This window comes from Glandiceps talaboti, chromosome 1 (genome assembly GCF_964340395.1).
Source record: "Glandiceps talaboti chromosome 1, keGlaTala1.1, whole genome shotgun sequence".
In the NCBI taxonomy this organism is placed as follows: Eukaryota; Metazoa; Hemichordata; class Enteropneusta; family Spengelidae; genus Glandiceps; species Glandiceps talaboti.
In genome coordinates this window covers 23410175-23540868 of record NC_135549.1, presented here as the reverse complement: position 1 = coordinate 23540868, position 130694 = coordinate 23410175, and the positions used below count along the sequence as shown (strand labels likewise).

Here is a 130694-nt window from a genome sequence, read left to right as displayed (position 1 = left end):
AGTTTCAACTGGTGATTGCGACAATGACTTTGATTGCATCAATGGATACTGTTCACATGACAAACACTGTATATGCTGGTATGGTTATGAAGGTACACTGTGTGATAAGAAAACTTCAGGGTGCTCCACTGATAGTGACTGTAATTACCATGGTACATGTAGTAGTTGGAGTTCTGTTTGCATATGTGACTCTGATTATGAGGGAGAGCATTGTGAAACGAATAGTAAGTACTCATTACAATTCTCTCTTTATATTTGCATGCATACATGATCAAGGTTCTCTGAAATCAGTTTGACAAAGAGTCAACAACTTATAAAAAATTAGAGTACTTGTAAGCACCAAATTGCATTTAAGAATCAGAATTATTACGAAATCAATAATAAAGAGTAAGGATTGAATTCAATGAAATTTACAATCACCATCCACTACAAAAACTCACGTTAAAAGATAAAGGTCCCAGTAACTTGACTATTCTCAGCACAGTTGAATAGTGTTTCGGTTCAGTAGTGTAGCAGTGGTGAACATTCAGTCTGCCTCTGTGCGAGTGTTGGTTTACAACAAGTAGAATTGAAAAGCAGCCTCTGGACAGCTTTATTGCCATCGTGATATTCGGATTAATTGTTGCAATTTGTGTTTAGTTGTTAATAGCATGTCAAAATGAAATAATTTTAAATAACTTTCTTTTCCTACAATGTGATTGTCTATATTATACATATAACTGTAAAATTGATTACTGGGTAATGGGCGTCAGACGATAACATAATGCTAGTTGAGTCTAACCCCTCAGACATTGTAAAGGTATACACAGTTACAATTAGAACAAGTTAACTAAAGGGCAGTACAAACAAGTATCAGTCCAACTACAGTGATATGGTACAACAAGCTTTTCAGTACGGAAGGACTTGAGTATGGCATAACTCGATTAGGAAAAAGAGGACAAGTCCACATCTGGTTAATTGAATCCTGAAATTTCGACTTTGCACAGTCTTTTCGAGGGCTAAGAGACAAAAAAGTATGAAACAAAGAATAAGAATACAGAAATTGAACAAAAAGTTAAAATGAATTCAATAAAACTGTAAAAATGTGTAAAAATAAAAGAGGAAAAAACTGAAACGGTAAGAGACTAGAATAGTAAAATGGCCTACCCAGAGGACAGTGTGAAATATGTGTAATATTTTTAGATTTTGGTAAAATTGAAGAAGCAAGCATGGAAAAAACATTAAATAGTATTTTATGTCAAAATAATGTATTCTTACCTTACTCAGAAGCTGATTGTGAAAATTATTGGGATTGCCAAAATGGTGGAATGTGTGAATTCGGTAGCTGTTCATGCACTTCAGGTTATTCAGGCACACATTGTGAAGATAGCCCAGATTGTACATGGAGTTACGACTGCAATAATGGTTACTGTAACACAGGAGGAACGTGTGTGTGTGATTATGGTTATTCAGGAACACATTGTCTGACTAATGGTAAGCATGGTACCTTTAATATGATGTATTTGTAGTTGGGAGTATGTCTTAAAAATAGAAGACTTGTACTGACATATGTAAAAGTTCGTTTTTCATTAATTCAATTAATCTGACCATTCAGATTTTAATAATGCCACACAATTTTACATGTATTATTATATCTTGGCAGATGACTCTGATGACTACACGTATTCCAGCAGTTCAAGTGCCCAGTATATCATTGTTGCCGCCGTAGTTGTAATAGCTATGTTTATAGCAATTTGCATTTGTCGATTTCGAATGCACAGCAGTCATTCAGCTTCAACCATTACACACTCGTCAGCAACCTCTACAGTTATTACAAGTGGTGCCCGTCCTCCTACCAGTGATGCGAACAGACAGGGTAAGTATATACTGTACATGTCGTTCCTGCCTTGTATTAATTACATTTAAGGCCTATGTTAAGTTAATTAAGACAATATTTAAAGTAGTGCCAAAGATATTGAAAAAGTTGGCCCTGAACAAACAATAAATGTTCTTATCTAATCTCTATGGTTCCACCAATCAGCTAACACAAATGTGACTTTAATTAAAAGTTATCAAATAATATGTCCATGGTATAAAAGTACAATAAACTATTGTCAATGGAATAAGAGAGGACAACTTTTGTCAATTGCCTATTGTTGTATCTTTAGGACTTACTTTTATGTCGTTTTGATTCTCAGTATAGATCTTGAGTATGTACTTAATAAAGTGTGTTCTTCCCAAACTATTAACACCAATGTGGGAATGAATGTACATGGACCATGGGCTTATACTTACAATGAAAATTTCTACTCACAGTCAATATTTACTGTATAAACAATTATTCAACAACTTTGATATATAGAGACTGCATTGAAGTGTCTACACCAAATCCAAGCTTTCTTTGAGACCTCAACAGTTGACCATGACCTTCGGGATCAAAAACAAGCTTTTCCGTGCATATTGAAGACACTGTGGCATTTGATGTTTATGTGCACGTAAAATGTGGAACAGGGAAAATTGATGCACACACGTGTGTATTTCATACATTGACCCCCTGAAGTAAATTTTGTGAGTTGTGTCATATATGAAGACTTTTTATCCTTAAATTTCCTTTTCTTCCTCACAGGATATCAATACAGACCATCATGGTACCAACCATTTGAGCAGCAGGGGAGAAATGTGCGTGTCCCTCCACCAACATCTGAAACTCCAATAGCAATGCGAACGATTGTGCCTTCTCCTGTAGGTCAAACTGTACCAACAGCTCCACCAAACTTGCCAAATGACAATCCACCAGCATATGATGTTGTAGAACCAACAAATGAACAATCAGGTCTTCCACCACCACCAAGTTATGAGGCAGCACTTCTGATATCTGATGGTGCTGCAACAGGTGAACCATCTGCGCCTCCACTGCCATTACCTGGTGATAGCAGTTAAACTGGATATTATCGGATTTTAAGTGTTCTCCTCAGACAAAAGATGCACATGCACAGAGCCCCAAGTTATGTATGGCCATACACTCTGTTGATGGAGGAATTGGAAAGTCACTTCCAATGCGCTGTTCCAATGCGCATGACAGCAATTCTTCAAATGGCATCATTTTATATAACACCATACTGTTTGAATTCTATACTGCATGTATAGTGTGAAAAGCACCAAAAAAGGATACTATTGTTTCAAAAGTAACTAAAACAAAAATGTTTATATTCAGATTTAGATAAAATACATCTATTGGTTTCCACATTTATATGTAAATATAATAATGAGAGCTTGACGTTACATACACATACAAAAGTTATAAACATATAGTAAACAACAAGGTGCACATACATCAAATAATTACAGGCACATCCCAGGCGGAGGTATGGCTCATGTTTATGCATTTGTCCGTCGATCTGTGGTCGGCCATATATGAGATACCCACAACTCAATTTCAATCAAACTTTTGATAAAGGTCAATCACTATAGAATAAATACTTAATTTTGTGACTTTGACTGGCCTTTATATCATAAAGGTGGCTCTATTTGTCTTACAAATACATGTTCTGTCACTTATCTCCAAACAATTCAATATATACTGACACCATCTATTCCGACATTATTGAGAGGTTGACTTTTTTCCATATTTTATCTTTCTATTGTCTATTCTTGTTTATTGTAGTCAACAATGTTTAAGTACAAACATGGCTTCCATTTGGTCACATTTACATACATGTATGTCGCAAAACGAAATCGAGAATATATGTCCCATATGACATGCCATCTTTGTGTGAGGTTTGAAAGAAATCAGATATTGCAAGTCTGAGACATATGTTACGGACGGACAGACGCACACATGAATCCCATTGCGATAGTCCCCCAAAAAGTATATTAATAAATTGTGCAACAATTTCGACAGTTTTATACCTAGAGACATGTACATTTACATGCATTGTTAGAGGCAAGCTTATATTCAGACCTTTGCTTTTGACCTGACTTTCATTTGAAATTTGGCAAATGACCATGTAAACACTTTGTTCATAGGGTCACTAATTCAATGTCTTCAACGGTATTATCAGAGTAACATTTGTGATACGTCACTGCCTGCCCAAGACCTTGTCTTTTATATTCATACATGGTCAATCAGCAATTTACTGTACAAATTTGACATTTTCCATTTATATGTACATTTCAAGTCTATACGTCCATACTTTAGAGAGATGAGTTTTCTGTGTTAAACTGACCTTTTGACTATGTGCACATTTAGTTGATGTTAGCTTTCTCCTGTAATGTATTAGGGTAAATTGGCATCACTTACTTTTGTTTAGACATCACTATGTATTATCCCATGAACCTATGAATTGTAGGACCAGATCTTAAACACCAATTATTACCACATTAGTGTTGGGGGCTATGTGTTCAAATACAACAGACTTGTAAATATTATAAATTGTATACAAACAATAAACCAGTCTTATTTATAAAAGTTATGGGTTTTTTATAATTGTATTTTTATAATTTATGATATTTAAAAACACATACCTCAGGAACTGTGCTTAGATGATGATTCTCTGCTTAAATCATTGTTTAACTAAACATGTACTTCAACTTATTTGTTCACCAAAGCCTATGTCGTGCTTTAGCCATTCAGCGCTACTGACCAGAACATTGCTCTGGAAATCAATTCTATAGAAAGTTGATTGATTGATTGATTGATTGATTGATTGATTGATTGATTGATTGATTGATTGATTGATTGATTGATTGATTGATTATTGGATAGCAAGGTGATTTCAGAATTTGTATCACCAAAATCTATTGTACAATGTATTGTAGTGATAATTCAACACTGACTCTCTTTCACTGCCCTCTATCAGTACGATATATACATCATCAGACTGCAAATTCCACCGTGTTTAAAAAAGAAATTATCTCGTACATTTACAAATAACAAGTTTCATTTCAAAACCAAATGGGACAGAAAGTGGTTATGTTACTGTCATTTTGTACCTAATTTGACATTCCAACATTGAGGGGAAAGCTGATAGCGTTTCTTAACCGTACGAGTTCTTTTTAATTTGGGTACTCAAAAATTATTTTCTGGATAACTTGCCATGCCATGTAATGATCAATCATGATAGGCTAATGAGCACCTTAACATTTAAATTTCAGAGAACACATGTTTAATGGAAACTGATATATAAGTAGATATTATGGCCAATATGAGTGACCTAAGGGGCCTTGTTACTTTGGGTCATTGGATGATTAGTGACAAACCCTTTGGTCACAAGTATAATCTGGCTGAATGAAAAAATAATATTGAGGATGATATAATTATACCTCGTTAAACATGATGAAAAATCAGGAATAATAATGGCAATTCGGAATCTTTTGACTCATATTTCAAGCACCACCGAACAAGTGACGTAGCAGAGAATGACCCGGGTTTATATTTTGTGTTCAAAGACAATATCTTATGGCTTGTGTGCTTCGTATAATTAGATGTAATTCCCCCAACATATTTCTTTGTTCAGCCAAGGAAAATATGAGTGACCTAAGGAGCCTTTGTCACAACGCGTCACGAGATGAGTACTGAAAACCCTTAGATCACGATATTTTTTTCTGGCTGAATGAAGAAAAATATGAGAGAATAGCGTAATTATACCAGTGCCAGTAATATCAAAGAAATCTAGGGGGAGTAATGACAGTTTTGAAAGTTTTGAACACAGCAGAACCAGTGACGTAGACACGTAATGTCGTGACACAGAACGACCAGAGTATATATTCCATATTTTTTTGTTCTAAATGGCTTGTGCATGGTACAATGGATGTTATGAGAATCTGTAGAATAGAAAATTGTTATACCGATTTGAACAATTGTTACAGTGGAATACATGATGATAAAATCAGATTTGTCTTACATGTATATGTCACATTTGTGCCAAGTTTCAATATATATATATATATATATATATATATATATATATATATATATATATATATATATATATATATATATATATATATTCCATTTGTAAAAAGTGACCCTCCCCGTTGTCCCATTTTGTAAAACATGACCTTCCTCATGACAATTGCATATACTGAACGTTAATCAATCTTCCCATTATATGTATACATACAAAGTAAATGATTTTGACTCTGTATAGAACGCAATATTTGTACAGATAAAGTGACAAACAGTAAAAGACTGTCTAGTTACATTTCTCTTATAAATCATACCCAATCTATTTAATATCTAAAACGTGCTTTTCATGTTGTGCATACTCTGCCTGATTTGGTCACTTGTAAAAGTTCCCTGATATCACTGTCATCATCATCATCATCACCTTCACCTTCAGTATTGCCATTATCAGTGTCACTCTCATCTGACTCACTGTCACTACTTGAGTCAGTACATGTATGATTTAATTTGGCAACGACGAGGGAGAATTCCAATGTGCTGTACAGATTTGAAAGGCTGTACATGTATTTCTTCAATAAAAGAGTGATAAGCTAAGTTTGGCACCGGTTACTGCAGGGTTACTCTAAATGTTAATCATATGTAGATATTCTAACAACAACATTCGTAGACAGTTTGAGTGATAAGGTGAGATGGTAGACTCAATAAAATGCATCGTTTTATAAACAATTTGCTTACAATATATGTATTTGCACTTTGATATGTAAAGTACTCGTAAAAATAAATGTTGAGTGCTCATCTCACTCACTTTTACATCTCAAAACACACAAAACAAATTGACAATAATTGAATATTCAATTTGGTCACAAAACTACCCGTACGGATTGTAAAATGTGACCCCCCCCCCTCCCCTCTGATTCATCCGGGCCCCCCCCTGTAAATACTGAAGGCTCTCTTATGCAAAACCAGCACGTACGTATAGCATGGAATTTTCCTACAAGTACAAGACATAATTATGATTGTATGATCATCTCAACGAACATTAATATGAATATATAGTCAAGGAGTTCTTCGTGACACGAATGTCAGTATCTTACACACAGTCACTTGTGAGCTAATATTCTATTCCATGATGATAATATTCTATTCTAGGATGATAATAATACAAAATAATGACGTTATTAGGTATTTACGAATATTCAAAAAATACCCGTCACCGGTGGATAGCTAATTTTAGATGCAATCACCGGTGACGGCATTGTTTGAATATCAGTATTAATTTGTAAATACCTAATAACTTTGTATTATGATCATCTTAGAATAGAATACTGTCATCCTAGAATATGATGTTATCATCCCTGAAGAGAAGAGAATGTTATATTCAAAGAATAGAATATTGTCATCCTGGAATAGAATATTAGCTCACAAGTGACTGTGATCATGCAGGCTACCATATAGCCATTGATACTGTATAACGAACCATTATAACGGGGTGATACGGAAACGTCTCTGAGTTCTCGTAGCGCATACTTCTGGAGAGGGACGGACATATGTCCGAGTTCTAGGGCGCATATTTCTAAAATCTAAAATCGAGAGTTAGCGTGATGGTATACTCCACGCCAGGCAACGAGATAATATGACACCGTGACCCATGGCCTGAACTCATCAATATAAACCACATGAACCAGTCATCACAAGGTTCCTTCGATTCAGGTACGTCTTACAATTCGCGTATATCCGTTACATGTATATGTAAATAATTGATATTTGCTGTACGTTTTTCCATACATTGCAGTTTTATCGAAGGAGCTATGCTAATGAGGATTAACGTTCCCTAATAGTATATTTGGAGAGTTACGGAGGAAAATGGGTCACGACCTTTCACTCGGGTTTATTTTTCAGTTTACACTAAGAATGTGTAAAGTTTGGCCTTGAGAAACCAATGTTCAAGGTGTACCTGTTTTACATCACAAAATAATCGAAGGCGATCCAGTCTGTAGTCTGTCGACACGTTGAGCGTCCTTTCGTGATTGTAATATGCACACATGGATAATTAAAATGAAAACCATGCAGTCCAGGGGCCGTTCTGGGTGTTTTGCTTGTGAACAGCAGACGTACATGACATTGCACTTTGGCGCACGAAATGCGCATATCGCCTGTTCATTCATTGAAATATATAAAGTCTACGTCGCAATGAATCATATAAACCGCAGACACGGTAAAGACGACCTACGCGTACGTGTAAAGGTCAATAGTTGGATTTCAGTCGACAATGCGTGTTTTATCTTGGCCTACATTAAATTTTAAATACAACCGCTGTGTGACTTACATTGCAATTGTAAACCCTAGTGTCATGAATGCGTATACCAAATGATAGACTTTTATATATGTTTGCTGACATGTTGTCGGTGATATACTACAGTGGGCGTTCATCTATAACTCGACTGTAACCCTGATCATGCTGACGACATATTGTTGACATGAATTGTGGATTATTGTTGAAATTTTTCAGTCATTTAATTAGTACAGCAGTAGATAGTTTTATCTCACTTCAAATTCTGTCAAAAGAATATTTGATTTTTTAAAATTTCTATTCATGAATTACTTACTCAGAATTTCATATTGGTTTGGAGGTTTTATTTTGATGTCACCGTGTGTGGATTTCTGCAAAATTTTATGAAAATATGGAACATTGTACAGGATTAGTAGCACAGCTGACTGTCTTTCGATTGAATGCTGGACTATGAATTCATGCTGATAGGATGGTTTGACAATGCAGTCATTCACCTTCATACATAATAGTTGGTTGATGGGGTTAAAGGTCACCATTGTAACCCTACAGGCTTTCTACTATCAGAGCATAACGAAGCAAACTCTAGATCTTCTGCGTGTTATAAAACTAACTTATCAAACACCACAACATCATAACTTATATACTGTTGACAAGCATTAGATGATAATTTCACTTTTAGTGTTTGCAATTGCACTGAAATATATTTGTAGCTTATGGGACGATCGCACTATGTCACACAAGCTCAATATTAAAATGAACTTCATTCATTTAAGTAGTGGGTCTGATTGAATTGCTGAACTTCATTTCTCTTTAACCAAATTTCGAAACCGTGTCGATATCGCACTTGTGAACGTGTGTGTAGAGACTAGAGAGAGTGGGTTTGAGCTAAATGAACTACAGTTTCAATGCCCACTGTTGGAGGGGGACACAGGGGTTAAACTGTATAATTGCACATATGAAAATCTCTGTGTAACATTGGGGAGGGGAGCTACAAAAACCGTAGCGTTCATTTTGGGGGAGTTGAAATGTTTTCAGGTAATGTTTGATTTAGCCCAGAGACATGACTATCTGGCTTGAAAACATCATCAGCCAGCTCATAGATTCTACAAAAATGTACAGTCTATACTGTTAAGCCAGTATATGTCAAATCAGATAGCTAAGTCTTAGCACTAATTTTGATTGAATATTACAATTAAGACTGGTAATTAAGCCTTAGGTTTACTATAATAGGCTCAAACTAAATCTAGTGTTCTTCAATGTGATATATTTAACACAAGTGGGGGATAGTAGTTCCTCTGTCGTGTGATTGTAATCACCCTGTGATCAAGATAGTGTAAACATTGGAAGTTCTGAAACAGGCAAGTTCATGGAACTCTATCAATAAAAAAACTCCACAGACGCCTCCCTACTGAGACTGTAATCTAACCAAAATCCATTCAAAGCTGATCACTGTTATATCAACATATTGCAACAGGTACAATAGTTTTCACTTGTATTTATCTTCATGATCTTAGTTAGCCGAAGGCTCAATTACCAGTGTGAGAGTAATATAAAATGTTCCACATAGCTACAACACATGTCTCTCCTCTTCTTCTCCAGGTCGAAATTTGTAATTATTTCATTTGAAGCAGATCAAGCAATGAAATGCAAAGTGTACTTATAACTCAGCTGTTTGCATCCAGTATTTTCCTCAGTATTATAACTGGATCAGGTAAGTTTTAATAGCTAATGATCGATATAGATCATATGTCAATTAACCAAATATTTGGGGGGGGGGGGTTCTGAATCACTGTCATGTCCATTCAGAAGGTGACTTTCTTACAGCTTTTATCGAAAAGAAGCTTGCCCAAGCTATTGCTCAAACTATCAAGATCAGTGAGCCTACATGATCACAGGGTTTTACTTTGAGATAGACACCATAGAGATAACACACAAACATCACTTACACAGTGTCAACTCTTATATAAACAGTAACAGCATGCATTGGGGTAAATTAAGTCAATAAAGAATCCTAGTATGTATTATAAAATACATAGTTATCCACGTATATATTGCATTATCAAGATGTGTAGAAAAAAAAAACCTATTTATTTCATCCATTGGGCCATTTCTGTAACATGATAAAGAGAAGAACGCTGAATTCGTGTCTACATTTCATTTACACGTTACAAAATTGGCAATTTGGCTTAAGGGTGAAATGTTACGATAATAAAAGAACATTGCACATGCAGTATACAGTGTACTTGTAAAGTTGAACTAATAATGAATAACCTAAAGTGTCATTTATTGCATACGAAAGTGTAGGGTAGGATATCATTACGTAATTAATTATGTACCAGAGATTACTTACACCATTGCGCCCACATAGTATACTAGGTGTATTTGCACTGCTGTGCAATACCAACAATATGATTACCTACATGCAAATGATATGCAAATGTGGGTACAATCATGAATTGTACATAAAAACATGCAATTGCACAGTGTCATTTTTCTGCAAATTTGTTATTTCCGATAAATACATGTAATAATAAACAACCCCATTATTCAACGTCAATTCCAGTATGGGTATTCAGGGGTATTTACTCTAATCCTTACAGTGTTTTCTGCTACACTAGACCTTTTCAAAAGTATGCCAACAGGGAACACTGCAATCACATGTGCAAATACCCAGAGTATGCCAAACTTGAACTTATCTATCACGGGGTTCTGTCATATTATCGAACTTTTTGAATGTCTAGCTTAAGATGTACAATGTAATATACTGGAAATTTGAACAATGTTTACATCTTTCATGTGCACATTTTGACTCCCTAAGTTGGCAGAAATTCATACAAAATGTGGGTTTTTTTAAAATCTTATTTAAACTTGCTCTTTTATCTACTTGAATGAATTTGCATTCCTGTTATAACAAAAATAGCAGTGTCATTAATTTCTTTATATTTTCCAATTCCATATCAAATGCCTTCAAACTACAAAGTTTCATAAAAGGATTTTGTAGAGATTCTGAAGTTCACTTTTTCCCCTTGCCTGGTTATGTCATTGCACATGAAGTATACAATGTACTTGATGTAAATATGTTGTCATGACAACCTGAACACATATCTACTTATACTTGTGATTCTTCAACTTTAATGCAAAAAATATCAAAGCTAATTTTAATCAGTTTTTGACATTTTATTCCATGTTTTACAATATGAGTTGAGTTTTGAAGCCCTCTTTACATAAATTGTTGTCATAGGAAAAAGTGTGATGACCCCCTGTTTTCAACCCAATATTACAAAGTATTTTTGTGAATTTTAGTGAAAAAAAGTTGCACATTGTAGTATTTCTCCTTAAAATCATTTCTAGTGAGCATGTCTAAATCACTCATAGGGGACAGACTCCCACCATTGGGTCTATATTAAAGGAAATTGTGAGTGAAAAACCAGGCTGTGCAATGTCATTACATTCCACCAAATACAAGGTCTTCGCATGTTGTACAGGGTGAGATATGCGAAAGTGGGTCAAAGGTCATCCCAAAATTTGGGAAAAATTTGGTCCCATAGTTACCCACATTCCACCAATTATCAGGACTGCATATGTTGTACAGGCTGAGATATGCGAAAGTAGGTCAAAGGTCATCCCAAAATTGGGAAATAAATTTGGTCCCATAGTTACCCACATTCCACCAAATACCAGGTCTACAGATGTTGTACATGCTGAGATATGCGAAAGTAGGTCAAAGGTCATCCCAAAATTTGGGAAATAAATTTTGTCCCATGGTAGAGCATTTCAACCAAAAACTGCATCCCCAGCCCTATTAGATTTCCTAGAATTAGATATGCACATAATAAATTACATTCTAAGATCAAGGTTAACCCTTAAATTTGGGAAAGACATTTTGTCCTATACTGATCCATATCCAGCAAGACCCACTTCTCTCACCCTATAGTGAGCCTGTAAAATAATTAGACAAGCTAATAATTAATTAGGGTGTGTGGTCTCTGGGAAAAACACAAAAAAGATCTTCTCAAAGACGACAAGGCCAATCGGCCTTAAATTTGGCATGTGGCATCTTGGCTACATGGTCCACAAAATTTCTTAACAGATTTCTGATTGATTACTTATTATGCAAATGAGATGCATTTGAATATTGAATCCAAGATGGCCGCCAGACCATGTGACCGACTGTCTTTGTTTTCTAATAAATCAATACCATTTTTGTGTTTTAACTATGTCCCACATTCCAAATCATTTGGTGCAAGCATGTTCGATTGGCAGGTACTTTTAGTAGGCGGAAAAATAATAATAAAAAAAAAGAACAAAAACAATAGGGTGTCGATTTCACAGGGTCTTGAAACCCTAACAAAAGCAATAGGGTGTCGAGACCACAGGGTCTCGAAAACCCTAAAAACAGAACAAAAACAATAGGCTGTCGAGACCCCTGTGGCTGTGGTCTCAAAACCCTAACAATAGAGAACAGCCACTGTGTTAGGTATGTTTGTTTGTTATCTTTATCGTGTCAGCATATCTCACTGATATAGTATGCATGATGCCTAATTATTATCAAGAACTTTTGTTATTAAGAGAACATTGACACAACTGGGCCTAGCAACCATGACTACGCCCTTAATCACAGTCAAATGATGAATTATTCTGCAAAGATAACAACAGGAGTAGATAAATGGATAAACATTAAACAATGTATGCAAACATGCCTAGCAACAAAACACGCCAATAACAACAGCCAAATGATGGCGTATATTGCAAAGATAAAAACAGGGATGGGTAGGCAAGTGAGTTGATATTTTTTTTAATGTAAGCAAATATACTTAGCAACATGGCAATGCCCATAGCAACAGCCAAATAATATTGTAGACTGCAAAGATAAGAACAGCAAGTAATAGACAAGTGAATAAATATTCTTCATAAAAGACACAGCGCCTCCTATCTCCCCCCTCCCCCAATACTTTACTTCTTGGCTAAATGGAGACATGGTTTGAGAAATTGGTGGCAACAAATATATGCCATTCAATAAAAATTACATGAGCACCATAAATAATGCTCGTGTACATTTGTTTTCTTCACATTACTTGTATACATGATTTAAAAAGAAATTGGCAATATGTAAATACTACAATGTGTCTGTGATAGGCAGGACTTGGCTTGATTTTGATAATTGACCTTGAAGGTCAAGGTCAAGGTCTCCATATATAGATTGCATATGACAATATGGGGGGAAACACTTAAATGGAGTCTCTGTGCTTTACAGTTTGGGAGTTATGCAGGAAATATTGATTTATAACAATAAATATGGCCACCATGCAGTCACATTTTCATATATCAAAAAACAAATTGATATGCATATGTCCTATATAACCTGTCATCTTTGTGTCTGGTTTAAATGAATTCTGATATTGTACGTCCGTATTACAGACGTATGATGCATTACAGATGGATGAACAGACAGACGTAGCCCATTGTAGTAGCTTAAACTTCCCTTGGGGAGGGGGAGCTAAAAATGTATGCACATATGCCAAGCAACATGATCACACCCATAGCACCAAACAGCTAATTGATGATGTATATTGCAAAGATACCAGTAGGTATTATTGGATGAGTGGATACACATAAAAAAGTGAATGCACAAATGCTTAGCAACAAGGCCATTCCCACAGCATTAGCCAAATCATGGCATATATGGCAAAGGTTACAACAGGACTGGATAGGCAAATGGGTATCCATTTAGCAAATGCTACTAGCCCATGCTCACAGCAACAGTGAAATGATAATGTATATTGCAAAAATTGACATATCGTTACCCACCAACTAAGATACTGTTAATACCAACATTAAATGATGGTGTATAACTAAGTGTATCGGTAACAATAGGTCTATATCAGCGAGTGGATCAAACTTTCTTTTTCAAACAAAACATAAACCGTACAATTGTGCTATAATGCCATTGGCGCGATTTTGTATATGTAGTTCCAGGATTTTATCACAGGTACTGACAATTGAGTCAATACATATCTTTTCTGAGTACAACATGCTGTCTTGTGTGCACCAATTTCTTTCAGTTTCAACTGGTGATTGCGACAGTGACTTCGATTGTTACAATGGATACTGTTCACCTGGCAACACCTGTATATGCTGGTATGGTTATGAAGGTAGACTATGTGACAAGGAATCAGGGTGCTCCACTAATAGTGACTGTAATAACCGTGGTACATGCAATTGGAGATCTGTTTGCAATTGTAACTCTGATTATGAAGGAGAGTATTGTGAGACTAAAAGTAAGTACTCATTACAATTCTCTCCCAATATTTGCATGCATAATTACAATGTGCACATGATCCAGTTTCTGTCAAAAATCACCCTTACCAAAATTTGGAATCAACTTATCAAAAACTAGAATACTTGCAAGCATTAAAATTGCATATTAAGAATCAGAATTATTAAGAATCGACGTCATTTATTAAGAGAAAGGATTGAAATCAGTGAGACTTGCAATCACCAGTCATTACAAAAACTAGAGACTCAAATCATAAAGGAATCAATATTCACCTTCCTCTACATCGGTCCCAGCAACTTGTCTATTCTCAGCACAGCTGAATAGTATTTCGGTTCAGTAGTTAGAAAGCTTTTGCAAACAGATGTGTCCTGATGTCCTTCTTGAATTTTTCGACAATTGGTGAAGAACTAAGTTCAAGTGGTATACTGTTCCATACGACTGGCGCTGCTCACGAGAATGCACGCTCATCGTATGACGTTGTAAATACAACGGATATATGAAGTAGACTTTTGTTATTTGAGCAAAGTGAACGAGTTGCAGGTTTACTGTTAATCAAGTCAGTGATGTAACTAGGAGTATTGTTATTGAGTGCCTTGGAGGTGATCAGTAGTACTTTGTATTGAATCCTGTACTGGACAGGAAACCAGTGAAGAGCAGAAAGAACTGGTGTGATGTGATCTGTTTTCCTTGTTTGTGACACAATCCTAGCTGCTGTATTTTGGGCATGTTGACAAACTTCCTTTGTAAGATACTTGCATATGCGGCCTACTGATTGGAGGTCAAAAAGTACTGTTCTACATGTCAAATAGCTAGCTGTGCTTCTTGAGATTATAACGGTCATCAAATGTTACACAAATGTTACATGGTGAATCCACTAACTGCACAGAGCACGATTCAATAACATAATGGTAGTTGAGTCTAACCCCTCAGACATTTGTAAAGTTACAAAGTTACAACAGGTGCAACCAACGAGTCATTTTTTTAAAAATTATCACGGAAAGTTGAAACATAGCTATTAACACATTTCACATAATTTTACGTTTGAATCAAGATTAAAGGGGAAAGTGAAAGCTGTTCGTGTCTGCCCTCCCACTGTGATTTGCCTACCCACTGCCCCCCCCCCGCAGTATTCGCCAATGTATCCCCTCTCTCCGCTACCCTCTGCCAGACATATGGCCTATGTCCACTATCGTTGAAGCCCTTAATTTGGATGCTATTTGACGTACTCACAACAAAACAATTTCACCTTCTAATATATACGTATTGACAATTGTCAGTTGACATATTAGATTGTGCTGCAATCTCCTGGCTGCCTCGCCAGGTTCGATGACACACGTGGTCAAAAACTAATTATTGCATTACACTATTAATTTACATCTTGTGAATATTGTAAAAATAAAATAATAAAATTTGTTCACTACCTTCCTGAAAAAATATCGAAAACTGCCCGCTTTGCCCACTGCTTCCCCTTTCGCCATATCTTACAGCTTAAATATATGTTGCCCATTGAAATACCGGGCCATTTTCCCCCTCCCTCTGGCCAAGCTTGGAAAAAGCCCGCCCACAGAAACATCGTGTACGAACAGTTTTTTCATGAACAGCTTCGTTGGCTGCACCTGTTACAATTAGAACAATATAACTAAAGGGCAGTACAAACAAGTATCATTCTAACTACAGTGATATGGTACAACAAAGCACAGAAGGACTTGACTATGGCATGACTTGATTGGAAGAAGAGGACAAGTCAAAGTCTGGTTAATTGAATTCTGGCATTTCGACTGTGCACAAACAGTCTTTTTCAAGGGCTAAAAGACGAAAACATATGAAGCAAGACACGAGAACAGTAAAAATGCCCTACCCAGAGGGCAGTGTGAAATATGTGTACAGTTAAAGAAGTCAGCCTGGAAAAAAACATTCAATAGTATTTTGTCAATTTAAAGTATTCTTAACACATTTCTTACCCAGAACCTGCTTGTGAATATACTTTTCATTGCCAAAATGGTGGAGTATGTGAATCTGATGGAACCTGCTCATGTCCTTCAAGGTATTCAGGCACACATTGTGAAGATAGAAGTTCAGATTGTACATTGATTTATGACTGCAATAATGGTTACTGTAGCTCACAAGGAACCTGTGTGTGCGATTATGGTTATTCTGGAACACATTGTCAGATTAACGGTAAGTCCTTTAATATGATGTATTTATAGTTAGGAGACTTTTACTGGTTCATTTTTGGTACATGTAAAAGTTCATTTTTCATTAATTCAATCAACCTGACCATTCAGATTTTAATAATGACATACAATTTATACATGTATCATCATATCTTGGCAGGGGAATCTGATGACAACGCGGATTCCAGCAGTTCAAATGACCATTATATCATTGTTGCAGCTATAGTGGCGGTATGTATTGTTGCAGCAATTTGCATTTGTAGATTTCGAATGCACAGCAGTCATTCAGCTTCAACCATTACACACTCATCAGCAACTTCTGCAGTTAGTGGTGCTCTTCCTCCTACCAGTGATGCAAGCAGACAGGGTAAGTATATATTGTACATATAGTTCTTGCCTTGTATTGTTTGCATTTAAGGCCTATGTTAAATTAAGATTAGATTTAAATTAGTGCCAAAGCTATTTAAAAAGTTGGCCCTGAAAAAACAAGAAATTATTGTATATATCAGATAACACAAATGTGACATTAAAATTGCGAAATAATATCTGCACGAAAATAAAAGTGAACAACTATTGACAATGGAATAAAAGGGAACGACTATTGTCAATTGCCATTTTTTATAACTTTAGAACTTACTTTTTACGTCGTTTGATTCAGTATGCACTTAATATAGCCCTTCCGAAACGTATTATACTCAAAGCATACTTTAAGTATATGAAAGGTATACTTATTTGCAGCTAATAAGTATAATAAAAGTATTTTTTGAAATATACGTAAAGAGTATTTGAAATATACTTACACACATGAAGAAATATACTTTAAGTGCATGGATTTTTGGAACGACAAATATACACTTAACATGTACTTGCAAATAAGTATGATAAAAGTATACTTACACAGGTATAAATATATACTTTAAGTATATTTGACAAAAGTGATAAAAGTACACCTAAATATACTTTAAATGCACTTGAATAATAGTTGTAAAGTAATAAATTAAATTATAGTAATGAAATTACATGAAACTACTAAATTTCTTGTATCTCACATATATTTGATGAGGTGTATTCATAATTGTATGGGGAAATCAAGCAAAGTCAACCCGACTAAATGCCCGACTGGCCCTTGCAACCATGACCACACCCTTAGCAACAGTGAAATTATTATGTTTATGACAAAGATAACAATAGGGGTGGGTAGGTAAGTGAATAAATATTCAACAAATGTATGCAATATGCCTAGGAGCAGACCACGACATAGTAATGGCTAAATGGTGGTTTATATTGCAAAGATGAAATCTGAAAAGGGTGGGCAAATTAATAAAGATTCCAAAATGTATGCAAATATACATAGCAACAAGACCGTGCCCACAGCAACAGCCAACTACAGTTTACAGTTGTGCCAATGGCGTTTTTTTTAATATGGACACATAAAATATAGAACAAGTGCAATTTATACACACACGTGTGTATTTCATGCATTAGACACACAGAAGTAAAGTTTTTCATGAGTGTGTTTTACATGAAGACTTGTTATCATTTAATTTCATTTGCTTTCTCACAGAATATCAATACAGACCATCATGGTACCAACCATTTGATCAGCAGGAGAGAAATGTGCGAGTCCCTCCACCAACATCTGAAGCTCCAATAGCAATGCAAACGATTGCGACTTCTCCTGCAGGTCAAACAGCACCAACAGCCCCACCAAACCTGTCAAATGATTATCCACCGACATATGGTGCTGTGGCACCAACAAATGAACAATCAGGTCTTCCACCACCACCAAGTTATGAGGCAGCGCTTCTGATATCTGATAGTGCTGCAACAAGTGAACCATCTGCACCTCCATTGCCATTACCTGGTGATAGCAGTTAAACTTGATATTAACAGAACGCATGTTGAGTGTTCTCCTCGGATAAAAGTAACAGTGGCACATGCACAGAGCCCCAAGTTATGTATGGCCATACACTCTGTTGATGGAGGAATTGGAAAGTCACTTTCTAACAGCTGTTCCAATACACGTGACAGCAATTCTCCAAATGGCATCATTTTAACATGACACTGTTTGAATTCTATATTACGTGTATAGTGTGAAAAGCACCAAAGTAGGATGGCGTATCGATACAGTTGTTTCAAAAGTACCCAAAACAAAAATGTTTATATTCAGATTTAGATAAAGTACATCTATTGGCTTCCACATTTATATGTACTATAACAATGACAGCATTTTTAAGTTATAAACAAATGTTTGTTTTATTTCCTTAGCACAACTGAACCGAGGTACCGTAGTGTTATAGGCATTGTAAAGTATCTACCTGTCTCTCTCTCTCCCGCTCTTTCGTTCTTTCCCTCCCTCCCTCGCTCTCTCTCTCTGTGTAAAAGAACTTAAAGTAAAAAACCATTAAACTGTTTACTTTGGTATAAGGTGGGCCATTGTTCAGAGCAAAGTGATCCCATCACAGGTGTGTGATGTGGGTAAAAGAAATGTGATTTTGAGTCAAAGCCTCAGAAAAATATTAAAATTGGCAACTTTCAAACATTATACAAAATATGGGGATATACATGCATTCAAAGAGGGCGCCAAACCTCTACACAATGATTAAGAGTCAAAAGTCTGCATGAGTCAAAAAAGGCTACAATGGTACATGTATATACCCATCCTATGTGAGGAATCCCCCATCCTACCCACTATGGTTGTTGTACAGGACATAACAATCTTTTGTATTGTAAATTCATTTCGAAGTTAAAAATGTATTAAGAATGACTTGTAGCTTACTTTGATCAAACAATATAATGGCATTTAAAGTTTTTTCTGATTTTAATACCTTGCATTCCAATTGTTCATGTAAATGTCTACGTACAACAGAATTTTGTTTAAGTGCCCATAGTGTCAGGCTATGTTTATGGACAGCAGAACCAGAAGGCAGGCAGGTGCTTGAATTGGACAACTGCTGTGCCTGACTATGCCATATTGTGGCTAGAGAAAAGAGACAAGATTTCACCGTTTGGACACTAGGAGTGCTGTTTGCAAGCCATTTGATGGCATGAAGTGACGGCCAGCTTAGTGGAGTATTGCAAACAACATAAAGACAGCAGACATCACGTTACAACTCACTCTCAATATTGTTCCCATAATATTACTTTATTAGTGAGTGCCAGTAATCACAACATGCCTAACCACTGTTGGACTGCTCTTTTAAAAGTACACAGAGTTCTTCCACACATACTTCATTCACTGCTTCATGCAACCAGTGACCATGACAGAAATGTTAGCCTGTAGCCTTCTTGTGCTAAATATTGTATGTTCTGTACTTTGTTGTAAAATGTAAGGACTATTTAAAGCATGGAGATTGTAGCAACTTACACAAATGGACCGGTCAGTTTCTCAGCCTGGGGGGGGGGCAGTGGATTCTTAAATCGGCCCGATGAAAAGTCACTGACACCCCCCCCCCCATCTGTAAAACTAAAAACAGGTTGACCCCCCCTATCACTTAATTCTAAAACATTTTGATCCCCCACCCACCCCCATATATATATATATATATATATATATATATATATATATATATATATATATATATATATATATATATATATATATATATATACATATATATATATATATATATACATATATATATATATATATATATATATATATATATATATATATATATATATATATATATATATATATATATATATATAATATTCACACAACAGGTATTTTTTTTATCGTGGCGCAGTGGGGACTGCTTGACTGTCTTGCAACTACTTTATAAGATCCTGGGTTAGCACTATCATAATTATAATTATTGACTACACAGGGTAAATATATTCAAAAAGGAGTTCAATAGCATCTTGACAGTGAAAGGTAGGGAGAAAGCTTGAGAAGGGAATATGTACCTCTCTTATGGGGGGGGGTCCTAGAGGGTCTCCCCTTAGAAGCCCTGGAGGTTTATTACCCTGAAAAGTAAATTTTGAGACTATTCAGAACCTTTCAGGCAATAATTTCCAAGCTTTACAAGACAGCACCATCATGTAAAAAGCAGCTACATAGGGTTGAAACACTTTTGAAATATACTTTGATAGCATCTTGACAGTAAGAGGGGAAGAGCTTGAGACTGGGATATGTCCACCTCATGTGGAGGGTCCGTGGGGGGTCTCCCTCTAGAAGCCCTGGAGGTTTATTACTCTGAAAAGTCAATTTTGAGACTATTCGGACCCTTTCAGACAATAATTTCCAAGCTTTACAAGACAGTACCAACATGTATAAAGCAGCTGCATAGGGTTGAAACACTTTTGAAATATACTTTGATAGCATCTTGACAGTAAGAGGGGAAGAGCTTGAGACTGGGATATGTCCACCTCATGTGGGGGTCCGAGGGGGTCTCCATCTAGAAGCCCTGGAGGATTTTTACTTTTAAAGTCAATATTTAGGCTACTCAGACGCTTTCAAGCAATAACTTAATCCACGTTTTACAAGGCAGCACCATCAAGTCTCAGAAACTATTCTTTATAACTTACATAGGGTTGAAATATGTTCTTTAAAGAGTTAAATGACATCATTATATACATGTAGTAAAGGTCAGCACATCTAATGGTAGTATCATTGGTAGGGGAGATTTGGAGTTTAAGGCAGTTTTTGACTATCTTGACGAACATTTCACATCTTTAAAAGACAATATCATCTCAAATTAGAATAGGGTGAAAGTATAAGAAAAGTTTAAATCCATTATGACAGTAAAAAGGTTGTTGGTGCATCTGAATGTGGGTTGAATGTATGAGTGACCTCTGACGGGGTGAGGGAATCCTTGAGGTTTTCCCCCTGGCAGATCTGCAGTTTTTTGCTTCTGTTAAGGCAATATTTAAGTTATTCATAGCCTTTGAGGTAATATTTCCAAGCTTCGAAATGCTAACGTAAACGTAAGTTTGAAATGAGTTTCCCATGTCACATAAAAATGGGCCCGTAACATTGGTATAGGGGCATTAATATTGCATGTATAGTGAAGTCACCGGTATGTTAGAGAACTTTAGGTGGTCATACCTGGTGTATAATAGAAACTGGAATCTGATGAGATGTGGTGATTTGTAGTGTCAATAACATGTAGTGTCCAAAATAGAAAGTGTATTTAAGTTCATACTGACGAGTAGAACAATTTAGATTAACTTCTTTTATAAACTATCTATGAAGATTACATTACAAAACCTTCAAGTTCACTTTTGTCCCAAAGTGCAATATAAATGACGCATTGATTGTGAAAAAGCCAAGCATTTACATGACATGTTCTGTAACTAGTGTGGTAGCTAGGTAAGACACGTATATGTATATGTATAGTTATGTTTGAACTAATAAGTAATATTAAAGAATTCATGTAAGAAACAGGGACAAGAACAAATATTTACATGTACCACATTTCAGACAAGGCTATATGCCATTTTAGAAAAGATTTTTCTTCCATCACCATCCAAAACATAATGACCCCCTATCCACAATTTTCAACACGGCATGACCCCCACTGCCAATTTCAAAAACAGGCTTACACCCCCCCCCCCCTGGCCGAAGAAACTGATCGGTCCATTATATACAGAGCTTGTGCAATATGTACTTAGCAACAAGATTCAGAATTGTACTGTTTCCTTTGTGAGTTTTAGATTGATATTTTACACCCTGTGAACATTTGAATGTCTGGAAGGACATCTACATATATGTAGTCCTCTTCCAATGAATGTGTTTTGGCCAAGGGTAGGCGTAGACCTGAAATAAGCATTATTCGAAATCCATATTTTTTAAATTCCAGTATATTTTTACTAATATACCCGGTATAGCATTTTAAAATTACAATATTGGTGAATTTTCATACTTGCACTTTCATTATAAGTACACAAATTCATATATTCTGCTACTGTCATGATATTGTGATGCATTGTTTGTAGAAATATGTGAGATTATACGTTTTGTGGAAAAGTTTACCATTCTATCCCTTCCATTGAAATCACAAATCTGCTATTGTTCATATATAGCACTAAACATAATATATACAGGATCAAGGAAGTAAGAATCAAACTCATGTTAGGGAATGAGCAGCATTTACGGCAGTGGGACCTGGGGAGAAACTGGGGGTCACAAAAAAAATTGGGGGATGCGAAGGGGGTGGGACATACAAATTCTGATGGTCTGAAAAGGGGTTCCACGAAATATATTGCTCATGGTTTGAACCTCAGGAGCAGTCCTTTGTACATTTACAAAATTTCTTGCAGTGATGAGGAGGGTGACTGCCATGAGAATGTGTATGTGGATGCCTTATTCTCTCTCTCTCTCTCTCTCTCTCTCTCTCTCTCTCTCTCTCTCTCTCTCTCTCTCTCTCTCTCTCTCTCTCTCTCTCGTGTTAAACAAGGGAGCCTGAGGATAAAATGGAGGGGGAGGGGGCACAAAAGGGCATGATTCTTTTTTGAAAGTGAGGGGGCTACACAAATAATTTTGATCAAAAATATTTTCACCCCAGACCCCCCCCCCCCTCCCCGTAATCCTGCTCGTTATCTTATGTCTTACTTCTCGTTGCCAACTAACAATGAAGTGAAATGCGTTGTATATATTTGTGTCCATGGATTTTAGCAACTTTTAACACTGAATATAATAGATCTACAGTATATTCTGTAGTCTTGTTGATGTCTTTCATGACTGAATGATTTTGTCTGTTCTTTTTCAGTTGAAATGATTGTAGCATTATTTTTTAGAAATTTTTAGAAATTTTTATATCGATCCAGATTTTGCACTGAAAAATAATGGTGCTACAATTTGAACCGTACAAACTCAATTCCGATCTGCATTGCACAAGTTTGGTGGATTACTTCTGCTATATTGCACCTCACCTACCAAAGAGTCAAACATTGGGCATACCTTGATACAAAATACTTATTGTTCAATTTTGGAATGGATACAACTCCGTTATCTTGCTGAAAACAAGTAAGATCTCAGCGTTGTACATGTATCAAAATGTATCGATGCATCATGTTTTTTGCCTGGATTTGGTATACATTGGAAAATTGAGCGTGGTAGCAGTGAATACAGTGATACACTCTAGCAGTACTGTTTCTTATTCAAACATATACAGTGACTTATAAAAGGAGAGTTTAGTTGCGAAGAAGACAGTGAGACTGATATATTTGTATACAAGATCAGGACAAACCTAGAAGGGCAATAACATGGAAACCAATTTATTTCAACGTTTGAAGTAATATTGATTGTTTGTTTGTTTGTTTGTTTTCTTCTCCGTTTACGTTAAATTTACCAGTCGATACCTTTGTTTTTGTACGTGATTTACTTAGCATATTTGCTGTAATTTTACATGAAGGTGTATTTAAAGAATCGGATATTGCATGTCTCAGAAATGATGTCTTACGGACGGATGGACGTAATAACGGGGGGGGGGGGTGGTAAATAGACGTCAAGTCTTTCCACAGATTAAACACGACTGCACATTGGAAAAGGTGGGTCCAGGTTGGTGATGGTGTGCCAATTTAGTGACACCACTAAGCAATTACATGGACTGAAACTAGTCATTCGTTAATATTAAGGTTGTTAAGGTAGAGGGAGAAAATGCATTGACTAAACTTTGTTGTTGGTCGCAATAATTTTCAGACATAAGGTATGTTTAGTTGATGTACATATTCTAAACCTACAGCTAAAACAGGAAGCGTTCTCCAGAATACTATACAAAACAGACATTTAATTATCAAGCTGATCATTTTATGGTCATTTAATTTTGTTCAGTGCATACCTTTTGGTCCAGGACTTACTAAAAAGGAATGCCACTCCAGGAAATAAATGTATTTTAATAAACCTTGGAGTCATTTCATTATTTCATCAAGGTGACGTCACATAATTTTCGCTTGGTGGCCAAAAAACATCAAATTGAAACTGTTTTCACCTAAATTGTTCTTTAAGTGAAAAACCATTGCATTATGAGTATTCGCAGACATGAGTATTTGTAAGATGCACATCGAGTATTCATGACTCCTGAGAGCTTACATCTTCAGTTAAATACTCTATGAATATTCAGTGTGCTACAATGAATAAAGGAAATTAGTTCTTAGGAGTCATGAATAACAATTTGTGTGTAAAAGAGTTTCAATTAATTTGCCTTATGTGGTGTATGTCACTTATTTTCATACATGCATCAGTTGCCTTATGTGTGTCATATATTTCCATACATGGATAAATTTTCCTTATGTTAGTGTAATTTTCTTCATACATGCATCATTTGGCCTGTGTGTCATTTAGTTTCATACGTGCATCATTTACTCCCATCATTTTCCTTATGTGTGCGTCATTTATTTTGATACATGCATCATTCGCCTTATGTGTCAATTATTTTCATACAAGCATCATTTGAATATTCTTATCTGATGAATATTTTTATCATGTGTACAAAATCGGTGGTATATAAATTTCTCAAAATATCTGATAGCGCGTACATTTCACCTTACTGTGTGTCATTTATTTTCATGTGTACGTCATTATATGTACGTCACTTTCATAGTGCGTCGTTTGCTTTATGCATCATTTATATTCAACGTGCGTCGTTTGTTTTGTGTGTGTCATTTACTTTCATACGTGCACCATTTACCTTTATGTGTGCAATTTATTTATACGTGCAACGTTTGCCTTGTGTGTGTGACATTTATTTTTCTGATGCACCATTTAACTTTATGCGTGTATCATTTATTGTCATGCGTATGTCGTTTGCCACTATGCGTGTATAAAGTACGTACTCATGCATGTGCCATTTACCTTTGTATGTCACTTACCATAGCACGAGGTGTAAATCAAATATTTTACATTCGGCGCCTCGTAGTTTGCGCATAATTTATCAGATAAAAACAGAACCGTAAATCATAGATAAAGTCTATCTAACATCTAAGCCATTAACTCATAAAATACAGAAAAGGGTCATGTTTAAGAGACTGTGGTCATATGATAAAGGCTATGGACAACAGTTGAAGCTAAATAAATATTTTGATAACATGATGTCACGAGCGAGACGTGTTATGATTTGTACATGTACTTCAAATCATATCATACGCTTTTTAAACTAATGATCATGCTGGGTAATCGTCAATTTACAATTTTAAATTAATGTCATTTTTCATTTTGGAAATTGTAACATTAAGCTTTATATATTGAACAAAAAGTGTTACAACATGAAATGTACGTTTCATTTGTTTTGCAAACTGGATGGTCATTTTCGTTTTTTGATCTTTTTCATACTTGTGTACATTGTCGTTAATTTAGTGACTCAGAGTTACTTACGCAAATATTTTAAAACATAAAAACGAAGGTTAGTCTAGTAGGCTACTCTTTCAACATAAGGCGTGCGGCTTGCCTCTACATCGCGTTTGAAATTCAACACATTGTGTCTTGTGACCCCTTTTTTCCGATATCGAACGCTCTTCGATGGCACTCACAACTTGAAGTATTGAGTAAAACAAGATGTAAGGCTTTTAATGGTTAATTCGGTATTCAAGACAACGTCTTAAATCAATTCCAAATCAACACGCAACATTCTGTTCAAACTGTTTGATAAAACCTTAGAGCTTTATATAAACTACATTTAGACTAGGTTCCAATAATGGACAGGTTTTCCTCAGTGTGTGTTTTGTATGCAGCCGACAGATTGAGTAAATTATTTGCCAATCAAGACTACAACATGTGTCATAGTCGGGGTCACAATTAGGAATATTATAGCTGCGCCTGCTCAAGCATAGCCTCACCCGGACACAAATTTATTGGTGATAGTGCACAGTATGATAATGGTTTTATGTAACGTTCAATTGCACTGTGATTGCGTAAATGTCATGATCAATACGGCCTACTCTTCTGCAAAGGTCACGTGGTAAAGATAGTTTCTTCGTTAGCAGATATGTCTTCCTCAAACTTTCCATTGATTCAGTATATATAACAAAATAGTTCCAGTTCCAGCAGACAGAGTATCGTATCTTTCTTTGTGCAAGGTTAAGGTTGTCGATTTGCATTGTGGGTGATTGTCATATTTTATGATATGAGGTGATTAATAACGAACAGTTTTAATTTCAAGTCAATTGCTCTCCATTAAATACAATGGCATTCACCAGGCTAAAGCATAGAATACATAATTTGAATTAACATCCAGAAAAAACAAGTCTTCGTGGAAGGCACATGTCACCTCCTCAAATGTGATTAAATGGAGATATGATTTAAAAGAAATTGGTGGCAACAAATAAATACTAGTGTTATGATAGTGCAGGGCATTGCTGAATTTCAGTAATTGAACCTGAAGATCCAGGTCTAGCTTAAGGGTCATATGTCAAATGTATAAAAAAAAGAAAGTTTAAACTTGGTAATATAGGGGTAGAAACTTTATTGACTTACGTTAGCACGTGTAAAACAATTATTTTACATTCACCGCCTCTTACTCAGACCCTTACCTAGTACACGTTGTCTGCTAATCCTGCACCTGGTGTGAGCAATTACTTGGCATATTGCCTACCGTACAAGTACGAGGACGAAGTTGCCGAGTGTACGACGACTGTGGGCACACACACACACACACACACACACACACACACACACACATACACACACAGGAGTGCTAAATATATGATTTGTCAGCAATGCCGAAGCCCATTCCTGAAGGTATCTTTTGGAAAAACACTTTAGGGGTGTATTGAATTCAATACCTAATGGTATAATCCAAAGTCATGAACTAGATCTGCAGCTAGATGTATAAACTGAATGCCTTCAGATTCCAATGTGGGCAATTCCTGTAGAGTTTTATTCCTACCCGCATTGTCGGATTGAAAAATTCTGACTCATTAATTGGCAAATTAATTATACCAAACTATATTACCAAACTTTATAGGATACATGCGCTTTGTTATCAGAAATAAGTGCACCAAATTAAATTATATGAAATATGAAGTTTGCATTCTAAAGATATTGTCAAAAACCATTCATTATGCAAATCATTAATTACAATTAAAAACAACGTACGTTAGCAAACTACATAAACAAATTCTATAGGGCACGTGCACTTTATTATGGTTGATGTACGTAAGAAGTGGAATATGAAGCATTGAAGAGTGAAAACATGGTTTCATTTAATATGAACTACCTTTTTTTTAAAAATAAACTGAAAACAAAAGTCGTCAATTATGCAAATGACTTATTATTTATATAATATTGATCACAACCTACTCGGCTCTGAAAATGTGCATAATTAAGATGACAGACAGACAGACAGACAGACAGACAGACAGACAGACAGACAGACAGACAGACAGACAAACGAACATAACCTCCCCTTACGGAAGTTAAAAATGGATCCTTTATAAATAAGCATACACACTAGGTAGAATGTTTTGAAATTAGAATTGCACAGTTATAATTTTTGTCACGATCAATTAAAGTTGTTAAGAGATTTAAAGCCTTCGACCACAGATCCATCGATCTATGGTCACCAATTAACCGTTAATGTTAACACATCTAACCAGACGTAGAATACTAATATCTAATCTAGCCACAAAATTTATATGGTTTTATGACGTAATAGGTGCTTGTAACTCACAAATAAACGTGTCAGCGCCGACACATTTATATAACCGATCTACCACCATCTGTCGCAATTTATCTAAAGACTTTATAATTCAGGATATGACATACAAACGACATATCGAGCTCCATAGCATGTAATCAATTGTTCCCAGTGGTCACATTACTTTTTGGGCCATAACGCGTTTTCACTGAGAGATACAGTCTCATCCTTAATTTCAATTTTATCATACTTGGTTTGCATTTATCACCATAGCAATGCACTTCAAAATGCCAATACGTCATTTGTATATTTTGTTTATTTGTTGTTATTTATTATTTATAGTCTTTTTCGCACGATCACCTGCTAATCTTGTGTGTTCTGCCCCTAATGGTTTTAGATTGAAGTAGTTATGTACAGTGTTTGGTAATTTTCTGTATGTACGGTAAATACGGAGAGAGGCTTCACGCGTACTGAATTTTATTACCCTTAATAACTCCATTTCAATTATGTTCGATCGTTACAAATTGTTATGTTGCTATTTTACTCCACGACGTGTTTGCCAACACAGTACCTCTTATGTACGTATCGAGACCGTGTTTAAATCGAATGAGGATACATAAAAAATAGAAATACACTGTGTATGCATATCAAAAGCAGTTGTAATTGCTGAGCCATTATAAAATATCACATTTCGTTCTTAGACTGCGTGATGTCTATGCTGTAGCTGCGGTTAAGCTATAACGATTGTATCACCCATTGGATGACAAATGCTACTTTCAATTTTCGTGATGGAGTTGGGGAATTTCACTTCCAAAGATGATGGGACAATCTGATAATCTCCTAGGAGAAGAAAAGAAAAAGAAAATCGCATGATCAGCAACTAATTCATATTTCAGCTGGTTACGAATTAAGCCGATTGCTTCGGTGTCATATTGCCGCATTCGAGTATGGCGAATACTATAACTTCATAAATGCGGCCAGCCATCGACTGTATCTCAGTTTCGGTCGAATGGAAGTACATCACTCCCCATTAACCTTACAGAGTACTCTTCATTTTATTATGCCTGATGGACTTTCCGAAGGCTTCCGTCTCACCAATATCAGCGTCTCGGATAAACCCTAATAAAGTGCAGCTAAAAGGGCACAACTTTTATGGGTTCATATAATCCATAAAACAATTCGCCCTTTCAACCCATTGATTTTTATGATAACTTGAAAATATATCATGCATTACCTTGTTCTTATTTCTGTAAATATCTTTACCTTGTGTGACATTTATATAAAGTACTGGCCAGGGTGATATTCAATTGCCTTATTTATAACTACTATATAATGCAGTACGCTACGGCTATAGATAGACAATATGAATACTCAAAATAGTAGCTAAGGGCCAAATAAACCCCCCGACCGACCCTAATTTAAGCCGCCGACCCTAAACATTTTTTATTCAAAAAAAGGTAAAATGGTGAGAATTTACGTCTATTTCCGTACAAATTTTCTTGCCAAAGTACGTTTACCTACGAAGAGCGCCACCGAGGACGCTGTTCTTGAACCAGCTGAAATCGCCACAGGAAATTCTTTAAGAGTACACTAGTGGCCAAACATTGACGAACACAAATTTATTGGGTTCAGAAATTTCTTCGGGAAAGAGATAAATTGTTACAGTAGTTAAGAGAAAATGTAGACGTCATTATGTATGTTAAAAGTTATATATAGTCGTTAAGAAGTTAGGGGGAGGGTCACTATTTTAGTACACAGAAAAGGGGAGGGTCAGTGATTTTTGTTCAAGGTCTTTAGGCTGTTATGGGAGGGTCACTTTTTCAGTACACAGTACAGAGGAAGGGGGGGGGGTCAGGATCAGTAATTTTGCCATGTACTAAATGACCATTCCTTAATCAGATAAATTTTAATGCTAAGCTATTGTTTTTGATGCTTGCACTTCAAAAGACGGGTAGAAAAAATAAAATAAACATATCCGTACATAGTACAACTAATATTGATATGTACTACAATGAATTTCACACAACCGTGGCCGTGTAGCTTTTCTGTTTGATACAACCATGCAGAAACCAATAAGAAACTGGATTTGCTACACTTTAAGATAGCAAGATTGAATGAGTACAGCTTCTTGCTACATTTTGCCTTAGTGAAATGAACTACACATGCCACATACAGACATCATATGAACACGGCAAAGGACATTTCATCGAATGTTTGATACTAAGAAAACCATTGTCGCCTGAATGTCTGCAATACATTTAACTGGTTTATTTCATTTAGACTAAATGTAGCAAGAAATAGACTAAATGTAGCAAAAAAATGCTATCTTGCTATTGAAGTGCGGCATATGTAGTTTCTTGTGGGGGGGGGGGATAACATCAAGCAGAAAAACTGCACGGTATTGTAAAATTCACTGTAAGTGCCCAAAGACTCAGTAATAATACTGATGACGCAACGGGCACAGCTACTAATTCATCCTATTAGACAACTGTAATGTGATTAATGTATATCAAACAAGTTGGGGTTTAAAGTAACTAGATTAAATTATCTATAAAAAGCAGAGTGGCATGTCAGAATTTCAGAGTATGTTGACCATTAAAAGATACGAAATAAGCGTGACTGGATTTCTCAATGGTATCTCCCAGCTCTCTATATAGCTTTATGTGGACATGTGCGGATCTACGAACTCTTGAATATTCCAGATGTGTTTGAATTTCAAGGACTCACGCTTCCTCTCCAGGCATATGAGTATCATTTTTGAAACCAAGCAAGCAAAGATAGCTTTTGTTGGAAATTTTGACGAATTCTAAAAGGATTAGCGATATAAACGTGGTTATCTTAACAGTAAACTATTATATGAATATGGAGATTTTTATTCATATTTTAAACCCAATAGAATTCGAACGTATGGCTAATTTTAAAACATTTCAATTGAGTCATTCTATTACTAAGCTGGGATTTATATTTGAAGTATTTTAAGCAAGGATAAGAAATGTGTTGTTTTGATTACCACATTTCAAGGATTCTCTCTGTGTGACAACGATTAGTACTACAAAGGTTAAACAAACGTGACGTACTTCAATTTCCCTGATGTTGAAATCGTGCATGTGGTAACTTTGTAACCCGGATATACGGCCTTTCGCATCACCTGAGATCGACGCATGCGCACACATAGTCTCAATTTGTAGCAATTCTGGCATGTTCTTGATGGTTTATGACCGTTTAACATTATTTCTACAATCGCTGGGACACACAAACGACTAAGCAGATTCTGAAAATGGTTTGTGGTTTCGCCAAATTATGAATAAATCGCGACTGATCGAGAAAAGAACTGTTCCGCTCCTATGAACTCCGTCGCGATTATCACACCGTCTTCAAGACATATCGAAGACATTCAAAGAAGGTGAAATAGGGATTCGATTACAGGATATCAACCTTTTCCTCCTCAGTATTATTTTGCCCGGGAAAGTCATATTATTGAAGGTAAGACATGTTTCATCTTCTTGATTCTGACCGACTGATGTTTTCCTTAATACAGTGATGATGATGATGATGATGATGATGATGATGATGATGATGATGATGATGATGAGGAGGAGGAGGAGGAGGAGGAGGAGGAGGAGGCGGAGGAGGAGGAGGAGGGTTACCACGACGACGACGACGATGATGATGATGATCGTCATCATCTTCATGATGATGACGATGATGATCATGATCATGATCATGCTCATGATAACGATGATGTTGTTGTTGTTGATGATGATGATGATGATCATCATCATCATCATGATGATGATGATGATGATGATGGTGATGGTGATTATGATAATGATGATGATGATGGGGGTGTGGATGGCAAGAGTAGTCAGGGAGGTGCCGACTGCTCTTCTTTTGAGGGTAATATATCATTTGTCGTGTATATATGTACGTCATCTATTTGCGTTGGCGAATTTTACGTAAAGAAGTAACTTAAGAAATCTTAGAAAATTGTGTAGATCACACACGAGTGCTATGGCCATTCGTGGGAACGAAAACAACCACTGCAATGTCGGTTATTTGAAGGTCGTCTATGTACTTTTAATCTCTTACCTCATTTCTCCTAACTTACTCTGATTATTAGACTCGTGATTTTATGGTCTTATTTTTTTTTTAAATAGAGTGATTTTCCAGAATCAAAATATCATATTTCTTACTTATTATACCGTTTAGTCTGATCAACTCTAATATAAATTATTCGGAGACAATTCAAGAAATAATTCGTGTAATTGTCCACCTGGGTGTTTTCACGAAACATTAATCAATAAAATTAATCAACCCACGAAAACGACATAAATTATATGTTCACTGTTTATGAATATATATGAATATCATTTGGCATCACCAGTTACGGTGCTACTGATAGAAATCAATATATGCAGAAAGCCTCAAGACGTATTTTCAGTTTCCATTATACGCATTAAGAGGTGTCGTCTGCGCAAGGTCTGGACTCCTTCATTCATTACCTATACATGTACATGTGTGCTAGTGGTTGCCAGGGCAACTCACAACTAAGCCGTATAGCATCATTTCGAGCTGAATATATTCAGATTACAAGAATCAATTTTCTGATACTTTAATTTTGTTTTCGTGGCCGCTGCCGTCTGAATATGATTTTGTGTTGGGTATTCACTGCTGTTTTCTGCCAAACTGGCTTAATTAAGTAAATGGAGTATGGGTTCTTGGTGAATGAATGAATGAATGAATGAATGAATGAATGAATGAATGAATGAATGAATGAATGAATGAATGAATGAATGAATGAATGAATGAATGAATGAAGTTGCGTCGCATCGTATTCATGGAATATCAGTATCGCGGTGATGGTGTGCACAGGAATTAAACATGCCTAGACATATACATTACATACATCATCATTTACATTGTATTTCTCTACAGGCATATGTCATCCTGGCCATTTGCGTCTGTTCTCCTGGTATGCGGTTTGCCGATTATTTTATGCCATAGTAAGTGTTACACGTTACACTTTAATTCATTCCTCGTATAGAGTCCGTTCAAGATTATTTATTCAACATATTTCATAGAAAATGTTAACACAAGCGCCAGGTATTTTAAGTTTATCAAGGACGACGGTCACATAAATCAGAGTTTACGTCGGAAAGTGTCAACACAATACTACCCAGCTGTGATAGTGACACGGTGATTAAAATTAATTGAGGAGTCAGTCTGAATTTTACAAATATATCAGAGACGACATTGACGTTGAAAAGAGTCGCTAGAGGTACTTGCTTATAAATTGATTGGCTGTCAAAGCCATCAAAAATCCAATTCTGTATCCATATATCAAAAAACTAGTGTACTGTGAACGAGGTTGCAGATTCTGTACTGATAGACTTTACCCAATAAAATGTAAAGATAGATAATAGTCATAACGTCTTCTAGATAATCATTGACTGGAAAGTTAATCTTAACGGAACAAATATTACTTGTCACATATCAGGTGATTACAAAGTGAAACAAATATTGGTTTTACGCTATGATTGTACGAGCAGCTATGACTGATGTGTTTCTTCAAACTGTTTAGAAAAGCTCTGCAGATAGTAACTCTTGTTAGCATCCACCCAGGTTGATTGACACAAGCACTGACCTACCAGTAACCAGAAGAAAAAAAATAAGTCTATACGTCAGCACAGGAAAATTGTGGGGATATGATAAAATGGAACTTTGAGGTTTAGATATCTCCTGGTAGTGATGTTTGATTTAACAAGTAGTGTAGTCAACGGATTGACCCCGAAATAGGAGGTTTGAGAGGTGTACTGCTGAGAAACTCTTTGTATATACATGCATGATGAGTGGCATGGTCTAAATGCCATATGACGGGTTCCGCAGGTTGTCTAGACATCAATCAGACTTCACCGTACGACTGTTTACTCATATGAAGCCAACTCTGTTATTTTACTCGCCGGAGCCGTCTTCAATATTGACGTGAATTTAACAACTATTTGCTTGCCCTCTTGTACAACTGACGCACCTTAAGAGATCTCTGTTATTTGGCATCTAACCTATTTGACCCAATACAGAAATATCGGTGGGTTTTGCTGCATAACCTGTGTCAGTAAAGGTTGATATCGTATATGATATGTCTAGTCTGACAGCCTTTCAATAACACATTACGATGACTAACTTAAACCGTCATAAATTGTCGGCTGCAAAATACAGGATTTTCTTCTATGCAAAGACTATGACCACAATACTGATTTTGTCAGTTATAATAACAAACATCTCTCCTCGTTACCCTCTAAACGTGACTTGATTGTAGATGTCTGGGGTACATATAAAGTATATTTAGCTTTCCGTGATTTATTGTCGCTATATTCTCATTTATTAATGACTTAAGGGCCCTCATTTGTCTAAGCCCCCAAGTAAATAAGCGTTCATGATGCCACTAGTGACGTTTTACACGTCGACACACACACAACGACGTCAGTAATACGTATTGACCGAGATTTTGTTTTGACGTATATAGATGAACCCAGTCAGGTTTTACTAGCCTCGAGTCGCGTCGATAAGTTGAAGTAAATCAGACAATCAAATTGTATGTCTGCACAAGCTTTATTTAAAATTCAGTGCACATTTGGACACAGTAATTGCTTCACGTCTCTGCAGAATCACAACGAAAAATACGTGGCTATCAACGCAATATACGGATTGAATATCGTTTTGTGTAGTGGGTGAACTAGATACAAATCAGAACTGTGAATATTCGATTTATTAGTACCCTGCCATGCTATCGTAACATGCCTTTGTAACGATTATATATATATATATATATATATATATATATATATATATATATATATATATATATATATATATATAACTCGGTGAGTATCCATCTGCTAAGATAGTACTCTATACCACAGTGGCAGAACGCAATCTAAGCCCCCAAGTAAATATTGTTATTTATTTAGCAATATATATATATATATATATATATATATATATATATATATATATATATATATATATATATATATATATATATATATATATATATATATATATATATAATCGTTACATAAGCGTGTTACGGTAGCATTGCAGGGTACTATTATATCGAATATACATAGTTTTGATTTGTATCTATATATATATATATATATATATATATATATATATATATATATATATATATATATATATATATATATATATACTTGATGATTCTCTGTTAACATGTAAAAGGCTAATCAGAATTTTTGGAAAACATTTCTTTTGTGTGCAACATTTGTTTATTGTAGAAGCCATCTAAGTTTACGATGTCATTGTGAAAAAATTGTTCAATGAATGATTTATTTTTGCTCAGTTTTATTAAACACTTACGATATAGTAAATTTAAATCATTTATCGTATTAAACTAAAATCATGCCATATATCAACAATTTTTCAGAAATATTTCTTGCATATAGTAGCCATTGAGGTTCTATTTCACACCCACTCAACCCTAACGGTCTACCTATATCTATTCATATTGTAACAGTTATTCTGATTTCACTATGAGTTGTACGTGAGCTACACTCATCTGTCTATAAATGATTAATTTGAAATGTCTGAGTCCTACACACTTAAGCTACCCCCTGACTTGATTATATTTCTACAACCCCCATCCATATTCAAGGTTTTTGTTGTTGCGTGTGTGTAAAAGATCACGTCTCAGCCACTTCAGTCTCTATCCAACAATGACGACATTTTCCATGGTATTGATTGCCATAAATACATAGCTAATAATTGAAAGAGATATCTTATGGTGTAGACATCTTGTGCATGCACGAAGCCTGTTTAAGATTTCAAAAAAACTTGAAGGTGAGAGAAGTTTCCTGTTAGACAGACGGGCTTTCTTTGAAAAGACACATTCGTCTTTTGTAAAGGGTAATAGCCTCCAGACAATGTGTATGTAAGATAAACATCATTGTTTTGTCCATGAGAAAACACAGAGATTGGTCTTTTGTAGCAGACGACATTCCAAGATAAATGACAAGCCAAAATTCGATATCTCGTGGAATGTTTACACGTCATTCATTCGATGTCACGTTTTTACATCTACAGGAGACGTTCCAGCTTGGTTTGGCCGGGATTGTAAGTCCAAATATGACTGTCTCTACCAGGGGTCCTGTCATTTTGGAATGTGTGCCTGTTATAAAGGTTATGCTGGGAGACACTGTCAGTATGCATTCAATATCAAGAAAACGAAAGGTAGCTATTATTATACAAAAGAGTCCTTACTTCACACCGATAGATTTGATATTGCGCATGCACTTTATAATCAAACGAGATATCAAATTCAGCGGGACTAGCCGCAAGGTTTTGTGATAACAACACAACACAACACAACACAACACAACACAACACAACACACAATCATTGCTTCCAAAGAGTCTGTTCTGTATTTTGTTAATGAATAGATGTAAACAGTAGCAGTACTACTACTATTACACTAGACTGTAGTATGGTAGACTTGGTGGATTGTGCATTTTTAAGTGGCCATATGGAAGATGACTCGGTATTTTTGGATTTTTTAATTTATAAAACATGGCTTCCTACTTGACATATCAATGTGAAACAACATATGTCAAGTCCTTGATTGTAACCCAATACATTGCAAACAAATTAATAAATGTGTAAAATGTTTTGTTATTGTAGTACATACAATGAAACCTTTTACGTATTTTTAAGCTTTTTGCAATGTGTTGAGTTATAAAAACATACTTGGTCAATGTTGTTTCACATTGATTCTTCAAGTAGGAAGCCATGATAAAAAATTTTTATAAATTGAAAATCTAAAATAAGTACCCTTTAAACTTTCCAAATATCTAACTTTACACTTAACATACAGACCAGACAGTGAAACACTTCCACAGTGAATGATCAATCTCTCCTATCTTTATTGTGTTAACCTTAACATCAAAATTTGTAGTCAGTCTGACAGAACTTGGTACCTCATCTCATCGAAACTACAAACTCACCCTGTAACAGCAGCATTCTAAGATTAATTGACAAAGGGAAAGTTCATGGAAATGTATGTTGATATAGTAAATTCAATGATATGCAAAGGCTCGTAAAAATATGGACCAGATTTCCTTTCAGCAGTGCAAAGTATTGTTCCATTCAATCAAATTCTATAGTTTCTAAAATAGTATGCAAATTAGGGTATTTAGTATGCAGAGAGTAGTTTTTGAGATAAATATCATACCGAATAATGTTAAAATGATAATTTGAATAATGCAAAGTAACACATACAATTTTACCAACTGTGTCATATGTCGCTTCACCAAGAACATATTTTCCAAATATTGCTTTAATAAATCAAACATTTCTCACAACATGAAGATAACACAACACATTTTAATCAGTTTGCTTTAAAGATAGCTTTCGACATAACCATGTATGTACCATCTTTCAATTCATTTGAATAACTGTGATTGAGAGAAAATGACTTCGCATGCACATGAATGGTCAGATAGACAGACAGACAGACAGACAGACAGACAGACAGACAGACAGACAGACAGACAGACAGACAGGACTAAGACAACGCTAAGACATTAGCAGGACGTACGTAGTGTAAAAACTAAGCTTGACTAGTCATGACAAAAATCTATTTTTATACGCTGTTACGATTGTTAAATTCATATATTAACCTTTAATACACTCGCATACATACAAGTAAAGCCAAATGATACTGTCGGCCATAATTTACGATGTACGGCTTCAGTTAGGTGTTTAGTCACATGCTCAATTTTCAAGCGTCTGGCCAGCTTGTGAGTGAATGTACATATGTGAACTGTTAGGTCATTTCTTTAACCAAACTGACTAAATGAAGTACTAAAGCATACATTACCGTGCTTATCAAACTGTTTCTCTCTGTCAACAATGTCTTCTTTTTTACATTATGTTTCCAATAATAACAGTTTGATATGATGTAGTATAAAAAGGTGTGTGTTAACATGAATTCGTTTTCTGATGACTGTGAAGGAGGTCTTTTTTTCCAACAAACTAGTGTATGCATTCTTACCCACTAACTTTATGCTATTGATCAACAGCGTCGACAACTACTCCGAAGGTACCCATTTCTTCTACATTATTTACAGCATTTACAGAGAACACAACACTGTATAGTAACTTCACCACTAACTTTACTGGTAACTTCACGAGCAATTCTACCGAAAATGTTACAGATGCCCTAACAACAGCAAAGACTAGAGGTAATTATTTTGTCCATGCAATCAACATTAACTGCATATGACTTGATCTCGCCAATGGTACACGAACCTTTCGTGTTTTAGTGAGTGTGTAGAGTTGGATGTTTGTACGACAAGACACTGATATATTAATTTAACAGAGGTACAATACCCTAAGTAATGTTATATGTGATGTTATGTCATGTCACGTCATGTCATGTCAATGATGTCATTTCATGTCATGCCATGTCGTGTTGTGTTTTGTTATGTTATGTTATGTTATGCTTTGTTGTTGCTATATCTTTCCAAATGTTCTGAGTTGCCTGATCGACTCAGCATGACCTAAGGGTAGTTACGTCACGTAGTATATATACCAGATCAAACTGGTTTTGAATACAAAGTAAGGACGTCTAACAGATAAATGACATGTATGTGTGTATATTATATTCCCAGGTGCATCCATCCTTACCTTAGCGAGAACATCTGATGCATTGTATCTCTTCCATCATTTGTTGTTTCGAACCTGTGCTAAAATATTTTGGGCACTCAATATAAATTATATCAGTCTATTCCAAGGTGTTTAATTTGAGAAGTAGACACAAATTTTAGAAACAGTTTTATTTTACGAGTACTATTTTCAAATGTAGATGCAATCAACATCAGCAATGTAATGATTGTTTTCTTCAATTTGACCTCTAACCCCTCATGTGTTGGAGGTTAACTAACAAAAGCCCTAATACGTCGGTGTTACAATCGTATGAAATCCACTGTGACCTTCGAAGACTACTTCTGACAGCTGGTAATCTTGTAAAGGAAATGTGATACTTAGATTCGTCTATAAATCTTCCGATATAGGAAGTGTAATAACTAGTATACAGAAGAAAGCTTTCGATCCATATTCTGCTGCTCCTTTCAGGGTTGAAACTAGTTCATGAAGTGGAAGATTTACATTATTACATTTCATACTGTACGGAAACAATTTTAACTGCTAGCCGTGTTCTTTGATACTAGTTAGTTTACATCCTCAATTTTAAATGTCAAGGCTGTTTTGGTCTTGATCTTGATATCTGTACAAATTGGCAAATGTTGCTCGCATCACCAACGCTGTGTACTTTATGTCGACTCCAAAATTTAGACGTTAGCAACTAAATGTATGTTCTTTCGGCGCAACAAAATATTAACAAATACCAAAAAACCACAAGAAAAGTCACAAAATTGCATTTACAGCACATTGGTTTATATCGTATGTTATGTAAACTACCATAGTATTTGGAAATCTTCCCTTATTTCTGATAAATTGTTCTCTTTTATTGTCACTATAATTTAATGATATAAGACACATCTAGTAAAGCATTCGATAGTGTATATTTGTCATACTCAAAGTTGTTTGAACGTTTATTTCATCTATACCATCAAACATGAGATGAGAAGCAAGGAAAGGTTAGTTCGTGTGATATGAAAACAGTACTACATTTAGGTTCGATAGACATATTAGATAACCTTTTAGGCCTGTTGTATCCAATGACAGTATTATATATCATTTTAAAGACATTCCGTGGGCGTTTTCAAACTCCCACACTCACTCCTAAACAAATATAATGCGACAAACTGCGTTTTTAATGTCACAGTGGAACTCGACATTTATAAATTCTTATTTATCATACAGCACACATTCTTCCTGTCAAGGCAAAAAACACAAATCTATGTATTTTAATTTCTATGTTTATTATTTGCATATGAAGAATTCGGGAAATTAGTTCGATAGCAAATAGATTCCTTAAATGGGTTGTGAATTTAATTATTTGAATTTCAGAAAGGGTGAACGTTTAAACTTATATTGCTACATGGCTAGTAACAACGGCGTCTATATACAGGTGTTCGCATGTTGACTTAGCGTGTGAAGACAAAGATTAACTATATGCCAGTACAATACGAATTACGTATATGAAGCAAACATGATTACTTTGTATTGGCATTTCTATGCAGCCTATCTAAATGGTTGATGAATAGCTGGCCAGTTAGCCTTATACCATGACGTTGTGAAATCTATTCGCGTGCATTTGTCACAGTGATGAGACTATAAAACCTAACGCCTCCATAAATACACAAAATATAACAAAAGCTTTCTCTCTCTCACTAGATTCTCTTGTCTGACATACATTCTCAACCGAAGAGAAGTTGCATTTTGTAATGACACTATTTTTTTAAAGATATCAAATGATTGTATGCTGATGAATTGATAATGAATTGACAAATCTGTTTTTCGATCAATTCTTCATTATTCCTATTCTGGTGTGGTTGAAGTTTACTTGATCATGAAATCAATTAAGGTGTAATATATTTCTCAAAAAGTAAAAATACACGTAAGTGTAGTTGAACATAAACAGCCGACAAGGCGACATTTAGAGAAAAACTTGCCGTAGCCTAAATATCATGAACGCCCTAAGTTTGGCCTAATGGCCAAACTCAATTCCGGGGCCACGTGAGACTGCTGGTGCTCAATAATAGGATACGCATAATTATGAGTGTCCTGAAACGTGACACAAAGGAGACTACAACCCCCCCCCCCGGGGGGGGGGGTACTCCCACCTATTGGGTATACGTATACGTGCCGCCCTTTGGGGTAGGGTTTTTCGCTCTTTGGTCTAACATGGGTACTGTCTTTTGAGAGCTAATGAGTCTAAAATGGGGTCCACATTTCACAATTTGTTTATTTTGTTAGGTCTAAAATGGGGTCCTGGAAGGATCTTCGACGAGTTCAGGATTCCCCCCTTCTAATTCACTGGTTAAGATAGTATGCACACCCCCATGAAACGCTTGGTTCTAGATATCGCCCCATAATGCATTATTACGTTAACTGCGCATGCGCGAATGTTGAACGGTCTAAAACGGGGTATTGGTTTTGGGTCTAAAATGGGGTCTGGGGTTGACAGCATTGGCCACACACCCCTACCAGATCTGGCCAGTGGTACCCCCCCCTCCCGGGACTACAACTTGAATCACGTCCCAAGATAGACCATGGAGAGTCTCTCTAACGTCTATGTCTAGACTTACGAGACAGTATATGTTGTCTTTACACCTTGGTGAACGATCGCAACAAAAGATACTAGTGATTGGCGACATGTACAAACTGCGTCATGTCAGAACTCCAGGGTGCGGAGTCAAATATGTTCTGTATCACAAATTCAAACACAGTCATTGGAAATTCATTACAACGGTATACATATATCGTCGACAACTGCTTAGAAATATATAGTAGGAAGGGAACCGCCATGATATAGCGTGTATATGTGTGCCACAAGAGTGAATTCTTTGATTTACTGAGATACTTGCCGTAGATATAAAAACCACTTTAGAAAGCGAACTTCAAACAAAGAATTTGCATACAAGAAAATGAACCATGGCCTACAAGCAGTGGTTATATTAGATTTTCAATCAGGGCAACCCTCTTGTATGAATTTTGATACATTTAGTCTATTCGTTGACTGGACGTGACTTGAAATAACAACTACATATCGAAGCTTTTCTATGCCAATTCCTTAAATACCTTCAACGGTCTAGAAGTGAAGACGTTTGAGTAATCTAAGGACCACATCGTCGCTTTCACAACGATACAATTTTGCTTATGAATTAGGTGAAATATAGGTACGTACTGGGATAATATATATAATAATTATATATATATATATATATATATATATATATATATATATATATATATATATATATTGATAAATGGATGGATTGGTTGGTTGGTTGGTTGGTTGGTTGGTTGGTTGGTTGGGGGTTAAATTATTATAACATAACAGATAGTCGTTTGATCACATAACGTTTCCCTTTCTTGAATAGGTCTCTAAAAACTAGCTTTACCGACCGATCACTTGTAATTATCTTAATTACAGATACAAGGCCGCGTCAAAAAGTTACTAAGACAACTGGCATTGTACATGGCGAAGACTCGTTTGAAAATACCGCCAACACCTATAGATTCCGAACTGTTATGGTAGCTGTTGTTGTCGTTATCATCTTGTCCATATGTACAAGTTGTATACGATTCGCCATGAGAAACCGACGTCGGAATCGTCAAAATCGTGAACAGACTCATGAACACCCACTGGTACAACTCAAACCCAAACCTGAACGTGAGTACTTTTAGATGTTATTCACATTGGAGAAATATTAGGGTTTTTGTTCTTCGTCCAGTCAAGGAAAATACGAGTGACCCAAGGGGGCTTTGTCACTACTCGTCTAGCGACTCGTAGTGTTAACCGTTAGGTAAAGAGTATTTTCCGGCTGAATAAAGAAAAATATTGGAGAATAGCATAATTATACCAGCGCTAGTAATATCAAAGAAAAAACGGGGAAAGTAATAGTAAATTTGAACGTTTTGTCTCGTATTTCGAACACAGCAGAACCAGTGATATAGACACGCGTTGTCGTGACTTACAGGCGCGTTGTCGTGATGTAACGACCAGAGTATATATTCCATATTTTTATGCTCATGCATGGTATAAATGTCATGCATTAATTGTTTCATCAATTATTTATATACATTCGCTCTATATAGCATAACCTAAGCTGTAATATATAATATTGGATTTTCTGAATGACGGAACCCTTCAAGGTGGTTATTTCGTATTTCCATCTACATCGCTTTTGCTATTTTAATAGTGCTATACGCAAAAACACTTTACTGAATAGTTAGCCTCGTGATACAATGGTAAGCAATGGTTCATTGTTGAAATCCCCTTGCGTTTTGGACACATCGTCTCATTACTGATACCGTAATTTTCAACTTTTATGTCAAGGAACATACTACTCTATTTTAATGAGGTGTACGTCTCGTTTCATGTTTCATGATATCAGATACACACAGTGTGATGACAGTGTTCTCTCGGCCAGACCATAGCAGCATTTATTTGGGGGGAGGGGGTGGCAATAAACTGAAATGTCAAAGTGTGCTGCTGTAACATCACATGGAGTCACATTCAGTAATCTATAGTTGTTAACGTTCAAAGGTCACTGCGCATGTCTAGATGAAGTGTTTTATGTCTGCTGACAAACACGTTACTTCACATCGCGATCATAACAAGCGACGATCATTGCGTAGAACTTGGCTTATTTGCATGAAGAAACTCTTTCACAATTGATCATTTTTACATTGTACTTGCCTATGTTGGAGATTTTGTCATACATACATGCAGACAGACAGACAGACAGACAAACAGACAGACATGCATACATACATACATACATACATACATACATACATACATACATACATACATACATATATACATACACCATACATACACAGACAGACAGACAGACAGACAGACAGACAGACAGACAGACAGACGTAAGGTATATGTATATATGTATGTATGATGGATGGATGGATGGATGGATGTATGTACGTGTGTATGTATGTATGTATGTATGTATGTATGTATGTATGTATGTATGTATGTATGTGTACGTATGTACGTACGTACGTACATACATACATACATACATACATACATACATACATACATACATACATACATACATACATACACATATACCTTATACGAAAGCAAAGAAATTTTCACACAGCTTTACTCTCATTTCATCCCAGAAACAAAACAAACTAACGAACGAAGGAACGAACTAGTATTTAACAAACTAACTAACCAACTAAATAGGTTATGTCCAGACACGCACTGGTAATAGCAGGTTCAGTAGTAGCGCAAGCAGGTTCAGTAGTAGTGTAAGCAGCAGTATACGTAGTAGTCGCGTGGTGGTGGTGTTACATTAAAGTTGTTGACGTGATGATGGTTATGGTAGTAGTGGTGGTGATTGTTGGCTGGTTGGTTCGTTAGTTGGTTAATTAGGGTGACTGTGTTAATTCATATTGTACAATCACATTTGCCCAGGATGCGTTCACCATTTGCCCCATCAGACTATATATAAATTATCGTACATAGCTATTACAATGTCTCCTCCACATCCTGACGCGAGTCTATAGGGACCCGTCCTCGATTTCGTGGGATAAACCAAATGTAATTTGCTATGTTTGCTATAGTTTGGAGCCAATTTGACGGAATAATGTAACTTTTACAACACAGACAGACATTGTTATTGATTCATGAAAGCTGTATAGCTTATTGGGTAAATTAAAACCATTTACTATTTCAATTACTGTTATAAAAACACTCTAATGATTTCAACATGATTGTTTCTTTCAAATAGCCAATGGGGATAATAAAATGTATACACTGTTTCCCTGGCTTTAAATCGATTATGTGCAGTTCTCTTAAAATTTCATCTGAGAGGAAATCAATACATGTGCATGTAAGCTAAACCGGACGAGGTAAATATTGATATTTCCTGATATTCTTGCAACATTGAACGTGTCTGTCTTGACTCGGATGTAATTTAACCTGACACATATACTGTTTGCAATGGTTATTAATATCCTATATTGCCTGCGTGCTATATCCTTCTAATATAATAACAAATGCAAATTTGGCATAAACGTGATTTAACATCTCTATTGTAAACTTGAATATATATTTTTGTGAGAGATACTGGCAGGAAAGTGAAAGTTGAAACTCTTCTTGATACTTTGCTCATGCAATTCATTCTCAATTCAAATCAAGAAGAAACAATTTAGGGTTTCTGTACAAATGTTTGAAATAGCAACTGAACTTTTATCAGAATTAAGCAATTTTAGAATCCAATATGGTTTCCTTGAACACAAGATGGTGAACCTTACAATTTCTTAAATTGTTTCAAAAAAAGACCAGAAGCAAGCTTCCATATGAGAAGGTTTCGAGAGATTTTAAAAACTTTGATTGTAGGTGCAATTTGTCCCCGATGAGGTGCATTCTACTTTAAATTCGTATATTTTTTTGTACCCAACAAAAGAAAATGATAACAATTCTATAAATACAAAAGAAAAAGTTAAATCCAAATATCAATTTTCAAACGCAACATTGCGCATGCGTTTTATTTCTTTAGATTTTACTAGAATTTGACATTTAAAAAATGTCGATGACTACAAGAACCCTTCTCCTAGCAGCAGACATGATCGAATAACACTTTGCCCGTGCATGATTTGCATACTTGCCTGGCGCCTGATTGGTCATACAACAAACTGTGTAAATTACACTGATCGGTTGAAGAGCAAATTGTGTAACCTTACTCTAGTCTATACAATCATGTAGGCAGTTAGAAACATTGTGAATAATGTGTCGGACTCGATAACGAAAGAGTCCGTTGACGTAAGGGATTGATGTATTCCAGTATTCCTTTTCATATGTTATGGACATGTTTGTATACGTGTATTTAGTGGCTTGAATCTACTAAATTCTGGTCAACATATATTTGCAGTATCCCAGTGAACATAAATCGATATATCGACTTTTGAGTGTCACTTGGCCACTGGTTTGCTCCCGGGCTCCTCTTGTATCTCCCGGGAAGTAATTAGCAGGGCCGGCTACAACTGTATTTTAGTCTCAATTTCTGACACACTAGACGGTGTGTGATTGTAGCGGCTGTGCAATTAGACAGTATATGCACGAACCTTGGGCATGAACCTCGTGCTCTAGATCTGCCTGCTGATTGAAATTGTGCGAGTAACTAAGCTCTTAGCAACACATCGAATATGTAGTGACGTAAGTGTCCGTTTTCAGCTTGCAGTACATTTGTGGAGTAAAACTGATTCAATGAGAACACAGGCTATCGTAAACACTTCTTGAAGGACACTTAGAATGTCTTGTTGAAACCTTACATAACCTTGATAATTCCAATTACATCTCCGGAGTGACAAAGATAAACACTCATCCTTCACTCTACATCTTATATCGAATACCGTACTTTGTTTGGAATAATCGTACTCGACAGAGTACGTGTATTTGCGAAGACGATTTCAAGTCAAAGAAAAAATAAATTGCATTTGGTTAGGTATCAAATATTCATAATCCAAACACGCCAAACGAGGCAATATAAATGATATATGATACGCCTTCGTAGAAACCCTTTTAGTAGTGTTACGATTCAGTTCTTGGGAAAGGTTATTCCCGAAACGTCGGCTATTTTCTACTCTATTGGACCAATGACATTTTATCTTAACAAGTTTTTTTTCTATTTGATAATCAAATATAGTGCTACATCATTCACATGACGTTATTCTGACATCATAATCTGTCAATATCACTAAATATGTCTCTTGGAAGTTATCAAGCCATATGTTGATGATTATCATATTAATGGCAATTATTTAATACAAGGTAAAATCCCTTTTGTGCCATCTATATGTAATCTTTGCTGCCCCTCTAGGCATAATTAATTATTCACAATACTACACAGCTTGTACATAGCGTATATCATGCAAATTTGACATCAGCATTGTGAGGTTTTTTAAGGTTTCAGATCTTTATACCTTTCACAAGGAGTGGTATTCCGTGGGAAAATTGTGGTTTTATATTGCAATATCTCACTAGGACAGGGATAATTAGTGTGAATTCAATGTTTGCGTAGATTGCGCTTGCACTGATAGCTTTGTGGCCGTAATAATTCAATTGATAAAAAATTACAGTGATTATGCCCGAAACGTTTCTAGGTTACGGTCATTGCTTAAATCTATCTGAACATTTCTACCTTTAAATTCGGTTCTGCAACTTTAATGTTCATGACATTGACCGAGCTGACAAAGTGTACAAGTCTTATGACTGTAAATCTCGTAGTTCCACGATCTTGTAATAAGTTGAATGACAGGGCTTTTGCCGTCTAGCTCTGTGGTTCGAGACGGTGGAATTCCTTTCCAGAAGATTTGAAATGTTTCGACGAACTGGATCAATTTAAAAGAAGACGTACCTTGTTAAATTGTCTTACAACTTGTAACAGTTCATTGTACCCTTATATGTGTTTTATTTTGGAAATTGTTTTAATTTACTAATTTTTTTCTTATGGTGTGTATTAATTGGTGTTTGTTTGGTATATTTTTTTAAGTATGCGCTTTTCAATAAGCGCAATAGTTATGAAATAAATGTTAAATGTATCTGTATATGTTGATGTCTGTTACGTCACGTGTTTGTATTATCACCTTTCATTGCCAATTGCAAAACTGTATATTTCTTCCTCCTTTATTGATATGCTTGCGGAAGTCACGAATCAGTTATTACTAGGAGTAGTGTCAAAACCTCTCATAATATCATGACTATATTGCAGTATATTCTAAACCGATTTACCACGCGTAAGATTATCGCTTTTTTTGTAATTACATATGAAACATTATAATAGTGCCTGCAAACGTAGAATGGGATTAACGATTACATTATACAGTTCAGATCATTAGATTGTCAAACTCAAATATTCTCATTAATTTCTTATTCAGTGTTTCATTTCCAAATGAGCTCATGTCTCTCTGTAGATATTCAAGCTAAATTTTGGGTCTATCGTTAGCCGGAAGATTTTTAGCTAAATATCCCGATCTGAAGGCGTAAACAGCCATATACGGCCTGGGACATTTTCATTTCATACATGCAAGTGAACGTTTTACTAGTACATAATTGGAAATGTGTACATTTATTTTTATAATGTGGTTTTCATCTGGTTGAATTGCAAAACCATGTGACTTATAAACAGAATGCAAGTTTATTTCTTCTCATGTAGTTATTACCCATAAAAAAGGTAATGTAATCTTCACTTTCCCAGTACTCCGTTTCGTCATCTGATGTTCCTATTTCTTATTCATTGTAAGTAGTCCTCAGAAATTAGTGAAGTCGTACTGGCGGCATAGCAGCAGTGGGAAGTTAACATAAAATATATAGAGTTTTTAAGAACAAAATATTTTGCATTTAAACACGCGATGTTATTGACTGGATATTCCCTTTGAATGCGTCCAAATCTACACTGACTCTGATGTGGTTAGGCAGAGTGTTCCATAGCCTGATGGTGTTTGGAAAGAAGGATTTCTGATGAAACGCTAGTCAAGCATGAGGTACCATGTAGCTATGTTTTGTTGTCCTGGATGGTGACCTTATCGTTCCTGTCTGAACAAAGGCACTTTCATGCACATGTCGAGACAAGCAATAAACCAACATTTAACACAGAGAGACCGCCTAAAGTTAGTTATCACCAAATACAATCACGTTTGATTAGCTGCGGGGAAAATGTTCTCCCAACCGCGTGATTTCAACGTCATTATTTCAGATGAACATTTCATGGGTATGTGCGTCCAGGTTACATGTAGTGTATGGGTCAATGCTTTCAGTCATACCTATTATCTGTTGTATCGTTGAAGCGTCGACACACACACACACACACACACACACACACACACACACACACACACACACACACACACACACACACACATACATACATACATACATACATACATACAAACCCACAAACACACACATACATACATACATACATACATACATACATACATACATACATACCCACGCATGCACACGTGCGCACACACACACGTATTTACGTATACGTACGTACGTACGTGATGTTACGAATACTATTGTGGCATCTTGATTCAATTCAGTAAAATATGGCGACTAACATATTCCTTCGATAACTGTACGTAACACATGAATGCGTACATACTTGATGCATAATGTGTCATCATCGGGTATTGCCATCGATCAGTCAAACAGTCGCTGTAAGAAATTGTTACCCTTCATTGCTTCTATTAAATAATATACGGGATGTACATTAATCTTCTCTTTGACATAGCATAGGTGATATCACCAGCTACACACATATACTCACATTGTAAATTTCTTACAAACACGTCAAAACTGACATATACACATGACAACAATATCTGAGTAATGGCAATTGAGATCACAAGGATATCTGGTCAATGAGCACAGATGTTGTAGGTCAGGCGTGAATATCTCAAATCTGTGACGTCATTGTCAGCTCCATCGACGTCTTATTAGCACTTACACACAAAACTCAAGAAAAGGGGAAAAATAAAACTTGGAGAATTACGCAGACATTGTTAGAAACCACAAATAAATAAATTATTGTGGTAGCCACAGACAAATACAATAGTCGGGGGTAGTGTGGGTAAACATCCGTTTGTTAAGACGTGTAGGTTGTAGTTTTTTGTTTACTGATGTCTATCACAACCATCAGCGATGCATTTTCTTCACAACATTGTTGAGTTTTAGTCAAAATGTTGACTACACTCTTCATAGCCTGAATGCTAAACCATTCTCACTATGACGTCACAAAATGGCGTGGTCTAAGTGGGACCGGAAATACCCGAAAAAGCTCTCGAAGTAAATATCCGACGGGAACTGACTTTAAAAAAAAGGTCATTCGTCGCCACATTTGTTTCTTGAGTATTGCTAATAATGTAAGTCATCCACTCCATGGCATGATTTTAGAAAAATGATGAACATGAAATTTGTTTCTTTTGATTTCAGTAAAATAGCACATTAATGTATATATCTTATATATTACTATTAATATTAATACCTTGTTACCTTACATAATATCTTTGTTATGAAGGAACTGTGACATCTCAACATAAAATTATAGTACTCGAAAATCCATTACTTTGAAAGTGTTTTAATAGATAATTGATATGGTCTGTCTCTCTATCACTTGGACATAAATGTTGTCAATGCCAATTGACCAAATTTGTTATTGACAACATTTTACAGTAATTTGCATAAATTAAACAACTGCCATGTGACATTATTTTCAACTTTGAGGCTACCTAATTAGCCTGGCCATTCCCCTGAATAAATATAAGGTCCTGAATGTAATGAGGTCATCTCATCCCTAATTTATATTATGGCTAACCCCCTCCCCCATACCACCCACCCAGCCCCGCCACCCACCTGACTGATAAACGTTACTGGGCTTCCGCGTTCACACGTCGACTGTGTTGCAGTCATTCACTCGGGTTATCACTTCATACAAAAGGACAGTTGTGTTTCGTAAAATATTTAAACAAAAGGTTTTTTTTTTGAATTTCCCAGTGACTTAAGAAAGTCTATTTTTCGTACTCGTCTTACATGACATATTGATGTGTATTGGAAAATCATGATGGAAAAGGTTTGAAGTTGTAGTATTGTTCTGTGAAAACTTAATTGTAGTTGAATTTTTTATTTCTCCTTCTATCATTTACAAGTAGAACAGGTAAAATGTATATGTTGTTATAAACGTCAATAATTTCACAGTCTGTGAATGAGGTCGATGGATTATCGAGTAAGGGCAGCGTACAAAATCCGATGATACTCATTAAAACAATTGAAGCTGCAAATTCGAATCTATAGAGCCTATCAGATGTATGCGAGAATGGGCCTCGTAATCAGAACTGTTGTAACCTGTCCACATCACTACCTGTGATTTTACTTCGCTTCCCTTCTGACTGACCACATAGGCCTGTAATGCTGTCAGCTAAACCTATTACTTCAATGGCCATTATCAGCATGCATGTTTATGTATATGTATGTATGTATGTATGTATGTATGTATGTATGTATGTATGTATGTATGTATGTATGTGTGTACTTAATATTAGAATATATGTAAATTATGTGTTCACCTGTCAAATGTATTCAAGATGTTCATCTGAATAATGGCTACCTACTGACGTCATTTGAATTCAAATAACGATATTTACAAATAAAAGGAAATATTCATCATGTGCATATCATTATTTGATATTCGAATACTGTATGTCCATGATAAGTATATCCATGATCGTAAAAACTTAACATATTCGAGTACTGTATATATGTATTATCAGACAAGAAAAAGAGCATGATATTTATATTGGAGTTCATTATACTGTGAATAAGTTATATCAGTTGGCCATTATATGTCATTAAATTGCCCTATTTACAGCTCTATGTTAAGAAGTGCGTTGAACCCAGGACTGAGTGAATAATGGCATATCATATTCATTTGGATAAAAGCTGAGTAGACGAACTTCCAGACACTTTATGCATGTAATATGTATGAAGTAGTCAGTCGGAGTTTTAATGTCTTCGGGTGTTTTGTACAACAAGCCATCTGTACTTTATTAGATTACTCGGAGAAAATTGAAAGAAATAGTATCTTGCAATTCGTTGATGCCATCCGTTATCAGTGCTAGTCTGTTGAATTTTAATGAGCTGTATGCAAATGTACAGAACCGTGTAATCACATTTCATCGCTAATCCTCAAAGCTAACCAGTTTGTATTTGTTTCCTAGGTTTTAATGTATTGCGAGGTTTCGTTTATCATTTGCTCGTTGTTTTGCAAAACGTAAAACACACACACACACACACACACACACACACACTCATATATATACTAGTAGCAATTTTTATCATCGAATAAAAACAGAATTTTCCACCCACAGTATTGCCATAATGTTTTGCTACATGGAATGCAAACAACCTCGATGTCTCTCAATGGTAACTTATCTCAGATATATCCACCATTCCAATCTAGCTAGTGCACATTTCTAATACCGAATTTGTGAAATCTTAGCCGTAAATTGATAATTACATCACTATAATCTTCAGCTATGTATAGAGCTAAAGTTCAGAAGACATTAAACAATTAGATGACGAAGAATGACATCATAACATTAGAATACATGTTGGCAGTATTTTTTTTATTGTGACTGGTGGGCTGGTCAGTTTTATATTAAATAAATAATCTATTCCTAGTATATTTATGATACCTTCTAACAAAGAAACATAGATTTCATTATTTCTATTGATACCAAAAATTACAGTGAGCGCACATGGTTGTACACCGGAGCTACTTTCTCGACGAAGACTCTGTTGCCACTACAAGAAATATTCATGTCTATCTTTTTGCTGTATTTGTGGGGTTTTTTCCACGGAGGCTACTAATGATACGTTCATACGTTGATATGAATTGTTTCCATTGACATGGTATATACTTACTAGACAGTTTAGTTCTTTTAGTAGTCCAACGATGTAAGTTATTTCAATTGAAAGATTTGTTCACACTTGGTAACTACACGTAAGCCCAGCCAAAGTCTTTTTTTTGAATGGGGAAGTCGATAACATCGTTATCATTTTGATGAGTTTGTGTCAATTTGGGTTTTGCTTTATTGGATCAACCCTTTTAATATCGTATTATTTAGTGTCAAATTTGTATATTTGGCATACAATATTTCAGTCTAAAAAAATAATATCGTTCATGTTAAAGAACGACATGAGTTGTGCGAGAGGGCGCTGTGTAGTCTTCGATTTCTTCTCGTGGAACCCGACGTGTAGTAAATGTACAAGTCAAACATGTGAAGTATTAATCCTGACATAACCGCTATTAATTGGAGAATAAGGTCTGTTTTATGCACTGTACTGTAGCAGATCTGCTGTGCAATAATTACTTATAATAACATTAGTGTCCCATGCTCCGTGTGCTAAACGACTATATTGTATCGTTTATCTAGATTTTGAATACAGACCTACTTGGTATAAACCGTTTGACCATCAACACATTCCCGATGCCTTTGAAGCGTACAGGTGTTCTGGTCATGGAACGGACTCAGATATCAAGGAACACTTCTATGACGAATTAGAGCTGACTCTCACACCGCCCGAGGAACGACCCGTACCCGGACCGTCGACGTCGTCTTTTCACATGAAGGGCGCCACATCGCTGAGACACAGTCCGATCGAGAATGGTGCCATAGGGGGCGTTGTTTATGATAGCTACGTTCTGTCTGACGTTCACAAGATCCCCATTTCACCGGAGGAGTCTGTCAAAAATGTCATCACGTCACAGCGCGACCTCAGAAGAATGAGCCCGTCTGTTTCTTCAATTCGGAACGACTCTCGGAAAAGTGTGTCGTGCTCTGATTTGTCAGATGATTCCGACAGTGACGATTCGAGTCCTTAATACCCACACCAATCGCTGCTACTATGCGACATTTTCCTTATTTGAATAGTGAATCGATGTTAATGTTGCCCGTTTAAATTGCTAGTTTTGCAATAATTTAAGATGTGATTGCTCTAGAGTTTGCACGTAGCTAAGAAAGTGAACAATAACAGTTTAAGAAGTCACTTCGTTTACAGAACAAAGCTTATTAGTTATTTGCTGATTCATATTATACTGTAACAGTAATTCGTTTAACTAGACATAATTCAAAGGCATTTATGCTAGCTGTAGTTTCCTGTGTAAAAGATGCAATATATTATATTTTCCGTTGGAATAGACATATATATTATAGTTTCCATTTCCGTATCCATGGAAATGTGATTTTTTTTCTCCATTTATGATCTGAAGAAACGTGATAGTGTTGCAAGGCTTAGAATTATACGGGAAGTGACCCAATGGTTCTATCACAGCACTCCAGCACTCACATTCTCATACTTTCGTAACGGGGTTGACTCAAGAGTCGGAAATTACTCGCGACTGAGAAGTGATTTCAGCTTGCCAGAATCACCTACCCGAGTGATTGCTGGATGTTTTAATTCACATTTTTTATATCATTTGAATAAAATGGCGTTTACGCAAAGACTTAAACAATAGAAAATCATGCCATACAATCACGTCATCTTTAAAGTTGTTGACAATATTATGTTTGTAAATCATAGGATTTTCAGCTGACATCCTGTTTGCCCAGTATCGCAATCGCAAGTCTATTCTGTGACCTATGGTCTATAATGCCAAAATGTAGAATTTATTCCCAAAATTCCGAAATACCATACTTTTGGATCGTAACAATAGTTCCACTATATAAAGATAACTGCAACCCGTGTTTTGATTGGTTGAATATAAAGTAAAGTCAACCCATGTTAGGCATGGCCCATAGACCAGCGAGAATACCCCTGATATTGCAATACGATCGTTAATATAGCTTTTGTAGAATTACTATTCCAATGCCATATGACCAGTGCGGGTGGGGGTGGGGGTGGGGGAGGGGAGGTAATTGTAGTCATTATCATATGGTCCGCTTCATGGAATGACCAACTGACTGTATGTATTCAAGAAACAATAATTTGTATCAAGTTGTGACAAAATGTCAAAACTGATTGAATTTACAATTAGTGGAGTCCGTCAATTGCTGATTGATAGTACTAACTGACGTATTCTAGCCTTGTTATGATGTTAGTGTGATTTTAGTGTGACCGGAGTTCTGGATATTTTGTGATGTTATAAGTCAATGTACCTTAACAAATTAATCTGGAATGAAACAGGAAAACGACACAATTGTACGTGTTTCACACACCATGATGACGGTGTGATGCCTAAAGATATGTATGTATTGACGCTGAGGCTACGCAGGGAGTTTGGTGAGCTTCAACGTTGGCGGCGTCAGATACGAAATGTAATAAATATGGTATAGTCACAGTGACGTCAGGATTAGTATTATTAACAGAGTACAAATTGGTCTGTCATTTTCTGGGAAAGAAATGGAGAAATGTCATGTCATGTTTTTGTTCGCCATGTTGTAATGTCCTCTTGTGTTAGGATGCACTCCGTTCAAGTGTCTATCCTAGTCATGTGCCGTGAACGTGTACCTTTAGATCACGTGCCGTTTAAGTGTACCCTTAGATCACGTGCCATGTATGTGCACCTTTACTTCACGTGCCGTGTATGTGTACATTTAGATCACGTGTCATGTAGGTGTACGTTTAGATCACGTGGCAGAAGTGAACCATACATTAGTTTAGTTAAACTCAAAAAGAAAAAAAAAGGAGGAACATTTAAAAATAATTCTACGTTGAATGTCCAACGTGTGAACATTGTATTATACTGATGTCATTGTCTTCCAAATAACAGTGTTTTGAAAATGATATGGATGCCTTGATATGTGTAACGTACGGGTGCACGCGTATTTTTATCATGTTTTCAATGTAGAAATCTTTGACGTCAATATTTTTGTACAGAGAATTCTTGTATTGGCAATGTCATCAAAAGTGTACAATAAAGTATTTTGTCGTCAATTTATATGCGCCTGAGTCATTCCTACATTTTCATACAAAATGTACATCATTGAAAAATGCAACTTTCAAGTGTGTATACAGTCAGTCTCTCTCTCTCTCTCTCTCTCTCTCTCTCTCTCTCTCTCTCTCTCTCTCTCTCTCTCTCTCTCTCTCTCTCTCTCTCTCTCTCTCTCTCTCTCTCTCGCTTTTTTTTGTGAGAACGGAGAGGAAACAGCAGTAAACCGTCGAAAAACATTATCCAGTAGCAAATGCCAGTATCCGGACTAAACAAACTACGGTCGTCCGTGGCTCAACAGAAAGTGACCTGGCCCTGCAAGAATTTAGCAAAGTCAAAACGCTCCCTAATCTCGCTGAATGTTCACCGAATAAGCTTAGTGTTTAGATCGTAGTCGAGTGGGTCAATGTCAGGCATTTCTACAGAGCGAGCTCAGAATCGACGCCCACCACGTGCACCGACAACGACCATATTTTCCGTGAGAGAGAAAACACACTGTGCCAGCATGCCCTAACTTGATTGGCCAATCCCGGTTACATGACCATTGCGTAATAACTGAGCAACCATTTGGGTTATCCCAAATGACATAACCTCAATACTAGTCAGTTTTACAGTCAGATAGTTAGCCTGCAGTCAGCACAGTAGGGAGTCATACAAAGCAAACAAAGATAAGCAGTCGTTTGGTTTTGAATGCCTCATTTGCATACAAGTCAGTGTTTTTTTCAAACTCTAATAACATTTCACGGTGAATTTACAGAAACGTAATTTTTTCACAAGATTGTCAAGGACATTCAGAGGGTTCCATTGATGTATTTTTTGTGTGATATTACAATAAAGTAACTGGGTTCTTGTCGATTCAAAAAATCCTGTATGGTTACACCACCATGATCTCCAAACAATGTATTACTTTTTAGTGTTTCCATGTACTCCACTATTTCAAACTACCCATATAGTTAGAGGAACACTTCAACTACATTACCTATGAATGTCAATCCATTTAAGTTTGCGTGAGGGCCAAGTCCAACCTTTTTAGGTAGCAGTGCAGAGAGGTCACACTGTATCAATGAGTTTTCAGTGGTGGTGGGTGTTACGTAACAGCCACATTGGGGTCATCTCTGGTCATTTACTAAGGATTCTATTCTACTGCACACTTTTCTTACAGCTGATACTACATCTACAGTCAATATCATTTGTCCATGGTCGAGTTGTAGTTTCCCTTTTTTATATTATACAATTTCAACAGTTTTATCAACAATCTGTATAGGAATCAGGAGGGGTAAATGAGAAACTCACACTTAGTCAGTGTTGTGCATGTTTTTCTTCAATCCTTTACACAGTAATATATCATGGGACAAATGTTTGCGCATACTTCCACTTCACATAGTATAGCTGTATTTTGTTCTGTTTGACATAATATTTAACTTAAAAGGGGACTACTAAAGTGACCATAATAGGTGAGAATGGGGTTTGTAACAAGGATTTTGAAAGTATCAAAAAGTGTGTAATGGTACAATGATTAATAGTTGTTTCTCCATCGTTTAATTTCATGTCATTTATTGAGTTACAATCTTGAACTTGGTATGTTTTTACACGTTATTTTGACTTTTTCCAAACATTTCATTCCAAGCTGAGCTAAAGTAAAAAGACATGCAACTCCAAAGCAGAATGCATACACAAGTATATCACATAAGGAAATACACATGTTTTACTTATAAACACTTGTTTATTTTTTAAATATATATTTTTAAAATCAATATTTACATATTATATAATCTCTAACTGCTCTTCATCACTATCTATGTTCATTTCTTCCAACACATTCTCTGGCCAATCCAATGAGAATGGGGTTTGTAACAAGGATTTTGAAAGTATCAAAATCTGAGAAAATGTCTGAGTATATATTTCCTTGTGGCCAATCTTGAAAACTTTAATAATCTTACGATTTGCTTTACCCATCTTCGTGATTGGTACAATAGTACCATTGAAATAGAAAAACTTGCCATGTTTCACTATAAAAAAACATAAACATATTACAAGTTACACACAAGGTTGAAATTTTGTTTTGAGAAATAATACTATTAAACTGCAACCACTTGTAATTGTATCAGAACAATGGCAAATAGCAAACCCATATTAATAATCATATAACTTCTACCTTCTTTAATGCATTTTTTGTTGTTTGTAATGTTAAACTTTGTATGGTTTTGTTTTATTTGGATTTTGTTATGTATGTGATCGAGTGTATCACCCCAAAAAAGTTTTAAAATAAATGAAATAATCACAATTAAATAATAATATATAATAATGATGATGATAATAGACCTCAGCATTTCAGTCATTAATACACAATACAATAGCTCCCTTATTCTAATATACACAAGTACATTTAAACCCACTTTCACTTGAATTTTTCATTTACACTTACGTATAATCGCAACCTATAAAGTATTAGTTAGGTTTACATGTACAGCCTGGAATGTCAAAGTTACACGACATGAACAGCAACTGTTGGATATCCAATGTACATGCTTCTCTTTTTCTAAAACAAAACTACAATAGTTACAAATGTCCTAATACGAACAGCAAGAAAGAAATGTTTGAACATTGACCACTGCATTGAGTTTTCAAATAATTATGTACATTGGAGCTAATACATCCATGGTACAACGTAACACTGGATTTTACCGTGTGCTTTCGAGTCATGCCAGGCTTTGAAAACCAGAACACCATTCGTTTCGTACTGATACAAAAAATCCACACCGATCACAGTTATTGTTACTCCACTTATAAATGCAATCTCACTTTTACCCGTCACTTACCAGTTTCACGGGAAGAGCTGTGTAATTTTCGGTTGACCCGTCCGTCTGCCTTTCAAGATCGCTCGGACTGACTGGTTCCCGCAATAATAACGCATGGCCATGACAACCTCGTTCATGTAGTATTTTAAATAAAGCTTATAATTACAACCGTAACGCATTTGATTACACAAATATATATTAAGTAGACTATTTTTGTAAAAGTGTTCATCAAAGAGTATTTCTTTGGTACGATTTCTTTCACTAACCCTTTAACCTCGACAACAGATATAAACTTGTAATTTCCACAGTTGGAACGAGTCAGCGTATGACGTCATAAAATAACAAGGTTGACCTAGTTAACGCGTCCGCTTCTTGTGCTACGCTTGTGACGGAGGGTCGATTGCGCCGTCGATTTTCTCCGTTGTTTCGAGCCGCCACTACAGGAGACTTTACAGTTCTGTTTTTGAAGACATGTAAAAATGGAATTTGAACTTTTTTATCGTATTTTTTGTGCGTGAACCATAGGTCCTTCATCCGAACTCGTGATAGCAGAATCACATTTTCTAAAGACTGTTACGGTAAAACTTCGTAAAAAATTCGACACATGAAGACGGTACTATTGTAAATATATTGTGAAAGTTTCGAGCTGGTATCTCTCTTAGAAATATCGAAAATGCTCTTTTGAAATCTTTGAGTTTAGCGTGAGTGAGCGTTCACTGTGGCGGTTAATTTCAAATTAATTCGTTTGATCTTGCCGGCCATTTCCGCAGGCTAGCGATCCGACTGTTATGGGGCTTTAAATTTGCGAAATGTCATTTTTTGAAAACGACAAAAACAAACTTCTTTTTCACTAGGCTCTTTTGACTCTTAGCCAACTTTAAATCAATGCTATGTTGTTTTGCTTTCTTTAATTTCTGAATAAAGCCTAAGGTTGGATTTTGGTGAGCTCAGAAATCGTCACGATTGTCTGAGTACACGCAGTGCAATATCAGGGATATTAATTACACATGCCTGAGTGAATAGACATCGAACAGCAGCAAATTGAAATAAATAATGTAAAATGATACCACTGTAATATATAGGCTCCATGCATTTCAGAGCTTAAACACTGTTCTCCCAATGGAACCTGTTGCAAGATTACGTACATAGAAAAACAAACAAAAAAGGACAAACTAGGACAAACAACATGTAAACTGAATGCCTACCGTTAGGGCAAAGTCTTCAGATATTCGTTCCTACACGCAATAAATTGTTGCGATTAGGTATGTTTGCAGTATACACCAAATTTTAGTGAATTTGGAGAGTGCATTTGTAATAACATAACCTAATTACTGAAAATCATTAATCATGCAAATGAATCATTACAACTAAAGAAGATCTGCACTTTATTATGGTTTATGTATGTAGCAAAATATATTGAATTTGAAACGTGCATTCTCAAGACTTAGCCTAATTACTCACAATCATTAATTATGCAAACGAGTCATTAAAACTAAAAGCTGCATTATCAAACTGTCTATTATACATGAATTCTGTTATCATAAATGCACGTACCAAATTATATTAAATTTGAAGAGTACATTCTTAAGATGTGGCCTAATTACTGAAAATCATTAATTATGCACATGACTCATTAAAACTAATTGCTACATCAGTACGCTTTATGAGATATGTGCATCTTCGTATCATGAATGTACGTACCAAATTACATGCAACTTGAAACTTGCACTCTTCATGTATAGCCAGCCGAATTACTGAAAATCATTAAGTATGCAAATGGGTCATTAAAACTAATAGCTACATCACAAGTTTTTCAGGATTTGTACCTTTCTTGTGTTTGAAGTATGAGCCAAATTATATTGAATTTGGAGTGTGCATGTTACTGAAAATCATTAATTATGCAAATGAGTCATTGAAACTACAAGCTATGTTATCAAAATTATATGACACATGCACTTTGTTATCATAAATGTATGTACCAAATTTTATTGAATTTGAAGCGTTGATTCTTAAGATATAGCCTAATTACCGAAAAACATTAATTATGTAAATAGTCCATTAATATTCATGTCATGTTTACCTAAACCAAATCAGTCCTAGTCATTACAGTAAAGAATGTGTATCAAATTTCTTTTTAATTGAGCTACCCATTTCTCAGAAAACGTTGACAGACACACACACACACACACACACACACACACACACACACACACACACATACACACACACACACACACATACAGACTTTTTCATCCCAATATATAACCTTCCTTACGGAAGGTCCAAATTACACAGGCAGGGTATACTTTAAAACGATATCCAATTACATTACCAGACTACATTCTTAAGATCTCTTTAAAATTCTATAGGGCCGTATTCATATCCACCTGTTGGTCCCATTCACTGACTATGTGACTGTGGCAAGTGTCCAAGCATTATGGATTGTCCGACCTAGTTTGTTCATCGTATAGTTTCTCATCAGTGAAAAAAAAAAGTTTGTACATGTGTCATGTCGTTTGACGACGTCTAATATGTTGTGTATATAAGCACAAATACATCCAATACATCTGTCCTGACGTCATACTAATGGCAGTTTACTAGCAATATTTAGGGCTGTTAACATCGTCGTTATTTTACTCTAGTACATGAATAAGGGTGTATCGCCAACGTAATCAAACCCTACCCCTTTCTAGACTGTAAGTAACAGCAAATAATATTGTTACCCCATAGGTCACACATGAACATTTGAAACCCCAGGCCCTATGGTATGATCTTTGTTCTGAAATTTCCGAGAATGATTCATTCATAATGGGGGAGGCAGGTACACTACAAACATTATCTCCGTTTTTGCATAAAATGATGGAGATACAGTTTATAAAATAAAATCCATAGTTTTTTGTTCTAGACAGGTCGTTTTGTAAGGAATTATTATACGTAAATATGGAGCCCTCGTTGCATAAACATGCGTATCTATACAAATAGTCCAAAATGCCCTCCTTCCAAGCATAGATAAACCATACTCCATTTCTTGAAACACATTAATTCGAAAAGAGTAACGTCGACGTCATTAACATTTTTATACGATATATTCCCATGGCGTCACAAAGATGGTAGCTATACCCTCCCCCATCCGAGTGGTATCGGCGACTGTAACTTCCAGATCAGTGTTACACATCATCGCATTTTCTTTGTGCTTTAACTTTTCAGTCGTCTGAAATATATACTTCCCTGTATTGTTCAAAACAGCAACAACAAATGATCAATGTTGGTTATTTGAAAGACTGGTAAGGGTATAAAAGACAGACTATTTTGTGACACCTGCAGTCAGGCTGACAAACCGGTAAAGTGACCTCCTGCTGGCTACGAATAATTTGGTTTATTTCAGTACTTGGAAAGGTGAGTTGAATTTTATTATCAACTACAATATACTTTTGGGGTAGGAAATTGCTTATCCCACGTTTAGTTCGCTGTCGCACTAATGGCAAATGTCGTAACTATAGAGATATTTGCATCAGCAGACCTAACATTAACACAATCAATATGAAAGTTCACGGACTTGTTCATGGATTTGTTCTTGACCGTCACAATAGAATAATTCATTACTAGTTTCCAGAGGCACGTCAATGCAGCACTGCCATGTCACGTCACATCACAAACCCCTTCACAAATATACTCGAAGAGAAAATACGTTACAGTCACCAACGTATAACAAATTACCGTGCTGGTTGGTCATAGAGAACTGAAATTATTGGTCAAAGCAATGTTACGGTCACTGTCGTTATATAAACAAACGTTACCAAAAAGAACGTTAGAAAAGGTCGAATCCTCTACGAATAACTTGCTGTAGATAAATCATATATCATATCTTTACTGGTAGGTCTCCGGGTTTTTTTTTCACTAAATGTGCAAACATACAAACGAAACATGTTTGCCTCGAAAATGGTTGTTCAGTTGCGTTTGAACTGTTCAACGTTATGCTACAGGTGAGTCAGTTCCATTCACGAATTCAGCGTTGCTCTCAAAGTTTATTGTGATGATTTTGTCTTTTTACAAAAAGACATACTTTCATAACAACTTTAGGTTCCATAATTTGCGATCACCGTATTTCATTCCGACTCCGTAATGCATGATTTGTTTACGGTTCGTTTGTTGCATAGCAACATGACCATGACGCTGTTACTAACAACAACACAGGCAACATTACTCTTTACACAGTTAGAGTACTGTCGTTGTACCTTCCACACAATAAAAGCAAAAGTTCAGTATTAATATATATATGACATGTAGTACCTTATTTCTAAGAATCATCTTCCGATCGAGATTTTGGCGAAGAACACATCGTTCATATTGTGTATGCTTACGGTTTGTTTACGGTTCGTTTGTTGCACAGCAACGTGACTATGACGCTGTTACTAACAACAACAACACAGGCAACATTGCTCCTTAAAAACAAATATTTTGGATTAGAAGATAGTATTATGCTCAAGCTCAGACTTTGTTACTGTGTAATTACAATCACAGGATCACAGCCAACCTAAAACTTGGATTGTAATGAGAAGTTTATGTTGTTTTGTGTTTGTTAGGCTGATCTTGTATTTTCATTTATCATGTTAATTGCTAAGTACGCCTGCACAATATTTGCTATAGGTAGGCCTACCATATTAGTACATTTAAAGTCATGCTTATTGACGTCCCATTGACGTTTATTGCGACAGTGAAAACTAAGTGTCACACGTCAGTAACTTATCGAGATAAAGTTAGCCATAAAGTTCTTTCTGTAATGTTATCTCATGAACAACCTGTAGATTGATAGTACCTTGATAGTAAGTTCTTTATGGTACTAAAAAGGACATACAAAGGTGACACAAACAGTACGAACAGTCGCATCTTGGATATCGTATGATGCATGCACCCCAGTAAAGACCATATTTGCCGATTTAACCCACACATGTGTATATTTTCGACATATAACATTAGTATGTAACATATACAGCATCTTACTAACTACTAGTAACCATTTGCAAGCAAAAGCGTAGTTCCAGAGGCACCGTATGGCTGTAAGTTTAGGGTTGTTGACAGCCATTTATAGAGGTCATGGTTGTGTGGAGATAAAACAAAATGTATTTACCTAAGGGTTGGGACACAATTGGTATATCAAAGGATCATGGTAGCTGTCGCATGAAGTTGCAAATGAAAAAGCTCACTTTTCTTGCTTAGTCAATTTAAAACACTAATTATATTTGCACATCGATTTGTTTTTTCAATTAAAAAATCCAAAGTTTTTTATTATTTTTTTCTAAGAAATGCTAAAATTGTTTCAAAGGCTAAATATCCAATGACGAGTACATTTTCAAAACTCAAAAAAAATATTTAAAATTTTTTAAAAAATTGCGATAAGTACACAGACGTCGAGAAACTTGACGAAAGCTCGTGATATATAAGACTTGCTACGAGCTTACCTTACTGTAAGCAGGGATGAACAAATCCACTGGTCCGACATCCGAAACCATGTACCAGCAGCAACGTTAACGATTTGTTGCCCTTGTCTGGTCTGTCGGGCCAAAACCTTATTTACTGTAAATAACCATGATGATGTTAAACAAGTTTGAACAACAAGAACTGGAAATGAGCAAACAAGAAATACGATCGCAGTGAAGATGAAACTATCGTGTACGGCTATGTATGACCTTTCTAAAGCCGTCACAAGTTATGAAATATAATCAGGTGACTTTTGACGTCAACATAGCATAATTGCTCAATTGAATAGGAGATGTGACCACGCTGTTTGAATACTGAGGTGAACTTTGACAGTTGAAAGTGCATTGATTGCGTGAATATACTAGTGGTATCGATTAGTGCAGTATCGGCCCATGTAAAGTTGTAAGTAAACAATGGCCAATTTGAAATTTAAAAAAAACAACTGTTTTTGTCTTCCTAAATATTTCATTGGCGAAAATGTCCTCCATAATAGACTACATGCAGCATAATTTTCTGGCCTAATGTCGTATCTTTCAAAGTAGATGCCGAAAAGATGTCACATTGAAAGTTAAAAAAATGGATGGTGCTTTCTCAAATAAGCAACACAACAAAATAATCAATTTCTTTACCCAACTCCCAAAACTGTTATGGCCTCGTTTATGTCGGAACCCAAGGTGAACTCAGTGAATTCTCCTTGTCATTATCATGATAATGGAAATTGAAGTTTGGATTTTGATGTCGAAGGTACAGCTCTGTTTACAAATTCAAGGCCATTCTTTCCATAGCAAATCGTCGCTTCAAAATGAATTGCGGACTAACGCTAATGTCAGTGTGCAATGAGATAATTATATCAAACAACATTTTAACCAAAGACAACGTCGAACACAATTATTGAAAGAAACATCTTCAAATAGTGGCTCTTAAACTGGTACCTAGTTTAATAGTTTTTCAGGGCCACCAAATATTCCAAAAAGAGATCTGCCGTTTTATCAGCATGAAATGTTTTAATATAAGGAACACATCTAGTGCAAGATATGGGGTTGAATTGGTTTTATTTTTTCTCTCCGCTACGTAGCGAAGGGTAGCGAAGGTAGCGAGATTCAAAACTTACTCTTTTACATTCAGACACATTTTAGGAATCTACATTATACATCAGACTGTATTACCGTCATGTTTTTTGCACAAAATAAATGGTGTACATCGTGTTACCCGTGTTTTATTTTCTATATAAAGGAACAAGATGTAAATGAGATCGAGCGCATCTTGGGAGTCACGAGTCAATACATGCAGCATAGCAGGCAACCTCACGTTGAACGTCTTTTTCCGTCTTTTTTTTTTTTGAGTTTCACTCGAACAAGATGTAAATGAGATCGAGCGCATCTTCGGATTCACGAGTCACTACATGCAGCATAGCAGGCAACCTCACGTTGAACGACTTTTTCCGTCTTTTTTTTGAGTTTCACTCGCTGACATTATAATTGCGACTTGCTATCGTCAAATGAAGGAGACTTTCAAGACTACTGTTACTCACAGAAAATGCGAAAAAAAATTACTTTGCTGCAAAATGTGACAATTTTTAAATGGACACATTTTAATTCAAAGTTAAGCCAGCGTACAATAGCGATATAAGCCATGAGTCAGTGTACAGTCACTTTAGTGAACTATCCGTTGAAATCACGCATGCTAGGAATCGTCAAGTAATAACGATTTTAATAGCATCGCTATGCATTCAAAAAGTAGGGGTTTTTTCTTTCTTTTTTCCAAAATCTCAGGGGGGGCAGCTGCCCCCCTTGCCCCCCCCCCCCCTCAGGCTACGGTACTGGTTCATTATACAGATTCATAGGAAAGCTTGAATGTTTCATATAGCGGGACCTGGGACTACTAATTCTTTCAGCCGGACCACTGGATTTTTTAAAGCACTCGTCCGGGGACCACCAGTTCACAAAATGATTTGTTCACCCCTGAACTCCAAAATCTAACGATCAAGGTTGTGACATCGTTACCTGCCATTTTGAAAAACACGTATATTCATCGTCGTAAAAATGTTTTCTGATAATATTTTGAGTAAAATTGAGTAAAATTGAACACGGACACGATGTCCACACTTAAGCAAAAGATATTTGCATATATTTTTATATATTTTTGACGACATTGCAAGATCCTAGTTGAAGTCTGCAGAATCGTGTTTGACATCACACAGTGCATAAAATATATAGCATCAGTATCCAACGTGACCAGTGACCAACGGCCGTAGCATACGTGTGCAGAGAACTGTGCTTCCCGAACACGGACACGTGAGTCAGTATAATTAAGGATGTCTGAAGAACCCAATCATCAAGCGTGTAGTGATGGCCGCAGTGCATTCGGGGTAACGGCGATTTACCCCACTTAGGGTGTGCTATAGAATGTATTTTCGATTGTGTCAGAAATCAAGAATTCGAGAAAACTCGTAAGTTCCAGAGAACGCCCCTGGGGCCGGGGGAGGGGAGCTCTGAAACTAATAATGATGTTACTATATAATACATTATTTGAATGTGTTGTAATGTTGCTATTTAAGCACATAGATTTTGTTGACTACTAAGGTCAAACGTGAAGCCATAAAAACTATTTGTACTTTGAGATTGAACGTTTGATATCAATTAAAGTTTAGAAGGAAAGGCATGCGATATTAAATGTGATCTTACATTCCATCCACTTCCTCATTACAGGTAAATACGTATATTTAGCAAGATGTTGAAATGGACTGTCATGTTGTTTGTGTTGGTTGCCCTCTCCATTGGTAAGTAGCAGTCCTTGTTTTTTCTATGAAAATCCATTGGTAAGTACAATTGTTAGCATTGTGATCAGTACCTCGTAGTACGGGCTATTCTGTCTACAACAGTATGCTAGTCATCCTATTTATAAGTATCAATGCTAACTAGTAAGCATTTGCAAGCAAAGCGTAGTTCCAGATCGAGGCACCGTATGGCTGTAAGTTTAGGGTTGTCGACATTCATTTATAGAGGTCATGGTTGTGTGGAGATAAAGTAAGATGTATTTACCTAAGGGTTGAGACACAATTGGTATATCAAAGGATCATGGTAGCTGTCGCATGAAGTTGCAAATGAAAAAGCTCACTTTTCTGGCTTAGTCAATTTAAAACACTAATTATAATCTTTGCACATCGATTTTTTTAAACAAAGAATAAAGTTTTTGATTATTTTTCTAAAAAAGCTAAAATTGTTTCAAACTAAATATCCAATGACGAGGACATTTTCAAAACTCTAAAACGTTACGATAACTACACAGACGTCGAGAAACTGGACGAAATATCGTGATATATAAGACATGCTATACCTTACTGTAATGAAGGGGTGAACAAATCCAATAGTTCGACTTCCCAGACCAGCGACGATTTTTTTTTTGCGTGGACAATACACATTTGATCTTGTCTGGTCTGGCGGACCAATACCTTACTATAAATAATCATGTTAAAAAAGTTTGAACTGGAAATGAGCAAAAACGGTCGCAGTGGAACTGAAACTATCGAAAACGTACGACTTTACGGTACTGCATGATGACCTTCTAAAGCCCTACGGGTCATGGAGTATATTCAGCTGACTTTTGATGTCAACCCTACAATATGCGCTATAGGGGTATTGTGTATTGCTCAATTGGATAAGAGATGTGAGGTGAAATTTGAACAGTTGAACGTGCGTTGATTACGTGAATGTACTAGCGGTATCGATTAGTGCAGTATCGGACCATTTAAAGTTGTGAACAATAGCCAATCTTTTGAGGTATGGGTTTGTGCGTAAACAAATGAACAAGACGACAACTGGACAACTCGACAGCACGACTAAGGAACGCATACATTGCTTGACTAGAGGAGTCCATGCTGAGGTAAATTTGAATTCGCCAATCGTCAAGGCTTTGGCAAATATCAGTGCTAAAAAATGTAACGATGTTGTTTAACAAATTTGAAATAAAATTGAAATTGAAAATAAAATAATTTTGTTTCTTCCTGAATATTTCATTGGCGAAAATGTCCTCCATTTAATAAACTGGCACACTCCTGTCTTTAAAAAATTGGATCAAAATATAAAGTGACATATTATTCATATATTCATAGGAAAGATTGAATGTTTCATATAGCAGGACCTGGGACTACTAATTCTTTCAGCAGGACCACTAAGGCACTGGTCCGGGGACCACCAGTTCACAAAATTATTTGCTCACCACTGAACTCCAAAAGCTTGCGATAGTTTATGATGTGGTTACCCGCCATTTTGAAAAAGGCGTCTATTCATCGTTGTACGAGATAAAAGTCAAACTACTATGTTTTCTGAGTAAAATTGAACACAAAACTAATGATCGGATACGACGTCCACACTTGAGCAGAAGGTATTTGAATCTGCTTTAGAATGTTGACGACATAGAGAAATCCTAGTTGAAATCTGGAGAATCGTATTTGACATTACACAGTCCATAAATATATAGCATCAGTATCAACGTGACCAGCGACCCTCGGCCGCAAAATACAGTGCACAGAGAGCTGTGCTTCTTTGAAACACGGACACGTGGGTCAGGCCAGCTGTGGATTGTTTGCTGGGCGATCTCCCTATAAGGATATCTCAAGAACCATAGACAACTAGTTGTCTGACCAAGACCAATCATCAAACGTGTCGTCACGGCCGCAGTGCATTCTGGGTAATGATAAATCATCCCACATTGAGGTGTTCTATAGAATGTACTAGTATTCTCGATTGTGTCAGAAACCAAGAACATAGAAATCTAAAGGTACGGGCGCTCTGTAACAAATTATGTTAGTAGCAGTGCGGTTTGTACTGACCAGCTGTATAAGTCAGTGCTGGCTGCCCTTTAGTAGTGTGTACCAGTGCTGTCTGCCCCCTTTTACTAATTTGTACCACTGCTGGCTGCCCTTTTATTGGTGAGTATCAGCGCTGGCTGCACTTTTATTGGTGAGTATCAGAGCTGGCTGCCCTTTTATTAGTGAGTATCGGAGCTGACTGTCCTTTTATTGGTAATTATCAGTGCTAACTGGCCTTTTATTGGTGAGTATCAGTGTTGGTTGCCCTTTAATTTTTAAGTACCAGTGCTGGCTGCCCTTTTATTGGTGATTATCCGTGCTGACCCCCTTCGATGTGGTGTGTACCAGTGTTATCTGCCCTTTTATTGGCGAGTATCAGTGCTGGCTGCCTTTTTATTGGTGTATACCAGTGTTGGCTGCCCTTTCATTGGTGAGCATCAGAGCTTGCTGCCCTTGTATTGGTGAGTATCAGTGCTAGCTGCCCTTTTATTGGTGAGAATCAGTGCTACCAGTGCTGGTTGCACTTTTATTGGCGAGTATCAGAGCTTGCTGCCCTTTTTACTGGTGAGTATCAGAGCTGGCTGCCCTTGTACCAGTGCTGCCTGCCCTTTTATTGGTGAGTATCAGAGCTAACTGCTCTTTCATTGGTTATTATCTGTGTTGGTTGTCCTTTTAATGGTGTGCATTAGACCTGGCTGCCCTTTTAGTGGTGTGTCCCAGTGCTGGCTGCTTTTTTTTATCCGTGAGTATTAGACCTGGCTGCCCTTTTATTGGTGACTGTGTACCAGTGCTGACAACCGGTTTTTTATGAGTATCAGGGCCGGCTCCCCTTTTATGGTGAGTATCAGTGTTGCTTGCATGCTTATTGGTGTGTAGCAGTGCTAGCCGCCTTTTCATTGGTGAGTATCACAGCTGGCTGCCCTTTTATTGGTGTGTACCAGTGCTGACTGACTTTTTACATTGGTCAGTATCAGTGCTAGCTGTCCTTTTATTGGTGTGTATCACTGCTTGCTGCCATTTTTATATTGGTGAGTATCGGTAAGTATGTATTAGTTCTGGTTGCCATTTCTATTTTGAAATGTCAGCTATGGTATTTGCCCCATATTTAATTGGTAAGTTTTAAAATACCAGTGTTGATAGCCGGTGACGTATCAAATCGTCCCTCTTTAAAATCATACCAAATAAACTTAGCTTAAACTTCGGAGTTCCACAGGGATCAGTTCTAGGCCCCACACTCTTTATCATGTATGTCACACCCTTGGAGGAACTGATTTCACAATACAATCTAAACAGTATGATGTATGCTGATGACTCTCAACTTTACCAGATGATGAAACGATCACAACACATGAACACAGTCATGAGCAATTTAAAGCTCAATGACCGCAAGACAGAGATAGTCTACTTCTCATCTCGTTTTAGTAAAACCAATCCTATACCGTGTATCACAATTGGTGACAGTACTGTCAACACATCATCCACAACACGTGACCTTGGGGTGACACTTGACTCGGAACTTCGAATGACTTGTCATGTAAATAACATCTGCAGAGCAGCATCCCTAGCCATTCGAAAGATCGGCCAAATTCGGAACTACCTCGACAACACCAGTACAAGGCCGCTGTCAACAAACTATCACCATCCTACATCACTGAACTGTTAACCGTTCACAGCCAACGCGTACTTTACGTTCCGGCACTCAGTTTACACTTACCATCCTGCTTGGCGCAACTACTACGTACGGAGATCGCGCCTTCTCTGTAGCCGGTCCTAATAAGTTATGGAACTCTCTCCCAATTCACATCAGGAGAGCTGTATCAATTGATATTAATTCTTGTGCCATACATTATACTTGGCATTGTGATAGTTTTTATAAATTGTTAACGTCTTTCTTTGTTTAAATTTCATCTTGGATATTAGGTTTTAACAGTTTTTAAGCCCTCTCTGTTTTATGTCGGTTTGGATTAACAATGTGATAATGTATTGACTCTATGTCTCTCTGTACGTGATCATAAACAGCGCCATCTATCGTCGAGTGAACAATACTAACAGTTCAAGTTGTACTCACAGTCGAAAGCGCTCAAAGTATGTGTGTATTCGTCAAACTTCTACTACTCACGAGATTAATTGTTACACTTTTAGTAAATTATAATTGAGTGAAGTAGAATTAATCATTTATTTAACTTTGATTACTTACAGACAATGCTGCATCAATAGAATGTTACTCCTGTAGTGATTATTTATTCATATTCGGTGGAGAATGTGAAAACCCCGACACTACTACCGATACCGATACTAATTGTACCACAACTTGTCTGGTAATTTTTCTTAAATACTAGTAAATTTACCCCCTGCTGATACGGGGTGGGGGTGAGATAGAGATGTCTCTCTCTCGAGCTCTGTGTTATCCTTATCGATATCGAAAATAGCTCAAATCGAATTATATGAAATTCGGCACTTATAAATATTCTTTACGGTTATTATTCTAAGTGGTTAGGTATTGAATTAAAATGCATATTTTCACATTTAGTTTAATTTACATAATGGTTGTACGATGTATGCATGTTGGTGTGTTTGTGATTTTCATGGTTTGTTCTGCTTCACGTTTGCACTGAGGTAGTATGTGTAATGTTACGGCAATTAAAATGTCGATGTTACTTCTGATATTTGTGTTTCTTTTACTTATAAAGCGAACGTTAACATACGTAGCAAGTAAGGTCCCTACGGCTTACACTCGTGGATGTGGCGGAGGTAATTGCCAAGAGTCAGATAACATAGTCGAAGCCCTCGGCATCAAAACAGGTGAGCGTATAGTCATCATATACACATATTTAACCAAGCAAAAGACAAAAGTCACGAAATATATTAGGTGTACGTCATTTCATAACCGCCGAATGCATTACAGTCTAACTGAAAACGGTCGTGTTTACATTCGGATTGTTGCACTTGTCAGTCATTCAGAGAGTCAAAAACTTACATCAACCTCATGTCCTCTACTAGATATTAGTTGGTGGAGGTACGAAAGGGCGGGGAGGGGGGAGGGGGCTCTAGAATAAATCTTAGTAGTCCAGTTGCCAGAGGTGGTTTTGGGGGTTAACCTTGCAAAGTGAGTTATATGATATTTCTTTGCAGATTCCACCTCAGAAAGGTGTCCTGTTAGCATATCTGACAGGTGCCACTCGCGCACCCCTGGGCATTTTGTTATATCGCGAGAAAACCGAAATACCATGTATTGCTATGGGTAAACACATGTTTTGGTAGGTTTAATACTTACTGCCTATAAAACCATATCAAAGTTACTTAAAAGTCATATTTACATGTTACACACAGTATATTATGAATAATCAGTCAATTACAAATATTTTGTCAAAGGTTTTGGATATTAAAATATCATAATTAGGCCAAAGGTCAACAAAATGACGCCATTTTCAGTTGTTATGACTTATAGGTAGTGACTGTGTTTTCTGTGTATCGTGTGGGTACATCCATGTATCATCTAGATTTTATTTATCAAATCAGGCTATGACACCAGTTACACATTCAGATATGCTAACAGGACACTTGCTGAGGTGGAATCTGCAAAAAAAATATCATATAACTCACATTGCAAGGTTAACCTTCCAAAACCACCTCTGGCAACTGGACTATAGGCAGTGTGTCCAAACAACCATCCACTTTTTTGAGATCGTCTCCGTCGCTGGGGTTGCTATGGGTTGGGTGGTCGTCCAGGAAGCCTGGACGAAATACATGTTAATATATTCAATGCATTAAATGAGTGCATCAAGGACATTCTACGGTCGGGTAATCGCCTGAGGAACTTGAAGCAATGTATTCATAACGTTCAATATGATCATATTTGAAATAAATTTATTGCGGGATGTCGAAGTGTTTGTATTTTTCCGAGCGGGTAGTGTGACTTGTCTGTGTATGTGAACTGCCATATGAAATATATGTATACTGTACTCTGCTATACAATACTATTGGGGCCTAAATCATTCAAACAAAGGGCATATTAACGATATGTCCTTCACACCACTTGTGTGTGTACACTAGCAGCGTAGCAACTTTAGTACAGTCTTTGAAAAGATACGGAAGGCGGAGGAACAAAGACTGAGATGAGGAACTTAACATATTACACGTAAATCACGTGAAACTAATCAGTCGATAGTATAGTAGTAACAGGTACGTCCAATCAACAAAGGTAAGTTTGCTAAAAAAAAAAAAAAGAAACGAAAAAAAGCAGTGTCTGCCCAAATCTTTTCAGGCTCATCATTTCACTGTGTACACGGTTTGCGTGATCTGTTTACAATATTGGGCTTATGCCTTTTTGCCTTTGATTTGTTCTAGGAGCCAAGACTACCTGCTGCGATAGTGAACTCTGTAATGGAGGTATTTATTTTAATATTAGTTTTCGTGAACGGGTTTTCTTATTTCGTACCTCACGTTTTTCGTTCAAATATATTATGTGAATACACTGAGGATTGGCATAGCTGCTACCGATGTCGAATTACAATTGTAAGCTGTGATATAAGTAGTATGTTAATGTATTAAAGAGGAAAATGTAAACACTTTCTAAAATATAAACACTTTCTTACTTATGTGGGTTATTCACATTCCATTGCTCCGATCCTTTTCGGGAGGATGACGCCACGAATTGTCCGTAAAGCTACTAGCGTGTATGATTTTAACTACAGACGTGTACACAGCCTATCTACGTCGCTGATCTGTGTCTATGGTAGCTCTGAGGATCGTTGACATTCAGTTTGATATAAAAAGCTGTCACCAGAATACCCATATGTTTAGATTTACATAACATTTGCATAACATGTCAATTACATGTCAATTATCACACTTCATATGTTGGGTACTTGGAAGGGGTGCAGCTATATACATGCACATTTACATATTGACCTAATTTGAATAATCAAACAGTCTGAGGTAGATAATTACTCCGCACTGCGACCATTCAACTTATGGGGGTATTTTCAAATCGCATTACCCACTTGATAGAGCAAGCCGAGTATATAGTTGAGAGCTATCACAGATTGACATAGATCGACAGGCTACTACGGACACGATCGAACAATGAGATTGGTTCGTGTATATGAAAGTATTGTCAGCACACGAACACGACATAGACAATTAAAGTATATACTTTCACAACACAGGTAGAACGATACAACATCCATTGACAAAATAAATATAACAACACGTTGTTAAAGACAAAAATAAAGTAACTAAGAACGGTTAGAAAGTTGCAAAGAATAATTGTGGCATTTAAAATACAAACAAAAGATGTGCAGCCTGGAGGACTGCGACTTGAATATTACATATAGTGGGGACCTGGTACAATGGATAGAGGTTATAATGGATTGTATTCTCTCCAGGGAGTTGAAGAAGTATGAAGGATCGTTGTGCCGTTATAGGTCCGTTTCTCGGGCTCGGGGGTAATAATTTTAAAGCGCTTTGAGCACAGTGTGGGAAAGCTCTATATAAAAAAGGAACATTACTGGTAGGCTATTAGATCCACGTTGCCTATCTGGAGAGCGATTATACACTATTTACTTGCAAGAACATTGTACATTATGGGCTAGGTATTTACGATACACATCAATATCTAGTGTTGCTTGTAAATTTAACTAAAATCAAATCTCAAATTTATATTCCAGTTATATAAATGACAAAACGATCACAGTCACCATTTGCATCATGAGCCACCGACAACTGTTACGATGCTAAATTTTCTCCATATAACCACAACGCCAAAATCACTACCATCGTCATCAATACTATGTGTAGAACAATCGATCCGTCGACTATTGATAAATTGTCTCACCAAGTTATTGATCAGTCAGCTAATGATAGATTCTCAGTTTGTTTATAATTCTAAACAAAAATTTTGTTGTTGTTTCCTGCTGTGAATATCTGAAAAAGTGCATTCGTAATCATTCGCTTATTGTTACTAACTCCGTGTCCGATTTCGTGACTTTTCTACAGGAACAACTCCCACCATTGGCGCTGTTGTCATCATGTTGTCTGCCATCCTCACTGCTGTTTGGATCACCCAATAAGTACTGATGTTACTCAATCAGACCGTGTGATTAGAGATTGGGATACCCTCCAAGAATGGGATAAATAACCAAGATTTATTAAGAGGCTTTAGTCTTTATCATTAGTAGAAACCTACTGATTTTTATTCAATTATTCAAGATAGGAAACAATCTGATTACAGCAAATGATTATCTGGTATACAAGCTGATTAAAATCTGCTGTGGTGAATACTGTTCGGTTTCTTTACTTCTATTTCTTTCGCTTAGTTTTGTTTGTTTTTGATTATGTTGTTCTAGGAGTGATCACTACCTGCCAGAACAACAAAATCTAAAACAAACAACAATAAATGAAGGATACAGAGGTTAATAAAGAAACCAAGCCGTATTCACCACATCAGATTTTAATCAGTTTGTTTACCAGATAATCCTTTGCTGCGTTTTCAATGAACACTTTTATCACAGGGGCTTGAAATTGACCATATTTGTTTACAAATATTTTTTTCTTGTTTTCTTTCACCTTTTTTGTAATTATTTTCTTGTTAATCCGGGCGAGGTGCCATGTAGTGATGGAGTAATGATTTGAAAAGCTGGTGTATTTTTTCTAAATCTATTTTAAAAAGTTCTTGTGTGGTACGAGCTTCACTATTATTAATTATTAAAGGGTCAGTGCTACTGACAAAATAAAATATCACATTCTAATGTAACTTGCAGGGCGTGTTTACAGTTGCTCTCTCTCTCTCTCTCTCTCTCTCTCTCTCTCTCTCCTCATCCACAGGCACATCGTCAGTGACGCTTTCTTTGGTCTTACTGAATGTACAAGATGCTTAGTAAATTGATGTGTATTGTTACACAGCTGATTAAATCATATAGAACGCATGCGTTCCAACGTAGCACTTGCTGGACGCAAAAGCAAGTGCGCACTCGCTCCTAATCGCCACTTTCTCCTCAATTTACTGTCAAACTAAAAACAATGCCCCCTGAATCTGAAACTTACCATACTTATCACACTTTCAACGCAGGAAATGTCAGATAACCTCTTGCTTATTTACTGCAGGAAGATGCCTGATGATTGATGGCGGCTGGATTTAGTTCGATTTAGAGTGAACATATACTGGGTGGTCATTCGATTTCCTATATGGGTAGTACTTTCCGCTTGTAAGATCTAATGTGATATCTAGGTAGTTGACAATCTTCACATTAGACTCTATAGTTATTTTCAAGCCGGCATCATGGAAAATATTGGTGATATCCTTCTTCATTCCTTCTGCCATCCTCACTGATACATTATTGTCAAACAGGAGTGATTTTCTTGCATGCATAATTATCTCAACCTCCTGGTCTGAGATTTCTGTGTGCTGTTTAGCGAACATTATAGATTTCCGAAGAAGATCTTCTGTAATTGATAATTGTATTAAGCTTTCGTCGCCAGATGTGAGATACAAAGTGCTTAAAAAGGCATATAAACTTAAAGATAGTAGTACAGAGCAATTCCAGAATATTTACATCTCACCAGATTTAACAAAGCAAGAACAAGATAAAGATAGAAAATTGAGACTAGAGTTGAAACAGAGAAGCGACGCGGGGGACGTACACTTGAAGATAAGGAAAGGCAGGATAGTAGATTTTTCAGCTGCTGCTGCAGCCAGACAAGTGTAAAAAACTAAATAGAAGATCTTAAAAATTAAGTAAATGTATATGGAAAGAATACCCCGTCAAGGGGTGATGTAAATTATTAAAAACATATTTATTTGTCCAAGTATGGATAGAAGGAAAACAGTTATTGAATATCATACTTCAGAAAGAAACCAGACAAAGGCAGGTAGATGGAAAAAGGATCAGGATGCAATACAGGAAATTTACCAGAACATAATTTCAGGATTGAAATGGTTTTATACAAATGCCCAGAGTGTTATGAACAAAGTTGATGAGTTGAAAGGGCTTGTACATGAGTACAACTATGATGTCATTGCAATAACTGAATCGTGGACTCGCGGTACTCACGCAGATGTATCTAATGCAGAACTTCTCATAGAAGGTTATCGCTTACCAGTACGAGAAGATAGGATGGCCACACAAGGAGGAAGAGGACAATATTCAAATTATCAACATTTATCAAAGTTGTAACTTTCCTAATTCAGTGTGGTATAGAGTTAAAGCTCAACACAGCCCACCTTTACTACTTTGAGTAATCTACAGATATCCAAATAGCAGTGAACTTAACAACAATAGTTTGATTAAATTCATACAAGAAATAAGTAACAACCAAGTGGTTATTGCAGGTGATTTCAACTATCCAGACATTGATTGAGAAACCTTGAACTCTAGCAGCTATCGGTGCAGTTTTATGGAAGCGATACAGGACAGATTTCTGATACAAGGTACAACATGTAAACTTCCCAACCCGAGCAGAAAACTGTCTAAACTTGGTATTGTCCAGTGAAAAGGGAATGATATTTGACGTCAAATGGTCATTTGGGAGCAAGTGGTCATGTAATTGTAGAATTTGTAATGTGGATGGGTGTTGTCATATTGCCAGAAAATGAAGACAAGAAATGCCTGAGGGTGCTGATATGGAAGGAATAAAAAACACATTAACTAACACTTCATGGCAGGAATTAGACAAACTAAAAAATACAGAAGCAAAATGGTGGTTCCTTATAGAAACGCATTATCTAAAGCAAGTGACGAGTTTATACCAACAAGGAGGAAGAAGAAGAAGAAGATTTTGATTTTCACAGATACGTTTAATGCGACTATACAAAATTTACAAATTACATTAAAATTACATCATCTGCAAAGGTAAACAAGGAATAACTGATGAAGTTCACAACGACGTTCTATATACAGAAAAGGATATCATTGTTTTTGACCTTACAGAGGGCTGAATTCATTGCCCAAAACGTTTGGAAGTGTAACAGGTTGCCGGTAAATTGGCAATATTGGAATTCAACCATTAAACGCGACTTTAGACGTGATCTAAATAAGTCAAGAACATCAATGTTTGATTTCTCTTTCAACTTGTTGTAGTGCGAAACATGGATGGCAAGTTTAGCATTTATGAAAATGAAGTTAATCAAACGCATAACAGCTTTTTGGCCTTTTCTATATGGAGGGCCAAAAATATACCAAATTTGAGGAACTATATCGTCACCGCTAATTTTCTCCACCAGTTTCTCAATAATGCGGAGAAAATCTTGAAGCCTTACGCATTCTACAAACATATGGAGTAAAGTATCGCGATTGCTGTTACAGAAAGGGCAGTTATCATTGTCAGTGTAACCAGCTGAATGTAAGTAAGTACCCGTGGAGATAGCACCGTGAAGGAAGCGCCACTGTATGTCGCCCTCTTTCTTGTAAACAGGAGTGTCATAAATAATGCCAAAGTTAGGTTTTATATTTAGGGGGGTTGACAATAAGTCTACCCAAATACTACTTAGTCTGTCAGAATTAGCTAGAAGATTTTCGATTAGAAATTTGTAAATTACACCTTTTTCGAGCTTGTAGAGACAACATTGGATGTCGTGCTCTTTACCTTCAGTTGTAGTACTAAGTGTGTAGTGGTAACGTGTATTCCGTGATGAGAGATCGTCGGTTGAGATTTGATTATCAAAGAATGACTTTACTTTGTCGTCAAACCTATTCAGAATGGCTTGCTGAAAAGTATTTAATTTCAATGTAATAATGCGACGCGAATGAATTGTAAGAGAGGACGATAGCTCCTGTGGAGTTTTCCACCTTCTTTCAGTTAGATGGATAAGGTCTGTAACTTTAGTCAAGCCAGATTCTGCAAATTTGTCTGGAGAAAACGAATGTCTTGTAATTGGATTTATAATCAAATTGTTCAGGAAAATTGGTTCATTTAGAATTTCTCCAATTGTTGTGGGTTCACCGTTTCGATTGATGTCAATATCTTTACATGTTACAGTCATCCACAGTTCGTGATAGAAAGTTGGAGAATCTCGATCTACGTGTAACTTGGTTAGGTCAACGCAGAAAAGCTGTTTGTCGTAACCTAGCATCCCAACTTTTCCTAAGTAGTAGTCGGTAAAGTAGCAACACGGGTGCTCTTTATCCATGTACAGATAACGTTGAAGATATTGTAATCTGAATGCCTTTAAACGAGATTGGATATGAATGAGACCTTGTCCTCCTTTCTTTACGGGTTGATACAGAGTTTCCTTCGCCACCCAATGACGCCCCTGCCAAAAAAAGTTTTCAATTTTCTGTTGAAGGATTTCGACAACTTCCTTAGGTGGAGACATGACAGCTAAGCGATGTAAGATCTTAGTAGCGGCAAGCTGATTAGTCACTAAGACACGACCACGATAAGATATTGCTGTCGCATAACGTTTCCAGTTATTTAATTTTTCGTCAATTATTCGAACTACACCATCCCAATTCTTTTCAGCGTATGAATTCTCGTTACCAATGAAAGTACCCAGAACCTTTAGGCCTTTTGATGACCACTTAATGTCCATGGGTGTATCGCTACGCTTTCCCCAGCGACCACACCATAGACCCTCAGATTTGGAGTAATTGATACGAGCATTGGAAGCCTTCTCATAAATATTAAGCCAATGCTGTAATTCTTTTAAGTCATTGTCACGTGTAATTAGAAAGTTAACGTCATCTGCGTATGCTGACAAATGGCAGCGTTTTCCGTTAGACTTAGGAAGTTCGAGTCCACGCATGCTACTCTGCGAACGTATTTTATGAAGCAGAGGCTCAATGCAGATTGAGTACAGTTGACCAGATAGGGAACACCCTTGTCGAATTCCACGACTGAACGATAACGGAGGGGTCAGCGAATGGTTTAATTTCAGTAAGCTCTCTGTGTTTGAATATAAAAGTTGGATGTACTTAATAAAGGTTGGACCAAAGCCAAATGCACTTAATGTATTGATCAGGTAGTTATGGTGGACACGGTCAAAAGCCTTTTCTTGATCCAACGACAAAATAGCGAGAGGTATATTTTGTTCATTTGCATAGTGAACTGAATCACGCAGAAGGTTAATGTTATCAGAAATATGTCTGCCAGGAATGCAGTATGTTTGATCAATATGAATAATACTACTGAGCACTGTCCGGAGGCGTAACGAAAGAGCTTTGGTCAGTATTTTATAATCCGAACAAAGAATCGAAACGGGACGCCAATTTTTGATCAGGCTATTGTCTCCTTTTTTTGGAATCAAAGTCAAAATCGCCCTTTTACATGATAGAGGGAGTAGCCCATCATCGATAGCGCCAGTAAAAACGTCGTGGTAATCTTTCCCAATGAGATGCCAAAACTTTTGATAAAACTCTGACGGTAACCCGTCGATACCTGGAGAAGCGTTTCTCCCAAGTTGCTTAAGTGAGTCAGTTAACTCTTCATAAGTAATTGGCATGTCTAGGGACTGTTTGTGTTCTTCATCTTGTTTTGGTAAATCGTCCAAAATGAGATTTTGAGCTTCAGTAGAAATTTCATCCGGAGCGTACAACTCAGAATAAAAATTTCTTGCAATTTGACGGATTTCCGACGGATTTTCCGTAATTTCTCCGTCTGGAAGACGTAAATGTGTCATAAGTTTTTTTGTTCCCCTGTACCTTTCTAAATCATAGAAGAACGAGGTTGAAGTGTCACTTTCGTTCAGCTGTTTGAATCTTGACCTAATCACTGCTCCTTGCACCTGTGATTTCATGATTTTGTCCAATAGATTTCTCTTTTCATCAATAGCAGCAGTGACATTGTCTCCGTTTGTACGCGACAGTTCAAGATTATGTAATTCGGATTCAAGATCGCGCTTTAAATTTTCTTTACGATTTTTCCTTTCAATACAATATTGTTGTGTCAATTGCTTGATTTTAAGTTTTCCCATGTCCCACCATAGCTGAAGTGAATTATACGATACTTTACAAGATTGCCAACGTGACCAAAATTCCTCAATTAAATTACAATATTCTTCATCTAATAATAACTCAGTGTTCAGACACCAACTTGAACTACGTTGTTTAAATTGTGTCTGTGACATTACAAGCTTTACCAAAGCATGATCAGAGTTGATACCAGGTTCTATAGAAACAGACTGGGTTCTACTACAAAAGTTTTTAGGTATATAGAAGCGATCGAGTCTTGCTGCACTGTTCTGTCTCCTCCAAGTGTAGTTGGCACAATCATCACCATGGAAACGTCTCCAGACATCAACTAATTTGAATCTATTGATGGTATTCGACAGGAAGTCTACACATTTTTGATCTGGTTCTTTCCCGTTTCGTCTATCTTTACCTGCGTCTATCGTACAATTGAAATCACCCCCTAGTATAATAGTTTCATTATTTCGAAGTTCATTTAAGAGTCTTTTTAGTACAATAAAATTATTTAGTCGTTCATTATGATCAACCGACGCATAAATGTTGATAAAGTTACAGATGTGGTCATTGACGACTGCTTTCACGTAAAGAAGTCTGCCTGGTATAACAGACCGGGTTTCTACAATATCAACTTTCATTTTGGGTGAAAACAATATCGCAACTCCTCCGCTATTTGAAGCTAAATGTGAGAATTCAGCTTGTCCACGCCAGATCAATCTCCATACATCTTCATCAGAAGGTTGAGAGTGGGTTTCTTGGACATAATAGACATCTGATCTTTGATTATTTTTCAGAAATTCGAAGGTTTCATAACGTTTCATAGCATCCCTGCACCCACGTGCGTTAAATGTTGACAGCGTCAGGCACACCATTGTTATTAGATAAAGTCTGTTCAAAGCCATAGTTAGTTCGTATGTTTGAGGTGGACTTTGATTTTCTGTACCAATTTCCCAACTCGGGTTTTCTGTCGACTGGAAAGAACACCTGATTTATGAAGGTGTGACAGGGATTTTATTAGCAATTTTAAATCGGAACAATATTCCTGTGATTTTTCTATAGCTTTCTTTGAAAATTTGATTTCTTCGATGAATTCAACTAGTGATTTCTGGGACAGTGTCACAACTGACTGGTCAGATACGTCGCTGACCGCCGACAGATCGGAAAAAGTCGAGCAAAATGATTCAGCATCATCATCTTGACTTGATTCTTCAACATCGGTGAGGACAGAATATGAATTCTGTATTGGAATCCCAGATGGAGGAGGATATGAGGACGGAAGGCTACACGGTATACTTTGATGACTGTTATCAGGTTCATGGAGAGATATCAATGGCTGACGTTGCCATGACGTATCCTCTTCAAAAGACACAGATTGTTTTGCAGACGGAGATACAAACTCCCCTGTAGAGCTTTCATCAATGCCGTTTTTATTTGAAGGAGGGGTGTTTACTCTCTCTTCATCAGGGTCACGATTCTGGGTTGAATGCGAAGGAGGGGGTCGTACCCTTTCTTCATCGGCAGTTTTAGTCTGTTTATCTTCTTTTGTAGGAGGGGTACCTTTGTCATCTGACACCTCGTTCTGATCATGCGATGTTGTAGGAGACGGTTGTACTGATCGATCGTCGGGTTCCTTATCCTTGTCACACCGCTTTTTTTCAGAAGGAGTTACGGATGCATAGCTTTGATCGGGGCTAGGGGATCTGCCACGTTTATTTTTCCTTGTGGAAGGTTGAGACATGTTGTCATATATTTGTTCAGTTATCATTTCCCCGATGTCAAATTGTGAGTTTGGTTCGTCTCCGTCGACGATGTTACTAGCACTTTCAGTAGCGTTATCCAGATCAGTGTCGTCTCCGTTAATGTCATCTGTTGACTTTTGATTCTGATGAACCAGTTTTTCAGCAATGCTCTCTTCCCCGGTGTTATTTTGTCTATCCACTGAATCCTGATTGGCGGAATCTCTCTGATTTGTTAATTCAGCCACACCATCACGCTGTATGTAAGGACAGTTTTTCTGTATGTGACCATTGTTTTTGCAGTGGAAACATCTGACTTCATTAGTAGAAATGTAAATTTGATAGTTCTGTCCACCATAGAGAATATGTAGAACACCACTGATATTGCTTTGTTTCATAATAACGAACACCTGGCGTCGAAAGGATTTCACATGTCGGAGACCTTGTTTTCTACAACCAAGTGGAATAAATCGGAAACTTGTTGAAATTACCTTTCCAAATTGTTCTAGTTTTTCAGCAAGTAAACTGTGAGGAAGGAAAGGTGGAACGTTGGATAGTATTACCTTTGTAGCTGGTTTAACCATCGGTTGGGGCTGGACAAATTCATCGCTTATTGTCAGTCCGGTTGTGCATACCTTATCAACTAAATCAATCGTTTTCAGAAAAACAACCACTGATTTGTTCATTCTTGAAGCGGCTAGTATTTCATTTTCTTGTACCAATTCAGCTATCTTTTCCACATAGTTATTAACACTTACACCTTCTATGCTCTCCATCTTTACGGCATTCTTCATGGTCAATTTAACCAAGGTGTGGTCATCACCATAACCATAAGGCGGCGCTCGCACGGCCGCCATATTGGCCGATTGAGAAGGTGACAATCACCAAAAAACAATCTGCAAAAATCTCAGCAATCCACTGATACTTGGCACTGATAATCCTCCAAAAAGGTGCAGTAGACAATAACTCCTCGAAATGTTGAAAATTGTGGCAAGGAAAGTCCAAACTACCGGAAAATCCAACAACGAACTGAGAGCGACTATTAGAACTCCTTCTACTACTACAAGAAGAAGAAGAAGAAGAAGAAGAAGAAGAAGAAGAAGAAGAAGAAGAAGAAGAAGAAGAAGAAGAAGAAGAAGAAGAAGAAGAAGAAGAAGAAGAAGAAGAAGGAACTTTGACAAATGATTTACTCAGAGTGATAAGGAAAAAGATGAAATTATGAAAGAAATATGTAAATTCCAACCATAAAGACGACTATACAACATACAGAAGTGTACAAAAGGAATGTACAAAACTAGTAAAGAAAGCAAAGGAGATCTAGAACTACGAGATTAACTTGACACAGAACTGTAGGAAAAACCCAAAAGCTTTCTATGCATATATTAGATCAAAGCAACGAGCAAAAGAATCGATTTATCAACTCAAAAGGGACAGCAGAACAATTTGTGGTAATGATTTAAGTATAGCCAATGAGCTCAACCAGTTTTTCACACCAGTTTTCACGAGGGAGGACACGATAAATGTACCCCAACCAGGCAATATGGACATGGGTATTACTGCTAGTAACCTACAAGATATATTCATAACGGAAGATACAGTATATGCACATTTGAAGTCATCAAATCCCAACAAGTCACCGGGTCCTGATCAAGTTTATCCAATGATACTGAAAGAATCTGCAGACATATTAGCGCAGTCATTTTCAACAGCTCTGTACAAAACTCCGAAGTCCCACATGATTGCAAAGTTGCAAACATTACCCCAATATTCAAGAAAGGATCCAAGTCAAGCCCTGGAAATTACAGGCCGGTCAGCCTCACACCGGTGGTTGGCAAGGTACTCGAGACATGTCTTAGAGATGAAATTGCAAAGCATTTAGAACTAAATAACATAATCACAAACACACAACATGGTTTCCGTTCTGACAGATCGTGTCTGACAAACTTGCTTGAATTCCTAGAGGATGTAACAAAAGCAGTTGACAGCATACGGCAGTGAACATTATCTATTTCGACTTTACCAAAGCTTTTGACAAAGTACCACATGTAAGACTTTTCAAGAAAATACAATGCCTTGGAATTGGTGGGAAGATTGCAAAATGAATCCAGGAATGGCTGAGTAACAGAAAGCAATATGTTGTTCTCAATGGCAAGATGTAACAAGCGGTGTGCCTTAGGGCGCCGTTCTTGGACCAGTGTTATTTTTTATATACATTAATGATATCGATCAGGGTGTAACCTCTAGCATCAATAAATTCGCAAAAGTGTACACACCAGTAGCCAAACGTCAAGACCATGAAGTACTACAGATTAAAATCACCGAATAGTATGTGAATGGGCAAGATAGAGTTGTAATGTAGCAAAATGCAAGATCATGCATGTAGGTACGAGAAACACAAAAATGGAATATACAATGGAGGGATCTATACTCACAACAGTACCAAATGAAAAGGACATAGGAATCATTGTACACGAGTCACTGAAACCATCCGTTCAATGTGCTGAATCAGCAAAAAAGGCAAACCGAACACTTGGATTGATTAAAAGGTCCTTCACAGTGAAGGCTTTATAAACAGTTTGTTCGACCTCAACTGGAATTTTCCATTCAGGGCATGGTCACTACAGAGAGACATTTTGTAACAAATTAGAGGGATGACCTCTACTGTTAACATAACCCTCCTCCAATGTTAGTCTCTCTCACTCCGGGATAGACTTGGACTTTTAGGGAATTAGCTCAGACTACACACAATGTTCATGGTTAACCTGGATCGTTTAGAAGTGGCCCAGTCAGGGAGCAGATAGACGCCCCTTGCCTCAGACCGTATCTTCCAAAGCAAAAATGAATCCAAACTTTATTATTCCATTAACAATTTCACAATTAAAGAAAGTACAAAGACGAGCTACAAAGATGGTAGTCGGTATGATGAACCTCACGTATGAAGAAAGATTGAGACCGTTACAGTTGACAACACTGAGTCAGAGAATATGTAGAGGTGACATGATCCAAGTATATAAACTTATCAACAATATTGACCAATGCAAGCTACGCTTTCAGACTGCAGAATATCACTCAACAAGAGGACACTCAAATAAACTCCAGAAACCATATGCGCGACGCGACATCTGTAAACACTTCTTTACATGTAGAGTAAATCGAACAAGCTACCGGACAGTGCAGTGTCAACAAATGCTTTTAACAAATGCTATTGACTCATGTTATGCTACAGAACAGAGGGATGTTTAGAATCCAATTAGGATTACTAGTTCCGTGAACCGAAATGAACTGAACTGAACTGAACTGAACTGAACAAAGAACAGTTGGGGCCGCCAATTGAACTAACGTGTCATGGAACCCAATTAGGTATAATGCCTACCTGTCCATTTTATGCATTACTTAGGCTGTACTGTGGACTTCACAAAACAGATGCGTGTAACTACAATGTTGGCTCCAGTGGCAGGGTAACTGCTTCCAGTTTCTGATATATATGACTGTCTCGCTAAGACAACTCCGACTTCTTGGTTAGTGGCCAGGGGAAGAGACTACACCTTTTGTCTCACCTGCTTATATACTGGTTCATGAAGGTTTTGAATAGGTAACACATGAACATTTGACACCCCAGGCCCTATGTCTGATTTTTGTACCGACATATCCGAGAATGATTCATTCATAATGTGGGAGGCAGGTACACTACAAAACATTCTCTCCCTTTTTTTATGAAATGATGGGGATACATTTCTTAAAGTAAAACCCATATTTTTTGTTCTGTTGTTTTTTAAGAAATACGTAAATATGGCCTTCGTTATACAAACTTGCATATCTATATACCAATAGTCCAAAATGCATTCTTTCCAAGCATAGATAATCTATACTCCATTGCCTGAAAGACATGAATTCGAAAAGAAGAACTCCATGAACATTTGTATACTTTGTATTCCAATGAAATAACAAAGGTAATAGCTATACCCCCACCCCCACCCCCACCTGAGTGGTATCGGTGACGGTAACTTGTAGATTTACGTCATCACATGCCAGTTTTCTTTTGTTTTTTTTTAGCATGTCAGTCCTCTCAAAGATATTGTCGTTTCAGTGCAGTAAGGTTGGGTCGTATCTGCTATGAATTGTATAGGCACATATGACCTTACTGCACTGACACGCATATATAATAAGCCCCCCGTATTGTTCAAAATACCAACGACAAATGATCGATGTGGTTATTTGAAAGACTGGTAAGAGTATAAAAGACAGACTATTTTGTGACACCTGTAGTCAGGCTAACAAACCGGTAAAGTGAACTCCTACTGGCTACGAATAATTTAGGTTTATTTCAGTACTTGGAAAGGTGAGTTGAATTTTATTATCAACTACAAGATACTTTTGGGGAAATATTTTGCTTATCCCACGTTTAGTTCGCTGTAGCGCTAACAGACACTGTCGTAACTATAGAGATATTTTGTATCAACAGACCTAACATCAACACAATCAAGTAATCCTATCAAAACTGAGTCCTGCTCATAAATGAAGGTTCATGGACTTGTTCTTGACCGTCAAAATAGAGTAATTCATTACTAGTTTCAAGACACACGTCGATACATACAATACAACACTGCCATGTCACGTCAACACATTACACAACCACTTCAAACGTATACTCGAAGAGAAAACACAGTCACCAACGTATAGCAAATTACCGTGCTGGTCATAAGTCAAAGTATTGGTCAAAGCGCGCAACGTTACGGTCACTGTCGTTATATACAGCTATTAAACATTCCCAAAAATCGTTATAAAAGTTCGAACCCTCTACGAATAACTTGCTGTAGATGTATCATATATTTACTGGTAGGTCTCCGGGGGGGGGGGGGTTGTAAACAGACAAATGGAGACATGTTTACCTCGAAAATGGTTGTTTAGTTGCGTTTGAACTGTTCAAAGTTATGAAACAGGAGAGTCAGTTTCATCCATGAATTCAGTGTTGCTCTTAAAAAGACTTACTTTCATAACTACTTTTGGTTCCTTGATTCGCGATCATCGTATTTCATTCCGACTCCGTAATGCATGATTTGTTTACAGTTTGTTTGTTGCATAGCAACGTGACTATGACGCTGTTACTGACAACAAAACAGGCAACATTGCTCATTTACACTGTTACAGTACTACATATAGATTGTACTTTCCATACAAATAAAATATATGACATGTAGTTCCTTCTTGATCTTCCGATCAAGATTTTGGCGAAGAAAATATCGTTCATATTATTGTGTATTCTTGCGGTTTGTTTGCGGTTCATTTGTTGCACAGCAACGTGACTATGACGCTGTTACTAACACAACATCAGGCAACATTGCTCCTTAAAAACAAATAAGTTGGATTAGAAGATAGTATATATGCGCAAGCTCAGACATGGTAACTGTGTAATTACAGTCACAGGATCACAGCCAACCTAAAACTTGGATTGTAATGAGAAGTTTATGTTGTATTATGTTTGTTAGGCTCATCTTGTATTCTGTAATATGGTAATTGCTAAGTACGCCTGCATATTATATGTTATAGAGGTAGGCTTACTACCACATCATAAAAGTCCTGCTTATTGACGTAGCATGGACGTATAATGCCAACGCGAAAACCAAGTGTCACGCGTCAGTAACATGGTGATATATGTACACGTAATCATACATAAAGACAAAGTTAGCCATGATAGTACGTTCTTGTAATGTTACCTCGTAAACAACCTGTACATTGATAGTAGCTTTGCGAAGTAGGTCCTGCTTAAATTCTTTATGGTACTACAAAAGACATACAAATTAAAGGTGACACTAGTATTACGAACAGTTGCATCTTGGATATCGTATGATGCATGCTGGCTGTGTAGCAAACAAATATGTCAACGTTTTGGCGAATTCGTAACTGTTTGCCTTTAGTGGACGGTCATTTTTAACTGACTTGCAGGTGTTAAACATCATGGATTTTCTCAAACTGTCCTCAGGCCCTTCCCCCCAACCCAATGACCAAAGTAAAAGTGGTACCCACCCAGAAAAGACCACACTTTCCGATTTAACCCTCACATGTGTAAATATTTGACAATTATAGCTTAGAAGGAAAGGCATGCCATATTAAATATGTTCTTACATTCCATCTAATTCCTAATTTCAGGTAAATACGTATATTTAGCAAGATGTTGAAGTGGACTGTCATGTTGTTGTTTTTTATTGCCCTCTCCATTGGTAAGTAGCAGTCCTAGTTGTTCCATGAAATTCCATTGGTAAGTACAATTGTTAGCACTGCCCTCTGATCAGTACATAGTGGTGCTGGCTATCCTGTCTCCATCAGTATCCATGCAAGTCATCCTATTTATAAATATCAATGATAATTATATTTTAGTAGCAGTGCGCTTTTTACTGACCATCAGTATATGTCAGAGCCGGCTGCCCTTTTGTTGGTGAGTATCAGTGCTGGCTGCCCCTTTCGGTAGTGAGTATCAGTGCTAGCTGCCCTCTTATTAGTGAGTATCGGTGCAGGCAGCCCTTTTATTGGGGAGTACAGTGCTGGCTGCCCTGTGTATACTTATTTTGAGTGTCAGAGCTGGCTGCACTTTCCATCCATAAGGAAGGAAGGAAGGGAGTAAGTAAGGAAGCAAGCAAGCAAGCAAGTACGTACTATTTCTGGTTCCCATTTCTATTTGTAAATGTCAGTTATGGTAGTTGCCCGGCGTTTAATTGGTAAGACTTAAAATGCCAGTGTTGGTACCCCGGTGATGATCAATCGTCCCTATTTAAAATCATCCTAATTAAACTCGTCCCTTCAATTTACAATTGTATAATGTTCACAACTCATCCCAATTTTAATCCGTTCCACTGCAGCCCTGTGACAGGCCTTCCCATTGCACATGTTGTCTGTCAGCTAGTACTTGGTGCGCTGTCCTATTGCTGCAAGTATAAATACTGGTCGTACTAGGGGCAAGTATATCAGGGATAGGGAATGTGTATTTTAGAGAGATTGTGTTAGAGGGGTTGGATTAAAAATGTGATAATGTATTGACTCTACGTCTCCTTTGTACATGATCATAAACAGCGCCATCTATCACCGCGTGAACAAGACTAAAAGTTTGCACTCAGTCGAAAGCTGTCATTTTATCAAATAATGCTGTGTGCATTGGTTACAATTTTAGTACTCACGAGAATGTTACACATTGCTTTTAGTAAATTATAATATTGAGTGATATACAAATATTTCTCTCACTTTGATTACTCGCAGACAATGCTGTATCAATACAATGTTACTCCTGTACTAATTTTGTTGGAACCGAATTCGGTGGAGAATGTATAAAGCCAGACTCTACTACCGATACAGTGGCTAATTGTGCCACCTCTTGTAAGGTAATTCTTTTAAATACTAGTAAATTTACCTCCCACAAACGTGGGGCGGGTGGGGCGGGGGTTGGGGGTGGGGGGAGGGAGGAGATAGACATGTCTCCCTGTTTCTTATCGGTATCCTAAATCGAATTATAAGAAATTCAGTATGTAAGCTTATAAATATTCTTTACAGTTATTGCTATCATTGCTAAATGATTAGATTTTGATTAAAAATGCATATTTTCAAATTAGCTTAATTTACATAATTGTGAATATGGTAGTATGATGCATTTGTGCTTTTCACTATTTGTTCTGCTTCATTTTTGCCTTAGGCCTAAAATAAATTGTGTGGTTTCGATTACGCTCAATTTTAGAATAGGTGGGGGATTGAGAAATTGTGAGCTGAGCTGAAATTACTCGAAAGAACTTTGATAATTAACTGTAATTGACTGGAGCTGAAGCAAATAGTTCCCCATGCTGCAAATCGTATAAGTCATTCAACACAAAAGTAATATTTGTGTCTTTGTGAGTTTCTTCTTTTACAGAGCACTGTTTCGTGAAATCGGTACCTCTCTGATTGCTAACCGGGCGAGTCTAAAGTTTACCGCTGAACACGGGTTAACATTGCAGCCGCCCAATTCAGCGTCGTAACAAGAGTAAAACGCAGCGTCATCACCATCTGGTATATCACTTATGGATGATAACGCTAGCGTTAGCTTTAAAGTAAAAATGAAGAAATACAACATAAGCACTCCCATCGACATTTTACGCCACCTAGTTTTTCACTGCCGACCCTAAACATTTTTAACGTATTCGAGAATAAAATGCTAAAATCACGAAAATTGTGAAGTCTCGCGAGAAGCAATGGATGCGGGAACTGACATCAACTTGAAAAGACAACATTAAACTGTTCTTCCAATCTGTAATGGCTGTACATCTGATGGGCCATGGGAAGAAACCAATAACACAGAGACCAAATGGAAAACAACGGAAAGCATAGTATAGTATAGTATAGTATAGTAACTGAACTAGATACTCACATATGAACCCCCCCCCCCCGAAAAGAAATCTACCTACCCCATCCCCCACCTATTCTAAAATTGAGCGTAATCGAAACCACACAATTTATTTTAGGCCTAAGGCAAAAATGAAGCAGAACAAATAGTGAAAAGCACAAATGCATCATACTACCATATTCACAATTATGTAAATTAAGCTAATTTGAAAATATGCATTTTTAATCAAAATCTAATCATTTAGCAATGATAGCAATAACTGTAAAGAATATTTATAAGCTTACATACTGAATTTCTTATAATTCGATTTAGGATACCGATAAGAAACAGGGAGACATGTCTATCTCCTCCCTCCCCCCACCCCCAACCCCCGCCCCGCCCGCCCCACGTTTGTGGGAGGTAAATTTACTAGTATTTAAAAGAATTACCTTACAAGAGGTGGCACAATTAGCCACTGTATCGGTAGTAGAGTCTGGCTTTATACATTCTCCACCGAATTCGGTTCCAACAAAATTAGTACAGGAGTAACATTGTATTGATACAGCATTGTCTGCGAGTAATCAAAGTGAGAGAAATATTTGTATATCACTCAATATTATAATTTACTAAAAGCAATGTGTAACATTCTCGTGAGTACTAAAATTGTAACCAATGCACACAGCATTATTTGATAAAATGACAGCTTTCGACTGAGTGCAAACTTTTAGTCTTGTTCACGCGGTGATAGATGGCGCTGTTTATGATCATGTACAAAGGGGACGTAGAGTCAATACATTATCACATTTTTAATCCAACCCCTCTAACACAATCTCTCTAAAATACACATTCCCTATCCCTGATATACTTGCCCCTAGTACGACCAGTATTTATACTTGCAGCAATAGGACAGCGCACCAAGTACTAGCTGACAGACAACATGTGCAATGGGAAGGCCTGTCACAGGGCTGCAGTGGAACGGATTAAAATTGGGATGAGTTGAACATTATACAATTGTAAATTGAAGGGACGAGTTTAATTAGGATGATTTTAAATAGGGACGATTGATCATCACCGGGGTACCAACACTGGCATTTTAAGTCTTACCAATTAAACGCCGGGCAACTACCATAACTGACATTTACAAATAGAAATGGGAACCAGAAATAGTACGTACTTGCTTGCTTGCTTGCTTCCTTACTTACTCCCTTCCTTCCTTCCTTATGGATGGAAAGTGCAGCCAGCTCTGACACTCAAAATAAGTATACACAGGGCAGCCAGCACTGTACTCCCCAATAAAAGGGCTGCCTGCACCGATACTCACTAATAAGAGGGCAGCTAGCACTGATACTCACTACCGAAAGGGGCAGCCAGCACTGATACTCACCAACAAAAGGGCAGCCGGCTCTGACATATACTGATGGTCAGTAAAAAGCGCACTGCTACTAAAATATAATTATCATTGATATTTATAAATAGGATGACTTGCATGGATACTGATGGAGACAGGATAGCCAGCACCACTATGTACTGATCAGAGGGCAGTGCTAACAATTGTACTTACCAATGGAATTTCATGGAACAACTAGGACTGCTACTTACCAATGGAGAGGGCAATAAAAAACAACAACATGACAGTCCACTTCAACATCTTGCTAAATATACGTATTTACCTGAAATTAGGAATTAGATGGAATGTAAGAACATATTTAATATGGCATGCCTTTCCTTCTAAGCTATAATTGTCAAATATTTACACATGTGAGGGTTAAATCGGAAAGTGTGGTCTTTTCTGGGTGGGTACCACTTTTACTTTGGTCATTGGGTTGGGGGGAAGGGCCTGAGGACAGTTTGAGAAAATCCATGATGTTTAACACCTGCAAGTCAGTTAAAAATGACCGTCCACTAAAGGCAAACAGTTACGAATTCGCCAAAACGTTGACATATTTGTTTGCTACACAGCCAGCATGCATCATACGATATCCAAGATGCAACTGTTCGTAATACTAGTGTCACCTTTGTATGTCTTATGTAGTACCATGAAGAACTTACGTAGGACACATTTCGCAAAGCTACTATCAATGTACAGGTTGTTTACGAGGTAACATTACAAGAAAGTACTATTATGGCTAACTTTGTCTTTATGTACGATTACGTGTACACATATCACCATGTTACTGACGCGTGACACTTGGTTTTCACGGTGGCATTATACGTCCATGCGACGTCAATAAGCAGGACTTTTATGATGTGGTAGTAGGCCTACCTCTATAACATATATTATGCAGGCGTACTTAGCAATTAACATATTACAGAATACAAGATGAGCCTAACAAACACAATACAACATAAACTTCTCATTACAATCCAAGTTTTAGGTTGGCTGTGATCCTGTGACTGTAATTACACAGCTACCATGTCTGAGCTTGCGCATATATACTATCTTCTAATCCAACTTATTTGTTTTTAAGGAGCAATGTTGCCTGATGTTGTGTTAGTAACAGCGTCATAGTCACGTTGCTGTGCAACAAATGAACCGCAAACAAACCGCAAGAATACACAATAATATGAACGATATTTTCTTCGCCAAAAACTTGATCGGAAGATCAAGAAGGAACTACATGTCATATATTTTATTACCATGACTACCTTATTAATTTGTTATAAGTTCTACTGAGCGCCCTCAACCAGTGACCCTTCCTGGTTCCCTCTTATCATGACAAAAGACCTTCTTCATGGGAAGAGGGGTCGAGGAAGGATCATCGGTTGAGGGGGAGGAAAAACACAACAGAAGTTTTTCCAAATCATTACTTCATTACATGGTATCTTGTGAGGAAAATATATTTTTTATGCAAAAAAGTAAATATTTGTAAACAAATATATGTAAACAAATAAGGCCAATTCCAAGCCCCTGTGCTTTTACTAAAACTGGGTCTTACTGTCATTTTTACATCTTATGGGGACTTTTAATACTGTGTTAATGATTTGATTAAATCTACATCAGTTATAGGGAAACTTTACACGATGTGTATCAATATTCTATCTTATAATAAAAGTATCTATCTAATAACCGAATGTTTAGTAAGAATGGTGGTATTTGTAAGGTTCCCCAGTATGATAGAACTACTACCTCGTATATACGATTATATTTAGCGTGGGGTGCAGGCTTTGCCAGCGTCCTCATGTGGTAGGCGATGTACCAGTTGTGAACATTCAAACAATTAAAAAGATAAAATGAAATAATTTCCGGACCTACCAACCCTATTTTCTGATCATGAGGCCATGCTATCGGAATCACAATTAAAAAGATAATTTTTCGAGCGCCTCATGATGGGCTGTGGATGAAATCATCATTCTCTCGACAAGAAATCACTATTTGGGTCAATTATTCCCACCTGCTCACGTTTCCCTGGATATAAAACAAAAACCATTTTGTCTTCCTTATTTGTCCCTGTCTTATTTTTAATTGAACTAATCAATGAAAGAACTCGGAAATATCAAGGTTTACACAAGGTGACGACTTTGTTTGATGCTTGGAATTGAATGAAGGTTCATCGTCCTGGCACGAAATATTTTCGATAATTATCAGTTTTATTATTTTCCTGAGTATTATATTTTTAGTCAAAGTTGGTTAATTCTAACTGTGTTCATGTTGGTGTGACGAGAGCATTACGGAATTCTATTCTATTCTATTACGAAAATCTATCCGACTATAGAGGGCGCCATGTCAGTGAGCAGTGCTGTGCCACTGCAAACACGACTCAGTTGAGAAGAGGAGTGGATCTCACATGAAATTAAGGGAAAGGTGTGGTAAGATATTGGGGATCGATATTGTGGTGAAGTGAGCCGAGGGTGTTGACCGATCGGTCCAGACAATGTGAGTAGCGCGCCTGTCTAGGCTTTTGGAGTTCAGGCCTTCAGCTCGAGCTCTGCCAATTACATCCATGGTAACAATGCAGTGTGCACTGCGGTGCTCGTAGTATAGTTAAATAAAAGTTTTGTTTCCGATAACATGACTTCAGAAATTACGGTAGGTAGGTTGGGATTCTATTTTATTTAACATTTTATTTTTATTAATTACTTCGACCCCAAAACAAGATGCTCGTTGGTCACAATATTTCTGTAACAGTTGATGAGGTGTAAAATAAATAAATGAAGACAATCATGTGATTCAGAAATAGACAAACATAATATGCAGACTGTGCTAGCTGTTATATGCTGACATGACACCGTTTCTCTCTGGAATTCGAATGTGAGTTTTTTTTAAAGTAACCAAAAATACTCTGGCAAGAACATCTACGGGGAAATATAAGTAAATTGTCGTACATTTTTCCATGATGATGATGTAAAAAAAAAAATAGTTAGGGTCGGTGGCTTAAAGTTATCGGAAACACGCTACTTTTTTATTTATCCTTACGTCTTTAAAATTACCAATGTGGTGACAACAGTAACATTGATTCTAAGACTCGTGTCCCTTTTCATATTCGACAGCATTTTACCATGTCTTTGAAAAATATGTAAACAGAGGGGTGGGTCATGTTTTAAAACTTTACTTTTCTTCTCCTCATTAATTCCTATCTGTAAAGTATGTCTCTCCCAGAACAAATGTTTGTCAAATCAAATAATTATGGACTGGGGGAGGGTCACATTTCACACCACAGACCGGGTTTGAATCCCCCCCCCCCCTGTAACTGCTAAGGGCTCCCTAACTACATGTAAATACTTCAAAATTAACAGCAACAGTTATGAAAATATGTGCATAAGTAATTTTTTTTTAAAAACGTGATGTCTTTAATGAATATATAACAGTCAGTTTGTTTTGCGGTACATGTATTACGTATACAGTATGCAGTTGATTATCATAGCATTCCCACATTTAAACAGTCATGTAGAGTAAACTCGAGACTCAATTCAACGTGTTAACCGTGACGAATTTATATTAAACGTCAACGCTGTGCGTACTGCAACATCGGTTCTAAATCAAAGGGAAACGTGAAATGTTATTTTCAACAATGTAATAATTATGTGATTATACTAGTCATATCTTCTCTAATTTTTTAGTAGTGTGTGTATTTTAATTTTCAGTAAGTGCTGCTCCTAACGATGCTTAGTGAGCCCCTGATACAAAAGGGATGCAATAAAATGAATGAATAAATAAATAAATAAATAAATAAATAAATAAATAAATAAATAATGTAAATGGCGGGAGGCATCATGTGAAAACATACAATGGGACGGTAATAACGATATACATGTTGTATGCTGTAATACGACAGTTGTCGACAACTCTTTACATTGCTTCAACTTGAACTTGTACGTGATATGTAATCGCTGTACACATTTTTCTCCCAGTAAAACATAACACTCGCGAGTCAGCACATTAGAAAATTTGCGCTTATGGAACGCATGTGATTCCACGTGAGTCACATTACCACAAAAGGGCTAATAAACGATTTATAGCGTTGGACCGCGGCACGGTGCTGGGATTTACAATATCTAATGTATACGTACAGGTTTGAACGTAGAACGCTCCACTATATATATGACGTGCATTCAATGTTAGTGTCACAGGTGTACATTATCGCTCAATATCGTTACCTGTCTAACCGCTAATCTTACATATCGACTTAATTAAGTAAGGTAACGTGTAAACTCACATTGTACTCGCTACCCGAGGGCTTCATTAATCATTATTGATGGACCATTGCTGCGTGACATTCTAATATACCTTGATCACAGCAGCCCGAGCTGCACATCAAAAGCTTATTTTATTTCTCTCTAGAGAGAGAGAAATTGTTTTTTCCCTTCGTTTAATAAGGCTTGCAGCTTTATTAGTTTTTACTGTTTCCTATCATTGCGGTTTTATTTTTTAAAAAGGCGACATACACACATTTAGTTTTTGTAATAACATCCACAAGACCCAATGTGTTATTCACAATGTCGAGTGTTGTTGTCACTATTGAATGTGAGCAAAATTAATAAGAAATAAATTTTAATAATATATGATTCCATCAATAACTAATATAATTCAACAAATATAATTATAGCCATATATTTAGAACAACGTTTTATTTCAGTTTACAGTGCACTATAAAGTTACCCGCGACAGCCAATCGGTCTTGTTTACAGTTACATAATCCCCCATTGTAATCGGAGGGGACAGTGACCTCTGAGGCTTTATAACTAATTAGACCTCGGAAGGTCAAACTGGAGCCTTTGGACTACTACGCATGCGCTTTAACTCATTGTCAGAGTTGTAGTTAGTCTTAGTGTACATAACGTGGTGTCGTGACGCTCGTATCGTTATATTGTGACTATTTTTTGTGTTTTCGAGTTGTTCGTATGTATAACGTGATTTTCATCTTGACTACCGCGAAGTAAACGGAATCGGAAGACCGTTGAAACGTTATCCAAAGATACGTACAGTTTCGTAAAGACTCGGACCGAGGTAGGTTGATACTTGTACTCTAGCAATGTAACTTGACTCCCACATTTATTTAGTCACCTTCAAACACTCGACGAGGTTCAAGAATCTGTGCTGAAGGAATTGGTGCATATCTGTCGCCAAGTGTCGAGAAGAGATGACTGGGGCTTATAAATGGGCGCTGCCGATCCAGGGATGGCATGCATGTAGTCTTCCCCTCCGTCTGTAGTCGCGTCTGCTTGTCGTACTTCAGAGAAGCCACACGGTCGATAGGGGTCACCACTGTACAACATTGTTTACAATGTCGTTGTTACACCTTGAGTAATTAAAACGGATCTCGTAATGTGTCCTTTGTGTACGTACGTACCCGTGACACGTAGATCAGATTCTATTGTCGATACATCTGACATACAGAAACTTGAAAGTAGTACTGTAGTACATGTTTGCTGCGTTTTACTGCAACATGTAATTTGTTCGACCCACGTGAATTGTATAGGCCGAAGAAACATCAATGCGCCTACACATAGTTCTGAGACTGTGGTCTATTGAATCATATACCCTCCACCAACGAGGTCTATGATTGAATACGTGCAATTCATGGAGGAGGCAGAACAGTGGCCATTTGTGACTGATGGTTCAAATCGAGTTTACGTTAGGGAGGCTTAACCTGCAACAACCCCCTAATCTAACTGTTACACTCCTTAGCGCTTTAGAGTCATTAGACAAAATGACGAAAATGTGACGTGTGCAGTAAAGGTGTACAATCAGTCCACTCTATAGCCATCCTTGGCATGTGGATGTATCGCCCATTCAGTTGGACTCGCCTTGAACTCACACTGGCATGTTTTCCCTAACAAATGAATGAAACGGCCCGTATTGGGCATACACTATAATGTTCACGATTGCTCTAACGTCACATGCCACTTCTTTGCTAATTATATAGTCTACATCAAACATTAATATATGCTTCTCCATATTTATATAGTTTTATTGCATGTTTACTTTTTTATATATATTTGCGACACATTTTAAGTTACAGGTCGCTTTTGCTTGTTTGTTTGGTGTACTAGGTTCCTGATTTTCTCATTAATTATCGTATTTGTATTTTGTTTACGTGTGTATGTGTGTTTTGTTGTTATTTGTTTATGTTTGTTTGTTTGTTTGTGTGGAAGTATGTGAACACCATGTCAAGTTCTTATAAAAACGCATTTAGCCAATGGTTACTTATGTAGTGTCAATGTTTTCTTAAGATGATGAAGGATATCCGCCGTTAATTCGTGGGTGCATTCTTATGAAATTTAATCCGCGTGTACGTTTAGTCTATCATGTTTCAAACCGACCCGTTGGTTTTTGTCCACCCTTCGACAGCTCAGTAATAAAATAGACACTGTCTGAATCTTTAGATATCGTTCTACATTTAGGATTATCTACCCGCCGGAATCATCACGGCTTTATAGAATCTATATTTTGACTTATGACGTCATCATTCCACGATGAAGGAGGGGCGTGTTTAGTTTACATATGTGTACGGGTCGAGTGTACCTTGTGTCTGATATAAGTCAGGATTAAAGTATAATACATGTAAACAAATCAAGTAGACACCGTCTATGGAGAGCGTTAGCACGATAATTGTTTATATGGCTTGTCGTAACCTTGATTTATTGTGAGACATCTACTCACATACACGATCGTAATAATTTACAATTTGTTCGAACACGAACAGGGACCTGCCACGACGCATAGACGTTCTATTTCGTATAACACGACGCCATTTGTTATCTTCACAAATTGCCTGCATGTATGTATGGATTGTATCTGTCAAAACTTCGGTGTGAAATAACATGTAACACGTGACACTTGTTGACATGCTGTGCCCGATACCAGACAATACATCAGCGTCCACGATGTCAATTTACAGCATACGTGTAGTATTGTGTGTTTACTACTAACTTGGACGTCTAGTAATGGTTCTCAACAATGAAACTCATTCATTCGACTTTTATGGGAACAGCAGAGTTGTTGGTCATTTTGCCAATGACACACACACACACTCACTCTCTCTCTCTCTCTCTCTCTCTCTCTCTCTCTCTCTCTCTCTCTCTCTCTCTCTCTCTCTCTCTCTCTCTCTCTCTCTCTCTCTCTCTCTCTCTCTCTCTCTCTCTCTCTCTCTCTCTCTCTCTCTCTCTCTCTCTCTCTCTCTCTCTCTCTCTCTCTCTCTCTCTCTCTCTCTCTCTCTCTCTCTCTCTCTCTCTCTCTCTCTCTCTCTCTCCGTACATCCATCATGTTCCAATGTCTGCAAATTTGTATAGTCTAAATCCCTTCCACGTGTTTGATATGAGCTACAGAATTGCAAGAAGTACATGTACCAGGGGTATAATGTTGTCGGACCCTCCCTAACAACTACATCGAGAAGCGAGACAAAACACACGTAGTCGCCTTCATGTTTGTTTTAGGTATATTTGCTGTTCTTATATAGTTGTCTTCCTAAAGACTGCAATATTGACATGCCAAAACTTCAATTAATTCTAATGTAGGAATTTATACATTTGACACCCAGACATACATAACTCACGTAACAGGAGTCACTCATGTGTATTCCATGTATTGATAGAAGACATTTTCTAAGTAGTGAATAAATTAACTAAGCGCGTGATTGTATGTAGAACTTCAAAACGTAAAACACATTAAAAAAAATATCTTCTTTTCTTATGTTTGCCTGAATAGCATATTCTTATGACATAAATTCAGTTCGATTCAGTTTGCCTGAATTTATTCCGTACATGTACACCACGCATAGCCCTTTTGCCAACCAATAAGATCCCCACGCCGTATCTTTGGCAAGCGGAAAACCGCGTTACTTACCGTATTTCCGAAATAGGCGTATGTACCTACACATACGTCATGTTCCGAGGCTTGGTTTCCCGGAAGTGTTAAAAGTCCATTCTGTCTGTAAATAAATGCTATAGTATACTCATAATATATTATTACAAAGATAACGGATAAACGAAGAAAAAGTAGAGAGGTAAAAAGAAATAAAAATTCGAAAAAAAAAGGCTTCGATCGTATATGGTAGATTTAGAACTCTAAGTCTAGGTTAATAGTTAAACGACTGTTGTTATATATTGTAGGTCAACACAGGCCTTATTACTAGTTTTACCGACATGCGATGTTCTTAGAATCTAGAGATTCGAGCGGAAATATCATAGTGGTAATGCACGTACTTTAATTTACTCCGCGACTGATAGTGACATGGTCTGAGAGCACTCTTGAGATTAACTAGATATAAGTTTTGGCGGGCATATCACGATCCTTCTCCGAGCTCCCTGATGTCAGGGAATGGATTGATTACTATGGAAAACTTCAAACGGTAAAAAAAAACATCCAATAGTTATCTTTTCCTTCGATGTTTGCCTGAATGTACTAGTATTTCGTGTACGTATTTGTATCCTGCATAACCCTTTTCATAATTATGCCAGGATCCCAAAGTATCTTCGTCAAAACGGAAATTAATATTTTATCACATTTCACAAATAAGTGTATCTAGGCTACATGTAACATACGCCATACTGCTTGGTTTCCTGGAAATATTGCACAACCCTAACATACATATCGTAGCACATTCAATGTACTGGATTAAACTTTTTTAAAACACAAAGACCTGATTTCGCATAGCGAAGTTTTTGAATGGTAGGTTAATGATTTGCAGACTGATGAGGTAAATAAAAAAAATATAGATTTACCCAAATGGCAAGATTTCTAGAATCTAGAAAAGCGGAAATGTCATCTCGTAATGCACGTACTTTAATTTACAATATACAATTACTATGTGACTGATTTACTAAACATTTGAGACAGCGTGTATACCCAGCAAGTATATAATAATATATAGTCATATAGGAACTTCAAATCCACAATGGCCTACTCGAGCTATGTAGTATTTCCCAGATGGAAAACTTGTCTATATTTAACGAAAACTAAGGATTGGAAGTTCATTCAATTTTAATTATGATGATAAAATGCCAACCCACCGATCCATTTCGAAAAAAGACATTAAGTTTCCTCTTAACTGTTCACCCGTAGTGTTTCATATCATGCAATGATCAACCTTCATCACCACAAACATGATGACAAATATCCTGTTATACAGAACTTCAAACACTTTTTGAAATTAATTTGGAGTGTTGCACTTTTTGAAATTAATTTGGAGTGTTGGTTGAATCGTAATGTACCAAATATATATATATATATATATATATAACTCGGTGTCTGATGATCGCACTATGCGTGAAACTCCGAGTTACAACCAAGAAAGAGTTCCAGTACTACCAAAACTATTACGCTCTGCCACTGCGGTATAGAGCACTATATATATATATATATATATATATATATATATATATATATATATATATATATATATATATATATATATATATATATATATATATATATATATATATATATATATATATATATATATATATATATATATTACTAATCTGGTATTAGACATACGGGAATCACATTAACGTCATCGATCAAAAAACGGAGAATTACTTCTGTGTACGTCCATATCAGAAACTTGCGAACAAGTCGATGACAATAATTACGTAATGACGACAGACCCACCGCCATGGCCATCCCCACGTATGAATAGTTTAGTCACGTCGACGCGTCATGGCGTCGTCAATGTGACGATTCTCTTTAACCCCCACAGCATACACTACTAATAAGTTATACTGCAAGCGTTGACAATTTAGCAATCGTTCAATTACGCCGGTGATCTCTGCAATTTCTGCATTCAATCGTGATAATGAAATGTGTGGATGGGATTCCGTGTGTCACGTAATTCGACTATTCGCTATCATGTAACTGATTGATTAAATTGAGAGTGTATGCATATGGCGTGACAAAGATGCTAATAGTTCAATCTGATTGATTCCAACTAAGCCCAGCAAATCTGTGTTCCCGCGTGTGTGTATGTGTACTATATGTGGTCAGCACTTCTCGTTAAAATGAATGGGTGTACAAACATGATGACAAATATCCTGTTATACAGAACTTCAAACACATTTTGAAATTAATTTGGAGTGTTGGTTGAATGTGTTATCACATTCCAGCAATAATTCGTATGTGGCCTCGCACATCGTGGTGCTAAGTTTCGTAATGTTTGATATGATTTTTTAAAAAAGTAAATAACATTTTTTTGCTGAGAGAGAAAAAAACCAGTTATGTTTGGATTGAAGATGCCAGGCACGTGATAAAACTCCAAGTTGGAAGGATGGCTAACCAGAGACCTTTCAATATATGTCTTGCATCCATCAAGTAAATGTAGTGTCATGATCAATCATTGTTCATCTGCCTGTCAAGTATTTCATAAAACTGAAAACGAGCTCACTCTATCTCAGCTCGTATATCTCGTCGTAGATACTAGTAACGAGTAGATGAGCTACAACATGTACGCTGCACGCCTGCCCTAGCCTCGTCGTCGTTCAAGTGTTTGCGACCGTGTAACCACTCACTAATATAATCCAAAGTTTAGAATTAGCGAGGTTTATTCATTAGCGAGTGGTTCTGGTTTAATACAGCTAAGCAAATGCGACGACCAATCTTTCACTGAATCTACAGTCATCTGATGACCGTATAATAATTCGTTGTTTATTGCTACTTAGCACAACTCCGTAGGACCATAAATTTTCATTTTACTTCACCATCACGAGTGTCTGTGCAAAGTGGCTATATATGACCTACAGGAGTAGAGATGAGATTCTGGCAATCCAGTATTGTGGTGAGGTCGATAATGCTGTTATAGATACTTTTACACTGCAGATGAAATATTCTTTTTGAGCCCAAGCAGATGGTGACACACAGTTATCATAAACATAAAAAAAAATTGCCATATACCCTGATGTGATGATGAATTATCCAATTATTCTATCACATCTGTGTTGACGCTGTCATCAATATTTCCGCCTCCTGAAATCATCAACATAATACTAACGTTGCCTTGGGGTGAAAATTTGCTTGGTGTGAATAAATATCAGATTTGAATAATACGACATTTGAAATGGTACATTTTATAGCTATTTCAACCTTGACCTTTTAATTGGAAGAGTTGGTCGATTCATCTCATTTTACCTCAGTAATGATTCTTGTCAAAGTGTTTTTACTAACATTGGTACATTGCGATGTCACGTGACTGTTTTGTTTGATGTCAATATCATAAATGTGTTGATCATAATAATGGCATACTGATATGTCTGGTCGGAGTGTTTTCTATCACTAATATAACGTATCAAATTTTAGTTACCAAAATATGGTAACTTTCACTCGGATAAGGATCACTGCTGTAACACGTTTCAGGTACATAATATGCAAGTAAAAATAATACATGAATAAAAGAAAGCCAGTGGTTTAATAACGGGGCTGTTTCTTGTACGAAAAAAACACATCGTTGTTAGCCTTCGATACACGTTTTATGATAGCAACAGTGGTACGTGATGATACCTAATTATCGCGATGCCGTGTAGTGATAAGAACACCGTGTTTGTGTGTTGATCATAGTACAGTGTGGCACATTTAGTATTTATACCACATATTCAACTATTTATTAGGCAACAAAGTTATACATTTTTATAATCGACTCCCTTGTGTTCACCACAATGTTATGATTCGCTCTTAATAATTGATAAAACCTTATTTAAAACATTTATGTTCTCTGTAAATCTAATATAAATTCGCTCGCTAGGAGTATAAAGAGTAGACTTTTAACCTTTGACCCACAAACTAGTGTTGGCTTGGAAGCACAAGTAGCTCGAACTAATTATTTTGTTAACATTTTGCCCTTTGATAAATTCACCAAACCTTCATTATGGAAAGGTTCAGTCCTTCTGATTAGCCGAATTAGCCGTCTACCTATATTGTCACGGTTGACACTATGTGTGTTTGCACTGGCTTGATGTTTTGAGTGTATGTAGCACTATAGCCTATAGGCAGTCGTAAATAAGGTAGGCGATGTATTTACTCTGTTTACTCCTTTGTCAACACACTGTCAGTTTGTAAAGTGCAGGTATGGTTTTGTAACCGGGTCGATGAACACCAGCCGCAGCCTGACGCGGCGCAGTTTGGTAGTACAAAGTCGCAGGTTCCAGGATGCCTTTATCATGTTCGGCTACATTTCCATGGCGACGAGGTAAACTTGAGCGTGCGTCAGGTCGGTTTTCCACTACAATTTACAAAGCGGAAGAAGTTCAAAGTGTAGTAGGGTTGGTGGACATCTAGTCTGGCCTAGCTTGGTATACTATGTATACTGTTCGGTGTGTCCCTGGTTGAGTCTCGCTTCCGGCCATCTTTTCACTTGCTGGATAACAGTTTGATAACTGGGCGATAAAACATGCCTCAGTAAGTGCAACAGTATAATTAGGTCGAAAATAAAATATTTCTGGAAAAGAAAATGGTTCCAGTTACAGGGACATTCTTTTTTTGATAGGATTTGGCGTGTCATGTTCCTGGGGTCATGTTATTATTATTAATATTTTGGGTCGGAACATGCATTATGATGCATTATCCATGTACATGTTTGGCTTTTTATTGCACTATTTGCTAACCCAACCCATAGACCCTGGAGGTACCACTGGCCAGGTCAGGTAGGGATGTGCGGCCAATGCTGCCAACCCCAGATCCCATTTTGACCAAAAGCCAATACCCCATTTTAGACCATTCAAGTTTTTAGAAGACTCCATTTTAGAACAAAATACATAATTGTCGATATGAAAATGTCAACTAGCGAATTAGGCCAAACAAAATAGAAAACTGTGCAAATTTTAGACTCGTTATCTAAAAAAAGACTACCATTTTAGACCAAAGGGCGAAAACCCCACCCCAAAGGGCGGCACATATAGGTATACCCAATAGAAGGAAGTACCCCACCCCACCCCGGGCCATAGACCCTCCATCACACTATAGTACTATCACCATATTTGATCTAGTAATAGACCAAACTGGACATGTCTATCAGATTTTCTGTGTAGTTAAATATATATTCACTTTTTTTTCCTTTTTTTTGAGGGGGGGTGTTGTGTTATCTGTTTTTGGATGGTTGAGGGGGGGGGATTACATGTGGTCACCGTGACTGCTGTGGTACAATGGATGATATTTTTCAGTTTATTTACTTATTTATTTATTTATTTATTTATTTATTTATTTATTCCTATATTTCCATACATTTCATCGAGACACCAATAGTGTTACACTATTGGTGTCTCGATGAAATGTATGGAAATATGTCAACATCCAGATTGTCAGCGAAAGGTTGTCTAACCAGACTGACCCAGTCTTATATTATATCAATGTATTGTATTTTGACTTGTATACCCATTTTCTCCTGTAGTGTAATTTAATCACTTTATGAGTAGACATTGCTGTGTGTACTTAGTAAATTGTACTAGTAAATTTTAGGCCTATATTTCAGACACCGTTTAACAACACAATACATAATGTATGTCATCAGAAATAAGAGCTACTCTCGATCAATTAGGCAGCGACAATAAATTTACTGATATGGTACCATGTAATATAGCAGACTGTAGGATCAAATTACTAGCTAACTATACGAGAGGGAAATTGGATCAAAAGGTTATAGAGAAAGCAAACTTACGAACATATTATAACATTTAAACATCACCATAAAGTCGAACCATATGTACAAATGAACATATCTAGGTTGCATGCACCTCTCATACCTTGCACAAATTAGACTTGGGATTTTACCATTCCGAGTGGAAACTGGACGTTTCAGAAATGAAACTTTAGAAAATAGAATATGAATGTTCTATAATGAAATTGGAATTGGAATTGAAGACGAAAAACACTTTGTCATGAAACGTTCGTTTTTATGACGACCTCAGAATTACTATGTTCACAGATGTAAATAGAGTTTTTGACACGTTTTCTGATTTTAAGAATATAAATATTGAGGAAAAATCTCATTTCCTTAACGTATGATGATGCTCACGTCGTATAGTTATGTATTTGTATAATGGTTTTGAGAGAAGGAAAAACATTTTGTTTAGATAAATACCACAGATGTGTTTTTCTTCTATGTTTATATTGTATGTAAGTTTATAGGTGTTTTTGTTTTTGTTTTTGTTTTTTGGAGGTGGGTGACTTAAAAGTCCGAAGGGGCTGGGCAGATGTGTATTATTCCGTATATATGATTTTTATTGTACTGTACTGTACTGTACTCTACTGTACTCTACTCTACTATATCTAGCTACTCTGCTATACTATACTTTGTCTTCGAAAAGAGAAGACCTGTTGGTGTTATCCTTCTGAACTAGTATTAGGAATCATTCTTTCACTTCATTCACTGATACTTTAGGAAGGACTTATTCTGATTATGTGCAAAATCCTGGGCTCGTGTATTTTCTTCAATTACAGCTAACCTTACTGCGATATATACACACATGTACTATGTAACTGGGATAAGATATGTGAGACTAAAGTTTCTTCACACGAGCCATAGTATTGTGTATAGGTTGTGGTGGCTGTGTGGGTGTGATAATTCAATTGCCACTTTTTATGTTGAAAAGACAACCCTCTTCAACCTCGCAAACGATACCATTTCAGTACAAATCACATGTCTACACTGCACTGGGTCTGACCTTTTCCGAACGTTTGAACTAGATCTGTTGGTAAGCAATGAACCTTGTCTATATTGATTTAGTTTGGTCTACTAAACGTAACGTACAGTGAAGGAGAAGTTAAGCCGCAATAAAACATTTATTGATTATAATGAAAAGATGAAATCAGATTGGTTGGTCTCGAAGGAAATCTTGTATTGTCGTCTTCCATCTTCAGTAAGATAAGCCATAACAGCTCCCATGTCACTTCTCGGTCGTGGATGGTGATCAAATGGATTGTTGGCGAGTCAAGAGATCACCACCCCATCGGAACTATGTCGCTGCTTGTCATGCTGTGTGTTTAAGAAGCTCGAAATCGTAAATGTTGTTGGAATTCTCTCTGGTATGGTATGGAAAGGATTTGATATCTCAATTTCGTAAAAATGTTGAAAACGATGAAAGTTTTGTATCCATATAGAATCTAGTTTTAGTGTCGTTGCTATTTTGTTGTTGCCAATGGTATGACTTATTAACAATTTTCCCAACAAATGAAATAACAGACTGAGATAAATAAGAAGCCCTTTATCACATGTCGACTGTATCATCAAACATTAGTATTCTGACTATGAATTCATTCAAAACTGTGGATTGGTGTGATACTAGCATTGCAAGAAAAGTGGATTATGTATTGACGGAATACACGGAGAAAGCATTCCATCGTTGTAACGATGACAGTATAAAGGGATTTTATATGTATATTGATTACATCTGCTGCGAAAGATCACAGATTGCAAGTCGGCGGTGCTCTGTTCGTCCACTGACTGACTGTCCACGTATCCATCCATACTCTGTAAATTGATTCCACAACGCACTATTTTATCGCTCGCCTTCCTCTTTCTCCGTTCTACATGTAAATATTAATCGTTTTTGGTGTGTACAAATAGGCTATCATCGAATCATTGTAAACGTACGATACGAAGCATTCCACATATATTGACACGTCTAAAAGTATGTGAGGCGCGGCGTACGAATCCAGTTCAAAGACTTCAACTTATCTCAATTTTCAAGTTGTAAATTAAAATCTGACGTTAATATTACAAACTGTAGCAGGCAAATTGAAATTAGAATTGGCAAGTTGCTAGACAAGGAACTGATATCCTAAGGATATAATACTCTGCAGATCAACTCATACAATATTACATTCCACTTGTAAGTAGAGCTAACTATCCATATCTTGAGCATATATGGAGTCTGTCGCCAATCAGTTGAACGTTGTATTAAAACCGCGACATGTATGATTACATGGGAACATGTTACGGATATCGTATAAGTTCTGCAGACTAAATCTCGAATGACGGCCTATAAATAAGAAAGCGATACAGGGCTTTTGACGCAACCGTCTGCACATATACATGGACCACGATGGATGTTCTACTCGTGTATTTGTGTCATCGAGATAATACATCGTATTCCTGAACCTCCCAAGTAACACTTAAGGGTTTATAAAACGTTTTGTTATTCCATAAATCAAAGTCATCATTAGGCTAACCCACGATGAGTAGTTGTTGTGAACACGAAAGATGGCATGCAACGTTCGTATTATTTCTACATGTACGAATCGCCAGCGATTTATGAATTAACATAAATGCTATAAACATATGCCAATATTCACATTTGCATGCAGGTACGTGTGATGTTTTCGACTCTTTTAAGGTATGTTATCTCGCAATCAACAATTCATATCTCGTTAAGCTTCTCAAGTTCTCACTAAGTAATTCGTAATATGCATTGCTCAAACAAAGATAAGCTTGTCCGCGTATGTTTTATCTTGTTTTAATTCTTGGTATACATTTTGTAATTCCAGCTAAAGTAATGAAGACACTGATATACACATTATATCCGACATGAAGCTCAGTTTTCCTTTACCGTTGATGGTTTACATATCTTTGCTATCGGCAGTGATCATCCACCAAACATCAGGTAAGTAAAGAATTAATAACGGCCGGGCTTGGGTCAGATCGGAAGATTTGCGTGTGTGTTTGTTATGTGTGTTTTTAACTGAAGAATAACATGTTATTGTATTGACTGGAGGATGTTTAGTCATCACTGGTAACTAAGCTGTAAGATCTCTGTGGAGCATTGCAGCTTGACAAACCAAATAAATTACGTCATCAATGACGTCATTTTTTGGATGCCGTCAAAAATTGGTGGTGACATCAGGGTCATAGAAAAAATCTGGATGCATAAACTTGTCAATGCTATATGAAGACGACTTAGATCAACCTAATTACCGTTAAACTGAATTATGAATCGATTAATTAATATTAATATACTAGATGAAAATAGCGTCTCAAGTTTGCCCATGTCTCTTTCCAAGGATCTGTTTTCATCTACAATCACTGACATCAGACCATTAACAAACGGAACCTGTTACACACAGGAAAATAAACATTAATTGGGTCAATAACTCTTGGCACAGCATGTTGGGAAACAGAGAGACAATTGTTACATTTCATCATTTGAGAAGAACAGTTGTATGGCCACTTTACATAGTTCACGTTCACTAATAAATGTGAAGTCCTCCTGACAATTCATGTACATGCAAAGAGGCCATAAAAGTGTTCTGTTTGTAACAGGTTCTGTTGGTCAACGGTCTGATGCCCGCAGTTGTACTTTGCAATCATGAATACTGGACAGTTCATCTCTTGAAAGTAGAGACGTCGTCCTTAGGGACGGACGGTCGCACAATGTCGCACAATCTCAATAAACGAACATCGTTCGTTTAGGACAACCCCCCCCCCCCCCCCCAAACAAACGGTCACAAGCGTGGCATCACACGTTTATATACGATATAAACCATGTAAACTGTGTAAAAAAGATGATGGTGAACATGAAGGTCCAACCTTATGAACATGTTTACTGAGACATGGTAAACACATCAAACTACTACCGGAAACCCATGGCCACCACTGTATCTCACATTACTAATACATTTTTATCAACTTATCAGCATCTCGCTAGTAAATATAGAAGCCTTTATCATTGAAAGCGTGAAAGATTTCGAAATTGGTTTAATAGAAGTGTGAAAATGAGGTTCAGCAATCGCATTGACCCCAGACACCCCCCACCCCCACCCCCACCCCCAAAGAACGAAGTTCGCTTATTGAACTGGTGTGACATTGTGCGATCGTCCCTTATATTGTAATTGTTAACCAGGTATATACATGTATTACAGGTCTTGTTTTTGAAATGGATGACTTGACAAATCGGCTCAGCTCATTACTTCCTGATATAAATCTACCTGAAATGTACATAGGCCACCTGCGACATTCTGAAATGCACATACGATATCTTTTCTTCACAGTCGTAGTCTATCTTTCGAGGTTGTTGCCATGGCATCAGTGCGGTGGTTAGCTTTGAATATATCATACAGTTTAAGAATCGGTACTCGAATGTTAAAGGAATGTAAGATCTCCAAAACAGCTCGCAACTGATTTGTGAGCTCGGTTTACAAACGACTGCCTTATGCATGTACTCGGCGCGTAAATTTATTAAGATATAAATTTATCTGCTTCAGCAAGCTTTTTATTCCTCTAATATATTGAGTTCAGGTTGTTATTAAAAATCCTGTCATGTCGACATGTCGGGTTATATGAAATTTGTGTCAATTTTATCGTCAATACGTGGAAGTTTCTTTCTAATTGCAATACTTAGGTAAAAAGTAGTAAATGAATGATAATCCAATCATATATTATTAACTGAATCAATGGTTTCCTTGACAAGTATTCGTAATTACCAATTTAATTAATTGGCCAATTTGTTTATAAATATGTATCCACAAGTTGTATAGAGTGATATAGTAACACAGAAGGATAATATACTATGTATTAGACCTACGACAAGGTATCCCCTTTCCTTTGATGTTGAGCTCAATATGAATATATTCCGTAAGTCGTGAGTTTTCGTTTTGCAAAGTACTAATAGCCCGGACATGATGCAATGCCCTAAGCTTGCCATGAGTTATTGACCCACTCACAGCAACATCTCTCTGTAAGTATCATATCCACAGACCATGGAAAAGTCACACCAAGTACATTCGATACAGCTTAAGTTAGTCGGCAGATTACAGAAACGTTTCCAAGTGTATTTATAGAATTCATTTATCATTTATGTGTGTATGTAGTGATAGTTTCGTGGTTGCCTCCACGCTTACGATATTACCAGTCATTAATTGATGTGTTTTGTGGCTAAAGATTCGTCGCTTTTTTGTCGACCCCTGGCCTTTAACCGTACATTACAAGCATGATTCGTGGAGTATGTACATGATATAACGAATGTATGACTGTTTCAGTCTATGTCTGTAAAGACCCGTAGGGACATCAATAATACTGTGTAGGATTCTAAACTACTAATTCTTTAAGCTTAGAGTGGTAGGTTTGAACCATTTTAGTTCTCATCCTACAAAATCGATCTCACTTTTAATGAAATCTGTATTGTACACGTAAATATGAATATTTCTTCAAATTGAGAAATGGAAAAAAATCGCTATAGTTCATGCATGGCACTGCTAAATACATTAAAATGTCAATAACTATTTCTTTCTTCACCACATTCTGACTTTTTGTGTTCATAAGCACTACATAACATACTGATCTGAAATTAATTTTGCTGTCGGAAACAATTAAATTTGGCCAATTAAGGAAAAGGGGCGGGGGTTTGATAACTACATTGAACTATTGATCTCGCCCCTAATATTCATCACGTTTCGATTCTTGTTATGAGAGGAAACATTTCTATTTGTGTGCACTCTTTAAATATAACAATACCGCAATTCTCCTTCATTTTCAAAGCACATTGAAAGAACTATTCCAAATCACAACTCTCAGACTTCCATGTCTTCGACTCGAGTGTAAAGAGATAGTAGCAGTTGACCGACTAACAGTGTTACACCTACCACTCTTTTATACAGTTGCATTAGTTTCGTCTTTCACATAGCGATCCGTTGACGTGACATCGTGACGTCACGCGTTGATAGCTGAGACTGTATTTGATAACGTAGAAATGCAACGGTGTACACTGACGCGATCATAACCCCTCCCAGGTTACTTTGAAGTAGTGTTTCAGCAATGTGATGGCGATAAATGTCACATGATAGGCATACATATCGTAAAAATTCACAGTTTGAGTATTAACTCAGGAAACTTAAATACACAGAGAGATATTAAAATGTACACACAAAAAAACAGTAAAATACACGGCACCAATAAACACACAGTAACAATAAAATCGCTAACAATGATCCGAAGGTAACATACAGGCGAAAGACAACAAAACGATAATTACAGAAAAAATAAATTGTGCAATTAAAAGAAAGAGCCATAAAGTAGTAAAGAGTAACGATCTGCCACAATTATATAATAAATGTTTTCTTCAATCTTTCAGCGGTTAATGTCACTGATGAGGTCAAAGCTGGCCAACAGGAAATTGACATATGTGGAGGATGCAAACATGGGGGATTATGTGACCGCGATGTCCAGGCATGCATCTGTACCCCAGGATTCCAAGGAAACCATTGCGAACGAGGTTAGTCGTTTCTTTGAGTACAAATTAAGAATGATAATTCTTTTGCTTATGACTAGATGTGTTTAACAAGTCTTCGTAGAAGCCATACATCCCAGTATCCATGTTACATCTACAAAAGGTGAGATGTGTTTGCAAGAAGTGTAAATGGGTGGATAACTGTACATGCATAGTTAAGAAACGGAAACAAGGTACATATTGATTATAATATATACTTACCAACTCTGTTCTATTGTGAAGCAAAGTGTATTATAGGGATAGAATGTGGTAGAATGTTGATTGTCCACACCCTATGTTGAAATGGAATAACTATTCTCACTGATACAATTTGTAAACAATATATTGACTCTGTTGTATTGTGCAACAATGCATGGTGGGGAATAGAATGTAATGACATGATTGGTGACTGACTTTGAAGCAAACACATGATCACTGATAGAATAGCGATTGTCCACGCACACCCGTATATTGAGAAATTTGTAAACAATTGAATTTGTTCTATTGCACAGCAATGCATGATGGGTATAGAATGCAATGACATCAATAGTCACTTTCACTGCATGTAACACCTTGTACAAATAGGATTGCCTATAACATTTGGCTAAATACAACATGATCACAAACCCAAAGTGACGTGCATATAAGCCCGCGCGGTACCCTTGATCCAAGTTTGAAAGAAAAAAATGGGTCATTGTAGAAATGCAGATTAGGGTAACTCGTTCAAACACGTCTGCTGCTGCGGACTATTAAGGGAAAGATGGTAGGAGGAAGATCAAATGTAATGTATTTTTATGCATATATTTATCATAATGCTGTTGTTGATGTTGTTGTTGTTGTTGTTGTTGTTGTTGTTGTTGTTGTTGTTTGTGTGTTTTGTTTTGTTAAAGTTACATGACAGAGTATGTTACTCGTACGTTGAAGGCTTGGAAGTTAAATTAACATAATTCATCAGATTGTAAAGTATAAACCATAACCAATCATTGAATCAAATCAAATTCAGCAGTAATTGAAAAGAACTCGAAAGTCGAAACCACAGCATGGACAACAAACCTTAGCAATTATACAGAAAGAGTTTTATTACCCCGCAGGTAGCAATATCCACATAATGAGCATGAAGATATTACTCTGGCTATCACCCTGACTCCACAAGTCTGTCGGTGTTGCTGTTATCAGTAACGGTTGAAATCATAAAAAGATATCAATTCAAATTGAAATTCAGATGTGAGTCGTCATGCAAAGATAAATCGAACCCATAATTAATTCAACTTGTCTCGTGCCTTTAAAGTAAATTTCAACGTCAATCCAAGAGCATTTCAAGGTCAGTGATTGGAAGTTTAGGGGTCGGTCACTGTAAAAAAAAGATTGCTCCAAATAGGTAAGGTTCTCCAGTCACCTGTAGACAGTAAAAGCTGCCGTCATTATCTATACTTCCCGGCATTCGAACCAGCATCAATACAAACACAGAAGCGAATATTTCATTACAATAATCAAACACTATTTTTAGGACATATGTACATTTTGAAATTGGTGTAAACTATTACATTAATGACATCCATTATTATTGGCGTCACCGTGCTTTGATGTCAGCGAGTACTCATCTCTAAAAAAATATATATTCTGAGATATAAGAGTCCAGGCTTTCTACATATACATGTACGTGATTTAATGCATGAAATTTGGACATACACACGCGCGCCAGCACCCCCCCCCCCAACACACACACACACACACACACACCTACCTATCCACCCACACACCAACCCACCCACCCACCCTACCTACCTACCTACCTACCTATACACGTTACTGTAATACGTAATATATATGTGTATGTGTGTATATCCAGATTTCTTGCATTTTGAGTATACATATAATATATATATATATATATATATATATATATATATATATATATATATATATATATATATATATATATATATACATATATATATATATATATATATTTATTTATTTATTTATATATATACACACACACACACACACACACACACACACACACACACACACACACACACACACACACATTCATCTGGGACAATAATATTATGTTACATGTGATCGAGGTGTGCTAATCATATCGAAACCTTAACTTGCTGAAACTTTTCTCTTGGGATTGGCAGTAAAGCTGCCTTGGATACATATTTGTACCAAGCACACATATGTTAATTTCAAGGCATAGTTCTTGAATTCCATTGCCGTTTTAGAAATAGTCCCAGATGAAACAATTGCAAGGTAAATTAAAAACACACACACCAAAGTCGACCTTGTTTAACATATAAAATAATAAACACTTCATGATCAACATTCACTCAGAATTGCGACTAGCTTGGTATGTCTTCATTTCATTGCTTAGCATATGTTGCTATAGGCGATGGATGAGTTATTTGACCACCTTGGGGAAACTTGAATAAATTCATATGTTTACGGCGTTGCATTGATAGATCATTCCCAGTATTTACCGAGGTACTGCGGGATGCTAGATAATTTAGCTTGGATGATGCAAATAATAGCACCTGTATTACGACGATCTGTAGAGATGTCATTAATTCTCCATCGTTCCTAATATAACTTTTTTGTTCATATTAGCAATTCAATCACATGTAGACAAATAAAACCATTATTTTGATTTCAGATCGTCTCGATTACATTTTCCAGTCAAGTTTAGAAAACAGATAAAGACACACACTCAGCTATTAAACGAAATATTGTAATCTCAGTCGCTGTATCATTTACGCTAAGTGGTTAGACCACTTATTACTATAGATTGGTTTCTGAGAGAACTTGACGTCTCTTGATAACTATGTCAAACGCAGACATGATCAGAAGTTAATTAAATGGAACACTATGACATGTGTATGTTGCCTAGAATACCAGTATATTCGATACTTTCGATTGTAGTAATGGCAATTGAACCAGGCGTAGAAAATATACATGAATTCATACACTCTCTCTCTTCTTCCCCTTCACTTGATGATAGCTTTAAAATTGTTTTCAATTGAATCTTATTTCGTCTTTGAAATTTGTCTTCGGAATTACTCATCTTCATCACAATGGCGCCTAGGTAACAAGGGCATACAGACGGCGGCTTGTGGGAGTACGACGCCATCAAATAACCTACAAATGCTGTATATATCTTCTTTCAAATTACAGCTGTACATTTGAGAACGCCGATTTTTTATAATTGCAAGACCGATGGCGGTTGCCAACACGATGGAATTTGCGTGGAAACGGGCGAATGTTTATGTATTCGACCGTATTTTGGTGATCAGTGCCAGAAAGTCGACGGTAAGTGAATGATGATCGGAAGGTTAGTGTGAATAATACCATATGGGTTTTATGTGAATACTAAACTCATAAATATAGTAATTTGTGCTTTGTTTTGTCGTTTTAACCTGTAGATTACAGTATGTGTTACCTTTAATAGCCGAACAATAACATATCTCGACATGTCATAATCATACTCGTAATGTCGTAAAATTGCATTCAAATCATAGCAATCGTTGAAGTGGCATCAATTCGGAAGTCAGTCGCTTGACACCATATGAGGACATGTTATTTCCTACATGTCAATGTATTCCTAGTAGACATGTCACATTTATCAATGCTGGAGTGGATATTACTGTTTTTTGAACCTCGGGGCTCATTGAAACATATAATATAGGATGTCCACCAGGGAGCCTACATGAAATTGTCTAATTTTGTGTATTTTACTACAATCTATTATTATAGTCAAACGCATGTTGTTAATACTTATTTAAATAATGTACGATGCGGAGTGCCCTTGATTCCGGATACATACTTTATTTACGAGAAAAATTGACCCCACTCAACATCAAAATTCACATGGCTACCGTACGTTCTGAAATGTCAAGTTTACTAGATACGTTTGACATTCTTGCAACGTTGCTACCTGAAAGACTACGGGAATGTTTGTTTCATCACAGCCAAGTTCCAAATTTTGAAATATATTGCAGTTTACAAACGCTTTCTACTTTCGACCGAATTAGGTGAAAAATGATACACCGCTTCTCTCAATGGCTGGTCGCACCCCATGGCCAACCAATTTCTTATGCCGCGCTAATGATCGTCATTTAACTTGAAGTTCTTACTGGACATAAAACATATGTAATGGATGGGTTGCTCGGTTGGTTGGTGACTTGGTGGGTTCATGTTTGGGTGGTTGGTTGATGAATTATTCATCCGTATTAGTGACTTTTTTCTTAGTTGAAAGCACTTTATCGTCTGAATGTCAACTCTTAATAAAATTATATATTGTTTGTATTGCAGTTGTAACGTTAAGGGACCGGTCAGTTTCTCCAGCGGGGGGGGGGGGGCTGGTGGATTCTTAAATCGGGCCTACAAAAAGTCACTGACCCCCCTATCTGTAAAACCCAAAACAGGCTGACCCCCCCCCCCTCACTTAATTCTAAAACATGATACTTTTGAGATATAGTTTGATAGCATCTTGAGAGTAAGAGGTAGCAGGAAGACCTTGAGACTGGAAACAGTCAAGCATTTACATGATATGTTCTGTAACCAGCCAGGTAATACATGTGTTTGTATATGTATAGTTATGTTTGAACTAATAAGTAATATTAAAGAGTTTGTGTAAAAAACAGGGACAAGATCAAATATTTATATGTACCACATTTCAGACAAGACTATATGCCATTGTAGAAAAGGATTTTTTTCTCCCATCACAATACAAAACACAATGACCCCCCCCCCCCCATCCACAATTTTTCAAAACAGCATGACCCCCCCCCTACTGCCAATTTCGAAAACAGGGTGACTCCCTACAAATCCACCGCCCCCCCCCCCCGGCTGAAGAAACTGACCGCTCCCTAATTACAGTTCAGCATCATAAAACCAACAATGTCAAACCTGTCCTTGGTACAATAATAGCATATTTAACCCTGACATGACGTTTCATTGTCTGTTATCATGTCTGTGTGTCAGTAGTATAAAGGTTACTCTACTCTTCTTGCATGATTGGCCACCTTCAACACCTGTCCAATACAATAATATAGTGCGTGGCAGCGTTGTAATATATAGGCAAACGTTTCAAGCTTGGTTGACTTTTACTGTAAAATAAAGAGTGCTTGTTGAGAGTTGCAATAGGTTAATTTGAGATGTCCACATATGTTATAAAGCGTGTACGTATAATGTATGTATATGCTTGTAATCCACACCTGTGGATTATATGAAAATAGAAACAAGGTCGAGCGAACCTTCCACTCTGTCATAAATGAAACCACAGACACTGTCTGTGGTGAAATGTTCGACTTTGATCTCAGAATTCCTAAGGTTATCAAAACGCCGTGTAGTCAGAGTGTATACAAGGCAAATACTTTCGGTAAAGTAATGAACCTTCTCGTTTAAAATCGTAAAGTTAACAGGTCAGATTCATACCCTTTGATGAGATTCATGTCATTTAGATGAACCAGTAAAACACATAAAAGTGATGAAAATAACACAATGAAAATAAACGGGCACTGTTTAAGTTAGACCCGCATAGACGTGAAGAGTCGAGCTGCCTGACCTTCGCTCTGTCTTCATGTTATTACAAGGGACCGAATGTCGCGTCATTTTGCATGCACCTTGAAGGTGTGCAATCGAGGCCGTGTATACGTTGTGAGCCTCACGTACTCGTCTCGCCCTTCGGTTTTTGTTCGGCAACTTTCGGAGCACAGACCCGAGGTCTTAGTGCATGCAAGACGAACAAGTGAATAGAGTGACAAGTTATTGATTGTTACTAATCAACCCCAGTATGTACTTTGCATGGTGTGGTTAAAGTATTTACGCACACTTTACAGTATTAAATGGCTTCCCTACAAATTTGTATTTTCATGTGTGAAGTAGGAGAAAATGTCTTTCCAATGGTATCATGGGAGGGGGGGGGGGTGATCCATGCAAATCTCTGAAAACAGATATTATAACTGAATATTCTAAATAACAGTGCCCACCGGGACAGTAATCATTGGAAAAGAAAAGATCGATCGCCAGTTGAGGAAATACAGCCAATCCTTTGGACAGCAACGGCCCAATCACCATTTTAAAAATGTCACATTACACAATATCACTGTAATATTATATCAACTGTATGTGAAAGGTTGTAATTTTAGCGAACAAATTTAATAGTCCGTGTTGTTAGCTTATTACGTTTATATAACTCCAATAAGATGGACTGCCAGAATGTGTATGATGATCAATTACTCATATCCAAGTATATTTAAAGTCTGTTTTAAAAAGGTACACATTTAGTGGCAGGTATGTTTCGTGTACGTGGTCACATTGGCTTTAATTTCAAAAGAAAGAAAATTAAACATGTTTTGTCTTTCTTTCCAGATTGGTGGAATGCGTCGTTGGATAAAGAAAAAGACAAGCGATCAATGATCGTGTCGGCGTCTTTTGCTGTCGTTGTTATGTTTATTATTTGTTTCCTCATCTTGTACATCAACATCAAAAGAGTGAAGGAAGCCAGAGACGATGCTAACGAAATCAGAAATGCCATCCAGGTTGATGGTCCTCCACGCATGCGCAGGCCTCCTCACGTCAACAGTAATCATGTTGCCGATGATGTCGAAACTGCCTCAGGTAATCATAACTATTCTACCAAGCACTCGCCAAATTATACATATTCGAACAGAAAATAAATGAACACGGGTTTATTTTCTTGTCGTACTACGTCATTGCAACAGGTGTCTACGTTATTAGTTAATGATAAATGATAAATAATTAAAATTGTTAATTTTCATACTTTATATCAAGTAAGATATACTATTTTCCATAATTCGTCTGCTTTTAGGTGGTAAATACTAGTGACCTAAGGGGCTTCTTAATGCCCCCTTGTGCGACTCGTATTTTCGTTGACGGGACGAAGGAAAATATTTGATCTTCTATTGGAGACCTCCAAAATTCTATATATTCACAAGAATACATAATCGTACTTCTTTCTGTAGAGATTATAATTAGGCTGTATTTGTGCTTCAAAAGGAACGACGTTTGTGAATGATTTTATTACATTTTTGTGGTAATAGGTAGCTTTTATTGACGAGGGGATTTTGTGTTTGTTCATATAACATACTATTTAATAACCATTAGAAATCCCATAGGAACGTCAAGCTGCAATTAATGGATTTTAAATTGCATGAATTATTCATTTGTACATGTCTGTCTACTATATATCTTTATATTGCAATTTTAAAATACACTATTCTCTCGATTTTAAATTGTCACCAGTTGAATATATAAGCTATTTGACTTGAGAGAAATAAAACCGTAATTACTCTATATTTGTGACTTGAAGGCAGAATAAAATAAAAAATTGTGTGTTTCCGATTACCCGACCGACCGCCGACCCTAAACTATTTTTTTAAACAAAAAGATAAGAAATTCTTTCTTCTATTAGCATAAAGGCTGGTACTTAGGAATAAATCCCCCCACCCCCACCCCCACTCCCACCTTTTGGTCTGTTTTCGCTTATTTGGAGTTTTTATTTCCTTACACTCTTTTATATTTTGCTGATAAAAATGCAACACCTGTCTACCAATAGCGATTGATGATTGATTAGAATACAATATTTGTATCTACAACATAAATTACGCCCCCATAAAATGTGTTCATATAGCCTGTCTCCTCAACTACGATTAATCGAAATTCAACAAACGTGTTTAATTGCTAGACAAAAATAAAAATAAAAAAGTGTTTGTTTCCGTGGGTAGGTCGTGTTTTTTAAAATTATTATTATTATAATTATTTTGTTGTTGTTGTTGTTGTTGTTGTTGTTGTTGTTGTTGTTGTTGTTGTTGTTGTTGTTGTTGGGAAATTACTTCGATTCCAAGATAAGATACTCTTTGGTCACAATACTTCTGTAATAGTTTGCATTTGATGAGATGTAAAAGAAGTAACGGACGACGATATGGGAAGTATACGTAGACGAATATGCAGACAATATTGTATGACTTTAATTAACTAGCATTTTTGGAATGGAATGGGATTTCAAAAAAGAATTGACCAAAGATACTTGAGCAAGAAAATTTACACGGAAATAGAAGTCAATTCTCACCATTCTAACTATAAAAATTGTTTATGGTCGGGGCCTTAAACTAGGGTCGGTCGGGTTACCGGAAACACGCAATTATTTTATTAGGTCTTAGTGTTGGGTCATATTAGAGTATAGAAATCCAATATTACATTTATTGTGTAGTGTATTAGAATATCACAGTAAGGGAAAACAAACTTAGATACTTTTTTTATCGGAATGAAATCATTGGATATATATTGTATATACTAGCATTCCTAACCCCACAGAGATGCTGAGTGGGTGGGTGGGTGGGTGGGTGGCATTTCAACTCGTGCCCCCGACAAATTCAATTTGATAATGCAGAGTAATTGTTTTCCTCAAACGGTTTGACCTTTGCACTGCCACTGTGGCACACCGTGTCGTCATACCAAAATGATGGAGTCATTGTATTGATTGTTTCATAATTGGGTTGTCATTTTCAATCAAACAAGATGGAAAACAAAGTTTAAATGTGGACTGTGGTTTCTCACCTTTGCTCGATTATTACTGTGAACGCCTTACGCCGTGGCGTACGCCTGTCACGTAAAATGTTAATTGTTCAGTGTCAAAATGTAAGAATGTATTTGCTGTCGATGTTATAATATAGTCGTGTCCTCTACAGTAGATAGAATAACACATTTGATATTTTATATATCTTTCAGTTCGCGAGGGTTCATCAAGCTCAGTTTATCGACCTTCATGGTACCTTCCTTTCGAAAGAAGTGCAGGTCGTCGAATAAGCCATTCAAGAGAAGGTATTACGGGATTGAAAGCAGTTAGTACCGCACCAGCAATTTTACAGGGTAGCGCACCCCCGAAATATGGCGATGTGACGAACGAAGACATTGACAGAAGAGTGTCTGTCGCTACAGTTCACGAAGCTGATTTTTTCCTCGTACCGCCCTCATACGACGAAGCAGCGAAAGGATTTGATAACGAAGATGGTAGGAGGGACTCGTCGGTGTCCGGAATTTTTATGCGAAGCATTCCAGGTGAAGACAATGCAGAAGACAATACAGAACAACAAAATGAACACAATTCTCGTCTTAATTCACGACGACTTCGCAGCAGTGCGCATATCAAGACAACCCCACCCAAAATCGAAGAGGAATCAGATGAAAATGATAGCGTTTTTGAATACCATCACGAGGAGAATAACCTGAGTGATGGCGACGATATTGATGAGACACACGGAGTTCGTGAACGAGGTTTCTCATTGCGTGATATGAGCAATGAAGACGCTCTTGCCTTTGTTAGACAAAATCTCTCGTGTCGGAGCCGTTCATCGATAAAAGAGGAAGACGACGCCATCAACGTTCCGCTTGCAATCGTGGAGGATGATGACGTCAGCGTAAGATTGAATGACGAAACAGAACTGATGCAAAGGACAACGGCGCTTTGACAGGGTGTATTGCAATTATTTTTTTGTATGAGCCTTTTAAAATAATAATTTGTAAGCCAACACTATATGTCGGGCTTTATATAATGACGTCATTCACATCTGAAATACACACATCGGCTCGCACTCGGATAGATCATTGGATGATGTAGCAACGTTCTCACCGTACAAAGATCAAAATAACTGCAAAATTAATGAAATATTTTTGTAATGATAAAATTGTATTTGATTGTGACTGAATAATTTACAGGTCTTGAGATGGGACGAAACGAACAAAGCACACTTAAATCTCGAAGACCGACACGCGACAGACACCACGTTCACTTTGGACTATAAGGAACAGACTAAAAAACAAAATTTCTTGAATAAGCTGTATATACTTGGAAGTTTTGTTGTTAAAGTGATTTATGTTGTTGTTTTTTCTGTAGACATTGGTGCTATGATTACAATACAATTAAGGAAACCTCCAGTATGTACATGGGTGGGTGGGCATGGGGCGGGGGAAATTAAGCCCGGTCTGTGGCATAAAATGTGACCCTCCCCGAATCCGTTGTGCTAAAAAATGGCCCTCCCTCAATTTCTTCTCTAAAATATGACCTTACCGTGTTCAAATATTTCAACGAAAAAGTACTTTTAACCGCCTCCATGTGGCGTAGTTGTTAGAGCTCAAGATAAGTAGTCAGGAGGTCCTGGGTTCGACGCCCACTAGATATATAGAGCCAAGGATTTTTTCTTTGGTATAAAGATCCCACCACATTGATAGTTTTTAAAGGCATTTGTTGTTTCCCACTTTTACCACCACTGTGACTTTGTGTTTGTAATAGATCAATGCCTGTTTGGCTCTTAGTGGCTCATCTGAAGGCAAGAACTCCAAAAGACTAGATGAGTGCACATATAACAACCTCAGGACGGGGCCGTGGTTGTCAACATCTCCACACTCCACCACATTATCCCCAACATCTTGCCATGCTGTCCCCCTTTACTACTGTGAGTCCTCCTCCTCTCCTCACATCACAACGAATAGTTAATTCACTGCATTTCACTGATATTACGATATTACTTTACAATGGTGGCAGTGGTGAGATGTAATACCAGTAGGATGTGCAACCAGTGGCAGCGGTTTGATCCTGCCAAAATCACAAATTAGATTTTAATACAAAATGAGTCAATGTAAAGTGTGGCCCAAATTTCCAATTTCTAAAACAAAATAGCCCTTTCCCAATTACCGATTTGTTAAAAAGTTAACCCCCTCCCCCCCTTGTAATTACTGAAGGCTCCTTTTATGTGCATATTGTTGATTCGTAAATGTTCACGTCGTCAAACTACTACGACGGAAAGCTAGCTATCAGTAAAGTAAGAAACAATTGTTGCAACATGTTAGCGTAACTGAGTTACCAATGGATGGTATCAATCAATCTGATTAAAATCTGATGTGGTGAAAGCGGCTATATGTCTTTATTTACATACATTTCCATCGTTTTGTGACATTTGTTTTGTTCCGGGTGGTTGCCGCCATCCCACATCTAGCCGCTTTCACCACATCAGATTGTGTCTGATTGCAAGCTTTCCCCAAGTGGCCGGACAATTCAATTCAACTTCATTCAGTGTTTACACTTTCTTGATAACAGTACGGTATATCCATATAACCCAAGGTACAGGCTCTATCACCAACGTGCGTCATATACCACACACAACAACATTCAATTTTGCTTTCGTTTTTATCAGACTATAACGGACATAGTTCTCCCCTGCTGACCCTATTTGTTATAGTTTGACAAAAATATCCAAAAAATCGCGTAAGAATCTGAACTTTTTAATAAGATATTATAACCATTTGAGATTTCATGACCCCATAAATTGAAATATACATGTTAAATTCTGACATATCTATTTGTAAATATTTTGAAATGAAATTGACGTTTATTTTGTGTGGCCTAACCAATGATGCACAAACAGTTTTATTATATTCACCCCCCCCCCCTTAAAAAAAAATCAAAACAAAACCAAAAATAGAAAACCAATGTTAGCAATGTTGTAACCTTACATATCTTCTAGGATTAGAATCCAGGATTTATTTGATGTTATTAAGATGAGAAATACTTATTAATGTCAACTCTTGCCAATATTAATGACATACACCAACATACTCGTGTACGTAGACGGGACACACACACACACACACACACACACACACACACACACACACACACACATTATACATACATACATACATACATACATACATACATACATACATATACATACATATGAATATGAATGTTTTATAGTCTTTCATATATATATATATATATATATATATATATATATATATATATATATATATATATATATATATATATATATATATATTATTCCCCAATATTTTTCTTCGTTCAGCCAAGGAAAATACAAGTGACCTATTAAATGGGCCTTTGTCACTACGTATCATTAGACAAGTAGTGACTAGCCTTAGGTCACGAGTATTTTCTGGCTGAATGAAGAAAAATATTGGAGAATAACATAATTATACCAGCGCCAGTAATATCAAAGAAACATTGCGGAAAGTAATGACAATTTTGAATGTTTTGACTTATATTTCGAATACAGCAGTACCAGTGACGTAGACATGGTATATATTCAATATTGTTTGTTCTACATAGCTCGTGCATGGTATAAGTATAGTATATATGTATTATATATATATATATATATATATATATATATATATATATATATATATATATATATATATATATATATATATATATATATATATTCATGTGTATGGTCACATACTTTTTTAGAATTTAATTTTGTATTTTTGTACACTATATTTTGTTTAAGAGCGTCGTAACCATAACATTTTGTATGTTTATGACTTCTAGACATGAGTTCTTGACAACATGTTATTGATGATATATTAGGTGTGACTGCCGAAATCGGGGGGGGGGGGGCATATCAATGTTACTTTTGCTACACTTGTATTACATTTACAACCATTTTTTATATCCTGAAGAAAAGTACACACGGTGTATCCAAAATGTCAAAAATACACACTCGAATGAAGTATCTACATAGATCTACATATATGTTGCAAGGGATGGGATATTGTGTGGATATTCAAGTTCACGTTAAAGGGTCATGATCGAATTCCATGTACAATCATTTTTTTCGTACATCGTAATTACTATAACATATATCTGTACATAATTCTCTCCCAGTTTTCTATTGTCAAACTTTGCTTATCTAATTTCCTTGCCTGTGTACAGTTGAATACTACCAGAAATATTGAACTTTGAGAAATTGTTGGGTTTTTAGGGTTCATTAACATAAATAAAGATTAACATAAATAAATAGTATTCACTCTCCAAATTTGACGACAACATTAAAACATTGATTGCTGTCGGCCAGAAATATTTTCAAGGGCTTTATTGCGAATCGTGTCATCCTTGATTGTCGCAATCTCTCTGGCCACTTGTGTACTTGTTGTTGTTGTTGTTGTTGTCGTCGTTCTTGTTGTTGATGATGCTGTTTCCGGTCAGTACTATCGACGTCGTTATTGTCACGACGATGATGGGAGTGGTGGTGCTGACGTGTGATTAGATTAGGTTGTTGTTGTTGTTGTTGTTGTTGTTGTTGTTGTTGTTGTTGGATGATGATGATGATGATGATGATGATGATGATAACGATGATGATAACGATGATGATGATGATGATGATTTCTCCGTTACAAAATCCTTATCAAAACACAGGGTAAAGCAATCATGTGATTGATTGATTGATTGATTGATTGATTGATTGAAGCAGAAATTGATAAACTGTTGTTCTCTTCCTGTCTCTTGACTTTGTGTATTAAGTGAATAAAGACACCTTGGTAAATCTCTTATCTATTGTAAACATCTATAGTACGTGCAGTGTCAGCAAGTCTTTAACTTCTCTGGGATTATCTCACCGAGTCAACACCCAGTCGATACCAATAAGGTGCTCTCTTCACCTGTGGGTAATCCCCCTAAAGCTAAGACGCACTGCCAATATGCAGTGTAACTGATCTGGCAGTTTAGATGTTTACATTTAGATAAAGACAAGGGTTAGACAAGATGTCTTTATTCAGTCAATTCAAAGACAGAAAGAGGACAACATTTTATGAAAAGTTTATTTCTTTGCATTAATCACAACCAATCCCTGTAATTAAACACAAGCATGTGTTATATAAATAAATGATAACTTTCGTATAAGTTGGTGGCGTGTGTTAACACTTTCACATTTTTCGTGTGAGAAAAAGGTCACATGATCTACTGCATGTGGATATACATCATGAATATATTCGTTATTTCTGGATGTATTCTTACTCAATGATACAAAAACAATTAAAGTAAAGTGAAATCTCTGTGATTTATAGGAGATATTTTTTTGCTGATCCCCAAATAAAAAAGAAATTGAGAGCACCCAAGATAAAATACGCATGTGTCAAAAAATTCCTGCCAAGCCTTTCCATTTGCCTATGCATAGACCCTACACGTATATGCCGGGTCTACGTCACCGTCTCCTAAGTATTCAATTTGATCACGTATACGTATGAACTGCTGATATCTGGACCTGCTACATTAGAATCAATATTATCTCAAAAGGTAACCGAAACACGAAAAAAATCCTACGCATAACCGAATATTTATGTCTGTACTGCACGTAATCTCAAAACGACAAATCACATGATGTCATATTATTTGCATACAAGCTATACAATGTTGTACGAAGTCGTCACTTTAGGGTCGTGAATAGGTTAGTTCCGATATCACGTTTCCATAGGTGAGTAGGCCTATATTTTCTTTCATAATTTTCGCACAAAGTTATAAGTTATGAAGACCACTCATTTGGGATAGTCATTAACAAGTAAAACGACGATATAATGCACGGAATTACATGCAAAACAATGCAAAACTAACTAAATTGCAATGCCGAAAGGTTATTTTGAAGATGGACTTTGATGACATAATGTCTCGAAATTCGGATGTCTTCTACTAGAGATGTGATTTAGGGTAGAACTAAGAATTGCATGTCCACCCACCTGTACTTTATTATCGACTGTCAGTGATGTGCAGTGATGATGATGTTGAAATAGAAAGACATTGATCCATATGTGTGTTGTATAGGCAATAGTCTGCGTTCAATACAATAGCATTTCATCAGTCAATTGACCGCCATTTTGTAACTGGCCAGACCAACATACCTCTACAGTGTATACTATCTTTGTTGTATAGTAAATTCCGATGTTTCTTATACGATGTACGTGACGACATGAAAAATGAGAGATATCGCTCGATGTTTAGACTAAAATGTGTTCAGATATAAATGTGTTATCAAATTTCGAGAACAATGTGCTGTATTTTGATCAAACGTATCAAATTTAGGTCAATCACACGACTACTTAACTCAGTTATTTTACTACATTATATCAGTTTTGTTTAAAGCGTGTGTATATTTTTCATGTTCATAGCATGTCTGGTATGTTCCCGAGGCACATCTTCTACACACAAAACATCATCCTATACATATAGCTCTTAATCATACCTGACTACGTTGGGTCTTACGGATGACAGCCAGCGACTGATGCAGTGTCGGTTACCATGACGATGAAGTCGTTAGTGATGTGTAAGTTTACGACCTGAAACACGGCAGTATGTAGATCACGTACAAATGACGCATCTGTGCGAGTTTTTCCTTGTAAATGTTTAGCACTGCTTCAATGCCAGGACCTTATTAATCCTATAAGAGTCTGTACGCTTTATTTGTAAGGAAAATATCTAGTTACATTTTATTTTTCTGTGATGTGATTTTGATGTCACCTTATTTTAGACAATGTATATTGAATGGGTGGGGGGGGTGTTCCGATTCTGTAACTTTGTCATTCATTTATCAAGTTGCGGGGAAAATAAGAAATATTCCGAATATGTAGAGTGTCAACTACGGAAAGAGACTGTCTCCGCCAAAAAAACAAAGGATCTAACACGAAATCGATTAGCCCACTTTTCTATCCGTCCGTCTTCTGAACCATTGGCGTGTATCTAAATAGAAGGTGTGAGAGCAGGTACCATAGAAACTGTTGTAGTGATATGACCTTCATTTGACCCTTTTTATAATTTATAATTTAACTATACTGTTTTCCTACTTGAAAAAACAATATTATGTGAAACAGCATTGACCAGGTCCTTGTCTATAACTCAATAATGATAGCCAGTGTTAGAATTATTTTGTACAGATTTATTGAACTGGCCAGGTAAAGTATTCGTGACGGTGATTTCCGATGCAAGTCTCATGTATTGGGTTTTTTTTGCAATTTTTTTTACAAAAAAATGATTCAGTATAATTATGTTGTTCACTCTCTTTTTCCAAGTAATAAACAGAGAGGTGCTTTATGAATTTTAAAAAAATCAAAATCAATACCCGTACATCACTTACACAGAGAGAAGCTAATCCCAGTATTAAAAACATTTGAGTACGTGTTCCCTGTAGTTATTTGCAGAACACAGTGAAAGTAAGCAAGCGGGCAGCAGCCATACATTGTTGTAGATTTGCTGTATCGTCTTACCATTACATTACCAGTGTCTTTTTGTACTTGATACAAACGTATCTATAAGACAACCCATTCATTCCTTTGGTTTGTATTGTTTATCAGCTGTGCATGTACCCATGAATTTGACCTGTGGTGATGGTGTTTGTCAAAATGGAGGTGCCTGCAACCAAACAACCTTGGTGTGCCTCTGTCGGCTTGACTTTATGGGCGATTTCTGCGAGTTGAGAAAAGGTGAATATATACAGGCTAATCGTAAATTATGTTTTCTAAATAACTGTATGAGACGTGAACGATGACGTATTCGAATATTAACATGCGCATAAGCACATATACATAAATAGACAAGACAGACAGACAGACAGACAGACAGACAGACGCACAGACACACACACACACACACACACACACACACGCACGCACGCACGCACGCACGCACAAAAAAAACTCTCTCCCTCCATACCTCTCCCCTCCCTCCCTCCGACATAGTGCACTCATATCAAAGTTTCAAACCGTTCACTTTTATTCTCTAACTTATAGACACTCGTCCAGCATATGACTTAATGAGTCTTGTCCCTGTTGCGTGTGGGGTGTTTTTCTTGTACGTGATGTGTTTCATACTCGTATATATGAACACGTGGGTTGCAGAACGCCAAGCAAGGGCAAGACAAGCTGAAGTCGAGAATGCCATACACGTTGATGGACCTCCACATCTGACCAGACCAAGAAGTGCAACGAGATTATGGAGAGGTAAATAGAACAGATGTCAGTAGTTTTTTTTTTAAATCATTCAAATTTGGATGTAAACAAACGATGCCTGTAAAGTTTTGTATCAATCAAGTCCGACCTAACGTATAATGTATGACGTAATCCCGTTAATTATGCAACATTCTTACATTCTTACAATTCAATTAGTGTGTAAGCTAAATTAGTACTCCCATAATTTTATAAAGAAAATAGCATACTATAAAAAAATACCATAGACCCTACTATGTAAATGGCATAGCCCCTACTATAAAAAATACCATAGACCCTACGATGAAAAGAGCATAGACCCTACCATGAAAATACCATATAGACCCTACTTTGAAAATACCATATACCTACTATGAAAATACCATATAGACCCTACTATGAAAATACCATATAGACCCTACTATGATAATACCATAGACCCTACTATGAAAATATCATAGATCCTACTATGAAAATACCATACACCTACTTTGAAAATACCATATACCTAACATGAAAATACCATAGACCCCACCCTACTATGAAAATACCATAGACCCTACTTTGAAAATACCATACACCTACTATGAAAATACCATAGACCCTCCTATGAAAATACCATAGACCCTATTTTGAAAATACCATAGACCCTACTATGAAAATACCATAGACCCTACTATGAAAATACCATAGACCCTAACTATGAAAATACCATAGACCCTATTATGAAAATACTCAACTTTACACATCTCGATATTAAAACTTTGTAATACCAAATCTAAATTTCTTTGACTTTTTAGACTGCAATGGGTGAAAAGTTTAGTATCTTGTTGTCAATGTTTTTTAAAGTGTCCATATGGACGACAAATTGATAGTTATATTGGAGTATTTATTTAAAAAGCAAGTCTTAGACTACTGTATTTTCCTACTTGAAAAAAAAAACAATGTGGAGCAACGTACAAAGTCCCGTGTTTGTAACGCATTAAATTGCAAAAAGCTAGAAAGTGTCTGAAATGTATTACTGTACGTACAATAACACAAACAAGGACTTGATATATGTTCTTTCTATGTAGTAGAATTGATTTATCAATTAAAATTCCAAGATAAAGAGCAACTTTTCGTCAATATGGCCACTTTTAAGTTGAATCGAGTTTGATACTGATGTAGGGTATTTTCATCTCTAATTTTGGTTAATATGACTTTCCGAGTACAAAGTACGTAAGTTATTTATTCTTTTGATTTCTGGATTATTCTGTTTTGATATTTTTCTCCTTTTTCTTATAGGAAGTCCACTCACTCCTTCGACGTTTATTTATCCTTTCATTGGGGCCCGTGCTCGTCGTCCAAGTCGCTCACGTGAGGGTACTGTGGGAATGCACGGTGTCAGTACTGCACCAGCTGTGCTCCAAGGAGGATTGCCTCCCAAATATGGGCATGTAGCATCCTCGGAAGAAGACTCAATTGGCTCATTTGCCACTGTGCAAGGAAGCCGACCTAATCTTATACCACCAACTTATGAAGAAGCCTTGAGACTCCAAGAGACATTGCAAGGCAGGAACGATTCATCCTTATCATCTACAGGTGGTCTTTCAATGCGAACTATCCCTTCTACTGCATCTAATCTGCTAGATGACAATAACACGTCGAGTAGTAATCTAATATCAATGTGTTCGGCCTCAGCATCTGAAGGCAACAACCTACAACGAACACTACCAGTTCAAGAAGAAGATGACGATGACTACGTCTCTTTGATTATTGATGAGAGCCCAGGGGCACAGAGTCCGTCTTTAGGTATCCTAGTAACGTTTAGCTCACCTCTAGAGGAAACAATTGTGCCGAATGAAG

At 36.8% G+C, this 130694-nt stretch overlaps 4 protein-coding genes across 5 annotated transcripts; all 4 read left to right on the top strand.

The window, feature by feature from the left end:
* The first annotated feature begins 14822 nt into the window (after window positions 1–14822).
* LOC144434608 (uncharacterized) lies at window positions 14823–18503 on the top strand. The gene is made up of 4 exons (XM_078123085.1): window positions 14823–14871; window positions 16417–16629; window positions 16786–16992; window positions 18190–18503. The coding sequence occupies exons 1-4, from the start codon at window positions 14823–14825 to the stop codon at window positions 18501–18503; spliced, it is 783 nt and encodes a 260-aa protein (XP_077979211.1).
* A 13019-nt stretch (window positions 18504–31522) lies between these two features.
* Window positions 31523–55324, top strand: LOC144437450 (uncharacterized). The gene is made up of 6 exons (XM_078126395.1): window positions 31523–31684; window positions 33137–33204; window positions 36305–36451; window positions 38299–38460; window positions 42339–42578; window positions 52880–55324. Exons 2-6 carry the CDS (start codon window positions 33141–33143, stop codon window positions 53326–53328), a joined length of 1062 nt encoding a protein of 353 aa, XP_077982521.1. The 5' UTR covers window positions 31523–31684; window positions 33137–33140; the 3' UTR covers window positions 53329–55324.
* Window positions 55325–61422: 6098 nt separating this feature from the next.
* Window positions 61423–74629, top strand: LOC144437459 (lymphocyte antigen 6B-like). The gene is made up of 6 exons (XM_078126405.1): window positions 61423–61568; window positions 66359–66429; window positions 70660–70778; window positions 71151–71262; window positions 72808–72849; window positions 74458–74629. The coding sequence occupies exons 2-6, from the start codon at window positions 66381–66383 to the stop codon at window positions 74529–74531; spliced, it is 396 nt and encodes a 131-aa protein (XP_077982531.1). The 5' UTR covers window positions 61423–61568; window positions 66359–66380; the 3' UTR covers window positions 74532–74629.
* Window positions 74630–86276: 11647 nt separating this feature from the next.
* LOC144453576 (uncharacterized) lies at window positions 86277–121873 on the top strand. 2 transcript variants are annotated; one of them, XM_078144900.1, is made up of 6 exons: window positions 86277–86435; window positions 108343–108458; window positions 111921–112061; window positions 115233–115367; window positions 118431–118679; window positions 120810–121873. In XM_078144900.1, the coding sequence occupies exons 2-6, from the start codon at window positions 108383–108385 to the stop codon at window positions 121547–121549; spliced, it is 1341 nt and encodes a 446-aa protein (XP_078001026.1). In that variant the 5' UTR covers window positions 86277–86435; window positions 108343–108382; the 3' UTR covers window positions 121550–121873. The 2 variants fall into 2 exon arrangements, with proteins under 2 accessions (XP_078001026.1, XP_078001034.1); XM_078144908.1 differs by lacking the exon at window positions 86277–86435 and adding an exon at window positions 96715–96882.
* The last annotated feature ends 8821 nt before the right edge of the window (window positions 121874–130694 follow it).

Excerpts from the sequence above, each read along its gene's own strand:
- LOC144437459 (XM_078126405.1), top strand. The coding sequence starts at position 66,381 with ATGTTGAAATGGACTGTCATGTTGTTTGTGTTGGTTGCCCTCTCCATT. Across the intron at positions 66,430-70,659 it reads GTTGGTTGCCCTCTCCATTG|ACAATGCTGCATCAATAGAA; the intron begins GTAAGTAGCAGT and ends GATTACTTACAG. Across the intron at positions 70,779-71,150 it reads ATTGTACCACAACTTGTCTG|CGAACGTTAACATACGTAGC; the intron begins GTAATTTTTCTT and ends TTACTTATAAAG.
- LOC144437450 (XM_078126395.1), top strand. The coding sequence starts at position 33,141 with ATGTCATCCTGGCCATTTGCGTCTGTTCTCCTGGTATGCGGTTTGCCG. Across the intron at positions 36,452-38,298 it reads CAATATCAAGAAAACGAAAG|CGTCGACAACTACTCCGAAG; the intron begins GTAGCTATTATT and ends ATTGATCAACAG. Across the intron at positions 38,461-42,338 it reads AACAACAGCAAAGACTAGAG|ATACAAGGCCGCGTCAAAAA; the intron begins GTAATTATTTTG and ends TCTTAATTACAG.
- LOC144453576 (XM_078144900.1), top strand. The coding sequence starts at position 108,383 with ATGAAGCTCAGTTTTCCTTTACCGTTGATGGTTTACATATCTTTGCTA. Across the intron at positions 115,368-118,430 it reads TCAGTGCCAGAAAGTCGACG|ATTGGTGGAATGCGTCGTTG; the intron begins GTAAGTGAATGA and ends CTTTCTTTCCAG. Across the intron at positions 118,680-120,809 it reads TGATGTCGAAACTGCCTCAG|TTCGCGAGGGTTCATCAAGC; the intron begins GTAATCATAACT and ends TATATCTTTCAG.
- LOC144434608 (XM_078123085.1), top strand. The coding sequence starts at position 14,823 with ATGTCCTTCTTGAATTTTTCGACAATTGGTGAAGAACTAAGTTCAAGT. Across the intron at positions 14,872-16,416 it reads TGAAGAACTAAGTTCAAGTG|AACCTGCTTGTGAATATACT; the intron begins GTATACTGTTCC and ends TTTCTTACCCAG. Across the intron at positions 16,630-16,785 it reads AACACATTGTCAGATTAACG|GGGAATCTGATGACAACGCG; the intron begins GTAAGTCCTTTA and ends ATATCTTGGCAG.